This window comes from Gadus macrocephalus, chromosome 10 (genome assembly GCF_031168955.1).
Source record: "Gadus macrocephalus chromosome 10, ASM3116895v1".
NCBI lineage: Eukaryota > Metazoa > Chordata > Actinopteri > Gadiformes > Gadidae > Gadus > Gadus macrocephalus.
Window position 1 is genome coordinate 17,213,490 of NC_082391.1, and position 139,993 is coordinate 17,353,482.

At 44.5% G+C, this 139,993-nt stretch overlaps 12 protein-coding genes and 1 non-coding gene across 20 annotated transcripts in view; 8 read left to right on the forward strand and 5 right to left on the reverse strand.

Moving 5' to 3' along the window:
* zdhhc9 (zinc finger DHHC-type palmitoyltransferase 9) overlaps positions 1-7,141 on the reverse strand; it is a 16,814-nt gene extending 9,673 nt beyond the window's left edge. Inside the window, exons 1-2 of the mRNA XM_060062933.1 lie at positions 6,113-7,141; positions 485-645 (exon numbers count right to left, since the gene is read on the reverse strand). Coding sequence (XP_059918916.1) covers positions 485-645; positions 6,113-6,276 — 325 coding nt within the window. The 5' untranslated portion in view covers positions 6,277-7,141. The remainder of the gene's footprint in view (positions 1-484; positions 646-6,112) is intronic.
* Positions 7,142-12,916: 5,775 nt separating this feature from the next.
* sytl4 (synaptotagmin-like 4) lies at positions 12,917-21,554 on the forward strand. Its single transcript, XM_060062939.1, has 18 exons — positions 12,917-13,310; positions 13,748-13,922; positions 14,095-14,272; positions 15,156-15,371; positions 15,675-15,784; positions 16,113-16,245; positions 16,351-16,488; positions 16,579-16,717; positions 17,022-17,112; positions 17,308-17,405; positions 17,531-17,608; positions 17,945-18,123; positions 18,894-18,996; positions 19,494-19,655; positions 19,952-20,060; positions 20,151-20,259; positions 20,393-20,601; positions 20,919-21,554. Exons 3-18 carry the CDS (start codon positions 14,154-14,156, stop codon positions 21,089-21,091), a joined length of 2,166 nt encoding a protein of 721 aa, XP_059918922.1. The 5' UTR covers positions 12,917-13,310; positions 13,748-13,922; positions 14,095-14,153; the 3' UTR covers positions 21,092-21,554.
* Positions 21,545-27,988, reverse strand: srpx2 (sushi-repeat containing protein X-linked 2). Its single transcript, XM_060062944.1, has 10 exons — positions 27,768-27,988; positions 25,777-25,866; positions 25,289-25,480; positions 24,761-24,937; positions 24,098-24,221; positions 23,894-24,015; positions 23,192-23,371; positions 22,629-22,762; positions 22,405-22,526; positions 21,545-21,977 (listed from the first exon to the last, which is right to left on the reverse strand). Exons 1-10 carry the CDS (start codon positions 27,817-27,819, stop codon positions 21,797-21,799), a joined length of 1,374 nt encoding a protein of 457 aa, XP_059918927.1. The 5' UTR covers positions 27,820-27,988; the 3' UTR covers positions 21,545-21,796.
* Positions 27,989-28,401: 413 nt separating this feature from the next.
* On the forward strand, positions 28,402-32,354 carry tspan7 (tetraspanin 7). The gene is made up of 8 exons (XM_060062945.1): positions 28,402-28,768; positions 29,663-29,851; positions 29,977-30,051; positions 30,149-30,244; positions 30,491-30,643; positions 30,847-30,930; positions 31,372-31,453; positions 31,753-32,354. The coding sequence occupies exons 1-7, from the start codon at positions 28,682-28,684 to the stop codon at positions 31,438-31,440; spliced, it is 753 nt and encodes a 250-aa protein (XP_059918928.1). The 5' UTR covers positions 28,402-28,681; the 3' UTR covers positions 31,441-31,453; positions 31,753-32,354.
* Positions 32,355-33,099: 745 nt separating this feature from the next.
* Positions 33,100-34,948, forward strand: mid1ip1l (MID1 interacting protein 1, like). Its single transcript, XM_060062946.1, has 2 exons — positions 33,100-33,265; positions 33,673-34,948. The coding sequence occupies exon 2, from the start codon at positions 33,769-33,771 to the stop codon at positions 34,270-34,272; it is 504 nt and encodes a 167-aa protein (XP_059918929.1). The 5' UTR covers positions 33,100-33,265; positions 33,673-33,768; the 3' UTR covers positions 34,273-34,948.
* A 7,167-nt stretch (positions 34,949-42,115) lies between these two features.
* bcorl1 (BCL6 corepressor-like 1) lies at positions 42,116-69,738 on the reverse strand. 4 transcript variants are annotated; one of them, XM_060062938.1, is made up of 12 exons: positions 69,613-69,738; positions 54,931-55,016; positions 52,188-54,824; positions 51,825-51,957; positions 50,851-51,363; positions 49,863-50,047; positions 49,340-49,603; positions 49,032-49,198; positions 47,918-48,063; positions 46,671-46,748; positions 45,031-45,202; positions 42,116-43,983 (listed from the first exon to the last, which is right to left on the reverse strand). In XM_060062938.1, exons 2-12 carry the CDS (start codon positions 54,934-54,936, stop codon positions 43,602-43,604), a joined length of 4,683 nt encoding a protein of 1,560 aa, XP_059918921.1. In that variant the 5' UTR covers positions 54,937-55,016; positions 69,613-69,738; the 3' UTR covers positions 42,116-43,601. The 4 variants fall into 4 exon arrangements, with proteins under 4 accessions (XP_059918921.1, XP_059918918.1, XP_059918920.1 ...); XM_060062935.1 differs by lacking the exon at positions 69,613-69,738 and adding an exon at positions 60,712-60,903; XM_060062937.1 differs by lacking the exon at positions 69,613-69,738 and adding an exon at positions 57,510-60,613.
* trnav-uac (transfer RNA valine (anticodon UAC)) lies at positions 69,070-69,142 on the forward strand. Its single transcript has one exon. It is a non-coding gene; the product is annotated as a tRNA-Val (tRNA).
* A 78-nt stretch (positions 69,739-69,816) lies between the features above and the next one.
* On the forward strand, positions 69,817-80,710 carry cstf2 (cleavage stimulation factor, 3' pre-RNA, subunit 2). 3 transcript variants are annotated; one of them, XM_060062941.1, is made up of 14 exons: positions 69,817-70,135; positions 70,342-70,420; positions 70,718-70,887; positions 71,547-71,689; positions 72,120-72,239; positions 72,777-72,890; positions 73,114-73,210; positions 74,058-74,117; positions 76,545-76,644; positions 77,021-77,217; positions 79,059-79,186; positions 79,518-79,592; positions 79,815-79,955; positions 80,525-80,710. In XM_060062941.1, the coding sequence occupies exons 1-13, from the start codon at positions 70,054-70,056 to the stop codon at positions 79,935-79,937; spliced, it is 1,488 nt and encodes a 495-aa protein (XP_059918924.1). In that variant the 5' UTR covers positions 69,817-70,053; the 3' UTR covers positions 79,938-79,955; positions 80,525-80,710. The 3 variants fall into 3 exon arrangements, with proteins under 3 accessions (XP_059918924.1, XP_059918925.1, XP_059918926.1); XM_060062942.1 differs by having other exon boundaries at positions 69,818-70,135; positions 71,553-71,689; XM_060062943.1 differs by lacking the exon at positions 74,058-74,117 and having other exon boundaries at positions 69,818-70,135.
* nox1 (NADPH oxidase 1) lies at positions 80,543-87,157 on the reverse strand. The gene is made up of 13 exons (XM_060062940.1): positions 87,001-87,157; positions 86,769-86,864; positions 86,544-86,654; positions 86,247-86,331; positions 85,951-86,096; positions 84,025-84,218; positions 83,426-83,549; positions 83,231-83,323; positions 82,758-82,999; positions 82,416-82,578; positions 82,123-82,269; positions 81,884-82,008; positions 80,543-81,770 (listed from the first exon to the last, which is right to left on the reverse strand). The coding sequence occupies exons 1-13, from the start codon at positions 87,043-87,045 to the stop codon at positions 81,644-81,646; spliced, it is 1,698 nt and encodes a 565-aa protein (XP_059918923.1). The 5' UTR covers positions 87,046-87,157; the 3' UTR covers positions 80,543-81,643.
* A 3,185-nt stretch (positions 87,158-90,342) lies between these two features.
* xkrx (XK related X-linked) lies at positions 90,343-98,684 on the reverse strand. Its single transcript, XM_060062947.1, has 3 exons — positions 97,657-98,684; positions 92,889-93,148; positions 90,343-92,180 (listed from the first exon to the last, which is right to left on the reverse strand). Exons 1-3 carry the CDS (start codon positions 98,010-98,012, stop codon positions 91,354-91,356), a joined length of 1,443 nt encoding a protein of 480 aa, XP_059918930.1. The 5' UTR covers positions 98,013-98,684; the 3' UTR covers positions 90,343-91,353.
* A 2,563-nt stretch (positions 98,685-101,247) lies between these two features.
* On the forward strand, positions 101,248-106,586 carry arl13a (ADP-ribosylation factor-like 13A). Of its 3 annotated transcripts, none has more exons than XM_060062949.1 (10): positions 101,256-101,381; positions 102,983-103,093; positions 103,222-103,292; positions 103,438-103,690; positions 103,868-103,973; positions 104,378-104,589; positions 104,827-104,935; positions 105,066-105,348; positions 105,453-105,587; positions 105,687-106,586. In XM_060062949.1, the coding sequence occupies exons 1-10, from the start codon at positions 101,365-101,367 to the stop codon at positions 105,737-105,739; spliced, it is 1,350 nt and encodes a 449-aa protein (XP_059918932.1). In that variant the 5' UTR covers positions 101,256-101,364; the 3' UTR covers positions 105,740-106,586. The 3 variants fall into 3 exon arrangements, with proteins under 3 accessions (XP_059918933.1, XP_059918932.1, XP_059918931.1); XM_060062948.1 differs by having other exon boundaries at positions 101,265-101,381; positions 102,977-103,093; XM_060062950.1 differs by lacking the exon at positions 105,687-106,586 and having other exon boundaries at positions 101,248-101,381; positions 102,977-103,093; positions 105,066-105,368; positions 105,470-105,584.
* tmem35 (transmembrane protein 35) lies at positions 106,324-108,870 on the forward strand. The gene is made up of 2 exons (XM_060062951.1): positions 106,324-106,586; positions 107,530-108,870. The coding sequence occupies exons 1-2, from the start codon at positions 106,461-106,463 to the stop codon at positions 107,893-107,895; spliced, it is 492 nt and encodes a 163-aa protein (XP_059918934.1). The 5' UTR covers positions 106,324-106,460; the 3' UTR covers positions 107,896-108,870.
* Positions 108,871-109,133: 263 nt separating this feature from the next.
* Positions 109,134-122,318, forward strand: cenpi (centromere protein I). The gene is made up of 20 exons (XM_060062969.1): positions 109,134-109,423; positions 109,736-109,873; positions 110,408-110,526; positions 111,104-111,211; positions 111,614-111,662; positions 111,955-112,001; positions 112,938-113,027; positions 113,131-113,262; positions 113,651-113,788; positions 115,678-115,798; positions 116,040-116,134; positions 116,462-116,579; positions 116,916-116,980; positions 117,703-117,806; positions 119,117-119,252; positions 119,460-119,584; positions 120,170-120,218; positions 121,068-121,286; positions 121,766-121,807; positions 122,005-122,318. Exons 1-20 carry the CDS (start codon positions 109,258-109,260, stop codon positions 122,110-122,112), a joined length of 2,169 nt encoding a protein of 722 aa, XP_059918952.1. The 5' UTR covers positions 109,134-109,257; the 3' UTR covers positions 122,113-122,318.
* The last annotated feature ends 17,675 nt before the right edge of the window (positions 122,319-139,993 follow it).

The following is a 139,993-nucleotide window of genomic DNA, read 5'->3' on the forward strand; positions in this document are numbered from 1 at the left end:
CCAAAAAGCTGAATTGAGCTTTGCATCCAAGGACTAGCAGCCCACACAAAACTTTTAACATCCTTCAGCAAAACAGACATGAATAAATCAAGAGAACTCTGGCTCCATTCCTGTCCACAAAGCTGGCCTGGGTGCTTAACAATTTATGCCTCGGACATACTTTGACTAAAATATTTACATTTCCAAATGGACAGTCATTACAACCAGATATTTGGCTACGCAAATAATAGAAAACCAAGCATACACATGCAAACACACAAACTATTTATGGCAGAAACAATGACATCATTGAGAATTCCAAACCAACTATAAGGGTGTATGAAAATGTGCAAAATATATATATATATTTATATATTTATAATTACAAAATAATAAAAAATCAGCAGAAGAAATGATAAAAGCAGGACTTACTCCCCTTTTCCCACTCAAGCCTTTTTTTATTTTCCCTGAAAGCTGAAAAGTGCGTTTCACTCCTCGGACTCACCGATCTCCATTTCGATGAAGCTGGCCTCTTCTGGGAGTGCGCGTGGAAGAACCCCTGGGTCACTGAAGCTGGTTCTCAGCAGCATCGCCATGACGAACAGGAAGAGGACCACGGCAAACACGGGTATGGTGGGAGACAGGTGGACAGCCAGGTACGGGCATCTGCAGGGTGAGAACATTTGGATCGAATTCAAACTCACATTTTCACAGTCGTTGTTGCTTCAAAGGGGTATTGGTCCTCCATGTTGGCCACTGATACGAACAATCACACCACAAGTCATACATTCAATCACTCTTATTGAAATTAGCATATTATAAATATTATAATGGCTTCCATTTTGCATTGGCCAAATTGCAGGGTGCATAAAGGATTTAGTTGCGAAAGGATGTTGCACACGATAGAATACTCTTGCTGTCAGCAACTGCAAGCAATGAAGTGCATTTGCATATTTCATTGGTTGTGTTCCAATGAGTTTGCTGTCGTCAACATGGGTGCTTTAAAGGCCTGTTCTTTGTGGCTGATCAACAAGGAACGGCACTGCGGTACAACGAGCAACAACAGCCAGAGAGGAACAGCGCCGCACGCTAGCTTCCCCATACAACACTAATGTAATGCCACAGGAGGATAAGATGCCAGATCAACAAAACACTGGGACACTAGGGATGGTTTATGTGCACCAGCTGGCCTACAGAGAAGCAGGCCAGTGGGATGAGACCTGAATTGAAAATTATCACAAAATATTATTAAAATATCAGTATTTTTAATTATATATTTTTGTATATTTATTTAAACAACAAAAATATCCATCCCCTTTTGGTGGCTTGTTGTACTTAACGACAACCTTGGGTTGAAAACACACTTTAAATATAAGGTTGGACTTTATTTGGAATACATTTGAAGCATTGTGGACTTTTCTTGTGTACTGATCATTCACACAAAAAGCTAACAAAGAGACAGAAACAAATAAGGAAGTTATAAGAGATTGCAGAACGATTGTTACAATGCACACCCATGCGGAAGGAAAAGTCCACCTTGCTGTGCACTGCAGATGAGAGCAGGTTCAGTCAGCATACCAGAGCACAATAGCGTCGGGCAGCTACCAGACTGGTCGGATTGGTTTCCCCTACCTACCAAGTTGAGTTCAGTGATTCACACATAGATCAAACCTCGATTACTGTTCCACTGATCCCCATCGGTGTTAAAGATACTATAGGTACTGTGTGGGGACAGAGGCAGCCAGGGTAGGGAGGGGGTTGATGGTGTAATGTCGGGGCTGATGACACTGAAAACACTTAAAGGCACACTTTATCGTGGCTTCCCATCAGGACTCTCGATCCTTCCTGGATGCAAACACTTTACCCTCTGTTTACAAGAATATCTTCATCTGTGTGTTCAGCAACAAGCTACAGACCACGACCATAAAAGCAGGCCAAATTACATTTGGTTCTTATTTCTCCAGCAATCACAGCAAAACTCAAAACACTCAAATGTATGAATACTCCCTTAACTCCAATAATTGAAAGTGCTCTACCCCTTCTTAACAGCCCGAAGGGAGATTTCCTCAGAAAAAATATATAATATAATATAATAATATATACAACATTATCTTAGAACACACTGTACTACATGTGCCTTTTATTCATTTACAATACATGCAAACCAATTCATAAAGCCTGTGCTGTTTATAGCTCATGATGTGAACTGTGGTGCAACCTGAGGGAATGCATAAGATAGGGAGTTTTTCAACGTGGTCAACATGCTGCGCTATTTCAAGGGCTGTTAAGGTGTTCAATACACATCATCAAGGCCGACTCAATACCTCTCCAGCATCACCAATAGGTCACCAGCAGAAGGTGAGAAGGTGAGAGCGCCCAGAATTAACTCTGGGTAGGGAGTAGGGTGCTGGGGTCATTGTATCAAGAGTTTAATCTACACTTAGATCAATTGGATTTCCGCACATCGGAGCACTGAGGGTGAAACCGCTATAGAGACAGGGCCGGATTTAATGAAATCTTCCCAACAGGACACATGATGTAACTGAATCCAAACGCCCGTCAATGTCAGATGACATGGCTTAGTGGCGTACAGGGCACTGTCTATCCTTTATTAATACTTAACATTGGAAGCTGCTGTAGAGCTGCCTGAATCCCATTCTGGATGAATTATGCACTGGCTGTGCGAGGGCGGGCCTGCAGAAGCTCTCGGTCACGTCCTGCCTTTTATAAGAACACTCGTTATTCTTTCTCTCTCTCTTGGGCGTGTCCATCTGTTTCTAGGCCAAACTTGGGAAAATTATAACTATAGTAAAAGAGTTTAAAAATACATACATTGTTAGGCCCTCCTATTCAGATTAAATATAACACTAAAAGGAAAACACATTTAAAATATCCTTCTTTTCAAACTGCCATCTGACAAGATTCATATTACGGTTATATAATTTGGTTATATAACTCTATAACCATGGAGGTAACCAAAAGGCAAATTATGACTTTCCTGTTATACTGTGGCTATGAGTCTTACTAGGAAACTAGAAAGGTTGGTCTGGATATGTATGGAATGCAATTTAAGTCCATATAGTTAAATTAATAAATATATTAATATGTTTTTCATTTTAAAAAGTGATTTTTCCAAATGACCAGGGACTTCTTTACATATGTCAACATTAATTTACATCAGGTGACTTTTATTTCATAATTCAACATTTATTTTTGTCTTTTTATTTCCATCAGTTATTTTCCAATAAGTTGGGCATGGTTATCTCAGATCAAAGCAACCGCACCGGAACAGCGCTGAGTATGTTGATGTTATAATAGTCCCTTAAAATAAAATAAATATTGAATTATGAAATAAAAGTCCACTGAAATAAAAAAAGGTATATTTTAATTACATTGACTAATTTCTATATTTTTTTTATTTGCATAAATGTATATATGCATTGCCTTATTTCATAACATCATAGCCATATTTATTTATGTATTTATTAAATATTGACTTAAGTAGCATTCCATATGTAGCTGTAACTCTTAACCCGAAGCACTTGAATTTGAACTTCATACTGCCAATCCACTGGGCTACAATCTGTGATCCATGAGATCCAACCTCTGCATTACTGAAATACCATGATATACGTGAGAGATTATTCATTAATAAGTAGAAGATATGCATAAGATTAACCGTGTTACATCATCAGTGGCCACACAAGCTGCAGCAGGTTCAACAGCAGTAAAAGAGCAGGGCTTATAGATGAAATGGGAAACTGAGAACTGGAATCTGGTCATAATAACGACATGCGGCCTGGGAAAGTTATACATTAACTGCCATTTGCAGCAACACAAGAGCCACATACACACTTTTGGAAAAATCAATGCAGGCTTCATGATGCCGTCCATAATAAAATACTTATCTGAAAGGAAAAACCAGTTGCGGCTCAAATATCAGCCCTTGATTTTACAAGCTCTGATTTCACTAGCTCTTATAAACTCACGCTGGTAAACTCACATCCAAGTAGAAGTCTCTAAGTTGACAAAGGTGTTGTTTACATGCACAACCATCTATTACAAAGTCAAATGGTGAATCATTACAATCTGCCACATCCATTGTACAGATGCTGTTTTTTGGAGAAAAATATGTATATAAATGTTTTTTGTTTTGTTTTTGTTTTTTAAAGGTGATGAGTTTCCAGCACACTCCCACACACTGCTCTGTGGGCTGTCTGAGAACAAAGACTGTTGCAGAGCAGTGCTACTGTTAATGAGCTCTCCTCCGGGCCAGACTGGCTGGTTAGAGTCATTCAGGAGCTGCTTCTCGATTGGTCGACGGGGGCAACACGGGCAGGGACAGATGGGTGAGAGAACAGAGCGGCGCTAACAGTGAGCATTCACTTCATAACCAACAGCTCAAGATTCTGGGGTAGAAAGACAGATGAGCCATAAATGCACACACACACACACACACACACACACACACACACACACACACACACACACACACACACACACACACACACACACACACACACACACACACACACACACACACACACACACACACACACACACACACACACACACACACACACACACACACTATCCCGTCTGGGATACATTCAATGAACCATGAAATGTACCGCCATCTACACAAGGTCTAGCACTCCTTCAATAGCATATAAAAGCCTATTCCAATACAAGACTATGATTTGCATATATTAAAACACAAAGTGGAACGGATACCACAGTAAAAGTCCTTATAGACAGAGCATATTTCCGTAATAATTGGTTGGTTAAACGATTTCGTCTTCTCGATTTGTGCGTCTGGTTCCCATTTTCACAAATGATCAGTCGTGATATCCAGTCCCAGATAATGGGAAGGGTGGAGACAGCTTGTAATGAGAGGGAGATTTCTGCTTGGATGTTATTGGACATCGTCCAGCCGACGATGTCCAGCCCCACCCACTACTGCTACAAACCACATTGAAATTTTACATTTGACCAAATGATAATAATCCTAATATTCAACCAATGCATGACCCTTTGAAATTAAAATGGATCGTCAGGGCTTTATTGTGTTATACTATCACCTTGTCAGTATTGTATGATCGGAAACATCTGCACCAAACTTCTACTCTGTATGGGGATTTGAATGATTCATTATTTCACAGCAACCTGGAATGGGGAGTTTGGGATTACCGCCTCCCTCTGTTTATCTGGCATCCATAAAATGAGCCTGCATGTTATCTGTTTCCATGCGAACAAACCCACCATCCCACCAGACAGATAACTATGCTCCTCTAGCATATGAAGGTGGCAGCGAGCAAAGCCCTTTATCACCACAAGGCCTTCTCCATGAAGGCCTCAGTGCTTAGAATGGGCAGCTCCCGCAACCTAGTCTCTTCCTTTGCCCCCCCCCCCCCCCCCCCCTGCTAGACAACTGCTCCTTCTCTCCGGACTCAACCAGGATACTGCGATCATTGTGCTGGCTGGACTGGAAGTGAAAGGATGGGCCTTGGGCTCCAGTCTACTTCACGGGTTGTTAACATTTTTTGCTGTTTTATTTATGCAGGTTACAAAACAAGAGACCTTCGCATCTTTGCATCATATTAAAAATATATAAGACATATTAAAAAATGTGTCAAAGGAAAAATTAAAGCTAGATGTGTGGTTAGTGGGGGAGATATAAGTTACAGAGAGCTGATCTGTCCTTTAAGCATTACAACGATCACAATTGTACATCCCCGCCATCAAATGCAACATGCTGCATGTGAGACAAATAGTGTTACGTTGTCCTAACAGCTCTTTTGAGTTGTACTCCTGCGTTAAGATTGAAATGCTGAGACAACAAAATCCCAGGTTGCCTCTCATCGGACAGCTCAGGAAACTCGATACGAGATGCTGTGGCCTGCAGTAGGCTGCAAAGCAATGATTAAGGCCTGAACGGGTCTTGAGAATTAAAACAAATAAACAACCCCGAAAAGATGTGTTTGTCTTGTAAGAGATGGATAGAAAAAAATAATGGAATAAGTAACAAAACAAAACCAAATAATTCTGTGACAATCAACACAGCGTCCCAATATCCAGGTAGGGTTACCACAAAAAACAACATATAACAGACAGGTGTAACGCGGTGACTTACTCGAATGCAAAGAATAGAGCGCAGGTTCCAACGATGAGGAACAGCGTCAGATAGAAGACGCCTTTCTGTCGCGCCATCATCACACGTCCATCACAGCAGAACGTGTTTTTACCAGGGAGCTTTTCCCATTTTCGCACCTTTCGCGTTATCATCACGGCCGACATGATGCCGGTTGAAATCAACGTCCACGGACAACGGGTCCTTTTGGTAGGCTAACGGGTGGCCTAATCTACCAAAGAAATAGGTCTGTAACGCGAATATCCAAAGAGATAGGAGGCTGGGGCTTGCGCAGATTTAGCAAAAAAGGGGTGTCTAATAACCTATTCCCTTTCCATGAAAAGTCCCGAATCCTTGAAGTAATATCTGGTAATGATGCTAAACTGAACAGGATTGTACCCTGGGCAATTTAACTAGTACTGCTGAATAAAAACGCCATAAAATCCATTCAAGGCAAATCAGGGATTGTTTCTGTAATAATAACGATCTCCCTTCTAGGACATGGTTATGAAGCATGTTCTTCGGTTTCTTGTGTCGCACGCTGATCTTCCTTTAATCCATTTTCTAGACTCCACGATCTTTTCTCTTACTGTATTGGCACGGCCCCCCGCCGTGATATCAGAAGATAGCCCACGAACCGTTTACAGTCAATTAAACCAGACAACTGTAGCCTACGTCAATGGCAAGATCACATCCAAAGGCTTGCGGACAAATGTTTCCAAGAGACTCAAAAATATCCCGTCCCGGTTCCTGCATTGAAAGAGTGGACCTTGACCGGTTGACATTCATATCATCTTGATAAATCATAAACGATCACACAGCACTACCACCGCTGTTTCATTAATACGACTACAAACGTGTCTTCGAGCACGGCGTCCGGGTCCAATTAAAAAAATGCTTATTTATTCTGTTTTAAAAGGCTGTTTTAAAACTAATAATAATCACAGCCTATATACAGAAACGCTTTTGTCGCGCTTTCCCGCAGGATCCGAGGTCTTGTTTTAGTCAATGGCAGCAGGAAACACGCCTAGATTGAAGTGTATCATCTTAAAGGGCCAGCACAGCTGGAACAATACGACAACATGTCGGTCTTGCTTCAAATACAGGCCCTGACATAGACCACAGACATACAAAACGGTGAATTCTAGGTAACAACACTATCATCACATTGTTAACAATGAATATTAATGAACGATGATGTGAAATTTCCCTACCGTTGTTAACGCTTGCTTTATCAATAGCATCAAACTCATGGCCTATTCTCACTCAAAGCATGCAGCAGATTTTTTTATTTAGCCTAGATCCATGTAGATTTTTTCTGGATCAATTTTGTTTAACATTATTTTGTGTGTGTGTGTGTGTGTGTGTGTGTGTGTGTGTGTGTGTGTGTGTGTGTGTGTGTGTGTGTGTGTGTGTGTGTGTGTGTGTGTGTGTGTTGTGTGTTTGTGTGTGTGTGTGTCTGTTCTAAATAGAAAGCATCATCAGGATGGCTGCAAAAAAATGTATAAGGTTGGACCGATATTTGGCCCACAAGATAACATGTTGATTAATGTCAATTTCAACCCGAAAGAGGACCCCTACATCAAGGCATTTAATCACTGGACTCACAAACATCACTTGCCAAAGTTTATTTGTTTGATTTAGATTTATAAACCGTATCTGAAAAAAGGAATTCACATAGTGGTATACAAGAATCGATAGACCTTAAATAATCTGCTGCATATGTATAATATTTTTATTGTTGGTCTACACACAATTGTAACTGAATGAAGGGACAATTATAATGAATGCATAAATACAAATAAACACATTTCCAACAAACGTATTTTCTTAAACTGCTTGTCTAAATTTTTTATTTATTACCGGTAATAGTATTATTAATAGTTACTCTAAAAAAAAAGATAACAGTAAAAGTCCTAGTCCCTTTACCCCATCACCTATAAAGCAGGCAAAGGTAACTGCTGTCATGATATTTAGATTGAAAGGTTAATATCACAAGTTCAAAAGTTCATGTTTTGATTGTACTGATTCGAGGAGTAGACTGAACATAGAATGTTTTTATGTGAATGATCGAAAGAGCTAGGCTTACTTACACCATGTAAATGTATATTATGGATGGTGTATCTCTTTATAAATGGGAGCCTCCATGCATAGGCCCTACTGCAGGCAGGTGTATCTTATTGTTTTTCTCCTGGCTCCGCCCACCCTTCCTTCAGACAAGTGGACTTGAGGTTTGGTAACATGCAAGCTACATTTAGTCCTACGAAAGCAATTCGTGATTTACCGTAAATTGACCGATGACAGCTTCTACGATATGATTTTTATGATGCAAATATTAATCATAATAATAGAGGAAAGCCCGTTTGTATTTAGAAATCTGTCGTTTGGGTTAGTCCGCTGGACATGATCGTCCGACTAGAAACCATGTGTGGGTCCATCACGTAGCTCGTAAACCACGTTGACTGACTAATCGTGACAACATTCTAAATCGTTTCATTGTATGAATGGACTGCGTTCCGTGCCTCTTTGTATCGCCATGTTACCCACAACAATGGCGATTTGTAAGACTTATTTATATACAAATATGTGTAGAAGCGAGGCTGGCTGGATATAAGGGGTCATAGGAAGAACTGCAGTACTTTCTATTATGACCCATCATGATATCCAGCCAGCCAGCATGGCTGGCTTGAACTCATGTACCTCATGTTCATGGGTAAACTCATGTTTACCCATCCGGTCATCAAGTTTGAAACAACTTGACCTGCAAACCTTCACACAATTAATGGATGTGGTTGTAGTCATGTCCCATTACGTTTCTTTCTTTCTTTCTTTCTTTCTTTCTTTCTTTCTTTCTTTCTTTCTTTAACCACACTGTATAGTATTTTTTGAATACAGTTAGATTATGTCAACTAGTTTGCAAAGCTGTTAATTAATGCATGCATATTTTCAATTACCCCAGGTTTGTGGCCAGTGGTTTCAAAAGGCATGGTTACGAAACGTCTTGCGATGGTGTGTCCAGAGACAGATTCAGAACGCCATCGGTGACCATGTTGCTTGTAGACCACAGGTGGGTGACGCATGTTGACAACGGAATCTGGAACAAAAGCTCTGATAAATTTAGAATATAGTCAACACTGAAGATGTGACCCTGGTATTGTTCGCCTATGCACAAGTTGTTATTACAAAGAACCCACCTTAATTACTGAATAAGATATACAGTATGTTGTCTTTTACTTATTTGTTATTTAGACAATGACGTTTTATCAAACTGTCAAATAATTCTATGTATTTTATTTCATTGCTGGTCTGTTGAATCTCCCACCCAACACACGCAAGCACGCACACACACCAGATTGTGGTTCATTGGGGACATATACCGTCATATGAGCCCCCCAGGTGAGTCATTCTTCTTTTCTGCCTTGTTATAATGACCAACAGTTTTGAGCCATCACTCTGTGTTGTCTTTGTATCCGCTGTTCAGTGGAGTTCGACCGCGGTGCTCCATGTGCAGGCGAATGGTATTGGAGGGGCCTTCTTTTGGGTGAGCGGTATGCGTGTGTGTGGAATGGGACCTGAATCACCATATGCTGCACCAGCCTCTCAACATTGGAGTCCATATTGAATGGTCCATCGAAGAGTCCATCGTGCCCCAGAGAACTGAGGCAGCTTGGCTGGTGGCCTGGCCACCAGGGGGGCGCTCGACGACTGACAGCAGTTCCCTGGCCGATCCCGGCCACTAGGGGTCACTGTTGGCTCCTCTGTGGGCTCAGCCTTCGGCCTCAGCCAGAGTGGGTATCTCCCACTCTGGAAATTCCCTCTCATATTCACCGGTAACATCCTACTTCTGACACAAATATGGCTAGCAACATGGGTATCAGCAGACGGAAGCCTAGGTTAAAGGATTTTGCGTCTCTCGTTACACAGTGTCCCTTTAAGTCTGTTATGTTTATTATTTTGACAATGGCTCACCCTGATGGCTACCTTGAGCTATTCCAGGCTTGATATTCAAAGGAAATCCTGTGTTTGTACTGTTTGAGTTAGTTTTTTGGTATCTCCTAGACTGGAAGGTAGTAACGACTATCCTCAAACATCACACGACCCAACCCCGAACATGATTGCCTCTGTGACCTTTTCGCTCCAGCCGACCCCACCCGTTACCCAGGTGCAAGCCCCCCCCCCCCAAAAAAAATAACCCCTTCAACCACACTCATGATTCCCGGGTGACCCAGACAAAGGAGGGCGCTCAGTCCAACAGTGGAGAGTCCGACCGGTCCCAGAATCCCTTGCAGGTTGCAGCCACCCGAAACACAGAGACCACGGCCGCGATCGCGATTCGCGACAATACTTTATTTGATATTTATTCTTCTCTGTATTCTTCACTTTACTTGTTTGATACTTCATACCCAAGATCTACCACTACCTTTTTAAATGTGTTTTTTTATTTGTATGAATACAATAAAAGGTCTTGTTTGATGCTAAGCCTCAGATCTACCTTCTTTCCCAAACGTGTACTCTCCTTCAGAAACAAATTTAGGGAAAAACATTTATTCATCAAACACATTTGTAAACAGTGGTTTATTCTACAGTAACCACCACCAAAGATACTCCAATAATGATGCCTGACATAGGTTAGGTCTTGCTCTCACACACATCAAATGCACCTTTCAAAATGAAGAGTTAGTCGACAGACAATCAAGTTGTCCTAAATATTGTACATTATGGCATTTATTACTGACACTTAATGTACACACTTATTGAATGTTCTGGCACTTAAAAATAGTACTTAGCATTGTGTTGCAACTAGCTGTGTTTGTTGTGTACAGGAAGTGGGTTAACCTAACAATTGTTAGTGCTCGGCACTTGGGTCTACGAACATCCTTACTGTACCGACAGTGATATATTGTTTCTCTTTCTTCTGACAAAAGGACCTATTGTAAGTCGATTTGGATAAAAGCATCTGCTAAATGCTCATAATGTAAATTATGGGGGGAGACATTTGGTTAGATTGCAGTTCACTTTTGGATCATTAGAAGCCAAAGGCTTCACACAGGGGCCACCTGTCGGACCCTCAGTTGCTATTTACGTTTATGTAGCCTACTAAACGTCATCAAACTTTTTCTTATTGCAGTTGAATGCTTGCATAATCATGCATGTATTTTATAAGTAGCTAAAGTAATGAGCCTCATAATTTTTCATCATATATTTTTGCTTCAACTGCTTTGTGAATGCGAGTGGGACAGCAAACACAAAGCATAGCGTGTGTGAGTAGGTGGGTCGTTTATTTATTCCCGGTGAAAATAAAGACAGCGAAACTTCAGAGGGTTGGCAGAGAAGACTTTTACCTGACTCTCGCCAGATGAATTTCGTTCCACCTGGCACCTCCATGTTGTTACGAGAGTTGGCCTCTAGGTAGCGCCACTTACGCCTCTTATAGCCTATAGATATATTGAACCTGGGGGGTAGGTCAAATATATAGCTTGAAAAAAATATCGATATAGCCTATAGATATATTGGACCTGGGGGGGGGGGGGAGGGGGGGGGTTCAATATACCTATCGCTTTAAAAAATAATAATCTATGTAGCCTTTAGATATCATATAGGCTACGACACTGGGTGTAGTTCAATATATCGCTTGAAAATAAATAGCCTATATAGATGTATAAAACCTTTGTCGTTTTGTTTCTTTTTTTGTTAGCCTACTGTACAATGTACATCTGCGTGGCGTTGCATGTAACAACCATTGCAGAATTTAATAATAATAATAATAATAATGGATTGAATTTATGTAGCGCTTTTCTGAGTTTACTGTCTATAAAATTAAATACTTCATCATTCTTCCACTGGTGGGCAGCAGAGGTCGATCGTCATATAGCCTAGGTATGGTCATAGGCTCATATGTCTATTTAAACTCGGGGATGTTCTCTTTATTTCTTTTTTTTTTCGAAAAGGTTCGTTTCGCACCCCTCTTTAGGTAAAAAAAAAAAGAAGAAGAAGACGGTATTATGTTTAAGTATTTTTTTTTTTTTACTTCAGTTATGAAATGTCCTGGAAAGGGAGGTTCCTCTGTCCTCAGTAATTCTTCCTTGACAGCTCAAAACACACCTCTGTGGGTCGGGTTTCCCGGTTTCCCCCTCATCTTTCACGAGGAGCCTGTTTCTCAAGCCAATGAGATGCACCTGTCATGGAAACTAGTCTGCCTACTGGCTGCCTCGCCTGCAGCCAACTATGCACTAACTTTCCTATCTTCCGGCTTAACACAAAGTCAACATCGCAGCTCGCAGGCACACTAGGTTTTAAAGCGGTCCCGGAGGGTTAAGGGGTCTGCAGCCGAACTAGTAGGCTATATTGGATCGTTTTGGAGGTAACAGATTTGTCAAGTTCCTCACAACTCTTACTTGTATTAGCCTACTTTTATTGTGTTTCGCTTCATAGTTGACTTGCATGTCGCACATGTCAGGAAAGCGAAATCCTTTCGCGGAGAGGAACTTACCTTTTAACAGGTGTGTCGTTTTACGGAAAAAAAGTGTTTTTGTGATGATGTATGGCATACATAGGCTTTTTTCAATTTTCTCCTGATGCGTCTAGTGCGTTTTAGACTGACACCTATACGATGTGGGTTATCTAATTGCTTTGTGAAATAGACTATATGTATGCCTTAAAAGTCACAAGACGGTTCTTCACTGGGCTGCAGGGCGTGTATTTTCAATTTGACCTTTTGGATTTTATTTTATTGCTGTATTGTTTTTGAGACACATTGTCATTCACGTAGACTTTGCATTATGTAAAGAATTCTGAAGCTGATGACACGTAGCTGTGCTGAAATTGGCCTACCTAGGACTACCTGCAATTTTTTAATAACCGGTTTCATTTCCGATAACCATCGAGTTACAATTTCCTTTTGTTAATCTCCTCCAACGCGTTACCTTGACTGTTCCTCTGCCATCCGCTTAAAGTAGCCTATTTGTTTGACTCGAGGATTAGAAGAAGGTAGATATTGGTATTTTTTTACTGGATTTCTATATAATTACTGAATTAGCTACTGCTTTCTCAAAGGAGCGAATTGTAATTTCAGGAATGTATGACCGACCTGACATCGTCATTAACTGATGAATCAGTGGGCTCCACCCGTCTGTTTGTGTCGTTAGAGGGTGGGAACCTTCCTGCGATGCAGAGGCGATCATGTTTTCGTGTGTCTACCATGGTTGGTTACCCTCTCACCCTTAAGGTCCCTGTGGGATTTCCTAGACAGATGATGGCCTGTCTCCTTCATTGAATGTAATGTTAAACTAATATTGACCAGTTTCCATCATGTTCAAGCCCAATGGGAAAATTTTGCTGCACATGACATAATGTGCCTTTTTTGTTTACACACATGTGATCTGGATTGTTTGACTCTTTTTTAACCTTTAACATTAGAGCAAGGCCCAATCCCATTTCTACCCCTTACCCCTTCAAAACAAGGGGGAGGGGTAAGGGGAAGGGGTAAGGGGTAGAAATGGGATTGGGCCCAAGTCTTCCCTAGTTCCTTTAGTCATGTATTTAATCACAATCTGATGTGGTTTATTTTATGTTATGCAAGTCTGGCAATACTAATATTCACACATCTCTTTTTTGGTTTTAATGAACAATCTCCAGCAGTGCCGTCTGCTGCGCTCCACCGCATGGACGAGGAGGGAACGGTTGCAGTCACCTACCAGCCATTGCCCTGGTATTGACCAGCTAGTGTTCCATTGACCACGCAGTGCAACCGTTTTGCCCGTTGGTTTCCTCTGCGCTTTGAGGAGTAGCACAGTCCTGGTAGACCTGCCAAATAGTGAGTTGTTTACTATCCAAACGTCTTGAAACACCATTGAGGGACACATTATGGTACTCTGATGTAGGCGTTGAGGATGTTTGTGCAAAGAGTCGCCCTAGTGTGAGCACTATAAGCACAAAGAAATGACCTGGGTTCCAGAATGGGTTTTCTTTTTTTTTTCTAATCCAAGATCAACATTTACTCCTGGAAACGGGCAGTTTTCCACGAAGGACCCATGAAGTAGTCAGCATGCCCGAGGTGGAAGAAATGATTAACCTGGCCTACCTCACGGACGCGGAGCGGGAGCTGATCGTGGAGGTTCTGCACCGTGACGCCGAGCTGAGGAAGAACGAGGAGCAACGCATTCGGTGAGCGGGAACCAAAAATCACCTAGTCTGGGACCCACAATCATCTAGGGGAACCAGAAATAATCTAGTATGGGAACCAAAATCCTCTAGTATGGGAACCAAAAATCATCTGGTATGCGAACCAAAAATCATCTAGCATGGGAACCAAAAATCATCTAGGGGAACCAATAATAATCTAGCATGGGAACCAAAAATGATCTAGGGGAACCAAAATCATCTAGTATGGGAACCAAAATCATCTAGTAAAGGACAAGAAATCATTGAGTTGAGGCACCAAAATCATATACAATGGGACCCAAAATCCTCTAGCATGGGTACCAAAATATCAAGCATATGTCCTCAGATTATCTTTTATAGTAAACAAATCTTCTAGGATAGAACCAAAATCATTTAGTATAGGCCCACAGATTGTCTAGTGCAGGAACACAATTAATCTAGTATTTACATGATTTTAAATTATTGTTCATCTTTTTCACTAAACAAAATCCTGCCTACCACCTGCAGTATGAAAAAGACTGATCTAGTGTAGTCCCTTGAATTGTATAATGTACTGTCAAACCCTTCCGAAGCTTTTACGGAATTCTGCTCTAGAGAAATCAAGACAATAAAAGCACTTCACTGAATCCCACTGCATTACGGACACTCACTAAAGGGAACGAAGTAGTATCCAGCATAGTTTATAATAAATGCTTTCATTTATGTGTGGCGGTTGTTTCATGAAACCAACCTGATTAAACATCATATTGGTCGACAAATATTATTACCCAACAGCAATTTGGTGCTGATAAGGGTTTGTGTTTTGACCTTGCTCTAACTTATCACGATGAACAAATAGATTTGACAGGGGTCGAACTGAAATTCGTGTTTCCGCTTTCCATCGCAGGAAGCTGAAGTCGGACCTGCAGGACACCAAGAGGAAGGGGGCCAAGCGCGGCAGTGGAAGGTACAGTCTGCGCAGCTGCGGTCGCTGCCAGCAGGCCTTTAGTAGACTGTCTCTCGGCTCCAGTCAGTGCAGGGCGTGTAAACACAATGTGTGCCCAAAATGCCGCTCGCCGCGCGCCGACGGATCCTGCCTTTGCACCGTGTGTGCCAAAGAAGCGTAAGCAAGATTCCTTCCTTCACGTTCCACCGCACTAACCCTCGCTCGCCTTGCCAACCCTGCCGAATAACAACGCTGTGAACGTCGCCATCAGCAATTGATGGTCTGATTCTGTTTGATTTGGCTTCAGTGGCTCCTAACCATGAAATCCGCCTGACGAAATTTGGCGTTCTTGCAATTCTACGGAAATCATCTCGTAATCCCTCCATCTCTTGCTAAATTCTTTCATTTCAAATTCTTGCTGACTGCGTTGATGTGCTCCACTAGGCGGTCAGCTGGGCTGATGCTTTTGTATTTCTTCAGGGACCTGAAGAAATGCACAGGCGACTGGTTCTATGACCACAGGGTGAACCGCTTCTCCACCAAGCAGGGGCATGAACTAGTGAGAAGCTCGCTGAAGAGGCCAGCAGCTCGTGAGTACTAGAACAGGAAGGCATGGAGAGCCCGGCTCTCAATGAGGAAATGGCAGTGCTCTGTCAAGAATGTTATCTTGTTTCCAGTTGAAACTGGAATGGAAAAACCCAAAAGAAATGTACTTCATAATACAATTGTGTCTTTAGTAACCAAATAGAATAAGAGAAACTAGATATGCAGTGACCTAGGTTATTTCTGGTGTGCCATCACACATTTTTCGCCAATCGGAACAATTGTTTGTTGGTTAACCTCATCCCCTGCCCTAGTTGTATATACAGCCATTACCGTTGGTTAAACCAACATGTGTGTACCTCTTCCGTTTGTTAGTGAAGAAGCGCCAGACGGCTGGGGAGATTCTGTTGAGGAGCGCATCAGAAGAAGCTCCACTGAAGGCCCTCCCCCTCATCCCTGTTCCGCACCCACGGCAGAAGCCGCCACCGCCGGCTGCCGACCGAGAAGAGTAAGACCCCGCCTGGCTTCCCGACCCCTACCGTACCCCATTTATTATCCCCTTCGATCCGAATCGTGACTCCATACACAACCCAGACTCTCTCCCCTGACACGGCCCTGTGTGTGCCCCTCGGATCAGCCCGCCGCACGCTAGCAAACCACAGAGCAGTGATGCCGATAATGCCGACGGATCCAGTCTGTCGAGCAGGAAGACCCTGGCGCTGTCGGCTAGCACAACCCCAGAACCGTTGAGGTGAGGGACCTGCAACGCACCTCCCAACCACCACGCCGGTCTGCGTGCTGAACGGGATGCTAACTTGATGTTTGTGGCGCTGTCCCACAGGAGAAGCAAGGTCCGGTCCAGTCCAGCCGGGTCCAATGTCTCCAGTGGGAATGTGTTGAGCAAAGCGGACAGCTTAAGCAGTCACGGCTCTTCGTCTGACGCAGCTGCACGAGAGCCTGCCTGTGGTTCCTTGGATAAGGTCTGTCTCCTGGACCAGTTAGCGCTGGGGGGGCGAGGGGGGGGGGGGGGGGAATTGATGATCTTGAAACATTGTTGCATACTAGAGCACCCGTCGCTGAGACACTTTTATTCTATGCAGTCCGATACAGATCCTATTGTTAACTAGTCGCTAGTTACTGGCAGCGTAGGTGAAACCCACTGTGCGATCCCAGACAATACCATCAAGGTTTAAGCAATTCATAAGATGCGAATAATTGTATAAATCTCTATGCTTTATGCATTTTTTAACACTTAACCCCCCATCCCCGTACCCCCCCGCCAAGGACCCAGAGGAGCTGCAGGCCGGCCGCAGCCCGGACACCTCAGAGGGCGAGGGCATGTTTAAGAAGAGCATACGGCGAAGAAACACTCCTGGTAAGAACGTTTTGTAAGTGGAGACTAATGCAAATTACTCCGGTCCAACGCCGTCAATGTGTGTGTGTGTGTGTGTGTGTGTGTGTGTGTGTGTGTGTGTGTGTGTGTGTGTGTGTGTGTGTGTGTGTGTGTGTGTGTGTGTGTGTGTGTGTGTGTGTGTGTGTGTGTGTGTGTGTGTGTGTGTGTGTGTTACAGTGCACGCCTCCGCCCTGGACCTCCGTGAGGAGGTGGAGGAGGGTGTCCGTCCAGCCATGGGCCACAGGAGTCGTTCTGTCCCGGGTCTCGACATTCAGGTGACCCGTTTCCCCCCCCCCTTTCTCTGAAATGACCCGTTTCTTTCCTGTGACACTTGTTTTACGTTTCGAGGGAACTCGAAACCGGGTTTTAACAAACTCGGTGCTCGATGTTGATGCTACAGGATGAGGAGGACGAGGACATCGACAGCTTGGTCAACCTGCACAAAAAGGCAGTTTCCACCAGTCGGCGGAGCTCATCGGTGAGTTCCACAACAGTGCTACCTTATCACACGACCAAAGAACTTAAACGCTCTCACAATACCCCCTGATTTGGACTTGCTGACGATGCACACGTTACAAGCGTTTACCGTCAACCTTTCAGGTCATGCTGGGAAGCACCATGATCATTTACAGCTGAAATGTATGATACAATAATCTAGCATTGCGTTAAACCTGTACTAGAGTGTTGACACGCAGTATGTGTGTCATACCCAATGCAGCTACACCCACGCAAGCATACCATCAACGTTGGCTTTAAACATGAGGCAGAACATTGATTCTGGTCTTGGTACAAGCGTTGACCGTTAACCTTTCAGGTGACGATGGGAAGCACCATGAGTATTTACAGCGACACAGGGGACTACGACTCGGTGGACGTGAGCGGGGAGATCGTGTACACCGTCAGCTACGACGAACATACGCAGAGCCTGATCGTCTTCATCAAGGAGTGCCACGACCTGGCCTATGGTGACGCAGCCCGGCGCCACTGCAACCCGTACGTAGGGAGGGAGGGGTGTGTGTGTGTTGGGGGGGGGGGGGGGGGGGTTAGGATAACACAGCTGTGCGGGATGAGATAACCTCAATCCAAGGTCAAAGTGAATAACCTGAGGTTGACCCGATGGACATTTTGGTCATTGAGCAAGCGTTTGTACAAAGGTGTGTACAGATGCATGTCATTAAGGAGTAGGAAAGGGTTAGCCATCTGGCTTAAGGATGCCTATAGGTAGACTGCAGACATTGGGAATCGAACCCGGAACCTTTCGGCTGGGTGTCAAAGGCCCCAACCTCTGACCAGACTATCCTTTGCAACGTTGTTGTTTTCTCTGGATAGTAGGGAAACCTAAATTGCTAGCTTCCCTTATCTTATCTTTCCTCTTGACACAGGCCATAAAACACCAATGACGGTATATTAAATATAGATGGCATGCGCTACTGTCACACACTCCTGTGCATTCAGACAGACTTTGGCCTGTTGATGTTTCACCTCTGCAGCTGAGCTGTACGTGCAGAACAAACACAGTAACTCGCTACGGATATGAACATCAAATGTAAATCTTTGTTTACCTCAAACCACACTCTGCATGCAAGGATCACCACGATCTTAGATAAGATGGCTTCCAATGTTTGCAAAGCTTTGCAAAATAACCAATCAGATTTTTACTGGCACGCCATGTGTCTTGCCATTATATATAGTCGACAAATGGATTTTTACCAGCGGTATTTGCACAGGATGACAATGAATCAACTTTTTTCCTTGTCCCTCAGGTATGTCAAGTGTTATCTCCTACCTGAAAAGTCTCGCCAGAGCAAAAGGAAAACCGCAATCAAGCGAAATACTACCAATCCAGTCTACAATGAGACGCTTAAGGTGTTTACTTTATAGCTTGATTAGCATAGGAGAGCTGACCGGGAGACCATTTCTATATCATTGACTATATTTGTCGCTGAAGAAAATGAGTTTTGACTTTGGATTTGTTAAAACATACTATTACAAAGGATGTTATTGACAAAATTTTAAATATTAATTGTGTTGCCTACTTGTCTTTCTGCTAAGTATTGTGCTAGTATGATACATTAATATAGCATTTAGTTAAACCTGTACTAGAGTGTTGATACAGACTTGCTACACCCACACAAGCATACCATCACTGTTGACCTTAAGCTTTAGGCAGAATATTGACTCTGGTCTTCTTATTTGTCACTAAACATGCAGCACAGGCCTAAATATCCAAACATTAACGTGGGATTGAGTTCAAGGATCCTTTTTGCAGCCGTAGGGATGTTCCACCCCAACGTCCTTATCCTCCCCCTCACTCCTCCATATCCCCTATATCTCTCATCCTCTGCTCCTTCCCTCTCCACCAGTACTCCATCGGTCGCCAGCAGCTGACGAACCAAACCCTGGCTATCGCCGTGTGGCACAACGGCCGCCTGAGCCGGAATGCCTTCCTGGGCGAAGTGATGATCACCCTTGACGTGCGCGACCTGGACTCTCCCCAGGAGGAATGCGTTGTCCTCATGGCCAAGGTATGTTACCACCATCCGAAAAAACAGATGGTGCATGTTTTTTTGTTGTTTTTTTCCCAAAGGCCAAAATGTTCCGCCTGCGTTTGAACGCTTGTGTCTACAGCTTACGTTCAGGCATGGTTACGCGACTAAGGGTTTCTATTTGAGTTTCTTGTCTTCAAACTCTACTCTGCCCTATTTTGGGCGGTGTCTGTCCCCAAGCAGGCCGATCTTAAACCCTGTCAATATTGATGGAGATAAGTGATGTGTCATTTTGTGTGGGCGTGTGTGTGTCTTCCGTGGTTTATTTTATACAGACAGCCTCTCCCGAGCTAGCCTCTGCCTTTGCACAGTACAAGGGGGAGTTGGTCATCTGCTTGAAGTATGTTACACCAAAAAAGCCTGCAAAAGCCGAGCGACTCTCAGGTAAGGCTACATTATGCGTGGCGGTATGACGTATTAAAGAACAAAAACAAATTCTAAAGGTTTGTTTTTATGCTGAATTCCTCCACTTAGGCAAGAAAGCCCATGCAGTGGAAGGAGGGGAACTTCATGTCCTAATAAAAGAGGCCAAGAGTTTGGTGGCAATGAAAGGTGGAGCTACCTCCGACACCTTTGTGAAAGGGTGAGTGTCAAACTAAAAAGTAATAAAAGATTCATAGAGGAAGCAAGATAAATAAAAGTTTTAGGAATTAGATGAATGTCCCTTGTACTCACTCACATTTCCCTCCTCTATTTTCAACACGCAATACTTTCAGGCACCTGTTGCCCGCCAACGTCAAGTCGACCAAGAGGAAGACGCCGGTGGTGAAGAAGAACCATAACCCTCACTACGACCACACGTTTGTGTACAAGGAGCTGAGCCTGGGGCAGCTGAGGGACATGTGTCTGGAGCTCACCGTCTGGGACAGGGAGTCCGTGGCCAGCAACGAATTCATGGGAGGTGTGCGTCTGAGCACCGGCATAGGTACGCCAGCACCAGGGAACAGCTCCACCGCCTTAAGCTTGTTCCCCTTTCGCATGGTTTATGGACCCTGTTTGTCTGGGAAACTCCTTCCGCAAATACACACACAGGGCTGAACTGTAGCTAAAACTTTGTTGAAATGCATAGGCCTAAACAGTGGCCATTTTCAGTTCTGACTTTTAAATTATACATTTTGTACAGGAATTTTGAATTATAGGTTATTCACTGCTGCTTGCATGATTATAAAAGGGACATATGGACACCATTTGATGTATACTAATTTTGTGTATACATTTTTTTGCCATCTTTTCCACTGCCAGGCAATCTAACAGTTGGGAAGGACGGCGTAGAAATGGACTCCCAGGGTGAGGAGGTGAGTGTGTGGGAGAAGATGATGCAGTTCCCGGACTCCTGGGCAGAGGGCACTCTTCGTTTGCGTTCCACCATGGGTAAAACCCCCAAAAAAGGACTCCAAACCTTGTTCTCACACTGAAATGAAAGGGACTGTTTTCAAACGGATCGTACCCCTTGAGACCAATTCCCTGTGATCATAAAGCTAACAACACCATCTAGAGTGCCTCCTGAACACTAAAACTATATGCATCACCTCATTCTCATTGAAGTACAAATATTTACATAGCTCTGTATGCTCCACCTATATTTTTTTTTGCACAGCCCAGTGACATAACCAATAGGCGTTAGTATATTCAAATTATACGCATCATAATTATACCGCCTTTGGATGATTTTGTTTTTAATCTGGAATAACGTATTAATATCCATCCGTATTTATGACACAGTGATACTAGTTTGAGTATGTGCCTCCATGTAAAATAAATATATATTTTTAAAGGCTGTGTAAAGTCTTAATGTTATCCCTGAACCTAATATGTAAATGTTTTGAAGTATAGCACAATAAACTTGAAATAAAATAAAACTACTAGTATAGATTCCAACTATGGGTGATATTTTATTTATTTTAAAATGTAATTTAAAGGTTTGTCTGCATTGCCTGGCACTCAAATAAATATTAAGAATCTGTGGTGATTTCACACTGGTAACATGGTTACGTTCTACCTTTTAAAACCACATTATATCGTGTAACTTAATTACATCTTCTTTCCTCCGTCTTTGGTCTCAGTCAGCTAGTTTTGATCAGTTTATCCTCATGACAACCAGGGGGACCGCCCTATCGGGGTTAGACGCAGATGTCTCGGTGTATTTCCAGCCTGTCTCGTTCCTCCTCGTCCAGCAGGAAGTCATCGATATAGGCGAAGAGTTCGTCCGAGGACATGGGGGTGATGAACCTCTCGCGGTCCACGCCGTTTTTGTCCAGAATCAGCATACTGAAGTAGGACCGGGAGATCCTGAAGGCTTGTCTGCACGGGAACACAACACCAAAATAAGAGTCCCTTTCCTCCGCTTTTCATTAGAATTATAACTTGAATTGTTTTTGAAAAACGGTAACTAGAGAACTGTTCAATTACACGCAGACACACACACACCAAACACATTCGGTATACACTTGGAGATCGGCCTGTGCCTTCAGGCATTCAGCTTTGACTTGTCTAGTCTCAAATGAGCCACAGCACATCAAGCTCTGTTATCTTCATCCATGATTATGCGTTATAAAAATAGCGTTTGAGCGCACAAACCACAATATACTAAAATGTTGGTTTCTGGATGAAACCAAGGCTTTTTACACTTGATTTGAAAATTTCCAGGCACTGAACATGGATGTGGACTTGCTGTAGTATCATTTGATCGGCCATGTTATATGGAGCTTCAAGGCAGGGGCCTGGTTACCTGAGACCCTCGATGACTCCTGGATGAAGTGGTTTGGTTTTAATCCGGCCGCGCTCTTGAGGGGCCGAGCCCAGGAGCGCGATCACAGTCACATGACGCAGGTCCAAGCCACAACGCGATTTCTGAAAGTGGATTGCAAAGTGGGTCTGAAAAAAACTGTAGGAATATTCAATCTTGATGAACTATGAGCGTATCCGATGAGATATGTGTGCACTACTCGTCACCTGTATCATGAGGTTCTGCAGCCTGTATTCCTGGTTCATTAAACTAGGTGTGGAGACGATTAGCAATCTCCTCTTCTCATAGAATTGATCCATGAGAGCAGAGACTGTCTTTACATTCGTCCTGAACTCCATTTCTATGGAATAGAATACACTAGTTAGCATATTCATTAAATATATAATAACACTTAAGGTGAGCATGTGTGTGTATGCACGTGTTACTCCTATAGACATTAAAGTCCATCAATTCATATCAGAACTTTGCAATAGGAAAAACTATGCAATAGTGTTACACAAATACTGTCCATACAATCCAACAAATGGTTTGATTTATATTGAGGTATAAAGTAATTTAACATAGAATATCAGATGCAAACTATTTTATTAATCTCTGCTCTTAATTTATCATACGGAAAGCAAATATTCTCATCATATTTCATTGAGAATGCAGAACAATGTTCCCGGCACTCCGACGATAAAAAAGTTTGCTGAATTAGTGCCCACACAACCCTACCCTGATGCAGACCGTGTGTTTCATCCAGGTCTTAGGGCAGTCCAACACTCACGTCTGCACTCTGCAGGAGCGCCACTCCAGCTGTGGTTAAACTGGCACACGCGGCTCGACGTCCCCGTCCTCTCATGGCCCCCCTCACAGTGGTACTCACACACCGCCCCGTAGTTATTGGTGTCCGAGGAGCAGGACAGGTAACCATGCAGGGGCGGATTTAGCCCCTCACATCTTCTGACTTAGCAGGAGCAGAACATGGGGGGGGGGGGGGGTCGCAATAAAACGACCACATTAATGATTTTTATGTGCACACTTCACTTTAAATGTGCAAATATATGATTAGATGTAATTTCACCTGAAATCTGAGACCTTCTGTGACACTTATTTTTCTGTTATATTTGAACTTGTGTTATGTTTTGTTCATGCAAATTTAAGGAAATGGCGAAATAATTAGGATCATGGCGAAAAGAATTGTGTTCTTTAAGTTTATTTTATTTTTTTACCACATTTGTGTTGATTGAACAGAAATGTATGATTGTTATGGTCTCAACCCACTGAGCTCGAACTCAATTGCTCCGGATGCATGAGTTCGGTCTGGCTGTAGTTAATTAACCGGCCAAAGGGGCCAGTAATGAGAAGGGACTGATATTTCTCAATTTTAGTCTATTTTTTTCCCCTCACATATGTTGAGGAATCCAGACAAATTCAAACTAAGAGAAATAAATACGATAAGTTTATGTAAAGTAAGTTATTTCCTTACCCACAACTCGAACGATAAACTTGCAGCCGGCCCTGTTCCTTGCTAGATCGTACACTTTATACCGGACAACGGTGCCCCCTTCTTTAAAAGCCGTGTCGGGCTCTTGGCCCACCAATATCACCCTGCAGAGAGAAACAATGGCACACATGGTACTTTCTATTCAAAGAGCAGACCGGAAGCTGAAAGAACAAAGTGTTGACATACTCAGGTGCTTTATCAGCCGTGTCCGTGGCAACGGGGGGGTCCCAGGCAACCTTGGCGGTGAGTGCCCCCGGGTCAGCGTACTTGGCTCTGGACATAGGACACCTGATCTTTGGGGGATCATCATCTGAAGGAAGAAACTAAACGGAGTAATTAACCCTGCAATACCACAAGGGGGGGGGAGAGAGAGAGAGAGAGAGAGAGAGAGAGAGAGAGAGAGAGAGAGAGAGAGAGAGAGAGAGAGAGAGAGAGAGAGAGAGAGAGAGAGAGAGAGAGAGAGAGAGAGAGAGAGAGAGAGAGAGAGAGAGAGAGAGAGAGAGAGATGCCCCTTTTCCGTGGGCATGAGTTAATTACCAAGGATTTATTTTCGTTTGAAGAGGACTGTGCAGTCAAAGATAATCTGTGGTGTTGGATGCAGTCCAGAGATGGAGAGGAAGGAAGCATATGAATGGTTGGGGTGGAGATGAGTGTGTTTGCTGTGTGGGTAGAGACAGGATGTTGGGGGAGCTAGGCAACACATGGATCACTAACGACCATCTTATCGCAGAGAAAGATTTAATTTAAGTATGTATTCATTACGGGGAATCAGGACTTGCTCTAAGAAAAACACTTTAAGAATTCCCCAAGAAAATGTTGGGGTGTTATCTAAATAAACTGGAACTGTACCTGTACAGACGGGTTCATTGTTGCTCCATGAGCCGTCTGGCTGGCAGGTGCGAGAGTGTTGTCCAATGATACGGTAGCCGGCTTTGCAGGTGTAATCACACCTGGAGTCCACCACGAAACCCTGGGAGCAAGTGTACCTGCCGTGCGGGTTCAAGTGCAGCACACGGCAGCGTATCTCTACAGAAAGCACACACAAGGGAGGGAGCAGGTACTCTCGTGAGGGGCATTAATTGCACACTTTGAACTATATGATGCTCCAAAAGGGTTAATCCTTGACATAAACATTAAAGACAGCTGTGATACCTGTGATGCCACCAAATATCACATGGCATTCGTGGTAGGAGTCACCAGAACCTCAAGGAAGTCCGGTGCATTTTGATCTTGTAGCCATAAATCAGTTACAGTCTCAAAGGATTTCAAATGCCCACTTTGAGTGTGTGTGGGTGATGGCTGGTTGAAGTGCAGTGGGTGCTTAATGGCCATATGATGGCACCGTAAAACAAAGAAGGACCGAGGACGAGGACCTACGTCTGCAGAAGGCCGTGCCGGACCAGCGGCGGTTGGCCAGGCAGTGGACTGAGGACTTGCCCACGAGCTTGTACCCGCGGTCACAGGTCATCTCGCAACGTGTGCCTAGGGTGCCGCTGTAGCTTCTTCCTCGAGGGGAGACGCAGCTCAACTCCCCATTGGCCAGGCTCAGAGGATGACACCAGGTTGGATCTGAGGCCACAAAACACATTGAGTATCTGAGTCGCGGGAGAAAAGGTGGAACAATGGGTGATGTGGTCGGCGGTCAAAATGATGAAAGATTTAAATTCATTTTCCACTGAAATTCAATTCTGATGCATTGGCATATCTTACCAATGGTTTGTGTGTGTGTGTGTGTGTGTGTGTGTGTGTGTGTGTGTGTGTGTGTGTGTGTGTGTGTGTGTGTGTGTGTGTGTGTGTGTGTGTGTGTGTGTGTGTGTGTGTGTGTGTGTGTGTGTGTGTGTGTGTGTGCGTGCTTACACACGTACCGTTGTAGTCCAGTCTTGGGCCTTCATCAATTGGTTCCTCCTCTGACACCAGCTCATAGTTACTGTACATTTCCTCCGTTCCAGCTGAAACTATAATGGCACACCATCAAGTTTATGTTCAGTTTAGTTCCTCTCAACTCAAAAAGCTCAAAAGCGTTTCCCCTCCAGCCCCATGCTGCTCTGTACTGATCGTTGGCGTGTGCTGTTTCTGGTGGAGTGGCTCAGTAACATTCCACTCCTGAGTCACCTGGACCTACGATCAGTAAAGCAGACAGTGATCGCACAAACACTCCCTGGGGGGCTTAAAAATGAAGTGGGAAACTATTGATGTCTGTAGAGAGGCCAAAATGTCTTAGCTTTTTCAGTAATTTGTTGAGTACTGAAAAGACCTAAGAACATCAAAACTATAAAATCCATTAAAGTTTATGAAAGGAATCTTTTTTTGGCAGCTTCAACACTCTGCTTTGGCCTCCTCTGATTCATGCAGGGCTATGATCTTTTGTGTCGTAAATGTGATCCTTTCCACCCATGTAATGTGAATGACTTTTCTGACCGTAAGTTTGGGCAAAAACAAACAAATTTGCTCAGACTATAAAAAACATGTTGAAACTGCTGCCCTCCTGCTGTGTTGGCCGAACTATGCCCACGTAAGCACGGTCTCTCCAGATGTGAATACAACTTTCCATACAGTAAGACCCTTGCTTACCATTTGTGGCTAATGCTAATAGTCACTCTCTCTCTTCCTGGGATCGTAAACTATGTGTAGAAGACAGGGGAATATTTCCCACCCCCCATCTTCACTAGTTTGTTTTTGGCATGACATTAATGTGATGCTTGCTTTGACTCAACCTCTTTCATTTGGCAAAAGGACAGCATCTAGGAGCCAGATGAGCTGTTTTAAAAAGGAGTACATTATTGCATTTCTTTGGAGTTGCTCATATGGAACCTGGAACACATTTTAGCCTACGGTAGTTTGGCTGATTTTCCACTTTTCAGCAATTTCACTGGGTGAAATGTTCCATTCAGTGAAAGCTTCTTCTCATTTTTCACACAGAGACTTTAACAGAAAAGTTCCAGAAGAGAGGAGTGAACACGACTTGTTACCAATATACATGATGGAAAGCCGTGTTTAATGAGGTTCTACTACGGACTTATAACACTGTAGTGCAACAAAATACATTAAAAACACTCATCTCTGATCTGATATCGGGGATAATCTATGACTATTGAGCAAGGTCATATAAGAACTAAAAGATATTTCTTAATATCTATTTTAATTCTAGCTTTTAGTGTTCATTATCTGAATCGTGTGGATTCTAAGGAAATTCACTGTGTGTGTGCGTGTGTGTGTGTGTGTGTGTGTGTGTGTGTGTGTGTGTGTGTGTGTGTGTGTGTGTGTGTGTGTGTGTGTGTGTGTGTGTGTGTGTGTGTTTGCTTGTGGGGGCGGGGGGGTTGGGGGGGGTGAAAGATTGCTTTGCGCAAGAGGCATTGGAGACACAGTAATAGGCTGGTAGTAGAGATTAAAGTGCCACTGTAATGACAAAAACATCTTCTGACACAGAAAAGAAACCTGAATACACACACATGCAAATACAGGAGGCAGGAGGAGCTGTGGTAGAACCCTATCTGGTATTGTTTGTTTGAGCCTATAGTCAGAGTTGTGAAGATTCCTTGAGTGAGGAGATGGATGATCATCAACATATCTGCAGGAACCCAGCCCATCTGTGTTTAATAAAATTGTTATTGTTTGTGCAGATGCAACTGTTTCTGATTCACAGAGAACTGTCTGGTATCTAGCCCGCAAGCCTTTTTTTAGCAAACAAAAAATATCTATTCAGTTGCAGTTAAGTAACGCCTTTAGAGTGAATAGATTAAATGATTAGTTACACCAAAAGAGAAGACACAAAGCCTTTTTTAAGAAAGTACATATTTCTTAAAAGAATCGAGGTCAGATTTTCTTAGCTGCTTTGTTCGGATCCATAACGACTCACCTGTGACGTAGAAAATCAATATTACAACGACGCCGTGTAATGTAACTGCCATAATGAAACTTGGTTGTCCAAAGTAAAAGTTAGGTGGATCTCCGGCGATAAGTCCCTAGCATGTCATACGGCCGTTCCCTTTAAATACAATCTAGTGGGGAATACCAAAGGACCCAGCAGCGTGTTCCGAGTTTCCCCCAACTATCCAACTCATCTTACAAAATATAGAAACTGCCGCTAGGTGGCACTTTATTACTTCTTGGTCAATACCTCCCAGACGGCGCCCTTATAAACCAGTTCCCATACTCAAATGGAGGAATAACAGCTGGAGCTAGTGTAGCGTTTGTTTTCTGAAATCCTAAGCGTGTAAACCTATATCTTAAAAGCCACCTTAAAAATGTATTGATCGTCTTGGACGCACGCCGACACACAAACAGACACACACACACACACACACACACACACACACACACACACACACACACACACACACACACACACACACACACACACACACACACACACACACACACACATGCACGCGCGCGCACACACACACACACACACGCACGCACGCACGCACTCACACACACGCATGCACTCACACGAGCATGCACTCACACACGCATGCACAGTTGCACACAGATGCATGTATAAACACAATCTACGCTACAAACAAACGGGGACCTCACATCCATAATGAATCGTTGTTGTTGATTTGTTTTTTGTTTTGTTTTGATTTGAAACACACTAATCGGCGCTCCAGCACCATCCTCAGGACTCTCCCCACTCCCTCAGGAAAGTGAAATGTGGGTTAGTGACGACACTTCCCCCACTCCTAGGATCTATCCTGCAAGTTTTTTTCCTCAATAGGACGGAGCAAAGTTTTCTCTTCTCTTCCACGTATCAGAAAAAAAGCCAACATGTCGCCACCGTCGAGACGGCTTCAGACAAAGCCCGTGATTACCTGCCTCAAGACCTTCCTTATTTCCTACAGCCTTATATTCTGGGTAAGTTTGTGTGGATATATATATCCGCAGGTCATGTACGCTAAGGTAACAATGGGCTAAAGCGGCAATGCCCACGTAGCATGGGTCCTTCTACAACCCGAATATAACAGGAGATCATGATCTTGCCCCCATACGAAGGGGTCGATTAGAAAGGCTTTTGTCATGAGAGATTGAAATCGGGACTTCTTTGTTGTTGAGAAGCGCTTGTTTGAAGTTCATAACCGCAACAACACACGGACGTCTGTTGTGTAGCCATTCGGCCACGCAAATAGTTGCACTTTCCATAACACGAATACTTTTTCTAAAACGTACAACGTCTGACATTGAATGCATGCAAGTAACCATTGATCAAACAACACTATAAGAATTATAGAATGGGAATACCATAACTGAATGTAGCCTATATTTAAGAAGCAGGAGTTTAAATGCATGGACATTGTCTCTATGGTAATAACCCGCTGTTGTCCTTTTGGGGACATTAATCATAACGTCACTGGTCTAAGTGGGTGCAAAGTTCAGGTTTATTTGACAATTTATCGGTTGGGTGAGCTGATGACTATCGCAGCCTAATGCAGAGACTGAGAGGCTGATGTGTACAGTCTCTAACCTGCGGTTATACGACCTAAAGTGTTTTAAGTGCAGGATGGACGTGTAAATCTCAGTATAGCGTCTAAATATCTTAAGTTTAGATACAGCGAAGCCTACGTTGCCTCATGGCAGATGTTACTGACAACCTCTTTGTCTTAAAACTACAAAATATATGGTCAGACAAATATATCAAGTGTGTGTGTGTGTGTGTGTGTGTGTGTGTGTGTGTGTGTGTGTGTGCCCTTTCTTTAAAAGCCATTTTGTATCTACTGAGAATTCTTGCTGACTATCTGCTACTGCTTCCAGGCCACAGGTGTGATCTTGCTGGCCGTCGGCGTGTGGGGGAAAGTCAGCCTAGAAAACTACTTGGCGCTGGCTGCTGACCAGAGCACCAACGCGCCATATGTCCTCATCGGGACCGGAGCCTGCATTATTGTCTTTGGGTTGTTCGGTTGCTTTGCGACCTGCCGAGGAAGCCCATGGATGCTCAAACTGGTAAGCGTCGTGCATGGTTCTTGCGATATTATTTATATATTATTATATAGATATTTATATCCGTCAAGCGTCCTTTGAACGTGTTGCAGTGAGCTCATCTTTTGGTGGTGTTTGTGTTTTGTCAGTATGCCATGTTCCTGACCTTGGTGTTCTTGGCTGAGCTTGTGGCTGGAATCTCAGGATTCATCTTTAGGCACGAGGTGAGAAATGGACTCCAACCCACTTTGAGCACTACCAATTAACAGGGCCACATTTCTTTTCAGTTCACATGAATGTCCCAAAAACGTCCTTCCCCAGCTCAAACACATACTGGACAAGGCCTTTACCACCGCTGTGAAACAGTACAACACCACCGACAGCCACCACAACGCCCTGGACACCATTCAGAGTACTGTAAGTAGTAAACACTGGCGTTGCTCTCAGCTGGTACTAAAACCAGGTAAACCTAGGAACCGATTCCTGTTTGAGGTCTCTTTTACCTTTTTAAACAATCAAGTTTTCGTACAGGTAACACATTTCAATAAATAAAGCCTAAGTCTATTGCACCCGTAGTACTGTTTTAATTTGGTCCCGCTTTTGGTCCACATCATTGCGGCCCAACTTGTTTTCTGTCACTCGCTCACTCCTTTACCTGTGTAGTTGGGTTGCTGTGGCATCAATACATACACGGACTGGAATGGGACGGCCTACTTCAAAGAGAACGGCATCCCAACCAGCTGCTGTAAGACCAAGCACTGCAGCCCGGAGGTCCTCAAAGATCTCAAACAGGCCGCGACAGAGGTGTACGAGCAGGTACGGATTGAGTGTGGTTCCACTCCCTCGGAAAGTTTGGTTCCCAGTTGGTGTTGGTGAGCTAAATCGTGGATTGATAAGGAAATGGGTTTTGCGTGTTTGAAGCTGGCGTCGAGGGTGGACTGAGGGTGTTGAGGTGCTTGGGTCTTGGCTGTGATGTCTTGAATTGTGTTTGATGTATTGCATTGTCTTGTTTTATTTAGGGCTGTTTCTCTGTGGTGTCCACTAAAATGGAAGCTAATCTGGGAATCATCGCTGGCGTCTCCTTTGGAATCGCATTCTTCCAGGTACAAAAGCTGATTCAAAGAATGACCTACTGCTGCTATGTATGTAGCCCTAAATCACATTTATAGTCTTCAAAAGCACCCCCAGGCCTCACTTTACACCCCCCCCCCCTAAATTTAAGGATAGACTCTCTAATTATAAGATAACATACAACGAGAAGGAACACATCCCTCTTTCCAGAGAGGGTTAGGAGTGCAATGAGCGCCATAAAGGGGCAGGCGTAATGGCAACAGGACAAGCACAGATCTAGGTGGACACACCCACTAGTGATGTCATATTAGGCCGATTTTCGAAACGGCTTGTAAGGCTAATCACACTCACACCTGGTGGTATAATAAGTCCCCTTTAAAATGAAGTTGAGCCGTGAGTCCATGTCCACTGCTGCATTCTGAGGGCTCCATGTGTTGGTCTACATGCTGAGTGTATGGTCTTTATTCTTACAGCTCATTGGAATGTTCCTGGCCTGCTGTTTGTCCCGATACATAACCAACAACCAATACGAGATGGTCTAGGAATGAAACACAGGTAAATTGCTAGGGCGTATGATTTATAGGCATGTTCATCAATGCTCAATGCAATTTTGTTGAACGGTGAGGCCTCATGTAAAATGTGTGATGAGGTTTTGACAAAGCTGTTCTCAAGTCTTCAACCCCATATCTAAAATACCTCCCTTGTATTAATTGCCGACTTCAGTGGCACACTTTAGTGATGATTCAACAAGGCCTTATTTGTTTTCTATTCAATTATTCAAGTGTTCCATGAAACACCAAAGGCCAACTAACTACATCCATCTCCCTCTCTGTCCCGCTGTCTCTGTCTTACAGATGTGCACCAGCAGAGGAAAAGACTTCAATGTTTTTCTCATAATTTTATTATTGCGTGTCCACGTATATTGTTTTAGGGACAAAATAACACTTGCTGCTTCTTTTATTTGACGTACCCGATGCCAACCAAGCAGAAGAGAACTGCTATGAATTGACAAGGGATATTTGCTGCTTTTCTGAAAGGCAAAATGAAAAAGGGAGCCAATTCATTTAGTAGTAAATATGTTTGATTTAAGTTACCATTTCAGTCAGTCGTACCCTGCCAATTGGTAAACATTTCCAATACTGTCAACGATTGTGTTGATGTGCTGCCTACAATGTTTTGTAATTTTGCTATATTTAGTCTGTGGTTATGCTATTAAAAAAGCTGATATGCATTGAAGCAAAACCATGTGAATTTTATTGTGAATTCTGAGTATGTTGCTTATATAAAGGGTAAATATGAGGTTAGAGACATTTAATCTCATGCTGTATTTCTCCATAACTAATCTTTATGACGGTTGTCGTTATTGTTATTAATTTGTCATAAATAATTGCCTGTTAAGCCCTTTGTGACTATTTGTGATTAAGGGCTATGGAAATAAAGTTTGGTCGATTTGAAACGCATGTTTTTTTCAAATACAAGTACATAGGATATTAGTCCGACAGTTAAATAACATGTTGGCTACAGGTCAAAAATATATTATTGGATTTGATTGGCTGTGAGGAACTTAAAGGTAAAGTGGTGTCAGGTGTGCAGAGAAGTGGCTAAAATAGGAGGCAATATCATAGTTTAATTGAATGCTGATTATCTGTTAGCAGTAGAATACCTGTAAAGTTTACCTGTTACAAGTAACTGTATAACAAGACCATGCATACAAGAAATATGTGCTGTGCGATTCATGTTGCATTTTGAGAGGTTTATTGAATATATTATTATTCACGGGGAAACTAGGATATTCCTTTCCTACCTCTATTTTCTAAACCATGCAGAAAGCGCAACACCATCTCAGGCATGATTTCATTCTGAACACCAGGTGGCAGTACTGTACTGCACAAACTATTGCGTGCACAACCTGTGTGTCGTCTTTAGAGGGTAATGTTTTTTTCTTATTCTTTATGGTAAAATAATTGTACGGTGCAAAAAAAAAACTCCACACGGTCTGAACCTGTCCTTTAAAAGGAAGTGTATTATACGATGCATATTATTGCGGAAACGCAAATGGTAATGCCTTTGATGGAGATGCTTAAGTGTTCTGCGATTGGTTCGCTTGGTATCAGGCGCCCCAAGAGCCCGCCTTTTAACCGGTCCCGTCCAATAGGTTCGGTTACATTGAGCAGAGATGGGGGCTATTTGTTCTAATCCGGCGTCGTCTCTATAAAAGCCCTTTTCCGCTGTAAACTAGTCGGGGGAATTTTCACCTTTCTTCCCGGCAGGTGATGTGCAGAGGAGCTCGAGAAGTCCTCGAGTTGTATATGAACAAAGCACCATCGCCATCAAGAAATCATCTCCTCGGTCTACCTCCTAATTCGGGTCAGTTTATAAATACAGCGTAATCACAACTGCTCATCTTTTTGTGTTGCACTCGTGCTACACCTACTATTTCAACTAACGCTATTAACTCCTAGTTGCGATTTTTGTGTGGTTGGAATACTTCTTCGTTCGTCTGATCGTAAATGTCTAACCTTTTCTAGTTTTTCAAACCTTTATAACTGCTTCCAGTTAATCCGTTACCGCGACATACCGCGTCTAGATGTGTCCTTTGCGACGCGCCCTGCAGCCTCGCTGCACTCGGTCTTGTGTCGGGTTACCTAATGATGGTTTCACTATACATAGTTATACGATCTTGACTATCTGTTATTGTCTACATACCCACACTATGGTAGCGTCGGTGCAACCTCAGGCCTACGACTCGTATTAATGTTTTTCTCTTTTCTCAGAAATTGGATCATAGCCCCACGGGTAATTTGGCGTTTCTTCTTTGACTCCACCTGCCTCTTATTCTATCACCAAGCGAACTCAAAACACCCTTCAAGATGATGCAAATTATCAACGACCCGGCGAGCAACAAGCACTCCCTCATCAATATGATGAACCGTTTCATCGCGGCCGCCAACAACATGGATGAAACTATCATGGTGCCGAGCTTGTTGCGGGATATGCCGCTGGAGGAACGAGCCCAAACTGCAGAGATTGAACCCAACAACAATCAGCACCAGCAGCAGCCCTGCCTCAACAAGCAACGGGATATGTACGAGCACTACCTCCTCCTCAAGTCGATAAAGAACGACATGGAATGGGGGCTGCTGAAGCGGGAGCTGAGTAGCGGAGCCAGTTTCCTCGAGATGGCCGTCAAACAGGAAGAGCAGAAACCGGTGACCGGGGATCTGCCCAACGAGGACACCAACTCGGACTTGGAGGAACAGTTCCACTTCCACCTCCGCGGACTGTTTGGTGTCCTGTCGAAGCTCACCGTGCAAGCAGACCACCTCACGAACCGCTACAAAAGGGAAATCGGGGGTGGGAATTTCATGAGATAGGGTTTGCTTAAGTTAAACCAGACTGCACACTTCGTTAAGACAGGCTTGTTTTCAAAGAGAACGTGGCCGCCACCTCTACTAAAATAACTGCAATGGACAGCAATCTGACCAGGGCCTTTTCTTTCCCATTCCTTTCAAAGTATGCGCCATGCCACCCTTTCCCCAACGTCAGCCAGCTCCACTAAACTTATTTTAAACACCTGCTGTACTGTACCCTGAGCCTTTAGGATCTTTTTAAACTGGATTATTTGCATCGTCTTGAGGTTATAGACACTTAGTGGTTATGCAGAATCTCCCCCTAGTCGTTCATTTCAAGTTTGGCAGGGAATTAGGTCAACGGGGCACTGGGTGGGACTGACCTCACCTTAGGAGCATTTTGAATTCTGGCTATTCTGACACAAAAAAGTGAGTAAAATTCTGGGCTTTAGGTCCTTGTCAAAAGACGTTATATATTTCAACATTTCCAACCCAGTAATTGTAACATGTGCCTTGAATTTTATATGCTATCCATGCCCTCTCCATTCGATTCCTATCTGGTCCCTCTTTTCAGAAATTGGTTTAACAGTTGTAACCGGTGTTGTTATGGTAACCACTTATTTGTTTTGTCCTTTTGAATATTTCATTTTTTTATAAATATATATATTGCAGTCCAAATGAATAAAGAATTGGAAATAAACATCCTTTATTTGTGTACTTCGTTACAGAATGTGTCCTCTTATGTTCTGACCCCCCCCCCCCCAGGAGTAGGCGACTAGCATGCCGTGACTCCCTCAGGCAGGCCTGAACATGAACCCACATTCAACTGTTGCTTCAGTCCTTATGAGTAGTCTTCCACCGATTCTGTAATGTCTCTGGGATCCCTGAGGTGTGCCCTAACTGGAAGGGCTTTTGCCAAGGATGGGACAGAGCAATGTTGATATCTAAAGGTGTGCCTGGGAAGACACTGGTATTGACATTTCAAAGGGAACTTGACTCAGAATATGCATCAAGTTGGAATACATGAGCTGGAGTTCGTGGTGAAGTTTTTATTATACGCTGTTAACCATGGCCTCTGCAAAAAACGAATTGCATGGCTTTTAAATTCTATGGCCCCATATTTCATATTAATTTCTTCTGGAAATGAACTGCATTGAGTGCCAGGTAGCGCAGTGGAATCAGGTTAGATATTCTTTTTAAGGTCAGACCGGTCTATAAAAGTCACTTAAATGCTGTTAAAACATTTATACATTAACCTACTAGATGACACTTTCATATGCAGAGTTGTCTTGTACAACATTGCGCTATGGGATACCGCTTAAATGCGTTATATTTAGCTTATGAGGTCATTATCTCAGACTGACAAATTGATCCATCCCTCTCGATACCCCGCCCCTTAGCAACAGTTCCACCAACGTTAGCCAATCCGGTTCTTTCTCTTGCACACTGACTTCCCTTCTCTCATATCCACAGCAATGTTGTAAACAAGCATTTAAAAAAACGACCACTGAACAGCAGTCACCATTGGAAAAACCATGCTCCTTTGACAAAACACTGAACATGCTGGGACTGAGGACAAGATAATTGAATATACAAATATTTGCACAAGCTTTATCATGTTGGCTTGCAGGGCCTCGTTTCTTTCTGTTCACAGATGCTCGCAGAAATGCTGCCAAATCAAAATGGCAGAAATTACAGGCTGTTCTGGCAAATGGGGTTAAGCACACTGTGCATAACAACTTTGAAAACATAGAATTAAAATAAGGCTAAATAAATAAACTTACCATCTAAAACCATGGGATTAATGTGATTTTACGAGGAATATAATATTTTACAATTGTATCATTTATTTGTACGATTCCATATTTGATTTATTCATGAGGTATTGATTTTGCATGCACGATTCCCATTGTAATTAACCACAGGGAAGTGTAGACAGACATGGTTACTCTACAGCACAAGCAAGTCCCCCCAGGTCACATTCACCTCTTGGGAAAGGTGATAGCAAATGATACAGTCACTCTCTGCCCTCGAGATTACAGCTAACCATGTGCCAATTAAAACATCAACTATTTTTGCAGTTGTTCAGCAATCGGGCCTACAAGAGTGAAGCAACAGTGTCCTCTTGCTTCATTCAATTATAATACACAAATTGTTATTTTGTGCGTGCGAGAAAAACACCACCATGAGTCATGACTATGGAAATCTATTGCAAATACAATGATCACAGTCAGTCCAACCATCGCACCCCATAACAGAAAAATACATCCCACTTATGTACAAAAATCGGTGGTATATTTCCCAAGAAGATTTGGTGAGTCTTTTTTTCCTGAAGAAGGTTTTGCAACAATTCATAAGGGAAGGAAATGTTGCGTGAGTAGGAGGTGTTAGTGTTTAGAGCGTGGGACCTCGGTGGCTCACAGAGCCTTTGGAGGAGTGCATGGGAGGCATTTGGCGTTGAAAGGTCCTCCTTCGTTCCCTCTGTAGCTGGCACAGCCCAAGGTCCAGGCCTTGGCCATGCCGAGGTGGCGTGATCATACAAACAGATGATTGGGCAGAAGATGGCATTGGCAGCCGTATTTAGCAACAGCTGTATCATTGGCAACGGGCTGAATCAGAATTAACATGGCATGGCATGTTTATATGGGAGGGTAGCCGCAAATATAGGGCAGGGCTGAAAGAGTCATGTTTACTGGACCAGTCTGGAAAGTTTACCTGATTAATGGTCGATAGACACTAGGGTCAGACGGTCAAACAGTATTTATTGCTGTTGTGCTATCTTTTTGGCAAGCTGCTGTAACCTAACATACCGATATTTGTTATATGTTTTGCTTTCCATGGCAAAACCTGTTGAACCAAATCGACTCCTGCCCTTCACCTTGTTGGATGTCGTTTGAGAAACCTGAGATGATCTAATTGTCAAATAAGCCTCTTACAATTGAAATAGCTTACGTTCGGTGCTGCGTCGCATCGCGGGCCTGGAGTTACTATGGCATCGGCATTGTGAGGAAAGATCATCCAGTGGGTCCGTGGGGTTCGGCCTACATCACAGAGCATGCTCGGACTCACAATATGTGGCTTTGTGCTGCAGACGTAATGAGCACCAGCATGCTCCATCAACTGATTAGCATTTTCCCAACAGACATCTGTTAAAGAGCTGAGGGGCAGCGGGGTCGAACTACAAGACTAGAGGCGAGAAACTTCTACTCCAACAAAATATCTCCTCGGGGAGTTTCTGAAAGCTTATCTTTATGTACTTTGGGTTATAGTATTGTTCTCTGGCCAAGTATGCTTGAAGCAGAAAACAGGAAGAAAAGTTGTAGTTAATGTCAAAACCCTTAAAACAAACTTGAAGTAGAAAAAATATTGTTGCAAACAGAAATGCATCTCATGCATGCATGGATTGCCGTGTCAATGCAAAAGCCAATAGCCGTCGACAGTAACACATGCAGGCATGCACATCAAACTCTCTATTTGTTTCATGAGAGAAAGGATTATCTCAGAGAGGGAAGTAACTATACCACAACAAGCAACAAGGAGACAGAAAGCCAGTCACAACAATATCAGTATCAGCTCAGGGGCTCCCATGACCCTCCCATTTCCCCATAACTGGCACTTCTACGGGCTGCCCTGGAGATCAGTATGTTCCTTTTGGCGTCGATGTTTCCCTCCAGGCTTCCATCAACACGGCCTCAGAGCCCTCCCTCTGCCTCCCCCCCCACAACCCCTTGATTGGGAGAATCACTCCGTCATGCGGTGCAGAACTTGTGGAACATAAACCCACTGGCGGCGATCTGGCTACTGTTTGAACAGAGCACGACACCCAAGTTGTCGTGAAACATGACACCTCTGCAGCTATCCTGTTGCAACCTTGCAAAGTGGCAGATTTTATTGGCCAGGCGAAAAGAATGACAGGATGTGCGTATCCAAATAAAAAAAGATATAATGCCTTGCAATGAATGCAAATGGGCGAATCTTGAAGTTCACGCACGCTGACACCACCGGCGTGTGTGTGGTGCGGCGAGCGTGCAGGACTGCAATGTAAGCGGTTATGTAAGAGCCAAGTGGGCGTGGAGCCCAGCTGGTGCTCCATGCAGCCTGACACAGGCAGCCTCTCAAGAGACAGAGGACCCCGCTGCCAATGCTCACACACTGGTTCCTCAGATATTCCCAGCCCCAGCCCCACTCTGCGCCCTCGCCCCACCTCTGCTGGGTCCGTTATACGGCTCTCCAGCGCTTTATGCGCGTCACCAACGTGTGCACTCGGGATTTACTCCCTGAGGTGTATAATCCAATAGGCTATGCTGTGTGTGTGTGTGTGTGTGTGTGTGTGTGTGTGTGTGTGTGTGTGTGTGTGTGTGTGTGTGTGTGTGTGTGTGTGTGTGTGTGTGTGTGTGTGTGTGTGTGTGTGTGTGTGTGTGTGTGTGTGCGTGCGTGGGTGTGTCTGTGTGTCTGTGTGTCTGTGTGTCTGTGTGTCTGTGTGTGAGCAGGACCAATGACAAATACATGTGGACAATCATGCACATTTCTGGTCAGAGACAGAAAGATGTGTTTTTACTGGTCATTAAAAGTGTTGTCTCTGTAATCAATACTGCTTTTAAATAAGTGTAATTGTGTCTCGTCTAAGGAATCGTGTGCGCTAAGTTTGACATACTCATTGTCTGGTGATCAAATCCTCTGTTCCAACAGGGAGATAAGAGACAGGAGCTCTCCACGGCTCACCGGCGACATCCAAACCCTGTTTGCTGCTCAATCTACAAACAAACATAAGACAATAAAGGGCTGTGTAATGGGCGTCTGCATGTGAGTGTGTTTGTGTGCGTGCCGTGCATGTGTGTTTATTTATAGTTGGGAGTGTGTGTGTGTGTGTGTGTGTGTGTGTGTGTGTGTGTGTGTGTGTGTGTGTGTGTGTGTGTGTGTGTGTGTGTGTGTGTGTGTGTGTGTGTATAAGGTGGGACTTGTGATTATGTTCATCAGCCTTTTTTGTATGGACAAGTGCATGTCCACTCTTAAACTATGGGAACCCCCACAGTATACAATAAGGATTGAACATTCAGTCAAGCCACAGGTAAAAGCACAGGACGTAGGTGAGCGTGGATTAGAAGATGAGATGCTTATACAACAGATTATAGCGCTTATTAGTTCTAATTCTAGTACTAATCTCTGACTTTCCACGCAAGGCTTTTCAGCTTGTTAGGTGTCATAGTGCGCTACATGTGACAATAGTACACCTACGTGTTCCCTGCTATGTTTCAGACGATTGCTTAAGGTGACCAAAGTGATAGATTGTGAAGCACTGCATTTCATACGCTCTATCCAAATATAGGGTTTATCATTTGCCCCACAAAGAAGTGCTGTGCGTGACACAGCGCTATTCAAACGAAGGGATACGCTCGCTTTGAATAGGAGTAGAGGGTTAAATAGGGAAAGGCATCGGCCCTGGCTTCCTGATGTTAATAAGTTACTAGGTACAACCAGTATAAAAAACAGGGTGAACATAATGCCTGATACCTTGAATCTAACCCTGTGAGTTAGCCAGCTTGTCAGATAGCCAACCATGTGGCTGAAAAAACATTCATCAACATTTTACTACATCGTTCTGCCATAATCCCTGAGTTGTAAGAACTATTCTTATTCTTTCTTTAACCTTTATTTATCAGCATTGTCAATTAATCGCTTGGTCTATCAAAAGTCATAAATAACAGCAAATTCCTACCCAAGCTACTAGAGTCCAAAGAGATGTCTTAAATGTGCTTGCTTAACTTGACAAGCAGCCAAGAAAATAACAAACTGTTCCTTTTACGGTGATCCATGAACCAAATGTGTGATTTGAACTGCAACATTAACCAGCAAATGTTTGTTTTTTGTACTTGATAATTGACTTAACTGATTAAATCATCGAGTATCAAGATAAAATAAGTAACATTATGTTCCACTTATCACTGCTGCACTACTTCATTCATTTGGGCACATCCTGACACTTGGTATCTTCAGAACAGGACCGTTCTGTCCCTGGTTGGGGTTGAGGTGACACTGATTGGGATGCTGGTCTGCTTCCCCCACGCAGGAATATCGTGAGCTAGCTGCTCTTTAATAGGAAACGAGAGGAGAAGAGAGCTGAGGCCAAGCCCAAGACACTGGCCTAGGGAACCGTGCTTCCCCTTTGTGTTTCGTTTATATTTCCTTCAAAGCAGGTTGTTATGTAAGCCGATGTAGGAAAAGAATGGAGGCTCTTTGGAAACTGAGAAGTCGAGGAGGAGAGACAGGCGACATAAAGGGAGAGGGGAGGAGTGGGTTGACTGAGAGAAAATGGCTCTAGGGGCTCGTTGTATCTAGCCCTTGTATTGTATTCAAGGGCTAGTGTGTTACCTATGATTTAAAGTAATATGTAATGCACTTGAAATGTTGTTTTTGTGTGGAATAGTGAAACATTGTGGCTGAATACTAGACTGGGGTCGTTTAACCCAAACGCTCAAACAACAAGGCTGAAATCCTTTTCTTTCTTTTTTCTCAACAGGATCTACATGTCAATACAATACATGACTCCACTAGCTCCCCCTTTCCATGTTGTAGGTCTTGTAGAGACTTGCCCTCGTTTCGGACCAATCAGAATCCACTGTCCCACAACGGAAGACCAATGTGCTGCACGGGATCACAGGGGCTTGGTGAGCGAGCGGGACTCACGGCTGGATTCCATTCGGCCTGTGACGTCAGGCTGGAGTTACAGGACCTCAGTTTGGCCTCTGTCGAGGTGACGAAGAAACGCACACACTGCCATTTATTTTGTTGTAACCTAAACTTTAACCAAAACTTTAAAATACGTGTTGCGTGATTTGCGAAAAAAACATTCGGCACACAAAGTGGCCTTTTTAAACGAGTGTAAACATTTATACACAAGGCTACTTCTGGAATTTCCCCCGGGATTAATAAAGTATATATCTATCTATCTACTTTTATAGGCGTTCAGACAGGCGAGTTTATACGGATGCGCACGCACCCAAAGCACTCCTGGCTTCTTGCGCGATAACGGCCGTGCTGCTGCTGCGCTGGCTGTGGCTGAACGCTGGTAACCCCGCATGGTCTGCCTGTCACACGGTACAGTGTTTAGACACCATCTGGCCAGTGGGGCTCTGTGTAAGGGGAAGTCACATTCTCACGATACAATGCCACCAACCGAGTAACCCATCTCTGATTTGCATGTGTTGAAGAATAAAGTAGCAAATAACTATTAGATATTTCGTGTTCCTGTTCTTTTTCCACATTGTAATGATATGCCTATGTATGAAGATTTTCCGTCAAAGTTTAATTATCTAAAAAGTAGTGCCGAAGTATGTGCTGGTGATTACGTTTAACAATTAAACGTACGCCAGGTTGGAGTTGTTGACAAAGGTTACGTTGATGTTTATGCAATTATATGTCTCAACTATGTCACACATACGGTCTGAATTCAGAATATTTAAGAAGGTGGTTACTCATGCTAGGCCTACCAACTCATTGTAAAGTCTACTAGGAAGAGAAAAGATTGATTTCAGTTCAGCGCTTTCAGTTTCAGATGTTGATTTCCGGTCCCTGGCGCCCTCTAGTGAACAACCTCTCGGTGATATCTGGGCCAGCGGAGGGTTCCGTTTCGGTGTACTGTTTGTCCCTTGTATAAAACCTTTTGACCCGCCCTGCAAATGCAGACCTTTATTTTTGCGAACCTTTTCTATACGACTGCAAAAGCCCTGATCAGTTGTAAAACATAATGTGTTAGTGTACAGACTCCTAGCTGTAGTGCATCAGTCAGCAAATGGCACTCATTTTAGACTAATTCTGATTAACACATTAACAATCATGCTTTATTCCTGTCAATTTCGTACAAAAGGAGTCAAATAAAAGTTTATTTATTGTTCTCACACAGGTTGCTTGAAGGCTTGGTGTATCCCATTCACTATACTTTTATTTACCTTTCGATCACATTATCTTAAATATCTTTTCTTTACTTCATGACCTCCAACAAAAACTTCATTGATTGTCAACACAAAACTTTAGCACCAGTACATTAAAACTGTACTTTTGCTTTGCTGAAATACTGTTTTTTTCCATTCAGGAAGAGAAAAAGAAAAAAACAGAATCAAGGAATCCTAATTAGTACAATTCAAAGAAATGAAGCACCAACCATATACAAAACAAAACAAAACAAGATTTCATCGATAGTTCTGTCCCATACACAAAAGGTCAAATATATTAATGACTATTAAATTAAGCACAGACAAACAAAACAAAAACAGTGTAAATAAAAACACGCAGCAAGGAGAGTTCCAGAAGACCACATGGACGGAGGGGCGGGTCAGGGTTCAGGGGTGCAGTTTACAAGGCTTTAGGGCTCCCGGGGGGGGGGGGGGGGGGGGGGGCGTAGCTACAAAAACTTTTCATCTTCGCAAATCTGTAAACAAGTTCACATTCTCAAGTATTCCCCCTTAAAAAAAAATGGTACAAATAAAAACAAGAACAAGGAACCCCGAAGAAATTAAAATCACTTTGTAGCCGAGCCTGGGACATTTGTTTTGTGTGAAGTGGTGACACACAGCAAAAAGAATAGGGTGTGTCCGGTAATGTTTTGTACACCGTCTCCTCTGGATAAGAACATGAAGTCTGTCAGCGTTAAGGGGGGGGGGTAAAGCTGTGTGCGAGAGAGAGAGGGAGAAGGGTGCGTTTGCAGGACAATACGATGTGCCGTGGGGTCGGACCGCTGCAGGGGGCCCGGGTGTCCCCAGGTCCACAGAGAGACCATCTGGACCCCAACGGGTCAAGCCGGCCCTAAGCCTCTTAGCCGTATTTCACCAAGAGAAAAATAAGGAAAAAATGACTTGGATTATCTTTCCCCTCGAAAGAAAAAAAAAAAAAAGCATGATGCGCTTTCCCATCAGGAACAAACTCAAAACCAAAAAGTTCTGATCGTCGATGTCGTCCCACCTCTCGCCACGAGACTACAATTATAATTATAATTCAATCATGATCATTCAATCAAAAAAAAGTGTGTAATCAAATTGACCTATTGATAGGAACCTGATTGCTGTTATATTTATACTTCTGAGCACCAAGTGTGATCACTTGTCTGTTCCTGTGGGCTTTTGTCCTGTCTTTGACCACCAGATGATGGACCTACAGCTGAGGTCAAGAGGTCAGAGAGACCGGTCCAGTCCCAGACCCTGGCGAGAGTTTAAGCGCTTGGACCCCCCAAATCATCCACCAGCCTTGCTGAAAAAAAAAACGGGATGGAGAGGATTTTCTCTTACAACTGCACCCTCCCGAGGGAGCACAATAGGGTAGACGCAAGGTTAAGCTTTTGAAGCACGACGAGGGGGGGGGGGCTATCGACCACGAGGCCTGCCGACACAAGCGCGCTCCACCTCCGTCGCCTGCTCCTCCTCGGGCAGGATGTGGATGGAGGAGCCCAGCAGTCTCTGGAGCTCGGGCACACAGCGCACCAGCTCCACCTGCCCTTCCTCGTCCCCACCTTCCTCGTCTCCCTTCTCGTCCTGCTCCTCGTCCTCGTCCTCCTCGTCCCGCTCCGTCCGTTTCCCCCGGTGGGGCGGGGCCAGGGCGCCGCTCACCTGGCTGAGCGCCACCTGCCTCCAGAGCTCCGCCCCCGCCAGGCTCACCACCTCCAGGTGGGGGTGGCGCGAGCGGAAGATGCGCGTGGACATCTTCAGCCGCCGCAGGACGTCCGCCAGCAGGAACCAGTTGCAGTAGCTGGAGGAGGAGGAGGAGGAGGACCGACGTTACAGCGGGGGAAATATAAGAATCGAGGTACAGGATGAAACAACAACTTGGATCTGATGCAAGCCATTTTAACACCGGGATTCCACCGGACGCGTTACGGCTGCGGCACGGAACGGCTGCGACTTCTGCCCTGCGTGCATTTCCACCGGGCGCGTTACGGCAGCGCAGCGGCAGCCGAATTCACGCGAGATCACGAGATCATGCGATAATCCTAAACCTAATGTACTCACCTTCCACTCCCAAAACTACTGCAATTAAATGCCACGCTTTGTCCTTCCGGCCATTGTCCTTATAAAAAGGATGATTTGGTACATAAATGACTTCATGTTGCGGAACTTCGACAATGAGTCTCTCGTCGTCCATGTTGCCGACCCTCTGAGACCCTTTGATTGATTGACTGATGACGTGGTGCCACCGGTCATGACGTAATAATGTTGATGTGAAGTTGTGATAGGCTACATGAGCTGAGTATTGTGTTTTATTTAGAAAATTGACCGGATGCTCTATAGCTTTTACTTTTTCACTTCCTGCCCTGCTCGATCTGCTCTGTTGAAATAGACGCGGTTCAGCAAGGGCTTGCGGAAAAAATAGAAATGCTACGGAATGATAGCGCTGCGGCGCGGCGAGCCGCTCCTGGGACGCTGCTGAGACGTTCCGCAGCCGCGCCCGGGGGAAATGGTCTCATTGATTTGAGTGGAGCCTATCTGCTGCGGTGACCGCGGCCAAGACGTGCCGCAGCCGTAACGCGGCCGTAACGCGTCCGGTGGAATCGGGCCGTAAGGCAGTGTACTGCTTGTTAGTCGTTATCGCCGTAATGGCGTCGCTTATAAGAGGTCCCCCTCCAGGGACCTCTGTAGATCTACAGAGCCCCCCTCGACCCACAGACTCACCCTTGAGTGAGTCTGTGGGTCGAGGGAGGCCGCTGTGTTGTTACCCAGAGAGGCTGTAGATCTACAGAGGTCCCCCCCTCCGGGGTCCTCTGTAGCCCCCCTCGACCCCCCCCCCCCCCAGACTCACCCTTGGGTGAGTGACACCTGGACGTGGTAGCAGGGCAGCAGCGGCTCCGAGGAGAACTCAAACAGCAGGCCGTCTCTGTCGGGGTCCCCGTCGGCCGGACCTCTCCCCTGCTCCTCCTGCTCCCCGTTCTGCTCCAACAGCAGGAACTCCCAGCAGGGCTCCTGCTCGCTCTCTGTGACGAGGTGAGGCCAGGGGGAGAGAGGGGGAGAGAGGGGGGGGGGGGGGAGAGCGAGAGAGACTTGTTACATGCATTTACAAAAGCTGAGACGCTTCTCTGGAATGGAGTAAGATGTCCCTCTAGTGGTCGGCTCGTTTACTTGAACAATACAGGAGTTCCAGCCGCCTCTGGGGCTGTTGTCACGCTGACCCTTTGATAGAATCTGACTGACGCTAAGTCAGCTGCCTCTAGCTTCTGATATTGTGAGTTATGTGAACGTTTACACGTCATCGCAAAGCAGATGATTCAACAATGGAGCTGTATGTTTTCATTGGAGGAGAAATATTGGTCAGTGTTACTATTTAAAGAGTAACCGTAGCCGTGAAGAGCCTAATGGATTCTCTGTTGCCTTACTGTGCGGCCATGGGTTGCCTCTGGACATCTTAACCACTGCCTCTTCAGTCTCTAAAGCTTCTCCATCCTGACCTTTGAGTGCGTGATGCAGTCATCCTGTTATTCAGTAGCTGAGAAAATGATTATCATCACGAGAATAGTCGAAGTAAAAACGAACATTCCTACCAGGAACTGACCTTGATATGTTTCCAGTGCTTAATATGCGCTCTTTGGGTCTATTGAGCAAAATTAAAGCTATTTAAATAGGAGACAATACACATCTGTAATGACAGAGTGACATAATTTTTTTGTAAGTAAAAATATATACGTCATGAATTTCTTAAAGTACTTTATCCAATCGCAAAAAATATAAAATATTGACTATCAATACCTAAAAAAAGTTTAAAAAAAATATCCCTGTGGAGTATGAGAGGTCTCTTAATATCTAGACCTCTCATATCCGAATCAGGTCTAGATATTAAGCCAAGTCGTATTCTTTTATTCCAGCCTTTATCACAGAAACACCCGAGGTCAAGTTTTGCAGTCTCATGTTCAATGACATTTAACTTACAAACACAGGATTAGTTTAGTCCGTTCAATTACATGTGCAAAATATTATCTGTGTTCTTGTACTTTTAGACAGTTTGGCATTGAAACAATCAGTTGGCACTATTTGCGCACTTTGGATGCCCGGAGGTCTGCATTCAAATCCATTACAATTGCCTTGCTCCTCAGTTGTTACGTTTTTGTGAGGGAACTTTTAATCTTCACAAAAACGAAAATATAGGACGGGGGGGGGGGGGGGGTGGTGGTGTCTCATCTCCAAGCGTCTTACCATCTTAGAATTATTAACGGCTGCGATCTGTGCCAGAAAACTGATGAAGGAATCACTCCCAAACCGAATAACTTAAAGCAGTTTCCCAAATAATAGCACCTCAGATACTCAGTAAAAAGTCGTATTCAGGCCAAGGGGAAACACAACGCTAAAAATAGACCAAGTTACCTGTCCAAATATACATCACGAGGCAAACTGCACTCGGATGGAGAAATTTCAACATGCCGGATCTGCAAAATGAAAAAGGTGTCTCACCAAACAGGGAACTACTGTGGAAGTCCCACAGCATGAAGGGATCGTGCTCGCTCCGTCCTTCCAAATCGGTGAAGTATTCTGCAGAACAAAGGGGGAAATGTCTCGTGTTACATCATACCCAGAAGGGTATGGCGTATACCCAAGCCCCGGAAGTATGACCGCTTCTCAGATGCTTTCAGATGCATGAGGAAAACCATATTAGGAGTTGTGTGGGACAAATTGACCGCATCACATGGCATGAAAGCCAATCCAGGCCCTGACTATTTCCAAGATAAATTTGTCACCTACATTATTATTTACATAGTTTAGGCAAACAAGCACAAAACTCTGTATACAAACTTTGTTTGTATATTTCATATCCTTTATTTTCCATTCCTCTTCAGTCCCCTAAAAAGCTCTTTAATTACAATCCTAACTCAGAAGATGATGCATTATTAGAATCCAAAGTAGAAATAGCCAGTGATTCTATATACTTTGAAAATAGACGTTATTAAACTGCTGCTGATTGTTGTTATTCGAATGCTGAGGGGGTAACCAAAATCCCATAACAACTGGTCACACAACACACAGACTACTACCAAGTGGGACTGTTAACCAGCATATTATACAGTAGGTAAAACATATACGGTAGAACGTGAGCGGGCTGCAATATCCCGGGTCTGAACAAGCCCAGAAAGTAGCAACCAGGTATTAACCCTGTAGTATACACAGCCACAACGCCAACATGCATCACACTTTATAGAGACGGTTAGCAACGCAACATTACAATCATCGCTGATTAACCCTTCCTCTGTGACCGGGCAAGAAAAATAATAAAGGCTGATGGAAATTCCCTTGCTGTGTTAGGAAGTATGACTACAGCTGCACAGTAGTTTCTCTCTGTGTGGATTCTGTACATGTAGAGAGACGGTTGTGTGCTTATTTCCACTCAAGGTAAAAACCCTCTAAACTGATACTTACAGGGTCCCCCTCCCCTTTGAAGATGATACAGAAGATAACGGAATTATAATCGATTAAGATTGAACGAGAAAATTCTTGTTCAATTAACAATTGTTACTATTATTGATCGGTTCTGGAGTTTATTAACATAATGAATGTGCATATTGAACTGAAACAAACAACTTGACATTTGTATAATAGACGTGAATCTACGGATATATTTATTATAATTCTACTTAACTTCTATCCATGCATGGCTTATTCAAAATATATCAGGTTATATATATTCACTGTGAAGATGAGTTTACCTGTGAGGAAGGTCTTCATGTTGGGACTGTGGGCCAGCTTGACTGCTGTGTGTCCGGAGTAGGTGGCCAGCGTTGGGTCTGCCCCGTGATTGAGCAGCAGCCACACTATTGGGAGGTTATCACTGGCCACTGCATCGTGAATGGGCCTGAGAAGCAAAAGAGACATTGGATTGGTCTACATCACTCATAGATTACTTAGTATTCGTAGTATTTGCAAAGTAAATATAATTAATCAAACACGTGTACTTTGAAAGCTGCCACACTGTCTAAGTCATAACACAATTTATCATTGAACCAAAAATGATGTTTAAATTTGTCTCCAATAGACCCATTTCACAGAGGCATCATAAGGAAAAACATGTTATGTACCAGTGCAACTTATCTGCACTAATTTGGTCTGCTGGTCTGGTAGAATACCACTCTGGTACATAAAAGTAGCAGCCCCATCTTTACTATTATGAGCTACGCCCTTGTTTTTCTTAAAGGAGACATATTATACCACAAGGTGTGAGTGTGATTAGCCTTACAAGCCGAAAATCTGCCCCATATGACATCACTAGTGGGCGTGTCCCACCTAGATCTGTGCTGGATAGATGAGCAACGTTTACTTCAGTCCACTGGGTAGGCTGGTAGACTGATCTAGGTGGACACACCCACTAGTGATGTCATATGGGGCAGATTTTGGAAACGGCTTGAAAGGCTAATTCCACTCACACCTGGTGGTATAATATGTCTCCTTTAAGATGACACCTCTGTGGAAAGGTCTCATATCAACAAAGTCAACATTCTTCCCCAGACTACAGTTTAAGACTACAATACTGGTCGAACGGGACAAATGTTTTGTGAAACCTTAACACTGAGCAGCAATGTTAAACACCTTTCTCGTCCGTTAGGAAACCTAACCACTCTTCCCAACAGCCCACTACGGGGACACATGGAGATGAAGCCCTTCTGGAAGGGATGAGATATGATATCCTCTACCAACACAAAAGCTGCGACGAAGATTGTGGGGTTGCGAAAAGACACAGAGACCGAAAGACGTGATCAAAGCATTGAAGTGCTGTTGATGTTTGAGGCTGTCGTGTTTGGGCCGTGTTTGGGGACGTGTTCTCACCGCGTTCCGTCCTGGGCGCTGCAGTTGACGTCAGCCCCGTGCCTCAGCAGGATCTGGACGATCTGCGTCCATCCCCGGGACGACGCCTCGTGGAGGGCTGTGTAGCCGGCATTGTCACGGCGATTGACCTCTCGGATGTCCTTCTCCAGACAGTAAAGGACGACATCCTGAGGGGACGCACGGCGGCACGGCCGTCAGAGCACGTTGACATTCAGCCGGTTGTCATTAGTCATCTGCCGGAGACGGCCAGCGATCTCCAGACGATCGCTCACACAGGAAAAGTCGAAGTGGGGATTAAGCTCTCTCACCTGGTAGCCGAGCCTGGCGGCCCGCTGGAGCAAGGTCTCCCCGGCGTTCTTGTTGACGATCAGTCGACGGACCTCTGGGGGGACGGGCTTCCTGGGCGGCGACTCGGGCCCGCTGCCCCAGCCTGCGGAGCCTTTCTTACTGGGCGGTGGGGACAGCGGGCTCTTCGGCGTGGCCGGGGGACTGGTGCGCTTCTTCGCTGCGGTGTCCTCGTCGGGCGGTAACGAAGCGGAACGCTTCCCCAAGCCGCCGCGCTTGGGCTTCGCCTGTGATTAGGACGTGACAGTTATGAGGAAGCCGTGTTTATGGGTGTCGCGCGTTTGTGCCGTGCTGAGCAAACACCAGGGCAATTTGCTCTATGCTCCAGGAACCAGAGACATAAAAACCAGCAGCCATTAGGATAAATCACCTGGCATTAGCCTATAAACCCACAAGGGGGCAGTGTAAGCTAATCAATCTGACAGCACCCCTCAACTAAGTACGGCTCTGTAAATATTGGGCGGCTTAATGGGGAAAACATCTTACCTTGGGCTCCTCGTGGTCGGTGTGTTTGGTTTTGAACTTCCTCTTTCCCGACGGCTTGTCGCTGCCCTCCGGGGACACCTCGCTCTCGTGGTAGCCGCCGGACCCCGAGCGGGTAAACAGGGCCCCTTGGAGGGCCAGGGCAGGACTGGAGGCCCCGTGACTTGGGGATAAACCGCTCTGTGAATCTACAGTTAAAAAAATGAGCTAGAGGTTGAGCCTCCGCCGCGGTTTGAGGTCAAGTAAAGGACGATTAAATGTAATCAATTAACGGCAACGGTGATCAATAGTCAGCGTAAGACACGGCTGTCATTAGTGTTAAAGATACTTCATGTTAAGATAAAGTATCCAACTGTACCTTTTATTGTCAGCAACAATGTGTGGCACATTTTCCCTTAATGTCATAGATTTAATCAATTTAACGATTAAAAAAAATAACATTTCTTATCACACTTTTTTAAAGCACTATTTTTAAGCTGCTGTAGAAAAATTGAGAAGTGTAAAAGGAGCTAGCAGAAAATGTTATGAAACCATACAATCCCTCCGTTCCTCGTTTCTCATCCCTTAAGAAGCTAGTGTAGTATTCACACACCTGGGAATGACAAGCGAGATGGACTCTCCGAACCAATTAGGGAAGAGATGGCCTGATTGGTAAGAAATTAGTATTTCACTCACAAGCTGAGGGATGGCTATTCCAATTCTATCAAACAATCCAATTATAAATCTTGAATCTTACCTACAGCACCTCAATCACAAGGGATATTTGGCAAGGAAGGTATGATAGCGGAATCGGTATGTAAGGGTGGATTGTGAGGACCGAGGCAAATAGCTTTGGGTGGGCCTACAATGGAAAGCAACTGAAACCCCTCCGCAACTGAAAGTAGGCATCAATGCCCAGAGGGCCAGACAGACTAAACCTGTGAGTAGGCGGTCCTCATTAGACGTCTGCAACTGAAAAAACGGTGCACGGAGAATGACGATTTCGGCATACCGTCTGTCTTTCCGTCGTTTGGGGCGGGGCTCTGGGGTCCTTGGTCCTCCAGCCTGTCCTTCTCCACGATGTACTCCCCGCTCTGGTACTTCCTGCTGCGGCAGCGCCGGCGCTTCTTGTGGGCCGGCGTGTCTCCCGCAGCCGGGGGGGCGGCGGCGGCCGGCGACCTGACCTTGGCCGGCTTCGTGTCCCTGGGCAGCGGGTTGCTGCGGGGCCGGCCCCTGGGGCGGCGCGCTGGCTGCGCGGGCGTGGGAGCGGCGGGCGGCGGCGGGGAAGGAGCAGGTGGTGGAGGAGGAGACGGAGAAGGGGGGCTGCGGAGGGAGGCGGCAGGGGGCGGGGGCGAGGGGGATGCGAAGCCCCAGGGGTCCTCCTGCGGAGCCTCATCGCACCGCCGCCGGCCCCGTCTCAGTCTTGGAGTGGAGCTCTCGGGAGATTTGGCGGTCTTGCTGGACGCGCTGAGGCCACGCGGGGAGGCAGAGGAGTCTAGACTCCGAGGGCTGCTCAGCCCGCCATCTATTAACCGCCAGAAAGCACAGTCACCGGTTACACTCGGGGAACACCGCGCAAGGAAAACCATTCATCACCTTTTAAAAATAGGACGCCGACAAATGCACACACGGTCTCCTTAACGTCGTGCATGCACACAACTCCACTACCCAGGGCAACGAACGAGAGCTACACAAACACACACTTGATGTATGCCTTTATACTTCTAATCATATCCGACCCTTGAGGTCACCAATACTATACCAAAGATAAGGGCAATTTGTTCGTTTTCAAATTCACCTCAAAAGTTACATTACACCTTTTCTTAACCCGTGTTTACCCAGGGTAGGCCGGCAGATCATTACATGTTCCTTTTTAGCGGCCTCCTGCTATGTGCGTTAAGACGAAGGGTGTGTGCTCAGGCTTGCTTATTCAGACTCACACACACACACACACACACACACACACACACACACACTAGGACTGGCCTGGTGTTCGGAGAGTTGCCTGTTCCCCTTTGTGGAGGGAGCTCCTGTTGTTGGGCAACTCCTCTTTATTGTGCGAAGGAGGTTCGTCTGCTGATGCACTCCTCTCCCCCACCGTTGCACATGGCTTCTTTTGCTAAAACACACAAGGGATAACTTAGACCAAAATGAATTCAACATTTCTGCAATTGTATTTGCTTATCACAGACAAGGATTCAAAAATAAATAGGAATTAAGGAAAAACATTTAGTATAATTGATTATTATAATTTTTTTTTGTCAATTTGTGTAACACATCAAGCAAAGAACCGACACATTGTGCAAGATCAAACATTTTTTGATAACTGGACTAGACGGATGGGTTTACCTTTTTGAGACAGGGCACTTTCAGCGGAGTGCTTTCCTTGTCCGGCCTCTTCTTCACGGTCACGGTGGCCTTCTTTGATGGCTCCGGCGGCGATTTCTCCGTTGCAGGCTTTTTAGTGCCGGCTGCCTTTTGTTTGCTCACAGACGATTTGGCCTTGGTGGGTGACTTCTCTTTGGTCCCGTTTGTTTTGTTGTCGACCCCGCCGGTGCCTGTCAGACACCGGCCGGTCAGAAGGGAGTGAACGACTCCCTGTGACTTGGCATTGCGCGGCTCGTCCGGTGGCACCCCGCTATGGTCCTTCAGTAACTCGCCCTCCAAGACCTGGGCCAGTTTACTCTCCCTCCTGCTGCCGTTCATGGAGGCACTTGCCCTGAAGGCAGCAGGTTTAGCGCAGACCTGTTGTTCATGAAGTCCCTGACTGGGAACCTGCGGCTCCGTACTGGTTTCTCTGCGCTCGCTGGCCTTTGCTCTCCCCGTTTTGTTGGCGGCCGGCGCCGGGGCCTCTTGGTGTGGGGGGCCGGACGGCTTCCTGTCGTGGCTCTCCGTGGGCCAGGGCGGTGGATATTCAAGGGTCTGTTGTTTGGACTGTGTGCCCTGGCCCCCGGTGAGAGGATTCGGGACGTCTGCCTTTTTTACGGCGACGGCTGGGGCTTGGGCCAAACCGTCAGCGACAAATGCTTTTGTTTCCAGGGCTTTCTGCTTCACTATGGACTCCAGGGTGGATAACGGGGACTTCACCCGGTCCCACTTGTTGTCTTCCACTTTCAGAGGGCTGTGACTGCCACTCTGGTATTTGGGAGCTTCTGAACTCCCGCTGCCCTTGGTCTTTGGGGGTCCTTGGGGGACCATTTTCTGAGCGGATGCCCCCTGGTTGGGCAGGATGGCTGGCTGATGCCACGCTGGCTTGACGATGGCGGCGGATAACGCTGCGGGGGTTTTGCCCGCCCCCACGCCCTGACGAACGGTAGCGGAGCCCACCAGGGTGGCGATCGGGGCTACTTTTGACAGGCTTTTCTTGGGGAGAGCTGTGCTGGTGCGGTTCGCGTGCTTCGCGCTTTGAGGATGCTGGGTTCCTTTCATTAGAAAGGATGGCTTCTTGCCCTTTGAGGCCAGGTGTTCCCCTTGGTCAACAATGGATATGAATTCCTGCTTTGCAAAATTCTGAAATTCGTCCACAAAAGTGCCCTTTCCATCTTTACCCCTCAAGGTAGAAGCCAGTATAGGGCTGGCGACTCCAACATAAGTCCCTGGGATACTTTTAATGGAATCTGGTGAGGGCCCCTTCCCCCACGACTTGGGCTCCGCGACATGGTGACCAGGCTGCCTGCTTGTTTGTCTTTGATGAGAGCCGTTTCGCTGCATGTTTGGTAAAACCGGGTATTGCACGGCTGAGCTGTAAATAGTCGTGTTACCCCTCTTATTATTACTGTTATTATTATTAGGAGCCTCTCTGTGGTCTGACTCGCTGTGGTGATGCTCCTTTGCACTGACGGCGTTTAAGGGTTCACTGGTGCACTTTGGACGTTTCGACTTGGCCGACAGATCGAGGGGGACGTCCGGCTGCTCGGCGGGGCAGCTGTCGCCGTGGTCCTCTAAAGCAGTCGTGGGGTTGGAGTTCAGGCCGCCCATGGAGGTCTGGTCCTCCGTGTTGCTTTTCTCCACATGGTTGAGTAGCCGGCTCTGAGTGGTGATGGTGGCCAGCGAAGGGGCACAGCAGATGGCGGCGGTGGGAGACAACGTGAAGCGGGTGGGCGGGGCCGTGCCGGGAGGCGGGGGCTGGAGAGGCGGAGCCGTGGTGGGCGGGGGCGACGCCACGGCAGAGGCCAAGGCCTTGTGTTCTTTCCCCGTGGATTTCCCGCTTTTATTCGACGCCAGGGTCGCTTTGAGCTTGGGCGTCACCGCGCCGGGTTTCTTCTCCGGGTGGGGAGTCCGTCCAACCGAAAAGGGGTACGGGTAGGTCCTCGGTAGTAGCGTCCCGCCGGAACAGGGCGTTTGAGGCGGGACTTCCTGTTGAAACTGAGTGGCTGCGGCTTCTCGCAGCGCTGCGATCTGACCCAGTGCGGGCGGAAGAGTGATTTTACAAAGGGGAGAGGGGAGGTTGGTGGCTGGGACAAAAGTGACCGGCTGGCCTGGTTTGAATAAAGTTGAGCACTGGAACCCAGGGGGAAGACTCATCACAGACTGCGTTTTCGTCTGCGATTTCTTACTGGATGTCGCATTACCGTAGGCGGCGCTGAGCGACTCCGCCGGTCGGACCCTGGCTCCGCCGACCCATTGAGAGGCGGGACACCCCACCGTCCCGTCAGAGTTTTTTTTGGCAACGTCCTGCCTCTTCTCCGCTGGTTTGTCCGTAGCGGCGAGCGTAGGGCCGGGCGCTGGTGCCTTGCCGGGCTGCTGAGGCGGACTCACCTCCGGGGTGTGATTGTAGCTGTGAGTGTCCACACAGTTCTCCTTGGCTACGGTGCAGTCCTTGGCCGTAGGGTTCCGATTCTGCTGACTGAGGACCACATCTCCTCGGAGCTCGGGGGGCAGCGTCTGAGGGGGATTCCCCACCATGCTGGGAGACGCTTTGTTTGGAGCACTGACCTCTCTGCTCACCGTGCCTCCATCCCCTACATTCATTAGCGTAGGATCCACCTGGGAGTTGAGAAGACGTTGTGAGCTTGCTGTTAATTAAATGTGAGAGAGTGTAATAAAACACTGAACTCAAAATCTATGTCAAATTAAAAAACCCGAACCTTACCTGCATAGGTGTTTCTTTAACACAACATTTCACAGAAGGAGGTGGTGGGCCACTTAATATAGGCTTCTTTGAGATGCGGTGATATTCTGTGAAGAAAATATGGGAAAATATGGACTTTAACAAGACTTTCCTATTATTTTTAGCCACGAATAGGTCCAGGTTCAAACAAGAGAAGTGGATGTTGGTGAACCGATGAAAACTTCCCGCTAAGTCCCCGTGTTCAAACACCAGATATTGTACAATTTCCTCAAACTAAAGCAATGATTCAGAGAAGTAAGGTTTTGCCCACGGAATTGAGGAACACGGTTGTTCTGTTGTATCGTTGTATTCAGGCATCAAAGGCAGAGGATATGGATCACTACACAGTGGCTTTCTGTTGAATCTCAAAGTGTTTTTACTCGACCAACACAAGCTCATTAAAGAGAAAGGAAATTGATGACCTCCAAAATGACATGCTCCTATAATTCTGCATCACAGGTAGGCTAATTTAGGTGGGTTAGCTGCCGATTAGGTCATGCACAGGTAAACTGACAGTTATTCAAACTACCAGGGGAAGCAATTGTAAAATAATGAGATTCAGGTTTGTAATAATCTGGATTATGCCTAATAGATATAGCAGATACTTTGATAAAAGTATTGCTTAGAGTTAGCAGGATTGTGTTTTAGCAGGATGTACATTGCTGACCAGTTGGCAAGTGCCAAAATGGGTTGGTAGAAACAATATATATAATATATAATATATAAGAAGGACAAAAACGTCACCTCTACATTTCAAAGCGTCTTTGGTTGTCATGCATCTTCTAAGCAATCTGTTTTTTTGGCAGCCTTCTTTGACACTGCATAAGTCATGGCATAAATTACTGCACAAGTTAACTGAGGTTAACCAGAAACAAATATGTAACTTCCACAAGAAAGGCAATCAAAATAATATTTTTTAAAAAAACTGGGTACATCCTTTTAAAAAAACGATAAACAATGCAAGGGAAACATTTGAGAATAACTTTTCTCGGTCTACACGCCCTCCGATATAGATAGAAGAGAAGATCTTCTGAAATCACATGAGATTCAAACATGATTACAGAGGATGTAGACGGAACAGGGACAATCCACAGCGATGAATGAATGACATCCCCGGCCCAACATCTCCGCTGGAATCCACGAACACGGAGTGAAACAGGCACAGCGATGCAGTGCAAGGAGGGTCTGCATTCATTACCGTGTGACATCGTGTTGCTTACAGCTAGTTTGTCTTTGTGCTGCAGATACGCCGTCTATCCCCGCTAAATCACTTGAATCAGATTACATTTTAGACCTATGTGTGTGGGGAAATAGCCTGCACACAATGCGCACTTCATAACCTCAAAACTCAAAAACAAAGTCATCGCCAGTCAGTCGGGTAAACACCAACTATGACACACATTTAAACCCACATCTAAACCCTTATCCATCCTGCCAGCTCCCTGTCCATCTTCCAGCACAAAGGAGACATGTCCCAATGACACGATCGCACGATAAAGTGAAAGATATTAACAATGTGAGCCAGACCGATATAAATAAGACGTCTATAAATAGTTCGTTTTGTGTCGATATCGCCTCGAAGAAACTCTGGAGATCTCCGGGTCGGGCTCGCTCGTTCGCGGGAGATGGCGAACGAGTCGTTCTGCGCGGGGACGACAATTGCCTCTCAGGTGATTGCTCCATCTACAGCCAAAACACGAGCACGCTGAAATGGCTGTCGTGTTGCCTGGAGCCCCAATCGGGGTCTCAGTTCAATGTATTTTATTTTATTTTTTCAAATGAAGGCTTGTGTTTTTGGTCCGGAGGCAAAAGCACTGACATGAGCATTTCCCCATCGAGTCGCCTGGGCTGCGTCGTTCATTCGCACTCGCAGGGCACAATGTGGCAACGCCGCCGCCGCCGTGTCCGTCACAGCGTTGCCGATAACGTAGCCCTGTCGACATCCACCCAACCCTCCCCCCCAAAAAAAATCAGGTAACATTCACATAAAACTCTAATGATTAGCAAACAATGCATAAGGATTTGCCCGTCCGTATACAGGAACCAGTAACGTGCTTTACCAAACATCCTAGATCAATTGAACCAAGAAATGGCAACGCTACAGATCGGGCCATTGACTTCACTGAGTTGGTAACAAATGTTTCGATTAAGAAGTGCCCCACTGGACAACTAGCCCGTGGGGTGGACAACAGCAAACTTACAGGCCAGCGCTGAAAGGGGCGCCACTCGTGAACGAGATGGCAAACAATATTAAACTCCGATGTCCAATAACACAAATGTTCAGATCCCTGCGCAGCAAAGTCTCGGCGAGCCTCCGCATTACTCACAGTGGTTTACATGTTTAGACAGGCTACTGTATTTATCCCTGACCGACCGACACCAAGTGTTCAGTCTAGTATCGGCCCTAAAGGAAACCACTTCAGCGCTGCGAGGCACTGGCGAGTTGGACCCGAACGGGTTGTGATCGTCCCCAGACTCTCCAAATACTGAATAATTCTAAAGGTAATTAGCAAGAAAGATAAGATGTCAAATGACAGAAACAGTTACGAACCCGTTCGTACAAATGGCATAAAAACATCACATGGCTCGGCTCAAATAAAGGTCCAACGTCTCTCCCCGCTGCTCGCTGCTGTCCACTAATCTCGACGATTTCGGTTCTAAAAGTCCAGGGGGGTTCGTCAAGACAGTCCAGTACAGTATCTCCAGTCTCTAGTCTGGTGGGAAAGAGGGGTAGAAGGTGGACATCTCGCATGGGATATGTAGTGTTCCGCCATCCACGCCCAGGCTCACGTATTGGCGAGCTGGGAGGAGTAAGGACTTCAGGTACCGGCATGCAGTTCGAGCTCCAGCCGCTCAAGGGGAAAGAGGGATCGCAACCAAGAGTGTAACGGTGCGCTAAACTGAAAAGGGTTATCGAAGTAACGAAGTGATAAATTGTATTCTTAAACGAAAATAATCACAGAGTGTCAGAGGATGAGTGTCTTCGTGAGGAAGGGAAGCAAGTCAATGAATAGGTTAGAACAGGGTCGATGGTTGCTAGAGGAGAATGCGAAACACATAAAGAGTGGGAGAGGTATGGTTCTTCTGTTGTTGCGGAATTAACACGAGGAAGCGACATCCCGGGTGTTTGGGGCACTTGCGCGTAGTAAACGTTAACAGCAATGATATTCGTATAGTTTTACAGAGCACAATAGACGGGCGGCTCTCTTTGAATTTCACAATGAAAGGCTACCTGAAGCCCCCCATATTGTTATTGCCATGTATGTCAGATAATGAGGCCTACTAATAGATAAGGTGTCTCCTGTGTTGACCTCCACAACTGACGTTTACCCATGTTTGCTTACAACAAAAACATACATTTGTTTCGCCACTTGATCCACAAGCTCGTATCAAATGATAAAGCAAAATGGTCTATTTGCTCCCTCCAGCATAAACCATTAGTGATTAAATTCTGGGCTTGAAATATCTAAGCATCGAATTAGTTCATTATTATTTGCCCTTTTTTTCTTAGCACATCAACGACTATACCAACATGCAGGTTTCCATTATATTTCAGTCTCTAAGGAATGTCTGGGTCATGTCCTTGTCCTTTTTATAAGCAGAACTGAATCAACTATTGCAGTGCAGTATAATGTGTCACATTTGGCAGTTACTTTCGTTAGATCGCTGTGTTAAGTGCAGGTTTTCCATCTCTGGCCCGGATGGTATATGGTTAACACCTGTCTGTAATTGGCAGTCACTTCTCCCAATCATATTGCCATATAGGATCAAAATACAGGACCAAATTCTGATCAAAATGTTATTGACACAATGAAACGATATAGTATCAAGCCACGATTGATATCATCAATAAATAACACAGGGTGTCGAGTGGATTCCATCTGGAGGCACAGTCTGTTGAGAATCAGAAATCGGTTTAGTCCACCAACTATCTGATCATTTGAAGGGGGGGAGGGGGGACTTGGAGGAAACAGGAGTTGGTTTGTACAAATACAACAGAAACAAACAAGAAGTAAAATACACAGCAAAGGAACGATATAGATTCTAGATCGTGATGTGCCATGTTTTATACCGATTTGACTTAAATGTATAATAAATCGATTTCCTGGCATAAATAATAATCAGCAGGATACTGATATGCAGGAGCACTACAGCATGGGTCAAATCTGATATAACCCGAAATGTCCAAGACACTGTTCATCTTTATCGATGTAACAATGGCATTTTAAAATCGTATTAGGTCACACACAAACAGGAAGTTAAATTGAAACAATCGGGTGATAAATAAATAACCAGGGTGTTCTTGATCATTGACGAAACCAAAAAGTTCGGCAAAAAATATAATCTTGGTCACTTCCCGGGTCAGAACTTTCATTTGGGCCGATTAAACGACCAGGCTAGGGTCCAAGTTTGTATCGTGAGGGATGAGGGATTGGCATACAAGCAGCCCTCAATGAGAAAGACCCCAGGACCTCTACACATGCCTACAGCGGGCAGCCTACGGCAGGCCTATCTAAAAAAAAAACAATTCCGATCCAGCTAACCACGAAACAAGCAACTCAAACACGGGAATATATACATGTGCGATATCTTAAGACATGTGCTTTTCTGTTCAACATATCCTCCGCGTCTAAGTCTCCCAAACCATGTGTTGTTCCGGAGCTCTAACTGAGGGAGATAAGACCGGTAATGGCAGCGGGTCCCCCAGACGCCCAACGCCAGGTGACAGTGGGGCAAGTGTAAAACGGTTTAGCGGTCACAACTCTCCACCGCAACCCGACGGCACCACATCGGCCCGGGAAGCGCCAGAGAGCGGAGTGGTCCGTTGACACCTCGCGTTGTGTCCGTGCTGGGGTAACCCGGGGACCTCAGTGACCGCGCCGACAGCTATCCCGCTAGTGACCGGCCCGCTCGCTAACAGACCCGCCACTCGCGAACAAACGCTGACCCACAGCTCGATCAGGAGCGGAGCTTTGAAACCATGGGAATAAAAAAAAAAGAAGGTGTTTCACAAAACACAACACCGATGTGTTCATAGGAAGGACGGTCACATGTGCGATCGCCAACTGTGACAATGAGGAAGACACTCGTTCGCTACGAGGGGCCTTCGGATGTTTCAGGAATGCCCTCAAAAAGTGGGCAGAAATAGTCATCTTTCGCCGGGTCGTGTGAGAGATTATCGACCTGATTAGGCCGCCATGGTCCACGGCTACGAGGATGTCCCGTCTGAGTTCGCGGTCCACCTGGTCAAAATTCAATGTTGGGAGGGGGGCTACGCATGAAGTAAAAGTCCGAGTCGTTATAGCTACTACCTTAGACGTTATTAATTAATTATTCTACAGTAAACGACGAACAAGGGGGAAATCAAGGGCCGATCGCTCATGTGAATGTGAAACGGTGTGACGGTATGGAGTGGTACAAGGTTGAAATGCAAGCGCGGGGCTCAACTGTATCGGTTCGTGTCAGCGTTTTGGCAAACTGACTGCAATATCATGTATGTCATCTCGGGAACTTGGGTTATCCGTAGCTACATGTGACACGATCCCGCACAACACACAACACAAGTGGTGAAATAAGGTACGACCCAAACAAGTCAATCCACTGAAAACCACGTACAAGTCAAAAAATACATGTATCGATGTCAAAGTTTGTCAAGAGTTTACTTGCCCTCGATGGCGTTGTGCAATGCCCCCCCCTTTAATGCCCCCTGCTCGCCCGTAACGCCTTTGTTATTAGTAATCGCATGGTATTGCACCGTCTTACCTTGCGCTCCAAGCTGCCTACAGTCAGAAAGCATGCATTCAGCGCAACAAGCTATTGTTCTCTATTGTGGTGGATCCGTGCGGGCCCAGGGGTGTGATTTTGAAGTAGAATGAATAGGAGTATGCAATTTTGGCTTGTCCTCGCGATCTTCGCTTATTGCCAGTTTTCGGGCTGCAGCAGCTGGAGATGCAAATCGCGCACTCTGGGTCCTAGCGCCGTGCTAAGACCTACAGGTGAACAGCATTGGATCGGAACTATTTATCAATAAGTGCGAGCGACCTTGTGACCGTCAAAAACAAACAAAAGAAAACCACCGCAATTGTGTTTCTTGTTTGAACTGCATTTCGTGTTTGAGACACATATCTAAACACATTAGCCTACGTGTCTAAACACATCAAATTTGGTATTGTTTCAGCATCTGACTCTTTGGCAATTCTAACAGAAACGCTTATGGATCACCTCCTGAGAGAATTGAGTCTCATTGGAATCATCTATGTCACCGATATGGCTGCAAATTAATTTGATAGGACAACTTCATCAGAAATGTTCTTGAAGTTGTTTATGTGATGTGTGACATATTCTTGAGGGCATAGACCTTTGTGGATGTATTACGTTATTTTCCCATTAAAATATAATCCCCTGAAATTTCATCAATATTAAGCAACACACCTCAAGTTGAGTTCTTCTGATATCAACGTATCAGAAGAACGTGGGGAAGAACGTACAGGCGGACAGGTGTCATGTAGGCCAAGTTAACACAGGATACACTTTTGCCATGTCACAGCCTTTTACATGTACATAATGAGTCCTTATTTTCAATCAAGCAACCAAATAAAGGGGGTCAAATCCATATTACACTTGGCAAGACATTGGCAAGACTTAAATATATTACAATAATGGAACCACATAATTGAATACTGGACCTTATTACATATTTTCCTTTTCACAATCAGGTCATTTATAAGACTTTGACAATAAAAAACATTTACCGATAGGATGGGCCTCTTGTAGGCATCTTAAGTATGCCTAAATGTTGACGATGGGGTTTGACTCAAAAACTATTCAGCTGGGACTCTCAACACCTCTAACCACTAAAAGGATCCGGCCCCTTCCACTTGCATGTCCATATGATAGAGAAAGTTGTTGTCTGTTTGACTGGTAAAAGAGTTCACCAAAGATTACACCACGGTGAACCACTCAGTGGTATGTGGCAGACCAGGGTCTTGCCGCGGTAAGATTTGCAAAAGGCGCCAACCACCTCTTTGAGAACATGTTGATGAAACCTCCATCCCCAAGAATCGGTGCCTGAGGTATAGGCCCACCTGATATGGAAACACTTTCATGATATAAGGACTAAATAACACTATCTCTATATTTATAATCATAAGATGCTTCAGCAATATCTCGGCGTTGCATTAAGTTGCTAATTTTATTTAGTGTAATATACAATATTATTCAAAAACAATATTGAATAATTTCCATGCAGCCCAGGCCTGAAGCCCAACTCAAATACTGTGAGCCTAGTTTGTTGCTTTTTACAGCACACACATATTTGTAGCATGACAAATCGATCAGTAGCCTTCATGTAAAAAGGGCGAATAGCTATACTAATACATATATAACCATGTTCATTAGAGACTCAGTGCATTCTATTGATGTAAAGGATGCCTCTATATTGCTGTAGATAAAGTTGAAAGATTTAATAAAAACAATCTACTTTCAGCTCAGCTGTAACACTTAATTGGCCACTATTTATACCTCTGCCATTATGTTCCTTGGAAACGAAAGCAAGCAGTCTGTTCATAAGTAAAACTAGTCAACTATGCCTAGCGACAACAGTACTATGAACTTTGTGTTATGAGTCATAACAACATTATTAATGAAGCCACAAACGTAGTAGAGGTGTAACCAAGCTACAGTCAAATAGGATTTCCAAGGGCACAGATAAGCTTGTGTGCATATTTTTGTGTGTAAAATAAAGAAAATTGGTACTGAAAAAAATATTAATAATTATTTTTAACTGACACATTCGATTTGTACAGCCTATTCCGTTTAACCAGGGACTAAGGATATTTGTCATAAAAGGATGGTGACATTACATCAGTGCTGTTTAGAGTGGAAAAAAGGCTGTAGAGGGTGCAAAGACAGACCGGTATCTGCCAGCATGACTTTGTGTCCAGCCGGGGGAGGGCCTTACGCCATCTTATAGTGTTGGGCAGAGAAGGCCCCCAGTGGCTCTCCCCACAGCTCTGTGGTTGTATGAACCTGTTGCTGTGGTATAACTCCTCTGTTCTGCCACAGAGTCACGTACAGGAAGGCATGCCTCGCTTGGCGTCCAGCGGACTCACCTCCTGTGGGTATTTGGAAGCATTTGTGTGGAGAAGTATAGCCTCCTGATGAGGCGACTGTCTTGTGTCTCGCTCTCAATCAGCGCTCGGTTACTTAGGGTGTTTCAATTCACGACGAACAAGGAGCGCAGTTGTCTGCCAAATAAAACAAATAAAATGGCCAAGCAACCAAAACTGTTTTTATCCGGTATAGACTGAACAACGTTCTTATAAGGCTTTACTCCGATTAGAAAATTGCAATGGTTAAGGGCTTAGGATCAATGAACCAATCACCCAACTTGCAAATTCTAAGTCACTTCTAAGTCATTCACTTAAAGCCATCAGCCGTGATGAATGTTATTATAAGTGATTGTTTAGGCTAGTTATAGCTAATTATAGCACCAGGTCAGACAACAGTGTGAATAACCCACTGCTTGTATTGTAGCCTTTTATTGAAAAATAAAAGGGACAATTTATTATTTTTTATGTCAAACAAACTAATGATTGTCTTGTGAAATAGATGGTTAAATTTTTTTTTTTGTTATTTCTGCACAATTAAAACTCTATATTCAAGGTGAGCTTGATTGTCGTTTAAATATTTTTGTAAAATTATGACCTTAGAAAATTTTCGTGAAAATCTTCAAGGTGGTCTCTTAGAGATGGGCCACTATATATCACAATATAAAGAATTATCACAATATTATATAAGGATAACCTAACACTCTTACAATAAATAACAACAACATTAAACATAATATATTTTCAACTTTCATACTGTGATGGAATCAGAGGCATATACATTTACATTCACCTTTAGGGCATTTAGCAGACGCTTTTATCCAAAGTGACTTACAATAAGTACATTTGTCATAAGAAGTGAAACAATATATAGCTGTCAGTACAGTAAAGATGTTCATAGAACCAAGTGCAAGTACTAACAATCGCTAGGCTAACCCATTCCCCGTGTACATCAATGATAGCAGCTACTGCAGACGCCACACAATTAAGTACTATGAATAAGTGCAATGTAGATTAAAATTAAATATATAAAATGATGTATCACAAGATAAAGGTTAATTTTGTGATACCATGGAAACCCACCCTATAGTGCTGTCTGTCCATGGTATTTGCCTTTACTGCACTTGTTTCGACAGGACTATTTGATTAACTCTTGGCCGCCGACACACATCAACTGTCCAGTCTAGACCGACTCGATTTGATTTTTGCCTACACTATGATCCCTTTGAGCCAAACCACTTCCGGAGGTGTCAGGATCACATTCTGATAGGATTTCATATTGTGTGGCCAGCATCTGGCCACAATGTGGACACATTAATGCAGCTTAATTCAAACCACAGCCAGAGTTCTCTTCTACCGTGGACGGGACGTGTCGAACAAACTGCATAGCCGAAACGCTTTGCAAATTGGAAAAACACAAGTACGAAAAACCCAAATGTAAAAAGACACAACTTAACGGCAAGCACCACAGCGCTAAAGCCTCGACACAAATGCAAAAGCCACTAAACAAATTAAAAAGCCACGACATAATGGAAGCAAGCGTCGACTGATGTAGACAATGAAACGTGCAAGTTATAATCGCCTGCAGAATTGTATTATACCTGTAGACTCATAGTATGGAATGGGGGCAAGAAAATAATTGACTTTCAAACATTACCTTCACTTGTGCAAGGCTTATCGGCATCATACGAGAATTTGATGTTCTCGCCACACAAAGTGCAGAATGACGTTTCAGAATGCAGGCTGAACCTGTAAAAGGGAAAAAACTTCAACTGTCATAAAACTGGTTTCATCGTCCACATCTATTGACGATCACTTCTGTTATTCTGTTGTGGCTTTTGCATTTGACTTGTGGCTTTTGCATCTGTGTTGGGGCTTTTGCGTTTTCCTTTAATGTGCTTATGTTTTTTCAGTCCGTTGCGACCCATCTCGGACCCCGTACTGTACCCCGCCCGGCTGATGCCATCAAATCTCATGCACCAGAATATTCAACTCCACAGCCGGATACAGTTAGTCTCATATTCAATACTCATTTAATATTCGACATTGGCTGCCAGACACCATACACCATACACTAACCAACCCCGAAACAAGACATTATTGTAGTAAGGCCACAACCTATATTGAATGTCTTTCAAATACAAACATGTCTCCATTCCAGGCAGCCCTTTTCCCCCTATCAGCTTTAATCATCCCTGCTTTGCCTGTCTGGTGAGAGACATGACACTTTAAATGAAAAATAACAGAATAGCTGTTCCTTAACCAAGCCAACACCATTTTATTGCAAAGTATTCATGATATTGAGTGATTCACGAGAGAGAGTTTGTGTTTAAAGTGGTAGCTCATGACAACATGTCTGCATACAAAATGTATGTTTAAATGACTGTAACCAAGGTATTTGAGAGAACTGGTGAGCATGGGACACCTAAAAGTCGAACAGATTGCAATACGAGCATTAGCAATTTGCAAAAGACACTGTTTAACATCAACCCCAAACCCCAGAGTTGACTGGTCAAAGCCCCTGGGAAGAATGCCTTTGCTTCATTCCAGTTTTGGAAAGGTAGGCGGATGGATTGCTGGAACATATATGAACATCTACAGATTCATAGATGGGATACTTTAGTCTTATTGTATGGCTCTCTACCAGTTCTAGACAGCGAATCACATTAGAACTCCAATAAGAGCTCTTCTTCCAACTGCTTTGTTTGTATAATGTGCGCCAATACCTAAACCATTTAACAAACAATAGAATAAATGAACATAATGAAAAAAAACAACTAATGTTCAAGCCCCCTCCACGCATCTTATCCTAGATTTGTAGGTTGTTAGAAAAAACATCCTTTAATTAATAATAAAAGCAGGGCTCAAGTCTCGTTCAACTTGTGTCCTTTGTGGAAATGCCTGACAGATAAAATGGTGAAACCGTACCTGATATTTAGTTTCACGTCAAAAGAAAGCCTTGTACTCGTAACAGTATTTCATTATGTAATTTAGGACTTTGAAGTTGTGCCGCATGCCAATGGGTCTTTATAAATGGATGAACCACGTGGACTAGGATGAAGAATCAGCCTTATGAAGTAGAAATCTAAAATCCACATATGCAATGCTAAAGATGGCTACACCTCAAATATCTGTAGGTAATATTGTTGTTAGCATTACTACAAAATCTATTGCATCAACAATCATCTATAGCCTTGTTATTTGTACATTAGAGTTGATATTACTTTGCACCAATTTTATTTTTTCGTACAAAAGTTCCACAGATACCATTTCATCCATCACTCCTTCCAAAGGTGTCAGTGGTCCCAATGCTACTAATTAATAATACTACCAGGCTGAATTCTATTTTTAAGATGGTGTTCAGTTAAGTTGTTCTTTTTGATTCATAAACCCTTTCCCATATATTTGATGTTTTCTATCGTTTATATAGAAACATATTGCTGTCATGCTATTTTCATTATGGCAGATGAAAAACTAGCATTTGCTTGGGAAAATCATAAATTAAATAAAACCTGGCTCTTCTTTTTTTCCTTGACCAGACCACCTGTAAATTCAGTGCAGAAAGCCTGGGGTCATCAAGGTCAGGTTACAGCCTAACTTTGTAAGCATCAGTAAGAAGATTGTGCCAGCAAAGATATGTTGGCGCAATATACTGAGAGATCGCAGCCCCACTACCAACAGAAGGAAATGTTTGCCTAAGCTGCCCGGAAAGGAAGTGTAAAGCCCCTTTTACACGTAGTCCCAGGTAAATGACTGGGATAATATGGGAGGCACTGTTAGTGGTTTACAATGTTCACACATGCAGCTTCATTCAGGAACATTTCTGTCTTGTGCCCATGGCATAGCAATGCAGGAATACGGGCCAAGAGACAGTCTGGAATAGGGTGGTAATGCAACACTGAGAAGAGCTCCCTTATTTGGGGACCTGTCCTGTTTCCGAAAAAGAGCTTGTTTGCAAACGGAAATAATAAGAACAAGAAGCTGTATTGCTATTACTATCAGATCACCGGATAAGCATTGGCACCTCGCCAATTTCATGTACGTCCTCAGCGGAGTCTTGCTATTGGTTTGCTTACTCTAAGCGAAAGACTGTACAGACAGTGATCCGGAAATGTTACCACCTCCTGAGCAGGCATATTGCTGGAGCAGATTTTTCGGAATATTATATCCAATCCACGCATGGCCCCATACAGGCACTCTTCCGGAACATTGCAGGGTAAGACCACATGTGTGAAAGCGGTGATTGAACTCGCATTTGCACACTATGAGATTTTAAAAGATAAGTTTTGGGTACACTAACTCCTCTTGAGTGTTGTATGTTGCACTCGATCTACAGGCTCTATAAATATTTGTTTGCAGCGTTCTCCCAGTCAGTAAACTTTTGAAAATACATTGATGAAAATGTTATAGACTTAGTCTTTTACAATTCTCATTACTCTTTTTGGCAGTCTGCATTGAGGCTTTAGTATTTAGGAAAACATAATAAATCTTCACAGAAAACCGGCAGCTGGCAATAATGTTTAAATTGGCTATAGATTATTAACATTTGGTAAATTTGTTTCCAATCAAGTCATTTATTGTAACAACAAATAGGCTAATTATCAGACAATAACAAACATATTTGTCTAGCAGATTTTCTTTAAAATTAATGCAGGAATCAGTTTTGGGTCAATTCTTTTTTTTTCACAAAATAAACGATATTAGACAAAACATGGCAAACGACCATGAGGAATTATACAAGCTAGAAATGACAAAAAAAGGTGTCCCAGCCTGAGCATTGAACCCTCCGAGCCCAAGGCCATGCTGACTTTGCAGTGGCCCAAAACATATTTTGTTTTGGGGTGGCTGCATGATGAAGATCTACATTTTGTCTATAAGCACAGTGGAAAGCACACGTCACATGGACCTTCACACCATGTGGATTGGCTCTTTTCAAATAATTTCTGATACTTTTGCATGTGGGCATCTGATCGGACATCTGTTCATGCCGGAGAGATCGAAGCTGAACAACAGAAATCTGAATAGAGTATTGCACTGTAATGTGTAATGTGGTGCTGATAGACTCCTGTGATAATAGTACTACCCAGATCTTTACTTTGACCTCCAACCACCACAAACACAAGAATCCAACCCCAAGCAATTACTTGGTCCAAAAGAACCAATTCTCCTACTAATAGCCAAGCCTTAACCTAACCATTTATAAACCTCAAAATTCGCCGTAATTCGGAAAATCTCACAAGTAGTATTGGCCCTAACAGCAGGTAGAGGTACCCGTCTCCCCCCAGAATGGAGGATTTAGGAATAGACGGTTCAGATACGTATAAACACCACCCCTTTATAAAAATGCTTTGCAGGAAATCATAACCAAACATATCGATTTTATCATTGATTGATTTCAAGTGGGTCTTTGATTTCTGCATGCCAAAATAGTGGAAGTTCAAACTAAATTGACCTCAGAGTATGTAGGCCTACAGGACACGCTGTAGTCTAGCGTGTACACCTTTGTTATACAAAACACGTCTGCTTCAGTACTCTCTGCAGACGGTAACTTGTTGTTCTGCAATAAATACCTTGTCATAACGAGCAAACAAAAAACTCCGGCACTTTTATTTGACTTCTGCCTTGTGTCGTGAGTCGGTTAACCCAACTGTTAATGCGTGGTCAAGGGCTGCCAAACCGAGAAATCATAGCGAAAACAGCATCTCCTCTGCGGCCTCAGTCGAGCACCACCCTGTCCTGCCCAGCACAGCCCAGCCTCTGACCTAATGTTATCCTTAGGGATTTAATAAAACTCTCAAGAAGAAGAAGGAATTAACCTCTTCAAGGAAAACCGAAAACTTGATTTGGGTCCACACGCAAGTTATTTAGCGCGGTTGCACAAAAAAAAAACGCGACTCCACCCTATTCGGTCCGTAATGGCCGTACACTGTCCGGTACCTCGTAACGTAACGCGGCTCCGCACGGATCAACATTCTGCCTTCATAACCACTTCAAACACTAGCACAGGACAACTGGTTCCATAGTGTAGTGGTTATCACGTCTGCTTTACACGCAGAAGGTCCTGGGTTCGAGCCCCAGTGGAACCATTGATTTTAGTTAATTGAGTTTTCCCGGTGAACGTTAATTCTAATATGCCATTACACGTTTGCTAAAACGATGATATTGTTTATGATTAAAACATGTAGGCTTTGTTTGGCAATAGCCGGTTTATTACGTTACCTTATAACTAAACTATAGCTTTACTGTCCCGACGCAGAGAAGCGTTAACTTATCGTGCAATATCGTGAGCACGACGTTATCGTAATGAACGTACATGTATTTATAATATATAATATAATTCTAACAATTCAACATGCATGTAGTTAGTTACTGTAAAATGAACACTAAGGTAACAACATCTTGTACAAGTAATAGAGGATGGGAATACTGCAGCGTGTGTGGAAAAAAATACACTCCATGGATAGGACTTTAATAAACTCACCTCGTGTCTGTACCTAATTAACGTAGCTAGCAAGAAATGTGATTCATTTTGCCAATTAAAACACAAATAACTTACCTATTCAGTTGTTTTGTCACATGTCGAGGTCTCAGTTGTAGACACGTCTTGTGCCGTACAATGTGAGGAGTACAAGCAATTAAACCGGACTAGTTTGAAAAGTATTGATGTAGTTTAACGTTACAGTTTTTATTATAAGAAGTCCGCAGGATTTATGGGTCAACCGAGGGAAACAGCGCCACCTTGTGACGCATTCGACTTCATAACCACGTTGCCCTGTCCACATTGTGCAATGCAAAGGCACTGTTCTAATGTAACTCAACATTGAAACGTATTGTTTTGGTGGTCATTCACTGATGGGTTAGCAGTATAGATTTATAGCTGTGTATTGCGTATTGAGTTTTTCTCAGCGTTTTGTCCATTGTCGACAAACGTGAAAACGGAAATTGATTTGATTTGCATTCTTCCCTTCCTTGTGTTGCACTTGTTTTTGTCCCCAAAATGGCGAATCTAGCGGCTGCAGTTGCCGCCGCGGCGGCGAACAGAGACCCAGCCGTCGACCGGTCACTGCGTTCAGTGTTTGGTGAGTTTCTTTATGTAGCTTGGCTAATTATGCAGTCATTATCATTTAAAAAAAACTAAGTATTTGGCCAAGGGACAGGCGTATGGCTGCTAGTGAGCATGCTAACGTTGTGCTGCTAGCTAACCTAGGTAACGAGGTAAAGAGAGTGATGGAGTTAACCAACAAGCATGATGAACTACAAATATAACGTTACACATTTTTTGTAGTGGGGAATATTCCGTATGAAGCTACGGAGGAGCAGCTTAAAGACATCTTCTCCGAAGTGGGACTTGTTGTCAGTTTTAGGTGAGTAATACAAAGTTGTATGTCTTCAGTTCCCGTTCACCTTAAGTGTGTGTGTGTGTGTGTGTGTGTGTGTGTGTGTGTGTGTGTGTGTGTGTGTGTGTGTGTGTGTGTGTGTGTGTGTGTGTGTGTGTGTGTGTGTGTGTGTGTGTGTGTGTGTGTGTGTGTGTGTGTGTGTGTGTGTGTGTGTGTGTGTGTGTGTGTGTGTGTGTCTTAAACTGCTGTTTCGTGTGATCTGGCCCTTGTGCGGTGTACGTTTCCTTGTGAGGAAGAAGTAACCTAAACTCTCTGTTGCTCTAGATTGGTGTACGACAGGGAAACGGGAAAGCCCAAGGGATATGGCTTTTGTGAGTATCAGGACCAGGAGACGGCTCTCAGTGCCATGCGGAACCTCAACGGGCGAGAGTTCAGTGGCCGGGCTCTCCGTGTTGACAACGCTGCCAGTGAAAAAAACAAAGAGGAGCTCAAAAGTAAGCATCAACAGTTTGTGCTGCCCATTCATCTCCCTTCGTTACAACTGCCATGAATGTGTTGTATGTCATGTAAGTTGTGGTGCCGTCTGATTCCCATGTCGGGCTAAATTGTGATTTGAAACCCCTGTTTCTAATTCAAGGGGTTTGAGCTTTAAATAAAGGGGTTTTCGTAAAGGGTTCTAGGAAGGAGCGGTGATGTTATCCAAATGGTAAGTACCAAAGGCAGCTTTGTGATACTATTTTTCTATCGTCGTTGTGGATGAGCAATATAATGAGCGATGTTGTATAATGAAAGGAGCCAGGCATTATACTATGAGTGTACAGAAAGCATAACTCTCTCTCTTCACACAAGCAAAACCCGCTCTCCGGCACCGCCATAAGGATCAACCGCTGCCCAGACAGAGATCCACACACACCTCGTCACAAAAAGAATGTTACCTTCGTTCAGAGCAGAGTGGAACCTTCACAAAGTAGTTTGTCGGAGACAAAAGTCAAAACCTTTGACTTTATTCCAAGTTTTATTTAAATGAAAATCTTGATCACCTGGCTTATGTTCGAGTTCATGGACTTATTACCACGTTTAAGAAGAGGATTAAAACGTTTTGGGATTTGCATTCTATCTTAGCTTACCGGGACTTTGTCTTTTTTCCCTCCATGCTTAGGTTTGGGCACCGGTGCACCCGTCATCGAGTCCCCGTATGGGGACAATGTACGGTGTGACGAGGCCCCAGAGTCAATCAGCAGGGCGGTGGCCAGTCTGCCCCCAGAGCAGATGTTTGAGCTCATGAAACAAATGAAGGTGCGCTTGTTTCATGTTGTGATAAGGGACGGGCGAAAATAGCAAATGTTGAGTTATTGCATGTTTCACATCTGACATCAGATGCCCTTTATTTATTTTTAGACCTCTGCTTTTAGTAAGCGGATGCAATGTTTTTCTTTTTTACAGTAATCCCTTCATACACTCTGTAAATATCCCAGTTGACGAGCATATTCAGAGATCTAAAATGTGTGTGGCTGTATACCTCCTTAGTCAATTCATCGTTTAATTAGTTAATAGACCGTATGAGACTATTTTTGTCATTTAGTAGTGTTAAAGTCATAAAGCTGACTTGATTGACCTGGTCTCAGCCCAAAGCCTTACTGATAGTTTTATGTGATTCTAAATACAATTGCATGTCCATTGGGTGTTAACGTTTAATCCTGCCCTCTAAACATCTACTATTTTCCAGCTTTGTGTCCAAAACAGTCCCCAAGAGGCGAGGAACATGCTGCTGCAGAACCCACAGCTGGCCTACGCTCTGCTGCAGGCCCAGGTGGTCATGAGGATCGTGGATCCCGAAATCGCTTTGGTGAGAGGGACGGTCCTCCTCGAGCTCTGTTGCTTTACTGATTCAGTGTTAAATCAAAATCTTTGTTCTTAGGGAGTCTTTGGTCACATCAAGCCCCTGCCTTAGTGCTCAATTGGGATTAATTGCTCATAAAAAAAAAAAAAAAAAAAAGGTTTGGTTCTTCATGTCATATTTTGAATCTACATCCACCAGTGTGAAGATAGCCACACCTTGTCAACACTTCTTCATATCGACTTGTACATTTAACAGTAAACACAGACTTCATTGGCTGCAGTGTTGACTTCCATGCGGATGCAACAGATTTTGTTATTGTTATTTTGCGCCTGCGGGTCAGTTTGGACTGTGACCAGTTCACACTGCCATCAGGTGAGCAGCCCAACATTCACCCAGAGCAATGCATCAAATCGAGCTCTAAGGCTTGCAGTGTGAACAAGGCCATGGTGTTCTAACTCGGTGCGCTGTCCTAATGCAGCAGTAAATAGATCCCATAGCGGAGGAGGACCTCTTGTTTTGACCTGGTGACCATTGTTCCTACAGAAAATGCTCCACCGGCAGAATACAGTCGCACCTTTGATCACCAACCAGGGACCTTCAGCATCCATTCCTCCTTCAGCCCAGGTGGCCGCCCCCGTGCCCCAGCCACAGCCCATGGTGACGCCTCACTCTTTCACATCCTCTAGCCCTACCTCCTCCTTCCCTCGCTATTCCGAGGGAGTGGTTAGCTTGGGGTTCTGTCTTTCGTTCTCTCTTTCATGCTTTTTTACCGTATTTTCTTTCGTCTTTCGTTCCTTCTTGCAAATGACGGCTGATAATGATTTTCATTTTCTCACGCGTAACAATTGCTAATAACTCCATTGGGTTTTTCATTCCTCAGCAAACGGGCATGCATGTGAACGGAGCCCCTCAGATGATGCAGCCTCCCCCCATGGTCCAGGGGCAAGCCCCCGTCCCCGGACCTGTGGGCCCACCAGGTAACCCCAGTGCCGTACTCCATGTGTTGGTTATTGAGGAGTTATGTTTGAGTATATTCTTGTTATTAACTTTTTAACTATTTAAGCCTTTTTAGTTGTCATGTCGTACCGGCCTAGGTTAATAATTGAAAGAACCAGCTTTATGACTTCATATAGCAGTGAGTTCGTCTTCACTCTTGGGGTTGAGAAATAATGGAAATAATAAAAGTCAAAAAATTATCATTGATTCATGAGCTGAGTTATGGAAAAAAATCAACCGAAGAGTAAGGCCTCTTCCTTATTTTAACTTATTTTTGGAAAATGGTTGCTGTAGAAGTTGACACAACTGTTTTAATAGTTATTCATTTTTTAATTTTTAATTTAAGTTAAAATGATCATCGGCCATTAATAGACCCGGAATTAACTGTCTGAGCATGTCTTTTCCTGTTTGGATTTTTTTTTATTTAAGCGTTGGAAGTCGTCTCTGTCTGCCAGCATGCTTTGTGCTTGTCCAAGCTGCTTTGCATCACTAGGTGGCAACATAGCATTGTGTCTGAGGTGTCTTTGTTAAGTATAACTAAATCTTCACAACCATTTAACCCTTCACTATAACATTGTATCCATGCCTTTTTTCTCCACTGACCAAATTGTTTTGGAGGGTTCAGTTCCCTGGGTTGAATGACTTTATGGCTTCTAAACTGACAAACGACTCTATATCCCATTCAACAAAGTTTCCCCCTTGCTGAGTGTGAGAGTGCATGTCTAAAGTGTGTGTTTAAAGTGGCGTTCTCTTCGCTGAGTCTCTTGTCTGCTGCTCTCTTCTCTGAGTGTCTTGTCTGCTGTTCTCTTTGCTTTAACGCTGGCTCAGGGAACCTCCAGCATTCTCCCACAGGAGCTTCTGTTCAGGCCGCTACCGAGCGGTCCCAAGGTACTAACCCCAACCCCCCTAGCTGCCGTCTCCCCCACTGCAGCGTAGGCTTGGGCGGTATCTATAACCTCATACCTTCATACCTCCCGGTCATTTCATCCAGGGTATAGGTTATGTGTGTATTATTAACACAATAATAATAGAAAACCGGCAAAGGTGAGTTGGGGACTGAAGTGATCAGCATGTGTGATATTGTCTAGCCTATAATGCTGTGTCTAATTAAATTAGCCTACTTAGACAGGTCTTGCCTGAAAATCTGTTTAACCTTTTACAGTCTATTTTAAACAGTTGAACCTGTATTTTATAAAAATTCTCGTTGTGGTTGTAACAATTGCGTTACAACCACAACGGAGCTAAATTGGCCCCAGCAGTTATTTACCCACTTTTTTGTAATATTCATATTTAGAATCTTGAATCGTATCAGGGTTATTGCACTTTAGCTAGGCTGTTGTTCAGTGCAGAGTGCTTGGTAATTCGCCTTTCTGTAGAAATATTGACCAAAGGATGGCCCTAAAGAGAGGGGTGCTGTCGATCGACGGCTTCAAATGTATTCATAAGATGTTGGACAACAGTAGCATTAACAGTCACATTACAAATAGGAGTGTCTGTATTTTTGACGGTATTTCTAAATACCCTGGAATACCATGGTACCGCACAAACCTTCTTGAGAGCATAAAGGTGATTGTTTTTCTACGTTTTTTTTTTTTGATTGAGCCCTCCTATATACACATGGTTACATTCATCTCAACAAAAGGCTTTGTCTATTTAACCTTTTAAAACTTCCTGCAAAACCTTTTTTTTCTTCTTTTTTTTAATCGGTGCAAGAAATTGGCAGGTGTGTTGGTGTAATGGCGGAAATGAAATGAAGCCGATGACTGTGTAATTCTCAGGTTAATGATCACAGGGTTGGGCCGGTTGGCAGTTTTTCCACACGGCTGTTTCCGGTTCCCATGTCAACTGATTCGTTTTACCTCTTCTATTCCACCTATCTCAAGCAGCAATCGTTTAGAGTTGAAGTGATTCAGAAAGACAACAAACCGTATACAGTGTCGACAATACGTGACAATGAACACGATAACGCACATTTTATTGCGCTCTATATTCCTTTGCATCGTTAAACCATATAATTATCAGATGATGGCCTTCCATGGCAAAGGCTATGCAACGTCTGTTTTTTTATTTTATTATAGCTCCTCTCCTATAATATCGCACTACCACCGTTAAAATCCATATGTCTCATTATGTGCATGCAATCATTCTTTCATCACCATCAAATTAATGTTATTACATTTTCAGATGAGTATAGCAGTGTATCTACTTGCACTGTCTTCATGTGTGGCTTGTCTGGGTAACACAAGCTGGTAAGGCCAAACAGGTTTTAACATTTTCTAAAGGTGAGAATCAATTAACCTCTCGTGTTCTGGAATCAACGAGTGTGTCTATGGAGGAGAAAAAAAACTACAAAGGTAGAAATCAATCCCAGCCATGTTCTCTTTCTTCAAAGTACTTGATCTCAGCCGGTGCAGTGCTCTATTGAGTACGATTGATCCCTCAGCATTGTTTTTGTTTCAAGAGTTACTCCAACTGTCCATTTACTTGAATCACCGAAATATGGTCTGCTGCCTTGTGTGTGTGTGTGGTTTTAATGGTTGGATCAGATGTTCTTTCCACTATGTTTCTATAGTCCTGACTGTAGCCTTTAATGAGATTAGGGCAGCACAAATCAATATGTTGGATCTGACGTCCCCAGTGAAACCATCAAAAGCCACAATGTTATCCACAGAATCGTCTGTCTTGTGGCTGAAAAATAACCATAACTTTGGTGCTGTGGACATATAAAATAAAAGAACATTAAACTTCTTGCTGTGGTTGGATAGCTTTCAATCATACGATGGCATTCAACCAAGCGTCATATTTGGTAGAGGTACCCCAGCATATTTTATTTGCAGAATATATGGATGATGGGATTTTATTGGTAACTTTATCAAATCACAATCTGTCAGCATTGACTACAGATATGTCAAGGTGATTTGTATCATCGAGCTAGATGAAATGTAACACATTGACTTGTTTCTTAAAATTAATAAGTTCAACATGAACAACACAAAATAAGGCTGCATTGTACAAAAGCTGTTTCAGCGGGTCCAAGTTGTTTCCTATTACAGTAAGTATGTTCAAGGTGTAACCAGTATACTTACCACTATGTAGCTTAGATAATAGTCTGACATCAAGCCTACTCATTTAATGCTCTTAAAAGTTCCAGTGACAGAAGTGAACACCAACTTTGTTTGTTTTGCTCTCTGACCGTCTAAGATGCTTCTACCCGGCCTTGCTTTGTGTGTGTGTGAGAGAGAGAGAGCGAGAGAGAGAGAGAGAGAGAGAGAGACGCACTCACTTGTAAATCTATCCTGGCGTCTCCCCCTCCAGGGCCAGGTGGGCTGCCCCCCAGAGGCCTGCTTGGAGACGGGCCTAACGACCCCCGGGGCGGCACTCTTCTGTCTGTCACAGGAGAGGTCATCGAGCCCGCGTAAGACTCCGCCTCCTCGTCAGCGCAACATGACCACACAGATCCCCCCCCCCCCAGCCTCTCCCTTCCTGCCTTGAAGTCTGATTAAAAAAAAACATCAGAGGTTTGCCCTCGGTGGTTGAAACAAGGGCATTGCCATTCGGCTCACATACCGCACGCACATCGTCCCAGTTGCACATGAATAAATAAGACCAAATAAGTTACTTGAAGTGATGCGAGGGACTAAACCAGTGGTGTTTTCATTCATTCGATCCAGACGGCAGTAGATTTATTCCACTCAACTGATAACAGTCATGTTATCAGTTGATGTTCTGGAGACGGCCCCTGACATTCATCCCCCCCCCCCCCCCCCCCCCCCCCCCCTTGTGTCTTGCAGTGGTTACATGGGGCCGCCGCCACCCCACCAGGCGCCACCCATGCACATGGGCCAAATGGGCAGTGGCCCGCCGCCAGACATGAGAGGGCCCCCCCACGATATGAGAGGCCCACCCATGGGGGAGCAGAGGAACATGATGGGGGACCCCAGAGGACCGCCCATGATGGAGCCCCGGGGCCCACCGATAGAGAGCCGAGGTAGCTACGGTCAGCCATGTTGTGAGACGCCAGCTCCTGTGTTTGTTTCAGTCTCTCTCTCTCTCTCTCTCTCTCTCTCTCGCTCTCTCTCTCTCTCTCTCTCTCTCTCTCTCTCTCTCTCGCTCTCTCGCTCTCTCGCTCTCTCTCTCTCTCTCGCTCTCGCTCTCTCTCTCTCTCTCTCTCTCTCTCTCTCTCTCTCTCTCTCTCTCTCTCTCTCTCTCTCTCTCTCTCTCTCTCTCTCTCTCTCTCTCTCTCTCTCGAGTCCCAGGTCAAGGGACTGGCCTTTTGCCCCTAAGCAGGTTGATTTGGAGCCATGCTTTGACATACTGCGCTCGCAGCCGATCAGGTTAACGTAACGATCGTTCCCAACAGAGTAAGTTGATGGAGCTTTTTCCTTATCCGGTAGGAAAAGCAGCGAATACGGCTGGCTTTCCTTCCACTGATTTATAAATAAGTCCAGCAGTGCACATTTAGGTTTACTGTGTTTTTTTTAACCATTTCTGCTAAAACTGATTCTATGGCTGCATTGATACGATGACGAAGTCCTCCCAAAACCTTTCAAAACCCAGGGCACCCCTTTACTGGGATTTATTTTTCAATGCACACCAACCACTCAAACGATAAGAAATACTTGCAAAGACACCTGCACACAACAAATGTTGTTTGATCAGTGTGGTGGCTACTGTCCCCTTCAGCCTATTATCAGGCATCGCTGATACGTTTTGTTATCTAGGTAGATAAATAGCTGCAGGATTGTGCATGGGCTGTCTGACATTTTATGTTGGATTATCTCCTTTCATTCGTCATTCATTACCTGGGCTGAAGGGCGGAATGTAATGGGGTTGTTTCTTCTTTTTTCCCACATGTGACACATGTATATATTTGTCTAGGCTTGTATGCGTCTTAGGGCACTTGTTCACGTTTTTTAATGACTGTAGCCACATGTGTCCGCCCTGAGGAAACACGCTGCTGCCAGCCTTTTTCTCAGAGCGCGCCACCTTTTCTGTGTGACCGCTCCCAACAATCTCGACTTCCGAGTAAGGTACCGGTGTGGTCTCCGCCACTCCTTTCAAGGCAACCCATAATATAGATGACCGGGTGGGCTCGGTACCCTTGTAAACGGGAATAATGGAGGATATGTCCGATGTAGATCATAAAGAAGGACACAACGCTGGCCTGTCGTACAGCGACGGTTAAAGTGGTGTCTTTTTATGTTGTCATCGGAACAACACCTGGGTGCATTTCAATCTCCCCGTCACTCTTCGGCGCCCTGCCACTGCTTCTCTGCCAGAGAAAGATGTTCTGTGGACACGAGTCCTTAATGAGCAGATCATGCGCGGCACCTGGTCTGTGGCCTCTACTGCCTCCTCCCCCCGCCGCCTCTATCAGAGGAATGCCTCCCTCGGGCCGTCCTGTACGCCCGCCGTCATGTCACCGTCTCACCCTCCGTTGGTATTTGAAGTCTTTGTCAATGCTTGTCATTTCGGAAATTGGCTTAACTTTGGCTTGGGATCATTGCGTTCAGGTCTAATCCACCCAATCGGCTGTGGTTTTAAACTTTTAAGCACTCTGTGGTTTCCCGGAATGTTCCAGGAACATGACCTCCGATGCCATAGTAGTAAAACTAGTATAGAAATTCCATCCCCTTTTTTGTTTGTGTTTGTGTACGTGCGTCTGTCCAACCTAAGCATGGAATCCGCACACTCAATCATGCCTGTCATTTCCCCTGCAGCGAAGTGTGACACAACAAGGGGTGGCATTTTACTCGGGCATCTTGGTTAAGGGCCCTCAGCGTCCGGGTCCTGTCCTGAGCCCCACCATAACCGGGGTCCTCGTTTCAGGTCGTGACCCCAGAGCCATGGACGCCCGCGGGCCGGCGGCGGGGCAGAGAGTTCCCATCGCTGGAGGGGGAATGCAGGGGCAAGGACAACACAACATGGCTGCCAATGTGCCGCCACCTGCAAGACCGGTAAAGGAACTACTAGTGTCCATTGTTATGCTTGTCAAATTGTTGTGTTATCTGCGGATGATCCGTCTGTCATCTCTCAATGATTTATGCTCGGAGCTAAAAAATATATAGTAGCCTTCCCTTTTGCAACAGTTTCAGTATTATGAAACAAAGACGACAGGATGGCTACAAATTTCGGCCTCAAAACCATTTTCACCAACATTAATTGCAGAATAATACTTCAATTCAGCAGCAACATGGGGCCTTTCACATATCTAGGCTCCACGTCGAGAAGAATCATAGGGTAGATGCCGCTAGCTGATGCTCATGTTTTTATCTTGCCTTGCTCAAGGGCCCTGGCGTCCCACAGTCTGGAGGAGGCTTCAGCCCGAGCCAAAGCCAGGTCTCCTCACAAGACCAGGAGAAGGTGGGCCTCACTGCTCTCTCCCCCGAACTAACTCGACTACCAAAACATGGTCACAATAATGTTCTGTCAATACTCTACTATTTTTGGATTCATAGAAATGCTGATGAACAAATGGTTAAATTTGCTCATTACAAAATTGCACGTGGCCTATGTCACGTCCCGTTACCAACTGTGATCTCATGTGGTTCTGCTGTTTTTTTTTTTCTCCTCTCCCTCCTGCAGGCCGCCTTGATCATGCAAGTGCTCCAGCTCACCCCTGAACAGATCGCCATGCTGCCCCCGGAGCAGAGACAGAGCATTCTCATCCTCAAAGAGCAGATCCAGAAGACAGCTGGAGCCCCTTGACCTCCTCCGCTGCACACGGTAGGCCTCGGCACACTGCATGTTGGGGCTCTGCCTGTTGTACTTGAAGCGAGACGGGAGTGTTTGGGCTGTTGAACTGTTTTGTGGGCTGATCATTAGCAAGTTAAGGTAAAGGAATGCATGTTTGGCAGAGTAGCCAAGTGCACACTGTGCTGGTTGAATCCTGATGCAGGGCTTCGATTCGGTCTCAAACCTGCCTTTCGATTCGGTCTCAAACCTCGCACTTTGTCAGTGCGAACAAAGTTCGCACTGACAAAGTGCTGTGAGTATATTGGGACCTTTACCAAGCTCATATTTCCCTTAGTGATACCCGGCATTGCTCCTCCACATGTGTACCAATGGGTACTCTCTCTGATCTCATGCCCTGCCTCAGCCTGTCTTTAATATAGCCTTAACACTGTGTTGCTCATACTTCTCTCGTTACATATTTTTTTCTTTTATTTCTCAGGCTTCTTAAAGGTGTCGTCCCTGTGTCATTGTGATGTTTAACCGGTCTGAAGACGGTTGCTTACGCCAGATCGGCTGCATTTTATAGTTGTTTTTTTTGTTTGGGTCCTTTGATTTTATAGGTATTTTTTGGAGCCAGGACGGAGATTTGGCAGTTTGTGGACTATGACATGTGGGACGGCTGAACAAAACTCAGTTGGCACTATCCTGCCATGGTCACTTTTCAAGTCCTATTTTTCTCCTCTTCAATGATAAATACACTTTGTTTTAATTTCTGTTCATCAATAAAAACTGAAAAATAAACTTGATCCTAAACTGTCTTTTGTATTGGTATGAATCAAATAGATTGTTTAATTACCGTTTTATTACTTTCACCACAAAGTGTGATGGTGGTTCCAGGCAGTGTGTGCGTGACAATGACGCCATTGCTGCGTGACAGCTCGTAAGCACTTTGGACCGGTTTCGTTATCGCACAAGGAAATCCCTGTGATTGAGCAGAAATATAATAAGCCATTGTTTCTTTGAGAAAGGTGGGGAATGTCAAATTAATATGAAAGATATTTATTAAAACATTCTAAACACAAGGCTGTTACAGTTGTACAGTACATTTTAAAGCATGTTATGTATAAGACACACTGATTCATTAGAGATTTCATGAAATAAGTGAGGTTATGTTTAAGAATGGCAAGTAGAAGAAAAAAAAAATTCAGTACATTAAGACATCCATGTCAAGGTAATTCATCAGGTAATAAAGGTCAATCATGTATTTGGTAACAGCCAGTTCCCCTTACAATATTCTCCTTAACTACTGCAGTGCCCATTCATAACATGCATTTTTGGAACAATCGATTGCCTGGCTGGGGCAAGAACCACACAACTTCACACTCGACATTGCACTTCCTTGCATCCCCAGCAATACACTTTCCAAGTGTAAAGTTGAACGGTTGAGAATTGAAGGAAAGATATGCATACAGTTACATTTGACTGGAGTTCGACTCAGCCATGATTCACACCAATGTAACTGGAAGGAACTGGCCCTTGCCCCGAGCCATCCAGGAACTTCCAACCCAAAGCTTTTGTTATAGAAACTAGTTTGTTTTGGTTACTATAATTTCAGGTCCGTGGATAGAGGCAGGATCCAAAATGGTTGCATGTGAGGATGGTTCTTCAGGTCTGATAGATATTCAGGCCTTCATCGTTCGGTGCCTTGACGGTCATCACTCACCAAGGGGAACCCACGTCTAGAAATTCTCTTTGTTGAAGTAAAATCGAGTCTTGCGAGGATCCACGTCTGAGTATTTGGCACATTTCTTCTCCAACACCTTGGCTAAGACTGCTGGGCCACACAAGAAGGTTCCCACAGTAGATCTGAAAGGACACAATGAAAAACACCCAAGTTATTACAGCCCAGCTTTGATAAGGTCTTGTGCAAACTCACAAATTTCATTTATTTCACTGAAAGGAAAATTGTTCCCACTTACGCCAGATTCTCTTTACGAACTTGCTCAAACTCTTTCGCCCAGTTGGGTCTTCCGTAATTAGTTTTTTGCTTGAGTCCAGTCACAACGTCTGTGTCCTCGTCAAAACGAACCATCACATGATCAGTCTATGAGAAAGGATGGATGGGAGAGTTAATCATGGACCTATGAACATTCCAGCTCTGTATGGCCTTTGGAAAGCCCGTAATTATTGAAGAGAGAATGAGGCATCGACCACGCACATGGCTCTGATCCCATCCGGTCAGGAAGAGTTTGTAGGTGAGGAAATCCCCCATTCCTCTCTCTTCCATCTCCTTCTCTAGCACCTGTAGAAGATCTGCAAACCACTCGAAGGCATGGGTTTCCCGGCACAACCAGTAAAAGTAGATCTGCAACAAGGAAGCAGGGCGTAGCTTGCACAACTGCATACAAAGACTGGGCTGCAGGTCAAAAAGTTTTTCAAAACAATCAGTGCAGCGTTTTAGAAACACAAAAGCAGAGGACCGGTTTCACCTGACCTTGCCCAACGTGTTACCTTTCGAGTGCGCAACTTGGGGTCGGAATCCTTGAATTTGTACCAGATGGACTTGAGGATTGACGCGAAGGGGGTCACCCCGATGCCTGCTCCGACCAGCATGCTGACCTCATAGTCAAACACGTCTTCGCTGGCTGTGCCGAAGGGACCGTCAACGGCCATTCTTAGGAAGAAAGGTGGATCGTTTGCTCGTGACACAGTTTGAAACCGTGTTTGCAACATCAGGGTTTCTCACAAAGACAAAGACCTATAGATCGGCTAGATCATCCTGTTTAGTGCTTTGTGCTCGACACAAGTAGATCAGTATGATGCGTACAGGACAAAACTAAAGGAGGGACTCACCTGGGTCCCTGTGTCCCCTCAGGCAGCGCTTCCACCATACTGATGAGCTTCTGTGTCCAGTCACCCACCGAGCGAATGTGGACGCTGAAGAAGTCCTCTTCGGGGGCAGAGGTCATGGTGAACGGGTGCCACTCGAGATGGGAGATGGCGGGGCAGTTGAGGAAGACGTATTGGCCCACCTCCATCTTGAAACCAGCTTTCACCAACTGCAGCTCTAGCACCTTGGACGGTCTGATCACAATCTGGATGTAAACATTTTGAAAGACAAAGAAGGACTGAAGGTGAATGGCATAATACAACACGTAACGCAAACATAGATCCGTGTTGAGTTTTCTTTAAAAATCAAACATGTTCAACAATTTTGGATTACACACACAAGACGGCCACAGAACTAGAAACACGAATTTTGAAGCGCAGTACTATGAAAATAAAAACCGGTAAGATGTAATAAGAACATGGCAGCCATCCCCTACCTTCCTGTATTTGACCGTCTGCGTGTAGCGGATGAAGCGTAGAATGCGCTCGCACAGATACAGAAACATCGGACCGATCACCCACTTCCATGTCTGAAAGTCACAGGGGAAGTCACGGTCAATCAAAGTAAGCGAAACATTGTGAACGACGGTTTCACACGACTAAACTGAAGGAGGAGGGTGAATCGGGCTCACCATAGGTTCACCTCCAGCGAACTGAGGGTAAGGACACTCAGCGACCTTCCCCCAGCTCTCAATGCGGTCCTTACAGAGCGTGTAGTTGTGGTGTACCAAATTCTGCTGACTCCTCACGATGCGTCTGGGATAGGCAGGAGAGGGAGAGAGATGACCAATCAAGTAGATTAATATCAAAAGTCTGATGGCAAACTAGTTCAAATCTGGGAAAACGAGGCATTTCACTTTCCTTTGCTTCATATTTGCTTAGATCATTCATGGGGCTGGGAAGGGGATCTTTAAGCGAGTGATTGGCTATGATAGTAAGCATAAACTTGGCCAGCAGTGGTAAACATAAAAAAATCTGTGAAGGTTTCAAATCAACACTGTGGGATGAAGCTTTCCACTTATTGAAAGCTTCATCCCTTCACGGCAATTTGTTTTATCCGTATCATATCTTGGTAACGAAGCAGGAAACAAGCCCATATTTGGTTTCCGGCTCAGGCTCTATGCCGTCTCCCCCCGAGGAAGTTCTGCTTCAACACATTAGAATTGCTAGGTCCGGGATAAGCCAATCACAAACCCCGGATTCAAACTCCGGGTCCTTGGACCCTGCTTACCCTGCTCCGTGGATGACCAGGCCGATAAAGAAGATGACGAAGAGGTGGTGTGTGTACCAGAAGACCTCGAAGTAGGACCGGCGGATGACCTCCATGGACGAGGTGATGATGAGGATGAGGCAGAGCGTGATGATGACGCCGGTAATTCCCGCCAGGCTGGTCAAGGCGAAGTAGGTGGGGTTCTGCTGCGCGTTCTGAGGCCCAGAGAGCCACGGAGAACACACAAGGGATCAACGTTAAAGTACTGCGGGTGTGTGTGTGTGCGTAAAGGCACAGAAAAATAAAAGCTACTGTAACATTTACCATGGCTATTTGTGTATGTGTGTTGTAAAGCCACAGAAAAAAAAAAATGTATGTATGTATGTGTATGTGTATGTGTATGTGTGTGTGTGTGTGTGTGTGTGTGTGTGTGTGTGTGTGTGTGTGTGTGTGTGTGTGTGAGACCAGCTCCACGACAGACATGGTTTTTTGTCTTGGGGCAGCTGCTGGAGAAGAGTAGAGAGCATCACAACGACCTTTACATAGCCTTCATCGACCTCAGCAAAGCTTTTGACACCGTCAACCGTGAGTTGCTCTGGAAATACCTCTGCAAACTCGGGGTACCACCCAAGATTCATAGCATCCTACAGCAGCTGCATGACGGGATGCAAGCCAGAGTGCTCACAAGAGAACTCCAGTCAGAGTTTTTCAAGGTAAACGTTGGGGTGAAGCAGGGCTGTGTCTTGGCTCCGGTGCTCTTTAACATCCTCCTCTCTGCCATCACCGGCCTCTTTCACAGTGTCATGGGACATGAAGACGGTGTCCATGTGGAATGCCGCCTTGATGGCCTCTTCAACATCCGTCGGCTCCATGCCCACACAAAGACAAAGACCCGCCAAATCTGTGAGCTTCAGTATGCTGATGACTGTGCCATCTTAGCTCACAGCCCGGACTCCATGCAACACAATATCCAGTCTGTACCAATCCTTTGGCCTGCAGGTCAACATTAAAAAAACCGAGGTCATGTCCCATCTCAACACCCCCGCCCCCACCCCCCCCCCCCCCCCAGTTTCCACATACACGGTGTTCCACTTAAAACAGTGGATCACTTCACTTACCTGGGCTCCACTTTGGCCTCATGCTGCTCCCTTGACACAGAAATACACACCCGGATCAATACAGCCTCATCATCATTTGGACGCCTGCACAGCAGGGTTTTTGAAAACCGTAACCTGAAGGTCAGTACCAAGGTCGCTGTTTACAACGCGCTATGTCTCTCCACTTTGCTTTATGGGGCAGAGTCATGGACCCCATATCGCCAGCACATCAGCAACCTAGAGGCCTTCCGTATCCGCTGCCTACAGACGATACTCGGTCTGTCCTGGGAAATCCCCCATACAGACATCCTCAGCAACAAGGACTGCACCAGGGACCTCCTAAAGCAAGCGAACATCCCCCTCACACAGCTCGAAACTCAACAGACTCAACAGACTTGCCTGGCAGGTAACTTGTGCTACTGCAGTTTGCAATTCACCAAACCCTAATTCACCAAAACTAACCAGGATCGACGTTCCGAGAGGCGCATCCAGAGACACCAGCGGGCGGCTGGTAACTTCCTGACATCTGGTTTCCCTTGCTTCATCTGCGGACGAATGTGTGGCTCAAGGATCGGACTCTACGCCCATGAGAAGTGGCACCAGTGGCAAGTGTCAGAGCAAGCGTCATCATCGGACAGCTAAGAGAGTGTGTGTGTGTGTGTGTGTGTGTTGTAAAGCCACTGAAAAATAAAAGCTACTGTAACATTTTCTCTGTATGTGTGTGTGTGTATGTGTAAAGCCACAGAAACCAAAAAGCTACTGTAACATTTCCCACGGCTGCGCGCGCGCGTGCGTGCGTGCGTGCGTGCGTGCGTGTGTGTGTGTGTGTGGAACTGTTTGGTTAACTCACCACGTCAATGTTGCGGATGGGGTTCAGGTAGGTGGTGTTGTAACCGTCCGGCAGATCAGACAGCGCTGTGCTGAGTGGGTCGTACATTCTGCGCCTGCTGTTGTTGTACCACTCCACGTTCAGGAGGTGGGCGATGGTGTGGACGGCTGGTGGTCACAAACAACACCCCAACGCCTTAACAGTAGATCTCTCAAAGGGAACGTTTAACCCAAACCCTGAGAGACCATGTTCTCGGATTTAAAGGATGTTTTCCCATGGTTTACAAATCTTCAAATCTGTCAAATATTTGCATTTACCTGTCATCAGGCCAATCATATAGGCGACCAATTTATGGAAGCTTATGTTTTTGTCAAGCTGTTTCCTCATTGTTCGTCCACAGCACTAGTGGAAAAAGAATATTTGGATTATTCCACTATATATATATGTTACACATCTTCATTGTAAGATCCCCTCTCAGGGGGCCTACGAAACCTCAGCCCCAGGGCCCAATGGCAGGTTAAGGCATAAACAGTTATAAGTTCGATACCATGCAACCATATTATTTTCGTCATCATCATCGTCATCATCATCATTGTTGTTAAATTTGCTATTACCATAAAGGAGCCCCGAATCAGGGACAGCAGGTTGCGACACACCGGCAGTAGAATGAGCAGACAGTTGAAGTTGAGCACGGCAGCAGGGGCTCTGGCCCAGGCCAGGGCGGACTGAAGAGCGAAAGAACAACATTAACACTGCGCCTGTGATATGATGAGCCTGCAGGCACACTAACTCTTTACTACCACTTTCACACAACCGATTTCAACGTGTAGGCTACTCACGCCGAGGAGGTGTCGCGTGTAGTAAAATTGATCTCCCAAATCGTAGTAAAAGTAATACCAGACGAAGAGGAAAATGTTGATGCTCATCCAAACAACCTGTATCCCAAAAAAATAAACCAGGATTAATTTTTTTCATATTTCTGATGGAAGACATGTCGGACTAAACAGCACAAGCGTTGTTGGGTAAATAAGTAGCCTACTCTAAAACAGTAACGTGAAATAACGTTTTTACCAGTATGAAGGATGTAAGTCCATGGTTGATGATCATATTCCCCATATTGCTGAATCTGTGCCAACGCTTCAATGATCACATCTTAAACCGACCTCAAGTTATTATAAACACCTGCCTGAACTCCTCCTACTCACCACGTTGGGCCGGACAAAAGGAAGCGCACATAACATAGACCCGTTCCATGAGTCACGTCACAGAGAAGAGAATTTCAACACTCCATTATTCCTGGACTGGGGTTGATCGAGAGGAATGAGGAAACTACCTTTACCGTGCGCCTACTGCTCTAGATAGCCTAAAAGGAAATAAACGTGTTCCCACAAACACACAGAAAGACAGGCAGACAGACCCATACACACACAGACACATATACAGACAGACAGAAACATACACTTATTTATTTATTTATTTATTTTAACTTAAATGGATTATTTGTTCTATCTATCTTGTAAAAAAATCTTGGCATTCAGTCTGTCGAAACAAAGGAAGAATTTCATTGCACAACTGAGAACGTCTCATTTATGCATATGACAATAAACACTTTGAATTGAATACACACATATGAACCTTGACATTTTTAAGAACATAATACATCTGACTTATAAAAAACGCATTGAAGTCGTAAAGTCAATTTAAAAAAGAAAAGACCTGCTCTCTAGTGTTAGGGTTTGTTCTTCACCATGCTGTTGGTGAAACTTTCTTGATGCGTTTGAAGTTTGAAAATGTAATCTGTCCTAGGAATCCATTGTATTTGCGGCCCAATGCCTTTACAACCAATCCTCACATTCACAAATTGATTGCTTACAACACATCTGCAACCGAGGTATCTTTGTAGGTTTTAACATTAGCAGCCTCTAGTGGCTTGACTTGTAGCTACATTTATAGTAGAGCAGCCTCTTTCACGGAGGCCATATCATAAAGATGGTCCTTGTGCGGTCAGAGTAATAAAGTGTTGGTAAACTATTTGTTTTTTTAAATTAAGCTAAAGATCCCTAACATGTTTCTGTCTTTCAACATAGTAAAATGCTTGCAAGAGTGGCAATGTTGGTCAGTATGGTCGACGTGATGACAACTCAATAAGTGGATATGTCGAGTTCCATGTACAGATTACTGTTATTGTCTACCAGGGTAGATGTGTGTGTGTGTGTGTGTGTGTGTGTGTGTGTGTGTGTGTGTGTGTGTGTGTGTGTGTGTGTGTGTGTGTGTGTGTGTGTGTGTGTGTGTGTGTGTGTGTGTGTGTGTGTGTGTGTGTGTGTGTGTGTGTGTGTGTGTGTGTGTGTGTGTGTGCGAGCGTGTGCGTGTGTGAGTTGTTAATCTCCAAAGTCCACCACTGCATGGACCAGTAGCTGAGCTGGGCCGATGCTCAGCCTCTCCGCAGGGAGCGGTTTGAGGACCTGGCCTGTAAACCACGAGGGGGAACCCTCCCATCGGCTGCACTGTTCCAGGAACGCCTTGGTTTATTACAGCAACGTCATAGGGTGGACTGTACGATGACCTCACCATTGGGCAGTGGTCCAACCGGAACACAGATTGCAAAATTGGCCAGACCAATAGGCAATCTTTTGGTTGAAATGCTGGACATCTGGGAAGCCAAAGAGAACTGTACGGTCATGTTTCTGAATAAAGGGCAGGCGGTGGGCATACCCCACCCTTTTTCCATTCAAATGAACAAAAGAGATACACACATTTTGTGTCTGTAAATATGATCAACTATCAAATTCAAAGTATTTGAAATATGCTTAAGCAGCACTGCTAAAAAGATGAAGTAAAGGCACACATTGATATGACATGAAACATGACCTGAAGGTCACCATGTCATCGTTGTAGGTCCCTTGAATGGGATACCAGGGAAGACAAACAACAGTGGAGAAACATAACAGTGTGTTATGTTGCTTATACCTCGGTGGACTTTGTTTGAAAGAGATTGTGAGTGCTTGTTAACTTTGCCTGCCTGCCAGGAAGACTCAACCTTCAAGTTCAAAGCTCTGAAGCAGATTCGATAGATCCTGAGGCAGACGCCAGATTGTCGTACAGGTTGTTACTGGTAGGCTCCTGGGATTGGATATATTTGAACAAGAGAACTAAAGGGAATTGCATGCTTATGTTCGCAGTTCGTGAAGTAAACTAACTTCTGTGTTGGTTTATATGGCAAGTGATTACATCATCTCCTATCGGTTTTCTTAGATTGCGAGTAGGCCCATTACAATTTTTAGGTTTATCGTTATGACTAATATTGCTGTTTGGAGCCACATCAGCTAATGAATCGTTATTTTATCAATTTTACTGTGGAGTTTTAGCAGTGGATTCTGTGTTGTTTTGTTCGGGTTGTATAGTGTTTCGTGCTAATATCAGTAGGATGTTAGGGATTAAAAAGAAAGATAAGGGTTTCAACCGTTGTATCCTCTGGTCTTTATTTGAGACATTGTACACTAGAGAAGTGTCAATAAACTAAGTAGGCTACTTGATCCACATCACCTCAATGTAGGAGAAGTGCTCCAAACGTAATGTTGTTCATCTCTTTTTCAACACGATGCATAATGATTTGTTTTCTGTGCAATCCTATCAAATCAATAAACAGAACTTCAGATGGTTAACCATGAAAGAAAATGCAATGAATTATATAAAATAAAAAGCGCAATACAAAAAGTCTACAGAAGTTTGTGCGTTTCTATGGGTTAAATGAGGAAAACAAAGATATAGTTTGTACGTTAAATACGATTTGTACTTTAAAGATACATTTTAATTCATATAAACTGATTAAAAGTAGATAATTAAATGTATTTGACGTGTAGACCATGCTACTTTTCCTCTGCAACATAACTTGTAGTCTCAGTGCCAGCCCCAAGTATTTGAAATGAGACACTATTGTTCAACACTAGCGTTTGCAAAGAATTGAGTTTCAAGGTGATAGCCACTTCTTGTATACAATTCTGATGTCTAGGGAATTCCTTAATTTGGTGCTCATCAGGCCCCCCTGTGTGTGTGTGTGTGTGTGTGTGTGTGTGTGTGTGTGTGTGTGTGTGTGTGTGTGTGTGTGTGTGTGTGTGTGTGTGTGTGTGTGTGTGTGTGTGTGTGTGTGTGTGTGTGTGTGTGTGTGTGTGTGTGGGCGGATTCTGGTGCGCATGGTGATTGCAAAAGTGCAATTTGTTTTCAAGTCAGAATGATGTTCAATATTTCCAAATGATGTTTCAAATTCAGACGCCTTGATTTTCAGATGTTCTGAATGTTTCAAATAAAGCATGATGTTTGGAATCAGGAAGTTTTGAGGTTTTCAAATGAAGCATGATGTTTTGATGTTTTGAGGCACTTCAACACAAAAACATCCTGTGATGGGAGCCAGAGGTGTGTGTTAAGACAGAGTTTATTTAATTGGAGATTCAAGTAGACTACACATAGCAGAGGTCAAGGCACTGATGCTTACGATCAAGACATGAAAAATAACAGCATTACCTACGTACCAATACACATAAGATAGCTTTACTCCATAACAACAATTTGTAATAGCAGTGTTCATCTACACGTCTTCTATATTTCATTCGGTTAAAATCTTTTATAGGTAGCACGGCAACACTTTAGAGATTGACCCATGTGCAAAGGCAAAACTGATCAGGCAAACCTAAGTTAAAAAAAGCCTTGCTTTTCATAAATAGGAGTTAGTAGCATCGGTACGTAAACTTTAGGTTGAGCTTTTTCTTGTCTCCTTTCTTTTTAATCAGGGGGTTTGATGGTGCAGCTTCATATTCAGTGATGGACGCAACGCAAATGTGCGGTAAAGAATCTTTTATAAAAAAAAAATAATACAATAAAATAATGGTAACACCCCCTCCCCCCCACCCTAAAGGCTTGAGCCACTTGGACCTAAGCCAACACACCTGGTTCCCTCTTCCTGGCCTGTTGCAGCAAATGCCCTCAAAGTAATCTTTGTGCTCCGCCGACCCAACACTCAACACATGACATTCTTTCGAGCGCCTTGCACTCCCGGTGCCACGGCGATCTTGACTGCTTCGGTAAATGAGTGGTGAGCTCTGCGTTTCGTCCGACGGCACCCTAGCTTGCGAAACCGGAGAACATAGTCTGAGTCGTTTGACCAACACGACTCGAGGCCTAAAGTCCACGGTGAACAACCCCTTCCTCGTTCCAACCACCCACCATCAGTAAAATCAGCGTGCTCCACTCCGTTTGAAAACAGGTCGGTGTAGCTGCATCGACTTCCATCGTGCAAAGTAACTAACAGCATGTCCCCCCGATGTGCATTCACTCCAAGGCGTCGTCCCACCGTCTATGGGTCCTTTCACGGTTTATAAAAGGTCCTTTCGTGTCAGATACCTCCTCCCTGAACCCCGGCCCGCGTCCTCATCAGGCCGCCTCCATGGTGTCCAAGATGTCCGTCTCCCCGTCGTCCGGTCGGCTGGCGATGCCCGGCGGCAGCTCGTCCGCCACCAGCACCATGGTGGCGTTGGTGGAGTAGGAGTTGCGCGGCTCGCCGGACCTCCGCCCTCGCCCCCGGCCCTTGAAGCACACGCAGCGCAGGCAGTCGTGGACGTTGTGCTTGAAGAGCCGCTTGCACGGGTGGAAGTACTGGTAGAAGAGCAGCATGAAGAGCACGGCCATGCCGTAGCACACCACCAGCTGCACCACCAGCATGGGCGCGCACACGTACTCGTAGAAGTCCGACTTGTGGACGTACCACAGGCCGATGAGCAGGCAGTTCTCGGCGAAGCGGGCCGTGTAGTAGACGGCGAGGCGGTCCCAACGCTGCTTCTTCTCGATCAGCTCCCGGTGGCTCAGGTCCAGCTGCACGGCCGACCAGCAGAAGACGTTGATGCAGGCGTAGAGCAGCGTGAACATGCACAGCACCACCGTGGTGCCCAGCTTGGAGAAGTTCTTCTCCACGTTCTCGGGCAGCGTGCCCCTGCGCGCCCAGAACTCGGCCCACGGCAGGAAGAAGAAGAAGAGCAGGTTGACCAGCCCCACGGGGATCATCCAGTGGACGAGCGCCGTGCTGAACAGCACCAGGGACGTGATGCGCGTGGCGATCTCCAGGCCCCGCCAGACGATCATGCAGACGTAGGCGCCCGGGCGCAGCCGCACCTTGTAGTTGTCGTAGCGGATCTGGATGGCGAGCACGCTGCACACCAGGGCGCCATACGTGATGGACACCAGGGTGATGACCATCAGGGCGACTGGAGGAACCAGAGCACACGCACAGACAGAGACACACACACACACACGCACACACACACACACACACACACACACACAGGGATCCTTAGAGAAGACACTGTACCCTCTGAGAATCAAGCCCACTATGGACTAAAAAGGACGACCAAGCGGTTTCGAGTCGTTTTCAGCCCTCTCTTGGGTTGTAACGCAGAAAACTGCTGACACCCAGTGGTATGTACGGAATACACCATCGACAAGGTTATCGTCATTTCTAATGGATTGATTGGCAAGTGCCCCGTTGTTACAGCAATTATGAGTCACCGTTACACTCAGGGAACTTTTACAACCATTCTGAGGAACTTGATGTGCTGTCAAAAAAAAAGACATATGACTTGACTTTTGTAGTTCCTTGGAATGTTGTTTAAACAGAAACTGGAGCCTGGTTGTGAATTAGTTAGGAGTATTACGTGTGAATTTAAAATAAGTACGAGTAGGTCATTGAGTCGATTTACCCACAGATTCAGCTGTGGGTAGTCTTGTTTCTTAGGTTAGGCATGGATACTGCTAAATAATTACAACCAAGGGGATGCCTTATAGGGCACCATGTATACAAATATGACATTTTAAATATGTCATTGCTTCCTATCAGCTACGATTACACGAGAGTCAAGCTGATTAAAACTCAAGGCGGCTTCTTATCGGGGGGGGAGGAGGGGGGGTGTTCTTACCCCGTGTGGGGAGGAAGTACTTCTCCTGGATGGTGGCGTACAGCTGCAGCGTGAGCTGGGGGGTGGAGCCCAGGAAGGCCTGGATCAGCGCCGTGCGCTTGAAGGCGTTGCGGTGAGCGGCCAGCTTGCGCTCCGAGTGTCCGATCTCCCACTCCATGGGCATGTCATGGCCCCGCTTCAGCCCGATCTTCCTGGAGATGGTGACGTAGGGCTCCTCTTTCTTCCCGGCCTTGTAGTAGACCACCAGCGCTTCCAGGCACCTGGGGATCGACATGGAGAAGAGAGCAGGGCTTAGAGATGCTTGGGCAGGGTATATATTTTGACCCAGAGGGGGGCAGTAGCACACTATCACTCCTCATATTTCAGCTCAAGCTGAAAAGTGTGCAGATAACTTACGTGTGTTGTAAGTCATATAAGGAGAATGTTTAGTGACTGGATGAAATGATGACCAAACTGATGACCTGATTCATGTGTAACATTACAGTTGGCAAAATCGATCCATCCGTCTGTTTGGACAAGTAACCCCATAGTATGGCTACTTGTTTAGCTTGCATTTCCCGGAGAGGGGAAACCTAAAGAGGTTAGGATCAAACACCTTGGAAACAATGGTGTGCTGCGAGAGCAGCCCACTTCAACCCTGACCACATGTGATTAGCATCTCTGCCCATTGCTATGCCTTATACAAATTAGCAGTGTGGCTTTAAAAAACAATTCTTTGGCAGGTTGATTTGTCATTTTCCATATCACAAAATATAGTTGCCTTCTTGATTTTGGTTTTTAATACAGGAACTAGTACTTGAGTTAAAGTTCTCCATTAGCCAGTATACTCATGTAGATGTTCTTGATATTTTAATATACTTTGGTATAAAGAATAAAAAGTATTTGGTGGTGAGGAGACATGTTGTCATAGTGACCAAGATCGGTTTGGCTTAAAGTGACTCATGTTTCAAACTGAATATTCACCGGCGGTAAATAACGCATAGTAATCCAAATAGGGGTTTGTCCCAAAACAAATGAAAGTGGCCTGTCGGAATTTCTACAAGCTGCAATGCTGTTATTGCTAAATATGTCGGGCAACATTAGCATATTTTAGTACTTTAACTAATTGTGTGATTTCTTGAAAAACAAGTTATTCTAGTTTGTGCACAACCCAAGTATGTGCACAACACACGTATTTCAGGAAACTCTTCTGCATCTGTGTCTGCAGGGGATTGTGTACAAAGAGGCTCTCCAGTTCTACACTTCTATACATGATTCAATGGCAAGGAACAACACCAACATATTGTTTTATGGTTGTACTGTTAACAGATGATGGACAAGCTCATTTTTAAGTTTGTATTGGCTTGAGGTTTACAAAGTATATCAGAGTTATGTTGTTAGGACTGTGTATCACAGACTGTTACTGGCTGTTTATAAAACTCTTGAGAAATGGTCTTCAGTATCTGTGTTCATTCGATATGATGACCCAGGCATATAATGGTTTGTATGGTTTTTATCCCCCCGCCCCCCAAATACCAGACCCTGAAAATATTTCCAACATATATACTATATAATATACTGGGCCTAAAGGTTGAGGAACCCTGGACTAAATAACGGAATGAGTGTGAAAATCCACTAGAGGGCAGTAAACGGCAATGAACCGAACGTTCAACAGAATGAACAGCGTTGGGTCTAAATAAGGCAAGACGTGGCTACATTTTCAGTCACAAGGTGAATGTAATGACTGTTTACCGTCAAAGAGAACATTGCTGTGGTCATCAAAAGTATCATCATACTAGTAAAAAGTATCAAGTCATCATAAATTGTCTCCTCCCTTTCTCCCCTAACTTCTGCATGTCTTGTTTTCGTTATCATGCCACCATCTGACATATCTAAAAAGCTCATGGTTTAGAAATAATAATAGCGTTATCGCATTTTTAAGCCATCCAATGGTTCTGGCTTTGATGTGATTCAGTGAGAACTCATTTATTTAGTGCAGGTTTCTTTAGAGCAGCTGTTCTTTGTAACCGTGCACAGCCCGTGTGGATTCCCCAACCCAACACTAGAAGTAACAGAACAGTTCTGGAATGTTGTCTGTCTCTCCAAACAAGCTGCGGATCCAAGTTTGGACATAGTGGGTCCCTCATGCTATCGCAGTTGCCAACAGCTCAGCCGCCATACTGCTGACATTCAAAGTTCAGACTCAGCCGTCAGCCATTTTCAGTCTGTGTTATTTCAGCTGTCGCTTGGTGGACCCTTTCCCTGTGCTGGAAACCTGGAGAGCATACGCTGAATCACAAAAACACCTCCACAAACACACCGTTCCGAGGAAACAAGACACTGTTTTATCTACCAAGTTTGGAGGCATAATAGAATAGTCTGCAAGCTTCATAAATATGTTGATGCAACATAGTCAGAGTGATAAGTATCCCGTGCTTGGGGTAGTTATAGTGTTGTACTGTACTGCACAGTTATATAAGGGAGGATGAGCATAAGACTGATTCACTGCCCATTATCCTTCATGGAAACTGATCAAGAATGAGGATCTAGCTACGCTGAGTGTACCCAACGTGGATTCCTGATCGTGCGTGAGTGCTTATGAGGTGAAATTACCCTCTGAAGAAAAAAAATAAAAATAAAATCGGAGGCCAGGCGAACAGATCAATATGGGAAAGCATTCAGTGCACTCTAAAATGAGACCGACAAGAGGTTGTCATAGCAGAATCTCAGTATGTGTCTGCACTGAATTCAGAAAACACAGATGCTATCACGCAGTACACATGGTGCAAAATTATCTCGTACAACTGGCACAGTAGCAAACGTTCTTTACGACTATTTACCATTTCGACAACAAGCCATTATTACACCCAAGCGACTTGCATGGGACTGGGTGAGGGCGTTCGATCGAGGATGCCTGCGATTAGAGGACCATTATTGCTTATACGAGCAGATGCATAGGAATGTGTCGAAGCCGAGGGGCAGACAGTCAAACAAATAAGACAGTGAGCAAACATCAAGCAACAGATACAGTGCAAACAGTAAAAAGAAGGTGCAGCCACTAAGGTAATGCTGTAGTATAATAAGCTGAGGGTATCGGGATTCAAGCACACGCCCTTTAGACTGGGAGTCACACACCCTAGCCCCTCAACTATCAATCCCGCATACAGTAATAAAGCATAATCCTCTGGGTAGTAAAATGTTAATCATTTTGAATATCCTCCTTTGAATTGAATAACCCGTTTGCTATAGACTTGCATCAAACTCTTCAATCCGTAGAGGGGCTTTCAACTAAAACTTGTAAAAGTGCACTTTTCTTTTTTTAGGGAAGAGATAAACCCATTGTTAGGTCTAATTATACTACTTCATCTCTGCAAGCTGAGACTAGAGCAGTAATATGTGGTGTGCCATTTGGTAGCTAGTGTCCCCCCCTGCCTTGTCAATCCGGTATCCTGCTCCTGAGAGAACAAGTCCGGACCCGTTTCGACCGAAGACACCACCTAGCTCTGCCCCATGAACTCCCAGGGCTCTCCATTGCAGAGAATCAACAAACAAATCGTAAACAAATCAACACTTCCATGCCAGTACAAGGGGGATCGTAAGGGAAGCAAAGAAAAAGCTAGCTCAGTAAATGAACCAAGGAGTACTGAGACATTTGTGAACAAAGAAAAATACAGAAAAATACTAGGGCTAAAAAAAGCAATGCCATTTGCTTTGCTCAGGAGACATCCGCCTGTGAAGCAATCAGCCATTGATAACATATCCTGTGGCCAAATTGGATCATCTACTAGACACTAGCCAGAGTATATTACCGGCAATGACCTCATACCCATGATCAACAGGAAAGCTACCAGTAGAAAAATTAAATAAAGTGCATTATCTTGTAGGTCAGCTCCGGCCTCTTAGATTTGATGTTATTATTGTCTCTGCTCAGCTCTTGAGTCATCTCAATCAAAAGTATTTTAAAATGGAGGCTTGCACAGTATATCCTAAAACCAATCATACATCTGTAAAACTGAACAGGTCATCGAACTACGTCACCACCCGGTTCGATTAACATTGTGTGACAGGCTTCCTGTCTGGGGGGTTGACCTCAACATCTAGCTACTGTGTAATTATAGAAGCAGAGCTATAAACGACCCTGGCCTCGCTCCCGACAGGCCTACCACTGTGGAGCTTCGGAGACCCTCTGAATGCAAATAAACATGTTCGGATGGCCTGAATCATGTAGTACTATCTATGCGATAGTACCATCACAAAGTGTGTGTGTGTGTTTGTGTGTGTCTTTATTTGACTATGAACAAATATATCAAAAAGGTTTAACTCTAACTGAATCTTCTTAGTTAGAAACAGCAGAACAACCCATCATAATTGTTTACATTGAATAAAAAATGAAGGCCACACCCTGTACTTCCTTGAACAGTGAAGTCTATGTCGGTTAAAAAGCCTGCCAAATCAAAGATCAGCACAAAGGGCCAGGATTAGTCTCTCCACCAATTGCTACATGGGAGTGGTGACTCAATATTTATCCAACAGGTTATGGACTGGGAGCACTTTGCATAGGCTACTCCCATTTCAGTTACTATAGTTGAATGAATATAATAATACATTTAGATTTAAATTTTGGTATTTACCTATCTGATTTACCCTATCTAAGTGGGTAGGTTATATATGGGTTGTATGGTTTTAACAAGGTCAATAAGGTGCACTGCATTGCAATGGACTGGGTTCATGCCCAGTGGAAAGTACTGGTGGCCGTGGTGGGGACATACGCCTTCGTGGCTAAACATACCTAACCACAGGCCCCAGGAGGAGGAGATGCAAGAAGAGCACCAATGGACGGTCTCTTCCCAGGTCTCGATGGAAGAACGTCAGCGCCATCTGAATCAGGACAGCGGGCATTAACACGAACGAGATCGTGAAGCCCAGCCAGACGGTGTCCTCGGTCTTGTGGTACATGCTACACATCACCGAGGCAGTGATGAACTCGGCACAGTACAGCAATGTGGCCAGCACCACGCTGAACGGGGGCTTGATGCGACTGTGATTGACCACCAGCATGACTCCGTTTTCCATTGACGCACCATCGTGCTCGGATTGTTCGGCCACGTCTGGCGTCTCCCTTTCGATTGGGTCGTGGTCCTCCATGGCTGGTGGGATGGGGTGATAAGGTTATACGACGCACTTATCGCATATTGGGAACTTCTTCTGACCGCCGAAATGCACCGGTTTGAGTGAAAGATTCCTGATAGGATCTTCGTCTTCCTTGTATCACGTTACATCTCGTAAACAAGCACTTTGGCTCATGTTTTGATTGTTTACCCGGTATATGCTATCGCTGTTCGTACGTCATTCATCGTAGTAACACCGTTCTTCATTAATTTAAAACCCGTTTACTGTGTCGTATTCATTGTTATTACAGCGATAACGTTACATTGATTCACTTTAGGTAAACTTAAGTAAGCCCACGTCCATAAATGATCCACATATTATGTCCTACGTTGTTGTTGCAGTTGTTGTTGCAGTTGTTGTTGCAGAGAGTTCGGTAACGTTAATATCCACCACAACGCCCTGGCAATCGATCCTGGTGACCACAGCAGCTCATGATAAAATCCCTTCAAAGTAATGCCCCGCTTTTGCACTGCTCTGTTGTTCTGGTTTACACAGGTGTGCCTTCAACTTGACGTGCTTTCGTAGTTCACAGCCTAGCCGCTCTCGTATCCAGCCTCTGGGTCCTAGTGCGACTAAACTGATAGGACCATAATTGTGGTGTTATCCCGGTCCACCACAATGTAATTTCCGGTCTCTCTCGCTGGTGTCTCTCTCTGGTGCTATCCCGGTCCACCACAATGTCATTTCCGGTCTCATACGTCCTATCCCTATCCCACAAGAATAATTACATTGACAAGGAGGCCCAAAGTAGTTTTTGACAAAATTATGACGAAGCAATATCTGAAACAAGTCACGGCAACGGATATCACTCTATCGAAAGTAACTCCCTCTCTCGCTGCTAAACCCATGGCCCGTGGAGTCCCGCCCTCTCTCCTGACGCTCATTTGGAGTATTATTTGCGTGTCGGTTGGTCCGTCACCGCTCGTACTGTTGCAATAAATAATATCTTTCAGTACCAGAGATGGCGCCATCAGCCAAGTTTGTTTTGGGTGTTCGATTGAGCTTAAAACGGCTTTTTATAAGAACAGCTAACAATACACACCCTCGCGTTGTTGACAGAATTAGGTCTTTATTTAAATCACAGTAATGTGTTATGTCGTTTTCAGTTAATAAGACGGTGTATAAAGGGATCAGCTACTCAATGTTTCTATTAATATCTTTAAATGTTTCCAGGAGTCATACAGATTTTCCTGTGCTGCTTTTTGCTCCATAGAAGGCAACTTGACATGTATACACTAAATGTTTTATGAGGAAAAAAAATACTTTGCATAGATAATACTTTGTACAAAAAAACACAAAATGTATGGGCTAGTAAAAGGACTGCAAGCAGTTTTGTTTTAAAGTAGTCAAGTGGCACCTCCTGGTTAGTCAATTGTAATGCAAAACTTGGTAACTATATAATATGTAATTATATTAAATATAATACCATTGTGGGTTAATGTAAGAATATATCAATAAATGTAAATTCCAACTATTCCAATAAAATTCCAATTAAAGGTGTAGTGTGTAGAATTCAGCGGCATCTAGTGGAACGGAAATGTCATGTAATATTCACAAGCTGTAACCTCATCTCTAGATGCCACTAAATTGTACACACTACACCTTTAATCTAACCGTTGATCTATTATGTTCCTATATTTTTCCATTAAATCGTATGTTTGTATCCAACATCTCAAACCAAATAAAGACCTTTCTATATTGTTAACCGCCATGGCTCATTTCCAACATAGTTCAGACAGAGCTCATTCTCTCTCCCTCCCTCTCTATATCTCTCTATCTCTCTCCCTCATTCTCTATATCTCTCTCCCGAATCACATGTAACATGAACCATGATGCGAGCGCAACAGTGAGCTGTGGTCAGTCAGTGACTTCAGAATGCTGGGCCGTTGTGTCACAGGCCCAGTGTAAAGCCAAGAGGGTGTGGCATTCAAACATCCAGCATTGGATTTAAGGGTTGCTGCCTTCGATCAAAAGCCGACCAGCTCATCCCATGTTAGGAAAAGCATTTAAAACCATTTTCGAATGAACTTAACGAACGCAATGATTGCGGATGGAAGGTGAAGAGTGATTATTTGCAGAAATACTAAACAGACAAATGTCCTTGAGACCATGGGTCGAGATTGGTAGTCAAATATTTGTGCTCTATTTTTGCAAGCAGGGTGATGTAGGGCAGGGTGTCTACTATACAGAGCATGTGTGTGTGTGTGTGTGTGTGTGTGTGTGTGTGTGTGTGTGTGTGTGTGTGTGTGTGTGTGTGTGTGTGTGTGTGGATGTGTGTGTGTGCGTGCAAGAGAGGATTTAAGGCGTGAAGGAAAGACAGGGAGAGAGATAGAGACAGACACACAGCGAGACAGGGAGAGAGAGAGAGGGAGGGTGAGAGAGGGAGAGAAGAGAGAGACAGAGAGACAGAGAGACAGACAGACGGACAGACGGACAGACAGACAGACAGACAGACATACAGGCAGACAGAGAGAAATAGGGAGACAGTGAGAGATGCTATCACTACGATAGTTTTGCATTCAACGACGTGCTTGCCGCAGGGAGACGTCATTATTGCTCCCAAGCCAAGTTACTAAGCATGCTAAGTATTTCTCTGCCGTATAATTCAACAACGAATTAGGACGCCATGTAGTGGTAAATAATAGTTGTTACCAAAATAAAAGCTGAGGAAAATTATGGTTCAATTGTTTACCACCATGCATTTAATGTATATACAAATATAGGGTAATTGTATGATTTAACAGGCTAATTTAATGATTTTAATGATATTGTGTTATCACATAATTTATTGAGAAATAAAAATGACAAATCATTTGATAAATCAGTAATTAATAAATCTATTTCTGTTATTCATGGAATGATATCTCCAGTCGGCGTGACCAATAAACATACATTATGTCAGTTTTCTTCTCTTATAAAAACTTTGGGGTCTGGGACATCACATGACCACCGCTTTAACTGCATTTCGTATCTTCTGTGCGTGGCTGAATCAACACAGCCTAAATCCATCCAAATCCTCTGACCTCGCGGGAGCCACAGCTTAACGACATGACAAAAGCATGGCCGATCACAACAACGTGTCACTGATTTGACCAAAGGGTAGCCTACTTTTAGTGTCCATGGACACATGTAGCATGCTGCAGTAGGGGCCAGGAAATACAAATAAATGTCTCTCACGCCAAACAATGACGTTGGCAGCGATCCCAGGTGGCTCTTGGATTGGTCCGGTGGCTCCTCCCACATGAGGTGACCGAGGGGTTTATCCTAAACCTCATTAGATGTACAGGTAGCGCATGATGTCAGTAGAGCGCTGGACACCAACACATGCATGGACATAGATCTTCTGTAAGTATACACATTTGTTATCTATTTTGATTTAACTCGACATAGTGGACGGAATATTTATTTGTGTTACATTTCACCAAGGTATAACTGATTGAGAAATGAATGCAGAAGTGGGATCTCCCCTAAATATTTGATAGCCGTCGTGTCATAATATCATAACCTTTTTTTTTTATGTTACAACAATGATTTTTTGTTGTATAAGATAAGAAACCCGAATAATGAATCCATCTTTAGTTTCCAATGACTCTATTCCAAGCTACAGTGTCTCAGTGTTTGTATGTATTTACATTTTCCAAACAGGCTAGCAAGTTAAGAGAGTCAAGCCAGTGCGGTCCCAATTGATTAGACCTATTATCCCAACAGTTGATTCTAAATGTATGATCATGAACACCTTCTGTTGGGATTTTCTGTGTGCATGTATGTGTTGTGTAATTGTGTTGGTAGTTGAGCGATAATGACTTAATTAAATCATGATAATTAGGCATTCAATACTACAACAACATCAACAACAACAACAACAACAACAACAACAACAACAACAACGACCACTACATTTCATTTGATTGTATAAACTCGTTTCTTACTGATACTGTTTCAATTCAAATTATAAACTATTACCCCCTTTCATACGACGCCCATATCAAATTCTCATAATAACTATCCCAAAAAAACCAGACTGAATTCCCCATTGAATTATCATAACCTCCTAATGACATATGACTCTATGAATGTCTGCTTCCTCCGGACTAAACAGAAATACCTTTATCTTGTTGACAACATTATTTCACTCAGGGCTTAGGCAGATTAAAAGACCCAAGCAATTGTCTCTGCCATTTGGCAGAGAAAATTGCTTGGGTCTCAATATTAAATATTGGGTCCTAATATTAAATATTAGGTCTTATTTAATATGTACTGTGTTCTAAGTACATGGTGTCCCTAAGACAAGCCTGGTGTGTGTCTTAGAGTAGGCCTCCTGGGAACCTAGATCACTAAGTGCAGGTGTGGGGTGCATTGTTTCCAATGTAATGAAGCAGACATATTACACTCAGGGACTGGTGAACGAAAGTCAATTACGGTTTGGGCAACTGCCTTCAATGCCTGCTTCGTTATTTTCTCAAATTGTTCGGCCCACTCTTCACCTTATGACATTTTATTGTCCATGGCTTTTGTTGGCCATCTCACTGTGACACGCTACTTATGCATAAGTCTGGACTCTAGAATGATAACGTGCAGCTACTTAGTTGGGTATCGGACAGTGAGCCAGTCCCAGAACACACAAACAGCACAATCTCATGCTTACCACGAATGATGCAGAGAGGGACATTCTTTTGACAGCTCAGCAGGATTTGTCCTGGTACATACGAAGGCCATTACACCACCGTCTTTGTTTTGAGTTGTGTCTCTATGTGCTGGCGTGTGTGTGTGTGTGTGTGTGTGTGTGTGTGTGTGTGTGTGTGTGTGTGTGTGTGTGTGTGTGTGTGTGTGTGTGTGTGTGTGTGTGTGTGTGTGTGTGTGTGTGTGTGTGTGTGTATGTGTATGCGTGCATTTGTTTGTCTGTGTCTTGCATCAAGTCATTAAGTCTGCAATCTCCTCAGATACAGGCTACAGAGAAGATGGTGGCCACTGTGCTCACCTGGCCCTCCTCATCCAAACATGTTCAATCTGATGAGCAATTGCTACAGCTGGCTGTCCAAGTTACAGGAACCAATCAGGTCAGGATATGCAAATTTTACATCGACCTCCTGTTTGTAAAAGGTATCACTATGTTGAGCCTTAAAATGGCTATGAAGCAAAGATTCTTAATCGAGTGAATTGTATGTTTTGCCCATGTTTAACACAGGAAAGTGACCATACTGGTAGTTGGTCTTGACAAGGCGGGAAAGACATCTTCAGTCAGGGGTATGCTGAGAGGTAATCAAATAACTTATGTTCAATATGTATACTTTTCGACACATAACAAATTTATTAAGAATGAACAAAAATGAATAAAAAGTGCAGGTGTGAAGAATTCCACATAATTAAAATGACCGCCCTTCATGAATCATGTCTTACTCAGTGCCCTTAGGTTTGAACACGAGTCCGACTCATGGCTGTGTTCGCTCGGAGCTGAGGGTGGACAATTACCTGGTGAGCCTGCTGGATGTTGGCGGAGCGCCTGAGTCCCGAGCGGTTTGGAGGGAGGTCTACGGAGACGTCCATGGGATCATCTTCGTTGTTGACTCTAGTGACAGGCAGCGGATAAAGGAGGTCAAGGATGTCCTGTCGGAGATGCTGAAGCAGCCCAGAGTGGCGGGAAAACCGATATTAGTGTAGGTTGAAATTTAAATCCGGGAGGGATTCTGTTTAGGGTGTTTAGCTAAAGCATCATTTGGCTTTTGCACAGTCGAACAGCGCCCTTTGGTGGCCAATAAATGCAACTACCATTTCTGTAATTACAGAAAACATTGATCATTCTTTTATGTGATAATTCGTTGTTATTGTTATAGATTGGCCAACAAACAGGACAAAGTGAACGCTCTGCTGGGAAGTGAGCTGATTGAAGTACTCTCTCTGGAAAACCTGGTCAACCAAAGCCGCTCTCTGTGCCATATAGTAAGTGTTGTCCTTAACATCCATATTAAATATATACACAATATTTCTCCCCAACACCCAAACAAACACACACATGCACATATATCGATCAATCAGACTCATTCTCACTGCTTCTCAATGTCACATCAAAACCCATTGGTTTGAAGTTGGCCTACTCGGTTTGAAACCCATCTGCCCTGTTCTGGTGTCTGTTTCCTGTTTACCACTGTTGATGTGTCTCTTTGAGGGGGCTTCAAGGCACCCACAAATACAAATCATTATGATGACGGTTGATAATGATGACGATCCTTCTTTTCATTATTTTCGTTATTATTATTAATAACAACATTCATATTTGGACAATCAGTTTATAAAATATTTTCAAGCCAAGATGGTTATTGAACACTCTCTCCCCCCCTTCTCAGGAGCCTTGCTCGGCCTCAACGGACCTGCGGCGCTGGGCCGACAAGAAGACCCTGCGTGGGCTCCAGTGGCTGTTGCGGGCCGTGTGCCTGGACTACCCGGAGCTGTGTGCCCGGGTAGCCCAGGACCGCAGGAGGCCCCTGGCTGCCCCGGGCGACGCGGACAAACCTCGCAGAGCGGAGAAGGGCCGTCGAAAAAAAACCAAAGAAGAAAGGTCAGAGGCCATTGGATTGAGGCCTTTGTATTTGTCCCTTAACAACTCAGCATGCAGGAACCTTTTATTCACTGTTCCATCTACTCAGTTCCACCTACTGCTAGTTTTGATTTGATGATGTAGCCGATTGTGATGGTTCCCCTTTAATGAGAAAGGAACAACACACCTAAATCATGTGCTGATAAAAGGGGCCGGATTACTATTTCTGACCTGGTCAATTCATGTGTTGTGTGGCAGGTTGCCCTCAAGCCAGTCTGACCTGCGGCAGGAGCACCGGCCTAAAGAGAAGGAGAAAATGCTCAAAAGTGGAGGCAAAATGCAGCCTATTCGAAACATGCTAAAAAAGGTAACAACAAACAACTAACCGTCTCACGTCACATGTCCACTTGTTCGTCCATGGCAACACAGAATCTCTCAATTAAGTTTTTTATAATATAAAACTGCCACTGACCAGCTTATTTACATTTTGTTCACAGGAAAATACGCTGAAAAAGAAGTTGAAGAGATCAAAGAAGAAACAGGTGAAAATTGAAGATGATATGGAGACACAGTTGAGGGAAGAACCGCAGCAGAATGACGAACACGAGAGCAGTGAGGAAGGGCAGGAGGCGTCCGGGCAGAAGGAGAAGGCTAGGAGTCCATTGATCCCTCCGAAAAAAGAGAAAGGCAAACTCAGACGCAAGAAAAAGGTCAACGAAGACAAGCCAATTCAGGACGTGCCACAATCACCTGAGGAAAATGAAGAACTATCCACTACAGGTGAGTGAATCGAATGGAAAGTTAATAGTATAGTGGTTATATAATACAAACATTATTGAATAGGAACCCAAACTAAAATAACACATGATCATGTCTCATGAAAGAGGAAACAAGGAAGAAGAAGAAGAAGAAGAAGAAGGTGGTTAAAGTCAAGCGAAAGAACAAGATCAACACAGAGGACACGCCTGCTGATGCCCTGTCGTCTGGTCACCCACAGGTGGACCTGTCTGCTACTCTCGGTGAGCCCCAACTCCCTAAAATCTTAAACCCAAATTCAACAGAGCAAATTTGGCACCCTGGTCTGAATAATGTGATGATCCCTTGTTTCTCCCTGATAGATCTGTACCGTAAAGCCATCCTGACTATGAAGGAGAGACAGGATCTGGGCTAGTGACAGTCCATATCTGGGGGGCATGGAATAGCTTTTGGTTGTTGATTTATTGTTTGATTATTGTTTGTTTTTATATGAATGAAAATAGTGTACAGGCAATACATTTTCCAGACATGCAAGGAAAAGAGTGGAGTAGCCTATGAATTGAAAAATCAACTTATTCATTAATAAACGTTCTTTCTACCGTTATAATGTCTATGCCTGTATACGTAGTTATTCTAACATTTCTTTAGGCCTCTACCAATTATGGAATATATTTGATTTATTTGTTTGTTGTACATTTCCAGACTATTTCCTTTTCTTATTTGAAATTTGAAACGCTACTTAAAATTCATTTTGCCTGCAATTTAGCTATATGGGATGTTGTCTTACAATTGTAGTACATTCTAATGGACAACGCATTTAATGTTTGATGGACTGCCAAACGAACAGCTATTGTAGAGGCGCCGAATTTGGTGGCACGGTGCGATCATGGATGTATTCGTACAGTTAGGCCTATTACGCATTTGCGATAACATCAATGTATTCAATCGGACATGAGTAAGAAGTCATTTCATCCAGCCGTGATAACAGGGTCGCGTTAATCGCCATTTTTGTTGCACATCCAGAAGCCCACTCCCCCCCTCCCCCACGCAAATGTATCCAATGCGTTGACGGTAGTGGGGCTTTCATCACTTCAATGTGGAACAACTGCCTCGGTGCTGGCGGGACATAGCCTAATATGAAGATGGCTTCACCGAGGACAATAACCATTGTGGCCCTTTCGTTTGCTCTGGGTCTATTTTTTGTGTTTATGGGAACCATTAAACTCACCCCGAGGTTAAGCAAAGATGCATACAGTGAAATGGTAAGTGATGTGTTGCAACTAGCATTTGGGTGTAGGAAAGGCCATTGTCCTGTGCTGGGTAGGACAACCAGGGGCCGTCTACTGCTTGAATAATAGACTGTTAGCTGACCTACAATGTGTATAAGATTTCAATCAGAAAATATTTTCGGTCGTTCTAATAAATACGATTTTGTCAGAACATGCTGTAGCCTACTGCAGCTCAGTCAAAAACGCTGCACGACCACATTTCCAATTACAATTTGAATTAATGAATCGCAAAAAATCTAAACACATGCAACAAATAATCCTTGATATTCAAGCGAACGACCAAGATAAAAATATATGAATGTCTTTATGGTTTAAGATTGGGTCTATGCGGCTGGGGGTGGGGGGGATATTTTGGATTAAAAACGAGGTAAAAAATAAACACTATGGTAGGCCTATTGGTCTGATTTATCCTATTGGCACTATTGCATGGCTAACAGGTAACAGTTAATAAAAGCATAGGGGTTTGCTGTTGATTCGCACGGTTTGTGGTTAAACAGACTATGGGCAATGGCGGCGCTCTATTCATTCGAGCAGTTTCTGTGAGATGCACCTGCTGTTGTGAGCGTTGCGTTGAACCTGTGCGCGCCGCGCGGTCACGTGAAGGGGATTCATTTCCGACTAGGTCAGAATAAGTCAGAACATCGATGCTGTTGTCAAAGAGGCAATGCATGAAGCATTAAGGGGTTATTCCAGGTGTAGATGTATGGCGACGTTGTGACATGTTAGGTAAAATATGTCATGATCTCATACCATGCAAAACGACATGATAGGGCATGTTTTTTAGTGTTAATGGAGAGTTTCCCAATTTAGGCTTTGTGGATGGGAAAGCATTGATGGGGCATGTATTTCAATAAAAACAAAGCAGTTGCATCATCTGTAAATTCTCTGTCGTCATCATTACTGTTCTTCTTTTCAGAAAAGGGCATATAAAAGCTATGCCAAGGCATTGCCTGGTTTAAAAAGGATCGGCATCAGCTCAGTGCTGCTTCGCAAGATCATCGGATCCCTGGAGGTGGGCTGTGGCGTGGTCCTGACCCTTGTTCCGGGAAAACCCAAGGATGTGGCTAACTTCTTGTTGCTGCTAGTGATGCTGGCAGTGCTCTTCTTCCATCAGCTGGTGGGAGACCCTCTGAAACGCTACGCCCACGCTTTAGTCTTTGGCATTCTGCTCACCTGTCGGCTCCTCATCGCTCGCCAGAGCGACGAGCGTCCCGAAAGGGAGGAGAGTCGAGAGGAACCACACATCAATGAGCAGGAAAAGAACAAGGTCAAGCAGTCTTAGTGCATCACTTTGACTTAGGGCACACTTACAGGGAAGGTGGGAACGTTGCAGTTGGCCTAATGCAGATTTTTAGAGGGGATGTCAGGTCACTAACAAGAATATCACATTGCCCCTGGTCCTATCCGGCGGGCTGACTGATACATCACTGGTTACACATTCACCTACTCTTCTGCACTCTTGTTGTGAATTCCAAAACTCTTTTCCCATGTTGTCTAGTCATACCAATGGACAATCATAACTGTGGAAAATGTAATGGAATTGTTTTACTGTCATGCAAAATCTTTTATTATTTTTTCTTGTGTGTATTTATTTGACAATGAAGTGACTTCTGTTTTTATTTTCTAATCTGATATGTATTTTTGTGAATCATGTTCAGTTATCAATTATCTATAGATTCAAACAATGTTTAAGCATCCTTAACATTAATGATATAGGGAAAATTATACAAATCAACCTTGTTATAAAATATTTAACCATGTTTCATTTGGCATAATGATAAGTAAATTTAACAACATGACATAAATTGGGAACGTATATTATTAGGTACAATATCTTAAAGTTGATCCTTAATTTAGAAAAAAAACATTGAATATCATTTACATTTTCTTAAAATGATATGCATCTCTATGCATGGGATTATCCATGATGCATAAACTGAAAATCGTATAATTACTCATTTCAATATCCAATGCTGAGTTGCTATGTGTATGACCGGAGGTGTTGTTTCTGTGACATAGCCTAAGTCTATATTTTCCTTACAGAGAATTGGATGTTGCCTTTGAAATAGTTATTGTTTTTTTGTACTGTTAATTGTTAATCAAGTGTTATGTTTACTTGTCACAGTTGTTTAATTTTGGTCTGAAAAGCATTCCTATTACAATTCTTCTTTTGGAATGAGGTCTGAGTTGAAATGTGTTTCAACATCGACTCTTTCTGTCAAATGAAATTGGCAAAATAAAAAAATAACAAATAGAAGGGCAGACTGACTTTCTTTTTAATATATAATGCAAAAATGCACCTAATAACATGGGAGTTTCTGATTCATGGTTTAGCATCAAATATTGTTGCTTTGTGTCAATAAAAAAATGCTGTCATTATCCATCAGATCTAAAGGTATTTCGGTAATTAGTGTGCATATTGTTCATTTGTGCATGCACAAGGTTATAGTTTGGAATTGAATGCGAAAATGCCAGTAGAAGTTATAAGCAGTTGAGTACAACAACCACCGCTCGTTGTTTGCGGATGCAATGCCGTGTAGTGCTCACTGCGCAAGCGCACAACAAACGGTCGCGCGGAAGTTTGATTTGAAACAGCGAGGAGAGGGGCCGGAGTCGAATATGTTTTCATTTTAGCAATGTGACAATGGCAGCAACACTTATACCACCGGATTTAAATTCGTCGTCCTCAACAGATTCGTCGTCGACCTCCAATCGAAGCATTAGTAGAAGTTTGCGGGTCGCAGAGAAAGCAAAAAAGGGGAGCAAGGCGGAGGACCCGATTGTTGCGGCACTAAAGTACTTCTCAAAGGGTAGGCTGATGCTAACAACAAGCAGGAGAACGAGATACACACACTTCACTCACATACATTATCTCATACTTTCAACTGTAATGCTGTAGTACTCTACTGATTCTAGTCTGTAGAGTAATACAGTAATGTTAGTTTATACATTCAAAAAAGTTGATACATTCAGAAAAGTGGAGCTATCCGTTATTAACGGGTAGCTCCACACACAATCACACGAGCCCACACCGACACCCACAGTACAGTAGTACATCTCATTAGAGGAACAAGATATGAGCGATCAGTAGGTCACTTTAACATATCCTTTTTCTTCTCTAGTTCAAAAAGGAACCCCGTGCAGAGGAAATGATGAGTTTGAGAACAACCTTGTTACGGTGGAGAGGGTGGCATACAGTAAAGGGCTTTCGCCAGAAGCCATCTCTGTTATGCTAGAGTTTGCCATGAGCCTCCGGATGGGTAAATACAGACTAACCCCTTTTGCCAATTTCAAGTCAATTGTATTTGTATAGCAGTTATAGTCATCACAGTTATAGTCTCGAAGGGCTTTACAGGCTATGTATTTCTGAAACCATCTAAACCTAGCCTCAAAAAAGGGAAAGCTAAAAGATCCCAAGGAGAAATCAAGGAAAACACCTTGAGAAGGATCGCAGAATGGGGTATCGCTCCTTCCAGTGATGGTCAGGATTGCATGGGTGGCACAATGGGGATTTATAGTACTATTACATGCAAACATTTAAATTATAATGAAAATAATATTGTCCATGGTAATGAGCTGTCCGATCACTTCTCTACAAATGTCTTAAACATGATTAACAATACTTGGTACACAATGTATGGTTAGCTTACATATTGAATCGCAGCCACTGTATCTTTGATCTTATCAACTAATTATGTTAACCAGGTATGGTAAAGAACACTGACCTTCCTTATAACTCCCCCAGTTTAAATTGTTCTTGGCTGTTGTACTGATTGTGTACCTTTGCGGAGTAGGAACGGTTCCATGTGTACGGGTACTTAAGTGCCTCCTTCCTTCCACTGTGGTTCCACATCAAGCTGTTGTGCGTGCGGTGGTGTGGCTGTGTGTTGGAAAATTATCGATCTCCACACAGGTAAGAAACAAGTGTCAGACCCAATCAGAATACAGGTTGATTAAGCATTTTTGCTTTGTTATTTTTGTGTGGATATGTTGAGGAGACTTTTAAATCTATTCATATATATTTTTCTTTAAACCAACAAAACCCTGCCGTCATATTATCTTATAGAATATATTTGTGATATATCATTTGCCTGTGCAACTAGAGTCCAAATAAGTCTTGAAGGTGATTTAAGAATGTTTCACACTTAAAGAATATACAAATATACACATTTGTGACAGAATAATTTAAAGAACGTCAAAACGTTTTTTTGTTTTTTTTTAGATAATATGGTTTTGATTTGACATTAGCTATAACTTGCTTTGCGCTTATTGAGATTACTGCTTCTGGTCAAATTGTGGCCTGCAGCTTCAGATTCTTCTTGAGTTTATACAACTTCAGCAATGATGGCAATTATTCATTTAAAATCTTAGACCGAAAAAGGTTTCATACAATAAGCAGAAATTGTCTGTTTACTTGATGATAACAAAAAACGATTATCCGATTATCAGAATTGTTATTTATGTAATTTTTTTTATTGCATTTCTTACAGGTTCTTTTCATCAAATGGGTGCTGACTGTCTTTGACATGATTGATGCCAAAGACAATCTTCGTGCCATCTATGGCTTCCTCTTCAGCTTTGTAACTGAAGAAAATCTGGTAAGTGCAATAAAACATGATGTCTGGATACCTTGGTTAGTTCTCATGTGGAAGGTAACAAAACACTTTGGGGCAATGCCTTTTATAGCCAGTACATGTCAGTATTTGCACTCATTTTTATTAGTCTATGAACAATATTTCATCATATTTTGTAACAATATCCTTACATTTATTTTTCTTTGCATGGCTTTTCTGTTGTATAGAAAAATGCCAACATTTTTTATATTGCCCTTTAAAATTTGCCAAAAGTTTCTTATTAGATTTTAACATCGAACTCTCACCATAGTGGGAGGTAAAAGAAAGGCTTGATGGATAGATAGATAGATGTAACCTCAACTGGTTCTAGCAAGGTAGCCTTTGTTGACTGAAGCAGGAGTTAATGATGAAATGCATTGTTTCCAGTGTCCCTATGTATGCCACCTGCTTTATCTGCTGACCAGAAAAGAATGTGGTAAGTCATGTCCCACTTTATATAATAGTTCTGTTATAGTACCAAGTTTTGACACAAAATTCCAGTAATTCGAAGTCCGTACTAGTGTTCTAACAGTAGTGGGGACTAATAGTATTGCTTGTTTTATCTAAGTGTAATAGAAATACATAAAATATTGACCATAGTTTTTAAATATTTTATAGCATATATATATATAGCATTATGCTTAAATTATTTTCATTATTTAAACGTCTTCTCGGTCTCCGAATTAGCCTTCAACTGTTGTCTGTTAAATTCTGCTTCCTGTTTACAGTGCGTCTTTTCCGAGTCCGAAAGCTACTGGAGCTGCATTCTAAACTGGTAAATCCCTTACTGTTTTATGGGAAAAATATACCTCAATGTCTAATGTAAACAATGTCCCCAATATGAAGCCACCCATGAGTGAATTTCAAGATAAGAATTGGTATTTGAGAGTATTCTGGTAGATTGAATGTGATCAGCAGATCTGTTGCAGAAGGCTGTGGGGAGATTACTTGGTCATTCACATGCAAACTGACACACACCAAGAGTGATCTCTTAGTGTGTGTCAGTTTGCATGTGAATGACCAAGTCATCTGGCGGACGGATCCCCCTCTGAAAACGATAGCCGTTATCAGACATGTCCCCTGCATTTTTCCAGCATTTTTCCATTTGGAGATTCGACCCTGAGGGTGATTCACACTTGATGCTTTATATGCGGACATCAGGGTCGTTCAGACATCAGTAGATTCAACTAGGGCATAATTTCAATGTTAAAAGAACAGTCCATATATCAAAAACCTGTATGACGACTCTATCCCAACCAATTAACAACAGCCAGTTCCAGTTGTCCAGTTCCCAATTAACTTATGTTTGGTTCTGTTTTGCTTGTACCTGTCCATATGAGGTTGACTCAGTTTTTGCTTCATTATACCCTCCTATTGGCAGCTATACAGTGGCCTGCTTTACTCTCCAATTGATGCATTATAATGGACAAAGAACAGATATCGACTATTACTCTTAAGACTATCAATTTGAGGGATAAATGTCTGTTTGGTCAAAGGACTGGCATCCCATTCTGCCCCCTGTGTGTATCTCTTTGGTTTACTGTAGCAAGCTGGGAAAAGTTTCATCCCACTATAAGTGCAAGGAGCAAATTGACTGGATGGATTGTGATCCATTTCAATTGCAGGAGAAAAGAGTTGTCTGAATTTTGTAGTTATGTTCATATTTTTATTGTAACCTCATGTCATTAAACATTTTCTCTATTCTCCTCAGGGCAAGCAACCATATCTTCTGCATCTGTTGTCGCTCTACAAAGTGTTTTGCCCAGAGTTGGTCACGCTCTCACTCAATTCACGAATAAGGGTGCGTTAAACGTCTCCTAGTCCTCATAGACTCGGGTACCTTCTTCTGCCCTCCAAGTCCCTCTCGCTCATCAATCATCCGTCCCTTGTCTTTTTGTTCTTAGGCCGGTTTCGGAAATCACAACGGCCCTTGGAAGTTGGCGTTGATTGCCATCCAGAAGAGAACCGCTGTCCTGGTCTCCTCCGACCTCCCTCTAGCCCTGCAGACCCAGGAGAAGGCCGGCTCGAGGAAAAGGGTAAGAAAAGGACCTTGGGTCAAGGGTGGATTGATTCATGCATGCATCACACTGTTGCAAATTGGAAATGTGTGATAGAATTTACGGGTCATTGGAGACTGTGTGAGCAGCTGTGTGTGTGTGTTTTTCTTTTTGCTTGATAAGTTATGGCATATGTCACTTCCTCTGCTACAAGCACACATCAGCATTCTACTTGAATAAACCTCTGCTCACGGTAGCCAGAATAAGAAAAAAGAGTAACAAGACATTAGAACACATCATTTCATCATACGACTTCTCAGGATTGATGATTCTCATTTGAACATGATCTGGTTACGTCATGTTAAAAAGCCCAGTGAAGCTCCTTTGTATTGCATGTTTGCTGACCTCCCTGGCCGCTTTCCAACAGAAACTGGGGCACTTGGACCTGCCAGTGCTCACTGCTGTTGTCCAGAGCCAGAAGCAGACCAGCCTCAGCCAAATGGTTGTTCCTCTGGCCCAAATCCAGTCCTTTGTTCAGCTCTTGGAGAACCTGCATCTTATAGAGGTACATCTCAGTCAGCTCTATACCATCCTTTTTCTCTCAATGTGTCTCACATATACTGACATGTAGTCTCCTACACCAACAGTTTTGTACTTCTGCGTGATGTAGTCAAATCTGGTCAAGTCGAAATCTATATCTAAATAACGTATTAGTGTCAATATTTATGTACCCCTTGAAGCCTTTCACTGTTATGACCTGTAATGATTAATTCTGGACACATGATGGTGCTGTGGCACCGGAAGAACATTACCTCTGCTACTTTCTCTTTATTCCTGTCTCATACCAGTGCAGTGGTGGTTTCCAGCTGTCAATTTATGCTCTCCTCTGGGGGGTGGGGAAGAAAAAATGCATCACTGCTCATCACTATTTTCCTGCTTAGCGATAGTTTTATTTTTTATTAATTCTATGCACTAGTGATGTATCAGATAGGCCATAGATCGGTTCTTGAGGGACAAGTAAGGGCACGCACACAGCTGTTTAAAAATGGCCCATAGAATAAATGTTTGTTTTCTTGGCAGATCCATTGAGCTAATGCATCCAAACGGCTGATTTGAACAGGCACGAGGACATTTATGCGTAATGCTACATGAATCGCGCCTTCGCGGTTCCCTGGCAGGAGCATGATTAGCTCTGACAGTAATGGCACAATGACAGTAATGGCATTAACTCTTCCCTTCGACCGAGGACACGGAAACTACCGATGTGCTCGGGTCGCCCAGACCTCCTCGTAGTTGATCTGAATATAACTGCCTGGTCACGCCAGCGACCCCATCAATCCTTCCCCTTTGCCAAATCAATTTGTTGTCACAACTTGAATAATTTGTCGACCGTGTCAATGTCTGAAGACGTGTCTCACTGATTGGCCTAATTATAGATGATGTCGTTCTTACTAGTAAAGTAGGCCTCTGAAACTTACGAGTACGAGTGCCGTAACTTCATTCCCTGCTCCTTTCGGACAGTCCTGGTTTTCCTAGAGGTTTCATGGCGTTTCTCCATCCTCTCATGCCTGTTGTTGGGTTGTTGAGCCACCTGAATTGCGTGGGAGGTGTTGTGACCGTAGCCAAGGTGATGATGGTGTGGGGTGCTGTAACGGAGGGGCCAGCAATTTGCGACACAGAACCGCAAAACGTGTATCACACATACCTTGACTGTGATTGGCTGGCGGTGGCAAACCACTGTCTCAGCACTGGGTGCTCATTGAGTCCTAATTGGTGGATGTGATGAACACTCACTGTGAGACGCGCATTCGTTTGACCATAAATATTTTAGTACGGACCAAAGCCATGGCTTAATTCACAAGGTCTGTGAGTGGCAGGATGATCGCCCTGACTGTTTATGCCTCAACAAGCAGGAGGGGATGTGCTTTAGTGTTGGCTGTGTCGGTACACAAGCAACATGGGGATAAGTGGAGTGCTAGAGAATTGGCCCAGCAGCGGATTGATGGCCAACTCTATGAAAGCACAGCAATCAGACAGTTGTTCGGTAGGGGCACTAATCTCCGGGTTTGAGTCAATTGAGTGCATGGATCAGCTCCACGCTCTTGACTGAAGAGTGAGTGAGAGAAATGCACAGTTTGCGTTTGTTCTTTTACTATTAACTATTTAGTCGTTTTGCAGTTGTTTTATTCCAACACGAGTTGCAGTGATTTCAGGGTTGGGTATCTCTCTGACAGCTTCCTTTAGGCAGGCTGCAAACCCTTCAATCCAACCCAGGACCCCCAGCCCAACTCCCCCAGTCCCCCCCCCCCCCCCCCAGTCCCCCCACTGTACGACACGACTGCCTCTTGTTCTTTCCCTTTGCTCAATATTTGAAATGATGATCCTGACTGCTCGCATTATTGCGCAGGTATTGCATGTTGCTCAGATCTTTTCCCCTCGACGTCTTTCCGTCAGCTACCGGCTCAGATGGGCTCTCTGCTGGGCTCCAGTCTGGCCCTTCACTACCTCGACTGCGTTCAGGACGAGTCGGCCTTTCTACGCCTCAACTTCTGGCTCGGCCACTCCCTACATGAAGGTAGTGTGTGTGTGCGACGTGTGTGTGTGTGTGTGTGTGTGTGTGCGCGTGTGTGTGCGTGCGTGCGTGTGTGTGTGTGTGACACCCTGCTAAAGAACCCCTCATCAAGCAACAAGGTGAAGCTCCACCTGTACTTAACCCAAACACCTATCTAGCACATTACAGGGATGTGCTGCATTTAGGGAAGATGGAGGCAAAAAAAGTGTTAACATGCTTTTCATCCCCCCCCCCCCCCCCCCAGAGTTTCTGTTCTGTGGCCACGGCGGAGCATCTCAAGGTTCAGACGAGGCGGTCCAGTTTCTGGAGCGGTTGATGTCGACGCAGGACTTTCTCCAGGTGTGCCTCGCCCCCCTCTGTCCCTGGAACACACACACACACACACACACACACACACACACACACACACACACACACACACACACACACACACACACACACACACACACACACACACACACACACACACACACACACACACACACACACACACACACACACACACACACACACACAGCGTTGTCATCCTTCCAGCGTTCTCCTGGTTATTATCCAGTGTGGCAGTCGGTGGTTCCGGTTGCACTCTGCAGTCACTCGCTCTCCTTGTTAATAAGAGACACATTTTCGTTCCCAGTGTCTCTAACCCTTTCCTGTTCACTCCTGCAGGAGGGGTTCTCCAGCGTGGAAGCCTTCCTCTACAAGTTCCTCAACGTCTGGGACGGCTCCCTCCTCCGCCCACAGATCTTGGCCCTCCTGAGCAACGTTCCTGTGGTGCCCAGCACCTGTCAGTACGGCCTCCCTTGCTCTCGTCTTAACAGCGCCTGGCAGTCTGCCTTCCGCTCTCTCTCTCCCCCTCACTCTGTCTGTCTCTCTCACTCTAGTTTTTGTCTCTCTTTGTCTCTCTCGTTTTTGTCTCTCACAATCGGTCTGTCTGTATCACATTGACACCCAGACACAGAAACACACTATTATCACTGCACAAGTTCAACCTCACAAAGCCCCCTAATCAAGATGCCGACACATGGCACTGATGGAGGGACCCGTCTATGCAGCTCTCAGGGGAACGCATACAATCATATGCCTGGTGCAATTGTAATTCTCCCTTCTCTCTCTCTCGCAGGTATCAGCAGGCTTCTGTCGGAGCCACTGGAGCAACTGTTCTTCACATCCAAGGTGTTCTTCAAGGTAGGCCGCGTGGACCCACTTCCTCTCCCCAGAGAGGGAGAGACACGCGCACATGCGTACACAAACACAGACACACACACAGAAGGATCTAAAGGCCGATATATGCTCTGTTTTAGACGTAACGCGTAAGCACGTAAGATACATAACCCCCCCTTGCGCGGTAAAATATCCCCCCTTACGCGCTTAAGTGCGTCGCCCAAAATTCCTGACTATGCGACTAAAACACTACGGCCCTACGCAGCTCGCAAAGACTGTGATTGGCCAGCTAACCACATCCTTTCAGGAGTCTCACATTTCCGGTTGTTCAGAGTGTGGAAAAAGACCGCTAACCTAAACTTAGCTACTGCTACTCTCGTCGAAAATACTGGAAGTGCATAAATATAAACAAGCCAGCGATTTCCACTTCCACGCCCACAGATTCGTTCGTTGCTCCCCCTACTGTTCTGGCGGAGAATCCCCTTGCAACACGCGCAATCCTTAAGGAACCGTAAATCAAAACTTGTCTAAAACAAGTCCCTTGTGTAAATTACGTGCTTACGTCTCTGCGTCTAAAACGACCCTAAATCGGCCTTAACACGCCGTTTGTCACAGACAGACCAGGTATACATGAAGGGCTGCATGCTGGGTGTGTTTTTTTTCTTATAATTTCTCCGTTGTAATTTTCTTCGTCTTTCCCCTTTCTTTCCTTCTCTCTCTTACTATATATTGCGTCTCGCCTCCAGTGTGGCCTGATAGAGTCTCTTAACGGCATGCTGGTGAAATGGCTGACCTGGCACTCGGTGTACGCTCTGGAGGACGGCCGTAACGTTGACCTCGACACGTCCATGTGAGTCAGCCCCCGACCACCCCCGCTCCTACCCCATGAAAGCTCTGCTACAGGGCTCGTACATCACAATGCATCAGGAGATTTTTCTTTTTTGCCAGTACTCCGGCATATTGAGAGGGCGCAGGAGAGTTGTAATAGTGTAAAAACCCTAAATCAATACTATATGGAGGCTAATTATCTTTATTTTGCCATATATTTAACTTATTTTATTTTGGTTTACAGCTCTCTCTCCCCCCCCCCCCTATCCCTAGAGTTGATTGAAGTTCCTGCCCTGTGCTTTCCTTCTCTGCAAATAGCTACACACGGTTTCATGTGATTGGCAGCCTCAATTACCTTTTGTTACCTCTAAAGCTGGCTATTTCATAAACATCCATTGTTCTCTCCTTGCGCATAATTGAGGCGTTCTTTTTGAGCGGTTTCTAGACGATATTCTGAGATCTTATTTTCGTTCCTCAAGCATGAATGTTTTCAATTGGAGACGTTGAAATTATATTCCATATTCAGCTGTTCCTCATTAAATCAATAACCAGACGGCTCTACTCAAGTGGGCTCTACTCACTTGCGGTCACCAGATCCGCTCTGCTAATGATCGTCGCTCCACATTGATTTATGAACACTTTATATTAAACCAAAATGACATTCCCCTAATCGATATTAAGGATATTTAGTGCACATCCAATAAACTTGCAAAATACGTGAGCCCACCCAAGCGCTGCTTCTTCAGTCAGTGGCAGGTGGTTGGAAGTATTTTAATAACCGGCCTCTGAGTCTAGTGCTGCTTTTGGGTCATTTTATTCTTTGGCATAAGAGGGTAGAACTGCTGAAGGAGCAAATGGCTCAAGGACAGCTTCTCTGATTAGCTCCTTGTGTCTTTTCACTTATAATGGTCCTTAATTGTGTGTGTGTGTGTGTGTGTGTCTGTGTGCACGGGCATCTGTCAATGCATGCGGGTATCTGCATCTGTTTGGGGGTGTATGCGTATGCCTGTTTGTAGGTGCATAACTACGTCTGTAGGTTTATGTGGCTGTGTGTGTCCATGTGCATGCATCTGTTTGTGTGCACTTATTTTGTGTGCGCGTGTCTGTGCATGTGTTTCTCTGTGTGAGCACATCTGCATGTGTGTTTGAGTGTGCGCATGCTTTGCAAGCGAGACCCATGATTACGTCTGTTAGAAGCAATGTCACTGTCATGGTTTGTGCATTGTGTGTGTGTGTGTGTGTGTGTGTCTGCTTTTGCGTGCTCTTGTGCCTACCGGCGAGCATGAGTGTATGTGTGCACCAGACTCATGAGTCTCCGTTGTCCTCCACCAGGAACGTGAGTCGGTCCGGGTTCATGCTCTCTGTGGGGGAGCTCGTGCGTTTCGTGGGGCGGCTGGCCACCCTGGGGCTTCAGCTGGAAGGCTGTCACTCCCTGCTGCTCAGCTTCATCCTGGACTTCTACGACACGGTGATGACACTGACATTGATGAATGAGTGGCGCTCTGTCTCTGTCTGCAGATGGGGATGACACATCCCCCTCTAGAGAGAACACCCATTCGCTATGGAGCACTGGAGTGACTTTGCACCCCATGGCTCTCACAAAATAAACCCTCTGGTTTTCCCGTTGTTATGACGCTATATTAAGTGTGTGCGTGTGTGCGTTCGTTCCCTCCAGGTGTGTGACATATTCCAGAAGTATGGGCTCCCCCTAGTGGTCATGATCCCGCGCAGCGTCTTTTACCCGGCCCTGTTCGCCTTCGACCCCATCAGCGTGGACCGACTGGCCAAGATCATGAACAGGTGCTGACCCCTCATCCTGTCTCCCACCCCCAACCGACCGCCTGTAGCTGCCGCTGCCTGTCTTCGTGGCACCTTCCTCTCATTCACACCTTTTTGACGCGGTGTACCAAATATCACCTCACCACCCCCCACCCACGCTGGGTCCGCTGAGCACAGTGGCAGGCCAGATGGCACATGGGTCAGAGAAATCAGGGTGTGCGATGCCGCTTCAGTGGATCTGACATGTATGATTGATGATGGCGAGCGACAACGCGGCTCTACGCATGGAGAATGTCTAATTGCATTCTCGGTGGCTGCGCCGCACGCATCTCACCATGTCAACGAATTGACGGCGGTCCCTCTGGGAGGATGAAGGATCTTTTTGTTGTTTGTTTCAACCAAAGCTGAACGTGAACACGGCCTGATGAACCAACATGCCCTTCCTTCTGTGTCTCTTAACGACACGCACAGCGGAGGCCTGTGACCTACAGCTTTAAATCATGTTTGGTCGCAGCAAACAATCATGTGAACAACACGGCAATATGCACAGCAGCGCCGGTGAAGTTTTATTGAAGGTTCTTCTGTTTTTTGCCATTTTTTTTCTAGGTACAAGATTAACTTGACCGCCGCCAAGAAGCAAGAAAAAATGACTGGGGTAATAATCTAACTTTTTTCATTTGAGAATATTATATTTTTTATTTGATTGCTTCTCATTTTAGCTTCTTACATATAGCAAATGCATTATTAAACAGCAAATCGTGATTACCTCTATGTTGTAAATGTATGACAACATCTGTGCAAGACACTGAATATTTTGAACGCTGGGGAATTTCACTCCCAGACTGTGGATAAAACATTTCAGCTTTTTCCCACTAAAAAAATTATTTGAATGCATGTATCCAAAATGCATAACTTTAAAAATCTTGTCTCTTGGCTCAACGACCGGCATGCAAATGTATGGGCAATGCTCACGGAAACAGAAAAAATTTCCCATAATATTAAGATTGGACAACTACCAGGACATAAAGTGAGCTTAATGTTCCGGTATAGCCTTCCCCTCTTGTTCAATTCCCACTGTTAATTTAAATCTTAAACGGATATATAGAGAAGACTTCTCTTGGTTGATAGAGCTGTCATTTTCTTAAATTCTGCAGTCTTTAGGAAGTATACTCATGTTTGACAAAAAATGTATGGCTGCAATGAAAAAAAATTCACGATTTAAGTGTCTTTTTTAGTCATAGCTAAAATCGATTTATGTCCAGTGTTTATTTTTAAGACCTAAAATGGAGGGCAGCATTGATGCATGGGTACTGGGTTCGATCCTGCACATCTGCAACCCACCTGTCGCGCCAGGTGGCGCGAGGTGTCTGTGCCCTGCCTGAGCCCTACCTGCTCCATAATGATCTGAATTCACCGCGGGTCGCTTGGATAAAGGCTGATTAATGACAAGCCATCTGAATAGAATATTGTACCATGTATCCATTCTGCCTGTGCGCTTTTACAGAAGGCATTTCACATCAGCCTCAAGACTTACCAGGAGTTCAACCACTACCTCGCCTTCATGGTCAACTGCCTGTGGAACTCCAGGATCTTCCAGCCGGGAGACGACATTGAGCTGAGCGAGGAGCTGCTGCACGAGAGTGGAGTCCCGCGGTACTGGGCCAGCTTCAGCCTCACCAACCACCCGGCCTTCCACTGCTACGCTATCGACTTCCACCACAAGGTGAGTGCTGTTTTGTGGTGATTATATGGCCTTCATTTCTCTTTTAATTTCTCTTTTTTGTTGTTGCATGTTTACGTTTCTTTTGCTTGTCTGCAAGTGAAATGGTTTTGTTTATCCCTGGGGCGGTATGGACCCAAACCAAAAAAAAGAGACTTAACAATAGAAACTATAACAAAAGAAAAACATGGCAGATTTGGCTAAATGGGAGTGCGGTTCTGCAGTAGCAGCCAGCAGCTTGTTTAATAGGAAAGGCGGACCGGACAGGGAGACAGATGTGGTAATATTGCATCTTTCACAGGAGCTCCATTAATACAGAAGTACATTTTATTATTCATCTGAGCCGTGCCAGATTGGGAGGTTTTTTTGCATGCTGTATAATCCACATCCCCGGTTGTTCTGGGTCCAACGCCCAGCTGTGGCCGGCTTAGGTCTTTAACGGAGGTGGTCTAACCATGCATATTCATCACTCCCTTTGTCAGTGTTGGCCGGAGAGGCGGGACGTGGACCTGAAATCCATTCAGGTACGTAGGACGCTCTCTCTCTCTTACTCTCCCACCCCCTCATTTCTGCCCCGTTGTTTAATAGACTTGAGGCTCTGCGATGTAAGCTCCATGTTGAGCATTCATATTTCATACTTTTTTTCCCCCTTTTTGTCTAATGATCATTGATCCTTATCTTCCTTCTGTGTGTGTGTGTGTGTGTGTGTGTGCCTGTGCAGCATTTGCAGCAGTGGGGCTGGTATCTGGAGTATCTGTTCACGCAGGGCTTTGACGGCCTCCGACAGTTCATTCAGAGCAACATCAAAACCAGCAGCCGAGGACCGTAGGACGTGAACCAGCACTGTGGGACAAAAAAAAAGACTTGTACATAATATCTCACGTCTGACGATTCATTGTTGTTGTTTTTATTTTTATGTACAGAGACGTGTTTGTTTATCGTGTATGTTTTTTGTAGATAATTTTATGAATTTTAGCTGCCCCTTTTTAGTCACTCTTAATTCGTGGTTCAAAATAAACCAGCTTACCACTTTTACTGATTTACTAATGGATGTAAACACACGTACAAGAAAACATACGAGTTGGGTCACATTTGTAACATTGTGAATAGGCCTATAATTCCTGTTTAGCACTCAGTTTCACTTAGGAATCCATTATAGGGCAAATCATCACTATCCAGCGCAGTCAGTTGTTCAACCATCTGGAACATGACATTTTCCCTATCAATTGAGGGACCCATCTGGATACAGAGTAGCCCCCTGGCACAGCTACCTGGTCACATGTAGCCTGCAAGGAAATCCATGGTATGGGAGTTGTATCCATCATATTTTCTCCAGCATGTTTTTAAATATCGTGACTGAAAGGAGAGGCCATGAAAAACTTGCACAAAATGTTAATTGTGTATGGTTTTAAGTTTTCTTTTTAATTTGCCAGAATATCTACATAATGGTTGTGTCATGCAATTTTGTTTAATTATGTAGGCTACAATTATAAAATGATCCATCCTTGCATCATATTTCAGTACCTTTAACCAAGGAGGTGTTAATGATAAATGACATATGTAATGATGGGCATAACTGAAGCTAAACTGCTCTGTGGTGCTCATTTAAATGGGGCCACCTTAAAAGCCTTCTACTGATGTCAACGTCAGCGAGAGAGCGATCCGCTGCTCCGCTCCGTGCTTCAGTTTGCTTCCCCGGCCGGTCTGCTCACTTTGTTTCCGTCGCCTTACTTGCAAGTAGCTCTTTATTGGACTCTGGAAGATACACGTTTACTGGAACTGTCAGAGGCGAACACTAGAAATCTACTAGCCTAGCCAGTAAGACAAGGTAAGAAAACCCAGCAAGTGGTGTAATCCTATTTTTTTTGTGAAGTCCAGAACAAATTTTGTTGCAGTCGAATCGAATAAAAAATACGCTACGTATTTGTATTGTGATCAGAGGAATTGTGTGTTCAGGTATCGTGGTACATTTTTGTTGGCAAAGTGGTTGTTGCTATGCACAGGGAAATAAGATGGCTCTAATCAAGGCTGTCCCTCACTGCGCACAACGCTGGTGGAGGTGGCAGCTTGGGGTTTACAGCAGCCCGCCAGTGTGATGGCTGATGCCTCCAAAGTCATCGTAATAACTAGTTGTTCCCGACAGTGGGCGGCTGTGGTGTAAAGCCGTACATAAGTGAAACCGTGTGTAACGAAGATGGAAGAAACACGAGTAGTAACCTGAAATCAAATGCCGTTCCTGCCTTTTCCCCCCCCTGCAAGTTTTTTTTTTTTTCCTGAAATTCAGTTGCATTGCATGTGTTCATGCTTTGAGTATTCGTCTTACGTTCATTTACTTTACTTGAATTTGCCTGCGCCCGCCGATTACTGCTTTTCACATGTTACTGCGCGCAGTGGTCTCACCATTATTTAGATCGGAGGAATTTGCTAAGTTTATCTAGCGGTTTTCCCTGCAGCTTAGGGACGTTTCGGGGCATGGTGTTTGCGTTACCTGCTTTGGTACAGCTGAGGTTGAAGGGATGAGGGACTGGGATCAGGCACTTGTACGACGTGGTTCTGCAGGGTTGCGGCTGGTCGCTGTTGGGGAACTCGCGGTGGTCGACGACCACTACGAGAACCTTGGCTTGCGTCTAGGAGGGGACCCGCACGCACCGCATTTCATGAGATGCAGATCTATTGTTCAATGGTCAAGTATTGCTGCCTAGACTAGACACGAGTTTAAATAAATAAATATGACTCAGGTTTCCATCAAGAATTTAATGTGTGTGTGTGTGTGTGTGTGTGTGTGTGTGTGTGTGTGTGTGTGTGTGTGTGTGTGTGTGTGTGTGTGTGTGTGTGTGTGTGTGTGTGTGTGTGTGTGTGTGTGTGTGTGTGTTGTTAAGGAGCAGAATTAATGTCAAGGTCTATGTTAAAGTCCACCTGGACCTCTTTTACCCAAGTAGTAGCCTAATTAATGTCTCTCTGGCAAAGAGAGGGACGTCAGACGTTCCTGTTAAAGACATTTCCTCCACCAATTAAAATGGATCTGGAACATATGCCCCATAAGCCTATGGATACTTTTATGTTATTATGATTAATTCCTAGAGCAATATAATTTGACCATGACCAAGAATGAGACTCAATCCGTTATTCTGTGCTGTTCGATTTCCATTTTTTGTGCTTTGTCTGCAGGCATTTTTACCACTGCCTCTCTAAGTACCCCACTAGTTTATCAATACAATCTGGGTTCCTCGAATCACATGATCAAAACATCCCTGTGACTTAATTACTGCTGCCAAAGTCATGACCCTATTGATCACTTGGCTCTTCTAGGATGGACAGTATCAGGTCCTTGGCCCTTGCTTAGTAATAATCAGTTAATGATATGCGGGACCGAAAGTAATGAGCAAAGCCTTGCATTCAATTGAAGTCAGACAAATGGAGTTCTGCTGCAGTAAGCAGTATATACTTCAATATTATTTCAATATATTGAACTATAAATTGCAATCCACTATTCTTGCACAAAGGGGCATTGAGAAAGCCAATCTCAATCTCCCCGTGTCCACCAGTAGCAAGACATGTTAGACCCTGCCAGCACCAGAACTAGAACTCAGAAAATAGGACCAACGGAGTCTGCATGCTGGCAAAACATGCGCACACGCCCCTTCTCTGAGGCCCAGCTGGACCCTGTTTTGCACCTTGGAGCGCCGTCGTCGGCAGAACGCGCAGGCCGTGTGTTCGGTCAAGCGGACGGTAACACCATCGCCACCAACGAGACCCTCCCCCACCCCCACCCCCTGCTCTGGGGGCGACGGCCAAATGGACGGATATTGGAAGCTTGGGATTTCAGAATCCATTTGCCAACTCCATAAATCCCCGGCACGTCCACACTGCCTCCCCTCCCCTCCTCTCACCTTCAAGACAGTGATACTTCCCCCCCCACACCCCTTCCACACTCACTTACCCGGCAGGGGGGAGGGCGATGGGGGGGATGTAATTTCTAGAACATGCGACGAGTGGTGACCGATGCTTTCCTATTAGCGTTTAAACGCATCGCTGTCTGCCGCTCGTCAACGGGAAATGACACCTTTTTTACGCTGGTTATTTACTGTCCTGTCACCCCAACCCCCACGCCCCCTCCCCTATCCTGCCTCACTCTGCTACGGTTGAACAGCTTTGAGGTCCTGTTCACCGAGTCCACTGTGCCTTTAAACGGCAAATCCCCTGGTAAAAGGGTTCTGGTGGTAGTGGTAGTGGTGAAGGGAGTGGTTCTGAAAGCGTCGATGTGTTTGACTTCTTCTCCTCCATTTGCAACGTGTAACGATGTGGGTGAGGCAGAGGGTGGATCGAGAGTCATAGAGAGGTTGGTCTGCACAACAGGACACCAGAACAACTTCAAGAACACCATGTACGCCACACACACACACACACACACACACACACACACACACACACACACACACACACACACACACACACACACACACACACACACACACACACACACACACACACACACACACACACACACACGAACACACACACACACACACACATGAACACACACACGAACACACGCACACACATTTTCTCGCACAAGAGTGTGGGTTCTGGTGTGCTGGTCGTTTTCTTCTTAGTGTGATTTGGTGCATGTGGTTGCCTTTCTGTGACATGGCTTCTCTGCCAGTACTTTTCAGTGTTTGGGGGTAAGAGGGTGCAATGAAGGGAAGGACGGTGTGATGAAGGAAAATCCATTTCCCCCCAGAAGTGGCTATGCTGTCTGACCTAATTGTCCAAATGTTGTGAAGTACAGATGGTTCTTTGTTTTTTATTTTTTTATCTGGCTTTGGAGACGGATGTATATTTTCATGCTTGGATAGATTTGCTTTATCTCTGCTCTAGCAAATAGCGCAATATGAGCCAATTAAATGTGGCATCTTACAGCCGGGTCCCACACATGGAACACACAAATAGAGGCATCTTGTCTTCTATCACTATGTTGGTCTCATGTTCCAACTTCCTGCCATTAGAAACCTGTTGCTTTGCACTGGTTCTGCTGCTTTTTATTTACAACAGGGAATGGGATGCATAATTGCATCCTCGGCAATCAGCCGCTTTAAGCTTTGTTCTTTAATTGCACAGTTTAGCCCGTGTTCGTGGAGGTCCCGATCACTGCCAGCATGCTTAATGTGCAGCTATTCAGGTCGAAGCTCTCAGCCTGCAAGAGGCACTGTGGTCAATAGCATTACATCAGCCAGCACTACAGTGGCTCTCCCTCTAATTTGACTTAATGGCTTTGATACTGTGTGCTGCAAACTTTTAATGGATCCTGCTGCTGAGTGCTGCTATGCCAGGGATCAATTTAAATCAGTAATGTCGGCCCGACTGGGATGAATGTCTAAAAAAGTTCCCGCTTCCATGTTTATTCAGGGGGAATGAATAGTTTGCTCTTCTTCTGTTTGTGTCTGTTCTCGGTGCATTTATCATTGCCTGTGTGTTTTAACGGTGGGAGCGATGGCTGGCACAACTCAAATGGCCTCTATGAGGGGGGCCTGAGAGTCGGGTGCATGATCAGACTTCTTCTGCTCTGGCTGTGCTCTTGTGTCTGTGTTGGGGCTCAGAAGCTGGCCCGATGCCTCTTAATATGCATAGTGCATTCAGCGGACCTGGTAAAGAGGATGTGGACTCAGCAGAGGAACAGTGGGTGTAGAACTTAATATACATCGCGCAGCTTGTTTTGATTTAGGAAATTGCCGTTGGTCCTCTTTTCGGGTTTCTTTAATGTTTCTGACCATGAATCGTTCTTATTAGCTAATCGAAAAAAACCTCCTGTGCAGATGCAAGGTGTTTTTTTTATAACACACACAGAAACGCACAATCACACCCAACCCGCCATCCGATATCAGATAGCAATAAAACTGCTATAACCGTACTTTGGCATGCTTCCAAGCATCGTCGTCCTCCAATGAGATGGAGAACAGTGCTCTCCTTTTTCCTCCTTCTTCCTGGCGGATGATGTATAGTCTCTTGATGCATGGCCGTGACTGTCAAATCAGTAGAAAGGCATTTTAAACATGCACCGTGTCAAGCCGTCACGTTTGTGCCGCCGTCCCCGTCTTGTAGCGCTGAGGGATGTTGGAGCACTGTATGTGTTCACTGTAATCTATTGCAACGACGCTTTGCAGACGTAGCGAGTGGCCCCGCCGTCAGAAAACCAGAGGGACCTGGCTTTGCGCAGTCGGGAGTCTGTCATTCTTTTTAAGACTTTACACGAGCCACGGCTGCCTGAGCTGTCTCACAGAAGCCCAGGAAACTGGCTGCTTTTGTCAGACGAACCAACAGAGAGGCTAACGACAGATTATTGTTAGACAGCATCTATAGATGAGTTTGCTAACCCTTTTCCCTGGAGAGGGCTCCTCCTATTTGACACAGGATGGATTAACTAAGCCTCATCGCGATGCTCGGCGTTATTGACTCGAGTGAGGTAGATATTTCGAATTCAATACGACATCCCTCTCCTGTTAACTAGAATGAGACAGGCTTTGTTGGGAGTTAACTACAAAAGAGAAAGAGGCACCCGAAAGCACTGGCGTCCCAGCTTGTCCAAAATAACTGGGATGGATCATTGTGCGTGCCGTGTGTGTAATGCAAGTGCACGTCAGTGGGCTCTCTCCACAGCTTTAAATGGAACGGTGAGATCGTTTTTCAAAGCTGGGTATTTCCCCATTCAAGGGCCCTAATGGTAGTTTCTCGGGCTTTATGATTTATCAAACGTAAAAGGTCATTCTGGCTGGATGCAATTATATCCTGCTTGCTAAAATCCTTTTATTTGGTCCAGCACTCGAGTGCCAGTGCTCCATTAGAGGCATATGTCAGTATGTGAGTTGTGTCCCTCTGTATGGGATGAGATCTGAAGCATTCATTTATTCAATGAAGTGACATTCACCACCGGAGCCCGGCCCGGCCCCTGATGCCTAAATGCATTCTGAAGTTCAGGAGCTAGTAAGCATGTTCCAAGAATAAAGAGGCCCACACACACGCGACATGCAGACACACACACATGTATGCACACACACACACACACACACACACACACACACACACACACACACACACACACACACACACACACACTAACATGCATGCACATGTGCGCGCCCACACACACACATGCGCGCACAAACAAGCGCACACACACATGCACATGCGCGCACACACACACACACACATGCGCACACGCACTAACATGCGCACAGGCACATGTGCGCGCACACACATGCACATGCGCGCGCACACGCACATGCGCGCGCACACAAATACACACATGTGCACATACAAATACACACATGCGCACATACAAATACACATACAAGCACAGGTGTATGGGCTTTTATTTTAAAATACTTTTTGGGTAAAAAAAAAAGGTATAGTCGTGCCTTTCACCCAATCTGTCTTGTTATCTGGCAGATTTTAGGTTAATTACTGTGGCTCAACCTTCTCTCTTTCTATGCAGACCACAGACACTAGTTTATCACGAAAAGAAGTCTACCCCCTTCCAACAGACTCAGAGTTTCTTTGAAATTGACGTCTCAGTGCTCGATCATATTTGTCTATACCATGTAACACTGCAAAAGAAAAAGGCAAACACAGGCAAGTTTGAGACTAAAGATAAGGTTTTGTGCCACCCGATGTCTTTACTTTTAAGCTTTCAATGGCAAAAGGTGACGAAGCAGATTGTTTTGTCTCTATACTCTAGCCTGGCCGGTATCGCATATAACAACAAGAGAAAAACGAACCTGAAACTCTCTAGAGATGGCTGAGCCGATTGCTCTCAATCACACATCGCCATCATGTGGGATTACCGAGTGAATCCATAGTCTCATCCACGCCCAATACAGCCAACAGTTCTACTTTGCTCTTCCTCACATACTTACAGAGGCCATGGGGCTCTGGCGCCCGATGATTCACAAGGCTTCAGAGCAGCGCCAGGCCATTGACTGCCGCTCACATTCTCTTCAATTGGTGGTAATTGACCTTTGAGTAGGTCGCCGCTTAGAATCGCTACTTTAACTAAAATAATCACCCAGTAGATTGATCCGCCCTTCTGAAATGTCCCACCTAAAAGGATCTCAACCTTTTCACTTTCTTTCTCTGTTGCTGCAAAGGCCCCTTCCATGACCCCCCCCTCCAATTATTAGAGTTTGATGTCCAGCAGCTAGCGGCAGAACAAGATGTAGAGTTTGTCTGGTTTGTGTTCTGGTTTTATTATGTTTAACACATGCATCCCTCCTCAGCGGTAACAGGCAGAGCTGTGAGTGAGTCACAGTAAAACCAATGGGTGTGAAGACTGCAAACAGCCCAATGCTCTGCTATGACAATAAGCCCTGCGTGTTCCCATTCTTGGCAGTGTGAAACCATTTCTTTCCCACACAATGAGATGGGCAAGTGCTTCATGGCGTTTAGCTGCGGTATGACTCTGGGTGAGATGTGAACTATCTGGCTTGTTGGATCTCCGTGCATCGCAAATGAGGCAGTGGGAGGGAGAAGAATGTACGCTGCAACACTTGGCGCTTCCCACTCAGTGTTTTCATGAAAGTATTGTCTTATTTATTTCTCCTCGTTTAGGGATATTTTCAGTCTGCTGAACACAAACTAAGATTCACAGTATACACACCACCGAATACTGTGTACACCACCACTCGGTTCTATACAGATATGAAGTATACTTCTATAAATGGAAAGGAAAAGTTGTGTGGATTTTTGCTCGAGACCCAGGCATGCAAACCAATGAGGACATACTTCGGCCACGTATTTCACAAGTGTGACCCCCCCTGTCTCTATGCTTGGGATCGTGATCGCTGTCACACAGATTAGAGGATTCAATGCATGACTCGGGTTTGGGTTGGAAATACTTGATCATTTCATGCAGGTAGGGTGTGAATTTCTTGTAAACACACAGCCCTTATTTTCCCACTAGAGGTTATGCTGGGGGGGCAGTAACACAATCACATCATCTTGATCTTTTGGGGTTTGTTAAGTTTTTAACTTCAAAGACTGCAAACTTCAAATACCTCAGTTCACTTGATGTTAATAATCGAGTGATAGTTTGTTAGGATGTGAGTGGTGGCTTTAAATATGAAGGACTACAAAATGAAGATGCACACATGCATTATCTAACGGATGGCCTAGGAACAGGGAAAATCTGATGCAGAGAAAGTCTCGACAGGATTGATCTTTGATATTGGCACTGCGAGATAGCAAATGTGAGCTTCCAATTAGAGAGGTAGAGAGGGAGAGAGGTAGAGTGAGAGGTAGAGATAGAGGGAGAGAGCGAAACACACAGCTGTCTTGAATTATCCTTGTTGATACAAAGTGAATAAAATAGAAGAGGAGGGTAGAAATTACGCGTGCACATTATTTGATTATTTCAAAACAGACTTACCGTTGGACGTTCTCGTCACAGTGGAAACGTCTAGGGACAAACGAAAGGCACCCTTGTTGTCATGGGTTCAGATGGATATGGACACTGTTGCTTTTGTAATTTTCCTTGCCTGCAATCATGAAAAACATCCATTTGTAGAAACGTGTTCTTCGTACAAAACTTTCATCTTTGCTTTGGACTGTAAGTGCCCCCTCTTTGCAGGAGTAAAAGCTGATTATTGTTTTGGTTCAAGGCACAGTGATGCCTTCTACTATGTTAAAGTGGCAGTGTTGTTGTACAGTGGAGACGGCCAGTAGGCAAACACTCACGACACACTGCTGGCAAAGTGAGATGGCAGAGCGCTTGGTGTTCTTCAGGGTGGCAGCATTCAATGAGGTTCGTCAGGAATGATGAGAAGATCAAGATGTCGGAATGGGCTTTGGCACTCAAGCCCTCCACGATGAATCCTTGTGTGCAGTATATACTCAACAGCCCATCATTGATAAGCCAAGGCAGCCCTTTTCACAGTAAGTCTCAGCGTGTTTTAAAAGTGTGTTGCACTGAACATGATTTGACTTTTAATCACAGAATTGCAAGGGATTGAACCTCACATGCTGGACTCCTCTGCCGGTTTGACTTGGCTTTAGCGGTCATTTTGCAGTTTTTCTCTTTGTGTGATCAAAGAGGAGAAGGAAGTCCAGAAGGGGGTGCCGGTGCCCTCATCAAAGTTGTTGTCAGCTCTTTCTGGTGAGAAGGAGGTGCAGCATATGAATAAGAAATTGGTGCTGAGTGAGTGCTCCCCATGCGGCCCCTTCCCTTGATTTCTCCTTCTCCTTCTCATCTTCCTCGTCCTCCTCCCTCCTCTTCCTCCAGTATTTTTGTGGCCTGACCCCGCTAGCCTGTGAGTAATGAGAGCTTTAGAAGGAGGCTGGATAATTAGACCTGACATCACACCATAACACGCTCCTCTCCACATGTCCTCAAGCCAATCGGGAAGACACTCCCACACACACACACACACACACACACACACACACACACACACACACACACACACACACACACACACACACACACACACACACACACACACACACACACACACACACACACACACACACACACACACACACACACACTCACCATCCCACATTCGCTCATGCACACAGTGGCGCTGGCAAAACAGCGACAAACACACTCACACATGGCTGCGTATCAGCAAAACACACATGTTGACGCAAATAAACGGACACACACCAACACCTCCTCCCGGTCGGGAGGCCCCCAGGCCGTTGGGGCCCCATGTTGCACGGATTACTTTTTTATTTTTTCTTCTTTTTTATTTTTTATTAAGTCTTATGCCTTCAGACGTCCTCCTCTACCCTTATCTTCTATTCCTTTCATAACCCTGGTTTCCTAGTTTCAGTCCAACACCAGGGGGTTTAAGGGATGTGTGTGTGTGTGTGTGTGTGTGTGTGTGTGTGTGTGTGTGTGTGTGTGTGTGTGTGTGTGTGTGTGTGTGTGTGTGTGTGTGTGTGTGTGTGTGTGTGTGTGTGTGTGTGTGTGGTCCTTCTCGCTAGGTGGTGCCTTTCATTTCCCAGGTCAGGGCAGAGGGAGTGAAATTGAAAAGGAAGAGTAGTGGAAGGATACTGAATTATTGCAGTGTGGGTCGGAGCGTGAATAAGACCATGGGAAATGCGGTGACACAAAAGTCAGAAAGTCTAACCAGGTTCATTGCGCTGGAATATATTCTCTCTCTCTCTGCCTCTCTCTCTGCCTCTGCCTCTCTCTCTGCCTCTCTCTCTGCCTCTGCCTCTCTCTCTGCCTCTGTCTCTCTCTCTGCCTCTGTCTCTCTCTCTCTCTCCGTCTCTCTCTCTCTCTCTGTCTCTCTCTCTCCGTCTCTGTCTCTCTCTCTGTCTCTCTCTCTCCCTCTCTCTTAGAAGTGGCGGGTCAGTGATGGGAGAGTTTTGGCTGCAGGCGTAGTCACGTTATGCTCTTGAATGCTACCTATTCCTTTCAGAGGCCTGCTGGTTTCTGAGATGATGCTCTGAAACCGCCGGAACGATGATGACTTCAGGTCTTCTATGTGTGCTTTCAAGCACGCTCTGCGATAACACAATCCAGTGAGACAGTCACAAGTCTGTATGTTTTTTTTTCAAAAAAAACGTTTGTGGTTTCCGCAGTCAGATGTTATTCCACATGGCTTTTCTTCCTTTTTTTGTTTTGCAATCGCTGCTGCCTCTTTCTTTCTTTCCCTATTAGGCTTTCGATGTGCCTGATTCATTTATTCAGTTCTGTAATAGTTGCACTGCCATTATAATTTATACTAGGAACTGCTATGATAGAAACAATACAATCGACAATACCTTTACATTTATCCAATACCATCTTGTGTCCAGACACAAGCGTGGACACAAGCAGCAGAGCGAAAGGTTGTCCATTGTCCAAAGAAATGCAACAATAGATTCAAGTAGGCCTGAAACTATTTCACTACGCATATGGATTTGCCAGGCAATCTTTTTTCTTTCTTTTATTGCTTGGAATTGTTGAGCCGTGAGTCAACATTTGACTTCTTTCGTTTATGTCAATGTGGTGCCATCGTGTTTACCAGGCCTCAGCCCAGCGTGGCGGAGACAGGATTTGACTTACATAGTGTGGGGTTTTCTGCTCTGAATACCGGCCCGTGGTTGTTTTGCAGAGAATGAGTTGTTTGTTTTGCGAGCATGCATGTATACCGCACGCAAATACTCAGCGGCACCTATTCTGAACCAGGCATTAAGAGACTTCTGTTTTATATGCTTAAGCCTTTTTTTTATGCTAAAAATAAGCTGAAAATCTCAGTTTATTTTAAAAAAAAATTGGCTGTTTGTGTTAAGATAGGAAACGGTTGTCAAAATGAGTAAATAATTAGTAAAACAATTAAAGAGCATGTTTCATTTTTTTTAGGGCACGTTTATTGAGTAGGGGGTATCAGAATCACTGAATGCACTCGCGGATTTGATAATCTTAATTGAAATAACATCTTGCATCGAAATTGGAAAAAATGTATCAGTGTAAGTAAGTCCCTCACGAGAGAAATTTTCTTTGGGAACACAAAGAGCATCGGCGACGCATTCATAAAGATTATACATAGACATACATAAAACATAAAACACATGGCATCACCCCAACTCTGAAACCCATTACAAAAAACATAGTCTCTAGGCACTACCCAAGCACACACACACACACACACACACACACACACACACACACACACACACACACACACACACACACACACACACACACACACACACACACACACACACACACACACACACACAACCCCCCCTCCCCCACACACACACACAGTTCCTCCAATAAGCAGTAATGTATCCATAAGGATGATGGCACTGGCCACTAGTTATTGCACTATTGCCCCAGTGGTTAGTGCTTAGGCCCAGTGTCTGCCAAATTGACTTGCCTAGTAATTCCCTAAACCCTAACGCCCATAACTACCTGGATTTCTCAATAAACCGATTGCCCATTCAGAATCATGTGTGTTTCTTTTGTTAATTTATATTACAAAAGTAAATGGGGAATACGGCTTAAAAGTCAATGGTGTCCATTAACATTTGGAAAACCGGTTGCCGCTGCAAATTGGGTTGTAATGTTGGCTTGTGTTGAATTGGGCTAGTACCCACCAGTACAGACCATTGTGTGGAGGGTCTGTAGATTTAAGCAATAGATCACGCCAGGCTGTGGTATGTGCTCATTATACCGGACTGCATGGGGACGCCTCCACACGGGGCGTTGTCCGGCCCCGACGCGCAGCGGAGGGCCGGCGACCCCCTTCACAGTGGTATAATGAGCACATGCCACTGACTGAAGTGATCTATTGCTTTTATACAACGGTTACTGTTATGGCGAAACGAAAGTCATAGACACACTACAGTTAAAAAGAAACCAAGAAAGTCAAAGTATCCGTTTTATTAAAGAATACAAAAAAGTAGTCCCTCCTGGCTGGTCGACGGTCGCTATGCAACACACTTTAGCGTCCCTCCGAGAGAAGGCTCCGATAGAGCGGTTCGCCGGCAATTTATCCTATGGAGCAGTACACTCGCCGTGTGCCTAAGCTTTCGTTAGTCTCTCCATCGCCTTGCTCACTCCCGGAGTAACAACATTTACACCACCCTCTCCATCATCCAACATATGTTTTACTTTGTAACTGTTTCTACTTCCAGGCGCGGAGTGATATGCAAACTTTCACAAAATGATCGGGCGTCATAGCAGTTATGTATACGCTCATTATACAACAGTTGGGAACCAATCAGATCGCTGGATTTAGGTCCCCCGTTGTATAAATACTCATATACTCACCTCACTGTTTTTTTAATACATCTTGAATTTGGTGGAACCTGAAAATGCATGCTTCTGAGGGTATTTCTCTGTTCAGCACCGTTTATTCATCCAGCCCCAGATGTTTGAATACTTCTTCTTCACATGGCAGTGTCTTTCTTTTACACACATAACCATGGCGATGACAACCCACCGCAAGTTAAACAACTAATCGAAGCATTCAGCCAATTTTTAGCATAAGTGCTGTTTTGGTAAAAGCACTAAAGCACACAAAATCTTTTCTTTCATTGTGTTTTTTTTTTACATCTTGTCTACAACTCCCCTTTCCAAGTGCTATGTGGATGCACTTACCTGGGCGAAGCGCAAGGTGTTTTTGATGGGAGGAATTGGCACTGCCAGCGAGTTGAGAGAGATTGACTCAAACTTGGGAAGGCCAGGCAGCTAGGAGCCGTGCTTCTCAGACAGCTTACCCTATTGTCTGTAGATACTCATGTCCCCGCTTGTGTTGTGCTCATCACGCCTCGCTGTCTTCCATAAGAGATGCTTTATATATGAATCAGCAACTTTGTTAACTGTATAACTGTGTTTGCGTTAGTGCCTGTTGTTCGTGTGCTTGGACACAGATTTCCCGAGTAAGGTCATCTCTATTGCAACATTGGCTGTTTCGTTATTCGCTTTTAAAGGGAATATTTTTCTGCAGTGTGTTATATTGAGCCCCTCCTGGTTAGTAAGCGGGAGACTGTCAGGATTCACAATACTCAATAAATGGGTCTGGCTGTGTGTGACGCAAACTAGTCTAGCTCGGCAGGCTGGGTGGCATTATGGGATGGGTTTAGCGAGTGTCGTTAGTAAGATTCATGGAGAGGTACGGGCTGACCAGCATTTTAGAGTTGGAAGATATATCAGCTGTAGGATGGGATTTTACTGATAATGTATTGAAATCCTTAGTCAGCATCGACTACAGATACGTTTATGGTTATTTTCAGCTAAGAGTTCTTTGAAATATTACACCTGGCGACTTTATAATGTGTGCGGGACTTCATTTTTCGAATGGGATTCAATATTGCTTCAATTCAACGGCGAAATTCAAAGGAAACCTAATGTTGTAATGACATCTTTTTGTGGGGGGGGATTCAATGTGGGTTATTTCATTAGCGGGCTGGGATTGTGTTACCCACGGTTACCATGGTCCGCCTTGGGGGACGGCTCCGTCGAACATGAAAGCCATTGGTTCTCCCGCTGCCTTCGTTCCTCACCCTGGAAGTGGCCCTGATAGTGCAATGAAATTAATGTCTCTATTAAGTGTTTGGAGGGGGGGGGGGGTATCTAATAAGGGCTCCCCCCCCCCTCCATCTTGTTTTACATCCCCTGTTAATCTTTCTCTGTCTCTTTCTCGAACCTTTAGTATTATTGGTGTGTGCCTGTCTCCCTGTCTGTCTGTCTTTGTGTTTTTTTAGTTTTCCATTGATGTGTATAAACTGTGACCAGAGGAAGGTTAAAGCCCTGCTTTACTTCAGATATGTTCCCTCTGTGTTCTGTGGGGTAGCCATCAACGCTCGACCTTCTTTTCTCTAAAGATGAATTTGTCCATGGACAAATCCTAAGTAGAGAGACCGGCAACTCACCGGAACCCTCCAGTGAGTTGCCAGGCAAGACGGTTAACTGTTAGATGGGTGTGTGCTCCATACACCCATGTGCATTGTGTGCTCTGTTGTGATGTTGGAGGGACTTTTGAAAAGGCACTTTGATGTCAAGGTACCTAAGTGCTGAGCAGAGTAGAACTTTCACAAAGTGGTTTGTGAAAGGATTTCAAACCAATTTTTAATCCCAATTTACACAATATTCTTCGTCACAGTATTCGTTACAGTGATCCAATGGCATTATGTCCTGTCCTATGTTGAAGAAGATCATATGAAGACATATTATTGAAGACATTGTAATGGGGCGTGAGGTTGGACCCAAGAACAGCACAGACCGAGACCAGTGTTGGAACAGTTCAAAGGTTTTATTGTCCAGAAACGGAATCCAAGATTACCGGAACAAGACAAGGAGCGAGCAGGCAACGGGTCGGCAACGGGAGGGCAGACAGGTAGGCGAGGGGCAGGAGACTGGGCAGCAGACAGGCCGGCAGGGACTTGACAACAGGCGGGTGGTCAGACAGGCGAGGGGTCGGCAACGGGAGGGCAGACAGGCAGGCGAGGAGCAGGAAACAGGGAAGCAGACCGGGCCGGCAGGGACTCTACAACAGGCGGGTGATCAGACAGGCGAGAGGTCGAAAGCAGGCAGGATCAGCGTTGTAGAATAGTTCTGGAGTTGCGAGAATAGTTCTTTTAGTACGAGAGACGATTTGGCAGAGACTGAGTGGAGAGAGAGGATTTATATAGAGGGATCACAGGTGGAGGTGGTTTGGTTAATTAGGGGAGATCAGGGTGGCAGGCAGGTGAATGGGAAAACCAGGAGCGGATCATGACAGACATAGAGATTTGGGCTTCACTGTATCTGATTTGATGCTGTAGCTTTGAGTCAAACTCGGGACGTCCGGCCATCGATGGGAATTATGGGGGAAACATTTTTGCGACGTCGGAAAGTTCTTGTGAACGACACCTCATGGCGCTATAATGATTCTACTTCCGTTCGGCAACTGGGGCCAGATTTCGATAACAGAGTTGCCCAGTTGGTGACGTGTGGTTTACTAGTGACGCGCATGAACATGGGGGAACATGAACTTTTTACTCAATATAAAAGAATCAACCATCATATCACATACTTTACTATTGATTGACGTTGTAACCGTCTGTTGGCATCGAATTTGCTCAGTTTTAAACCTTGTGTCCTGGTAAACCAGCTCTAGATAAGGGCAAGTATAGCCTTCCATACACTGGCAATACAATGTGCTTCTCATAAATAAAAGCAAAAGGATAGTAGGTGATACTAGGTAATGAAGGCGTTCAAACTTGAAACTGATCCTTCTAAGTTCTGTTTAGTTCTGACTGGTTTTTATCCGATAAAAAAACCCTGCTGTGAAGAGCTTTTATTCCGAACGCAGTGCACATGAACGGTCGCTGTCGGGAACACACGAAAGCGTGAGCGTCATCATCGACGCGTCTCGTTATGACCGGGACCATGAACGCGCCTCAAAGGGTGCGGAACGGATCGGATCGCAAAGGTGCGGGTCGGGTCGCGTTTCCACCGCCAAAAGTGGGCGTGACCCGGACTTTGCCGTACCCGTTCCGGCCCCGTTCTCGGGACTCCTCCGTTGGGGTACCGCAAACGAGACGAGACGCCTGAAAGGGTCCCGTGAAATTCTAGCTACACCCCCCCTCCGTTGATTGGTCGACAGAATCGTCACTTCCGGGTGACGCGGGGATAAAAACAAACGAACAGTAGCCTCGAGGTATTATTCTTTACAATTAACTTGTCGCATAAAACGGTTGCTTGGGCGAACAAGGAGGTGGAGACGTTCGTCTGCATTCTTGGGGAGGAAGACGTTTTTACGATGTTTACGTAGCTGCCGCGGCGATCGACATCCGGCCTACCACAAAGGGTACTGTCGGCAGTGGAAACGCGACCTCGGAACTGAGCTGGGCTATACCGCCCCCTCCCTACCGCACCTTTGCGATCCGATCCGTTCCGCACCCTGCAGTGGAAACGCTGCATTATTAAAGGTGACATATTATACCACCAGGTGTGAGTGTGATTAGCCTGACAAGCCGTTTCGAAAATCTGCTCCATATGACATCACTAGTGAGCGTGTCCACCTAGATCTGTGCCGGATAGATCAGTCTACCAGTCTACCCAGTGGACTGAAGTCTACATTGCTCATCTATCCGGCACAGATCTAGGTGGACACGCCCACTAGTGATGTCATATGGAGCAGATTTTCGAAACGGCTTGTCAGGCTAATCACACTCACACCTGGTGGTATAATATGTCCCCTTTAAGCTCCCACCTCTGGGTGCCACTTCATTTGAGCTTACATCTCTGGAGTGAGTCATGAAGGTGTCCTTCATGCGTTTTATTGAAACAACTTAATGCTCTCGGGTATAGGGTACAGTCGCATTGGTACATTTCTCAAGCTCCCTGTTCAATCCTCACATCATTGTGTCACTTGTGCACATCAAAAAAGTAGTTTCTCATTTCTTTGAACAAGTTGCAAATGCTTTGGTACATTCATGCAAATGATTATGTACAATTCTCTGCTCTTTCCTACATTATCAATTGCTTGTGTCATGTTGATCAAAATGTATTGTAATGGGTCTCTATTGAATAGTCTCACCCCCAGAACATTTAGGCATTAGTTCATTGCATAAGTCTTTACATGCAAAATGGTTGAACAAGTTGTCATAATATGTCAAGCATATTTCTATACATTTCCATTAGACTTCTTTTCTAAATCTGTCCTGAATTGGTAAATTGCTACCAGGTGAATCTTGACTTTCTCTAAAGAAGGGAAATGTGTGAAGTGTTAGATCAACCAACGATTTAACCAGTTTACTGAAATAGCTCAAAGGTGCATCTCCTGAACCATGAACTGGCAAGTATATATATAGCTGGAGCCCAACACAATGTAACATTGTGTTGAAATGTACAAAAGCGACTGAGAAAAACGGTCATAAAAAAATATGTTGTGTATCTCTGCGTCACCTTTGGGTAATTATTTTTCTGAATGTTTCAAACGATCGTGTCTGTCAATGAGTTCACTTCGTTCCTTTAATCCTGTTCAAATACGAGACGTGACAAGTTAATTAGAGTTGGTTAAACTGCCATTATGTGTTCCAATACAGCAACTCCACGCGATAAACGGTTTCGTTGAGCAAGTTCCCTGACATATTTTACTATTTTCTACCATTAATGCATTTTTCACCCACTTTTTTTTTTCACTCCCTTCAATTGACTTTGAGTGATTAATATGGCACCTCCCCCACAACTCTATTGGCCTACATCCTCCGCTGTAGCGCCTAGTCCTTAAGGG

What these genes read in the sequence shown, in the direction of transcription:
- sytl4 (XM_060062939.1), top strand. Translation starts at nt 14,154, where the DNA reads ATGCCCGAGGTGGAAGAAATGATTAACCTGGCCTACCTCACGGACGCG. An exon ending in CCTGTGGTTCCTTGGATAAG is followed by an intron (nt 16,718 to 17,021) that starts GTCTGTCTCCTG and finishes CCCCCCGCCAAG; the next exon opens with GACCCAGAGGAGCTGCAGGC. An exon ending in GCGTCTGAGCACCGGCATAG is followed by an intron (nt 20,602 to 20,918) that starts GTACGCCAGCAC and finishes TTCCACTGCCAG; the next exon opens with GCAATCTAACAGTTGGGAAG.
- srpx2 (XM_060062944.1), bottom strand. Translation starts at nt 27,819, where the DNA reads ATGGCAGTTACATTACACGGCGTCGTTGTAATATTGATTTTCTACGTC. An exon ending in ACGGCTGATAAAGCACCTGA is followed by an intron (nt 24,016 to 24,097) that starts GTATGTCAACAC and finishes TTCTCTCTGCAG; the next exon opens with GGTGATATTGGTGGGCCAAG. An exon ending in CGCTCCTGCAGAGTGCAGAC is followed by an intron (nt 22,763 to 23,191) that starts GTGAGTGTTGGA and finishes TCTATTCCATAG; the next exon opens with AAATGGAGTTCAGGACGAAT.
- tspan7 (XM_060062945.1), top strand. Translation starts at nt 28,682, where the DNA reads ATGTCGCCACCGTCGAGACGGCTTCAGACAAAGCCCGTGATTACCTGC. An exon ending in CGACAGAGGTGTACGAGCAG is followed by an intron (nt 30,644 to 30,846) that starts GTACGGATTGAG and finishes TGTTTTATTTAG; the next exon opens with GGCTGTTTCTCTGTGGTGTC. An exon ending in TTGGAATCGCATTCTTCCAG is followed by an intron (nt 30,931 to 31,371) that starts GTACAAAAGCTG and finishes TTATTCTTACAG; the next exon opens with CTCATTGGAATGTTCCTGGC.
- mid1ip1l (XM_060062946.1), top strand. Translation starts at nt 33,769, where the DNA reads ATGATGCAAATTATCAACGACCCGGCGAGCAACAAGCACTCCCTCATC.
- bcorl1 (XM_060062935.1), bottom strand. Translation starts at nt 60,745, where the DNA reads ATGCTTTCTGACTGTAGGCAGCTTGGAGCGCAAG. An exon ending in TTAAAGAAACACCTATGCAG is followed by an intron (nt 54,825 to 54,930) that starts GTAAGGTTCGGG and finishes CTCAACTCCCAG; the next exon opens with GTGGATCCTACGCTAATGAA. An exon ending in CCACAGTAGTTCCCTGTTTG is followed by an intron (nt 45,203 to 46,670) that starts GTGAGACACCTT and finishes ACCTCGTCACAG; the next exon opens with AGAGCGAGCAGGAGCCCTGC.
- cstf2 (XM_060062941.1), top strand. Translation starts at nt 70,054, where the DNA reads ATGGCGAATCTAGCGGCTGCAGTTGCCGCCGCGGCGGCGAACAGAGAC. An exon ending in GTCACTGCGTTCAGTGTTTG is followed by an intron (nt 70,136 to 70,341) that starts GTGAGTTTCTTT and finishes CATTTTTTGTAG; the next exon opens with TGGGGAATATTCCGTATGAA. An exon ending in TGGATCCCGAAATCGCTTTG is followed by an intron (nt 72,240 to 72,776) that starts GTGAGAGGGACG and finishes TTGTTCCTACAG; the next exon opens with AAAATGCTCCACCGGCAGAA.
- nox1 (XM_060062940.1), bottom strand. Translation starts at nt 87,045, where the DNA reads ATGGGGAATATGATCATCAACCATGGACTTACATCCTTCATACTG. An exon ending in ACACGCGACACCTCCTCGGC is followed by an intron (nt 86,655 to 86,768) that starts GTGAGTAGCCTA and finishes TTCGCTCTTCAG; the next exon opens with TCCGCCCTGGCCTGGGCCAG. An exon ending in TATGATTGGCCTGATGACAG is followed by an intron (nt 86,097 to 86,246) that starts GTAAATGCAAAT and finishes TGTGACCACCAG; the next exon opens with CCGTCCACACCATCGCCCAC.
- xkrx (XM_060062947.1), bottom strand. Translation starts at nt 98,012, where the DNA reads ATGGAGGACCACGACCCAATCGAAAGGGAGACGCCAGACGTGGCCGAA. An exon ending in CTCCTGGGGCCTGTGGTTAG is followed by an intron (nt 93,149 to 97,656) that starts GTATGTTTAGCC and finishes GTCGATCCCCAG; the next exon opens with GTGCCTGGAAGCGCTGGTGG. An exon ending in GTACTTCCTCCCCACACGGG is followed by an intron (nt 92,181 to 92,888) that starts GTAAGAACACCC and finishes TGGTTCCTCCAG; the next exon opens with TCGCCCTGATGGTCATCACC.
- arl13a (XM_060062948.1), top strand. An exon ending in AGTCAGGGGTATGCTGAGAG is followed by an intron (nt 103,293 to 103,437) that starts GTAATCAAATAA and finishes TGTCTTACTCAG; the next exon opens with TGCCCTTAGGTTTGAACACG. An exon ending in GGACCTGTCTGCTACTCTCG is followed by an intron (nt 105,588 to 105,686) that starts GTGAGCCCCAAC and finishes TCTCCCTGATAG; the next exon opens with ATCTGTACCGTAAAGCCATC.
- tmem35 (XM_060062951.1), top strand. Translation starts at nt 106,461, where the DNA reads ATGAAGATGGCTTCACCGAGGACAATAACCATTGTGGCCCTTTCGTTT. An exon ending in AAGATGCATACAGTGAAATG is followed by an intron (nt 106,587 to 107,529) that starts GTAAGTGATGTG and finishes TCTTCTTTTCAG; the next exon opens with AAAAGGGCATATAAAAGCTA.
- cenpi (XM_060062969.1), top strand. Translation starts at nt 109,258, where the DNA reads ATGGCAGCAACACTTATACCACCGGATTTAAATTCGTCGTCCTCAACA. An exon ending in ACTAAAGTACTTCTCAAAGG is followed by an intron (nt 109,424 to 109,735) that starts GTAGGCTGATGC and finishes TTTCTTCTCTAG; the next exon opens with TTCAAAAAGGAACCCCGTGC. An exon ending in CGGCCACTCCCTACATGAAG is followed by an intron (nt 115,799 to 116,039) that starts GTAGTGTGTGTG and finishes CCCCCCCCCCAG; the next exon opens with AGTTTCTGTTCTGTGGCCAC.